Here is a 102,264-nt window from a genome sequence, read left to right on the forward strand (position 1 = left end):
TAACAGTAAGGTTGGAAGTGTGGGAGGATCTGGTGAAGACAAGGTCGAGCTGATTGCCTGCCGTATGAGTCAGAGGAGAGGGGCACAGGGTAAGGCCGAAGGAGAGGAGAAGGTCATGTACTCCAGATGAGAGAAGCTTCTCTGATTGGAAGTTGAAGTCACCCAGTAGTACGAGCGGAGTGCCATCATCAGGGAAGGAGCTGCGAAGGCCATCCATCTCGCCTAGGAAGTCACCGAGCTGCTGTCCTGGGGGGCGATAGATGACAACAATGTGAAGTTTGACAGGGGAGGAGACAAAAACAGCATGGAATTCGAAGGAGGATATTGACAGGTGTGGCAGGGGAAGGACAGTATGTGACCACTTAGGCGAGATGAGGAGTCCTGTGCTTCTCCCTTGACCAGAGGGTCTGGGGGAATGAGAAAAGGAGTAGGCGTCAGAGAGGGCTGCTGGTGTAGCTGTGTTTTGAGGTGAGATCCAGATCTCAGTGTGAGACAGAACATTGAGGGCCATAAATGACGCATAAGCTGAGATAGCCTCTGCTTTCCGGACCGCTGACTGGCAGTTCCAGAGACCGCCCGCGGCACTGGATTCATGGTCAGTAGAAGAAGGTGGGTATTGGAAGGGTTGCGAGGGGGGATGTAGCGTCTGTGTGTCCTCCTGAGTGTAAGAAGAACAGGAATAGGGAGAAAGCACATTGTGATGTTAGTCAGTAGAGGGGAAGAGGGTTAATTGACTAACAGAAGTAGGAGTAGCTAAGTGCACTCAAAGTAGAGAAGTAATACAAGAGACAAGCACCCCGGGGTGGGGGGTGGGGGGGGGGGATAGAAGAGAAGATACTTAGTTCTTAGTGCCCTGGCCTTCCTCTCAGACCTTCCTCGATGGACTCCCGCAGAATTGCCCCAGACTCCTCCTCCCAATGCAAATTGCGTGCGTGCGTGCGTGCGGGCGGGCGGGCAGGCAGGCAGGTAGGTAGGTAGGTATGTATGAATGTATGTATGTACTGTGTGTGTACTGTATCTATATGTACAGTATGTATGTGGTCATAATTACTGCATATTCCCCCAGTCTTTCTGTAACCTCTTTGTGTGACTTTTCTTTCGTCCTCCATCTCTTTCTGTTTTCTCTCTCTCCCTCTCTCTCTCTCTCACCCTCTCTATCTCTCTCTCTCTCTGTCTCTCTCTGTCTCTCACCCTCTCTATCTCTCTCTCTCTCTCTCTCTCTGTCTCTCTCTCCCTCTCCCTCTCTCTCTCTCTCACCCCCTCTCTCTCTCCCTCTCTCCCTCTCTCTCTCTCTCTCTCTCTCTCTCTCTCTCTCTGTGCGTCAGATGAGTTTGCGCGGGCGGTGTACGTGGCCACAGGTCTGAAGCTGACCCGCCACCTGGTCAACACCATCTTCAAGATCTTCGACGTGGACCACGACGACCAGCTGAGCTACAAGGAGTTCATCGGCATCATGAAGGACCGCCTGCACCGTGGAGGACGGGTAGGATGGGGGGGAGGGGGAGGGGGGGAGGGAGGGAAGTAGAGAAATGGGCAAAGAGGGGAGCAGGTAGAGAGAGACAGAGGGGGGAGAAAGGGTGAGAGAGAGAGAGAGAGGGGGGGGGGAGAGAGAGGGAGAAAGGGAGGGTGAGAGAGGGAAAGAAGGGTGAAGATATTAAGAGAGAGAGAGAAGGAGGGAAAAGAGGGGGAAAGGAAAGAGAGATACAGAGGGGAGGGCGAGGGGGAGGTTGAGAGAGAGAAAGAAAGAAGGGTGAAGATATAAAGAGAGAGAGAGAGAGAGAAGGAGAGAGTGGAGAAATGGGAAAAGAGGGGGCAAGGAAAGAGAGACGGTGAGGGAGAGAAAGAAAGATGAAGTTATAAAGAGAGAGAGAGAAGGAGAGAGTTGTAAACTCAGAGGTGTTTTGTTTTCACCTCTACACATTTTACATGTTCTCATTTTCTTTTATGTTAAACTCGGGCCAATGTCATTTGAATCAAGCTTTAGCTGTTAAGTTTTGTCGACGGGCGTTAAACCGGTGACTGTTTTAAGGCTTTTGCCTAACAGAAATGTAGCCACACAGTTATTGCAGAGGTTAAAAATGATAGGCTACTAATCTGAAATTTTACTGTCCTGCCCCCTACATTTAAGTCCTGTCCCCTTACATTTCCAAAGATTGTTACTGCCACCTTGTGGCCTCTTAAGGTATCGCCGAACACATGCCATCTAAGAGCCAACTCGTACATGTGTGTTTCTTATTTCAACACTACACTTTCCTATCTCCCTGGATTGAATGGAACTTTTGTGTATGATACTCGTTTATCTATCAATCATGTATGTATGTAGTGATGCGTACAATTGAAACACCAGCATGAACCTCTGAACAATTTCCAGCATGATTCCACCTTTTGTCTTCAGTCGTTGAGAAATGAACGCTCTCACTCTCTTTTTCTCTTGGCCTCACAGTCCCTGCTTCCCTTATTACTGACAGCATCCCAACACTCCCCTTTTCTCTCTCTCTCCCCCCCCCTCTCTCTTTCTTCCTCTGTTTTATTCTCCCGCTCTGCTGCTGACTAACTAACCCCCCCCAGGGCTACAAAACTGTCGAGCGATTCACTTCCTTCAAGTCGTGTCTGAAGAAGGAGCTGGCTGGCAGATAAGTATAACACACACCTCTCCCTTATCTCGTCTTGACCTACGACCTACAACCTATCCAATGGCCTGTAGACATTAGTCTATCCCAATGCACTACTTTATCTATGGGCTCTCAGCACTCACTATTTACACAAAGGGTGTTGACCATAGACATACATATACTATATGTCTATGGTATACACCCTCTGTGTAAACAGTGAGAGCTATGGGCCCATAGATAGTACATATATGCAGTATATATAGGTGGAAACCCCTGGCTGACCACTAACACTCTACAATGGTTTCCCTTGTCCCCTGGGAATGGGAATTCGTGACGTTAGAATTCTAAGGTTCTATCTCCATTTTTGTCAAAATTGAGTTTTTTACATAATCTGATCCATTAGGTGTTTATTAATGCCTGTGTGGTGTTATTTTTTTAAATGTTGACATTTTTGAGTTAGTCATTCATAAAATACAAAGGTTCCATCTCACAAAACATAATGGAATGTAAAAACGTTGACGCTCAATATCTATCACAGATTGTCTCCATATTGTTTCCAGATCTAGATCCACCGTGTCCTGAAGTACTCTCAACTCTTTATGCAGCTCCTAGATTAGTAGTATATGTGACAGCAGCTGGTGAAACCGGGAACGAGTCGGCAGCCTGATCAAATGTTCCGACTTTTATTGGGAAAAATATCAAGTTGTTGAAAATCCAATGACCCGCTCGCTAGTCAAGTAACACAGCTTGTTTCGTGAGCTCGCTAACAATGTCAAGTAGGTAGTAACTAGGTAGCAGTGGGGGATTACTCACCCAATCCATCGCATTGCAATGCTTTGGCTTGACTAGCGAGTGGGTCATTGATTTTCAACAACATTGATATTTATTGACATTTTTCGGAATAAAACTCAATTTGATTGGTCGCCGACTCGTTCCCGGTTTCACCAGCTGCCGTCACGTGTCGTTGCCGTGCCAACAAAGTCATACAATCTCCATACACATGATGACCTTTTACACACCGACAGAACCCAACCTAGCTGAGCTGTACCGTGCTGCCGTAGTGACGCCGTCTACCATAGCGGCTGGAACAGTGCTGGAGAGAACAGTATGAAAAGCAATGATCAGTGTGAAAGTAAATGATTGGGGCCAGCAGTGTATGGTAGGTGTCAGCCCTGGAGTGGGGACAGCCCCGTAGAGACACACCTAGATTAGACAGATTAGATTACTTTCAACTTTATTGTCATTGGAGAGTACAAGTACCAGACAACGAAAATGCGGTAAAAAAAAAAAAACACCAGCGCCCAACATGGGGCTCGAACCCCCGACCCCGAGATTAAGAGTCTCATGTTCTACCGACTGAGCTAGCCGGGGCAAAGTGGCGGGGAGCTTTGTTTGTCCATCCCTTGAACTTGTGCTGTATGCACTGTTTTATGGTACCCACTGTGTCTCATTTACCAGGTGAGCAGGAAACACACTTCCTTCCCCACCTGTGTGCGCTCTGAGGCCGGGAGACATGTCCGCCAACTGTGGAAGCGGTTCCAGGAGAAGGCTTAGGGGAGAGGAGGAGGAAGGAGAAGGCTTAGGGGAGAGGAGGAGGAAGGAGAACTGTTTCAGTCCAGGCCGCCATCCCTTCTACAAGCATGCAGAGAAGCTGTTTTGGTTTTTTAGCAACACTCTTTGGTTTCAGTTGTACCGGTTCAATCTCTCCATCTACTGAATGCATTGATTGATTGATTGAAAACTTTATTAGAATGTTTGCAGAAGTAGGTACATGAAAGTACATATTACATACAAGGTCAAACTAAAAGGATAAAAACCCAAGAAAGCCACTGGCTTATTTCAATTGGGGTCCTTGATTTTCAATTCATCGTTACATGTAAGACAGACATAAGAAAAGAACTAGTACTATCTACATGATAATACAGACAAATAACTATTACTATCTACAAGATAAACGTACATCCATCATGGGAAGAACAATACAACAAAACATAAGGTATGTACAGCGGGTAGGACAGGTGGGGACATACACCACAGGTGGGGGCGGGGGACAAAACACTGTCCCTGTTATGTTACTGTACTCATAAGTAACATAGTAATGCAATGAGCACAAACAATGTTTCAATGTATCTACTACTGTAATCAATAGTCATGACTGAGATAACCTAGAATTTCCAATAAAAAAGGTCTTAACTACAAAAGAGATGGTCCAAAAGCCATCTTTAATCTTAATCATCTCAATTGTTTATTTTTTGTATACAAATGCCAGCATTTCAGCAGATGATTTGCATTGGAAAAAAACATACACAAGCTATAAATGGTGCAATATAGCAATATAACTTGCAATTGGTGATATTGCGAAGTAGAAAGAGAGGGTGGGGAGAGCTTAGACTTGATTTCATTACATCTTATGATTCAATTATTCTGATGTATATTGTATTCTTGTTTGATTATTTAATGTTACGTATGTTTTCTTAGTACTGATGTGATTTAGTCAACTCGTTTATTTTCCAAAATATAACAATATCTATATATATTTTTCTCTGAATATTGTCAATCATTCTCCGATCAAGCGGTGACAACGGTATGCTTGGTGTAACAGCATGACAGAATGTTATGCAATGCGTGATGAATGCATGAATAAAGACTTTTTAAAAATGAATTTAAAAAAAACGCGCAAGACTTTGCATTGCTTTTTCAAATTAGGCAGGCCCTTCTTATGAGACCGTTGGGTAACCTTTTGATTGATTGATTGATTGAAAACTTTATTAGAAGATTTGCAGAAGTAGGTACATGAAAGTACATATTACATACAAGGTCAACTAACAGGATAAAAACCCAAGAAAGCCACTGGCTTATTTCAATTGGGGTCCTTGATTCTCAATTCATCGTTACATGTAAGACAGACAAAAAAAGGAGACCTAACCTCTAATCAACGCGTTACACACACCTGCTGAATAAACTATCGCGCTATGGCTCCGTTACATCTGGAACGACGCACTTTTGTATCCACGTTGCTTTTTAATTGTGTTGTAAAGTGTTTGTTTCTGGTCGTCTTAATCATCTTCTTGGAGGGACTTGGCGGAGACAACTGACGTTGACGGAGGCAAACGTTGTTGTGGTGTAGTGTTTGTGATTCATCATCAAGCCGTGAGTTGTTCATACCGAAATCTAAAATGCTTTTATACAGATGTTTTATGGCACATTTTATTCCGTTTACTAGCGGAACCAAGTGAGTTACATCGTGATTCTGTCAGTGCATTTCTTCCAGACGTACCAGTACGTTAATCTATCCTTTCCCCGTGTAGTTTGTCATGTTTTCATAATTGTCTTATGCGAAACGCGCTATTATTAAGACCATAATGGATAAATATGTATTATAATAGTCAAACCCATGTTCAACCCATGTTAATAGTTAAACCCATGTTTAATTGAAGAAAGAAATCAAGTAACTTGTAACATGAAAGTTGAACTGAAGTATCAGCGTATGGCTGTTATCACCAGCAAAGCATTGTGGGCAATTGTACCTAAATGCCTGAATATTAACATTTTGTATCCGTAACTATGATAATTGGCATTGATTTAATCAGAAATGTAATATTTTAATTATTATACAGCTCTTCAATACCCAGAATATGTTTCAACCAATATTATATTTGATGTGTTGTTATTCTCATCGCTGTATCACCTCAACCAGTATCTCTATTGGAAAATACACCCATTGACTTATTGAAATCATGAAAATGGAATTGAATATGCTTCATAGACTACAGAGCCATAGATAAAGCCATACATGTTATAATATAGATGTCTTAGGCAAAAGCGGTATGATGTGATGAGTTAAGAACTGGGTGTTGAGTTTACGGTGGCAGCGACAGAAACCGTCACTGGGAAACGTTGTCCCCGGATAGGCAACCCCCGCGCTTGGTAGATCTCGTTAAGACTATACTTTCAGGGATCATTTCTATAGTTCTTGACTTGTGAAATGTGTTTCTAAAGTGTTTGGTCTCGCTACCCACGAGGATGAGACCTGATATTCCCTTCTGAGCGCGAAGCGGGTACGGAGTAATGATTCACTTCATACGCTCTTTGCCATTGATGACCGTTCTTTGCTTCCTTGTGGAGCATTGAGGGAGGGAATATGATCAGAGTGGTTGCCTATGAAATGTGCAAATCTAATCAACAACTCACAGTGGAAGTGAGACTATTAGCGGGTAATCCTCCAAGCATTACGTTACTGTATATATATATATAATATATGTACTGTATATGATACCATTATATTATAATACATTAAATATATAGATATTGTATTATTACCGGTATATTGTTGTTTGTTCTGTGTTATGCGTCTTTAACATGATGTACCTAGCAGCCCCCTATAATCTCTCCATGCACCGTAACATTTATGATCATTGAAATTGTATTTATGAGTCTTGGATTTTACAGTGGTCTGTTGTAATCAGTCCATAACACCTGATTTCAAATCAAATCAAAATCAAATCAAATTTTATTTGTATAGCGCATTTCTTACAAGATGCAACTCAATGCGCTTCACATAACAAACATTCTCAGTCAATCAATCAATCATGAATCAATCAATCAATACTGACAGAGCCGCAGGCAGGCAAAAGTAAAAACCTGTACACTATGTAGCCAGGAAAATTCCCTTGCAGCCCTCTACACATAGAGCGACTACTAGCCAGTTTGCCTACCAGCACCCAGCGGTGGGCCCCCACACCCTCCCCCGGGGAGCCCCCGCCGCCCCACACACCCAGCCCGCCCCACCACCAGCACACCCGGCCCAGCCAAGCAAGCACAGACCATAAAAGGCCCCGCACAAGGACGGCCAAGCAAGTGCCCCGGCGGCGGAACAGACCAGGCACACGGGGCAGCCGGGGGTCCCCAAGGGGAGGCCCAAGGACCACCGGCGCAAAGCAAGCAAGCAAGGGCGTAAAACCTGTACACCATGTATCCAGGAAAAGTTCCTTGCATATTATCGGCGTACACACTGTCCATACATTTAGTGTTATATCTGCATCCTTCTGCATCCAGCATGGGCACAGGTCCTGCCAAAAGAGAATCTCAAGCGCAGTTTTGATGCAACAACACAATAACAATGACAGCAATACAACCTGATGGTGGTCCAAGTGCATCCTGGTACCGGTTCTGGTACTGCTCTAGGTGCTACTGGGAGCTGACAGTGCCTCATCAGCACCCAGGTCCTTTTTCCTGTCAACACAAAACTCATAGCATAGTGATCCTAGTTCTATAATGTCCAATGTCTCCCTTAGTAACAAAAGGTGACATTGAATAAGTAGGTTTTGAGGTCTCGCTTAAAAATGTCCCAAGTTTTAGACAACCTCAGGCCCTCAGGTAGGGTGTTCCACAATCTAGGAGCATATATGCTAAAAGCTGATCCTCCAAATCTCTTAGTCCTAGCCTCTGGCACTATTAGAAGTTCCGTGCCACTAGACCTTATAGTAAGGGCATTTTACCAGATATTTGACCAATCTGCAAAGTAAATCGTTACCAAGAAATTTCTTCACCAATGTGTTTCTAAAGGTGTGTAATAACATGTCCTAAAAGGTTGAAATTCAACTCCTGTGGGAAACCTCATAAAAAAACTGCTCAAAGTTGGGGTACCGATAACCGATTTTCGAAAATTCGAAAATGCTTAAATTGGACTTTTGAGGGGTCAAACTAGGCATTTTTCATGATTCTGAGTTGATTGCAAGCATTTATTCAATGCTTCCACCTCTACTACCACCTCTACTACCACCTCCACTACCACCTCCACTACCACCTCTACTACCACCTCCACTACCACCTCCACTACCACCTCTACTATCACCCCCACTACCACCTCTACTACCACCTCCATTGTCACCCCCACTACCACCTCTACTACCACCTCCACTACCACCTCCACTACCACCTCTACTACCATCTCCATTATCACCTCCACTACCACCTCTACTACCACCTCCATTGTCACCCCCACTACCACCTCTACTACCACCTCTACTACCACCTCCACTACCACCTCCACTACCACCTCTACTACCACCTCCACTACCACCTCCACTACCACCTCTACTATCACCCCCACTACCACCTCTACTACCACCTCCATTGTCACCCCCACTACCACCTCTACTACCACCTCCACTACCACCTCCACTACCACCTCTACTACCACCTCCACTACCACCTCTACTACCATCTCCATTATCACCCCCACTACCACCTCTACTACCACCTCCATTGTCACCCCCACTACCACCTCCACTACCACCTCTACTACCACCTCTACTACCACCCCCACTACCACCTCTACTACCACCTCCACTACCACCTCTACTACCACCTCCACTACCTACCACCTCCACTACCACCTCCACTACCACCTCCACTACCTACCACCTCCACTACCACCCCCACTACCACCTCCACTACCACCTCCACTACCACCTCTATTACCACCTCCACTACCACCTCCATTATCACCCCCACTACCACCTCCACTACCACCTCTACTACCACCTCCACTACCTACCATCTCCACTAACACGCCCACTACCACCTTCACTAACTACCACCTCCACTACCACCTCTACTACCACCTCCACTACCACCTCCACTACCACCTCCACTACCACCTCCACTACCACCTCTACTACCACCTCCACTACCACCCCCACTACCACCTTCACTAACTACCACCTCCACTACCACCTCCACTACCACCTCTACTACCACCTCCACTACCACCTCTACTACCACCTCTACTACCACCTCCACTACCACCTCTACTACCACCTCTACTACCACCTCTACTACCACCTCTACTACCACCTCTACTACCACCTCCACTACCACCTCCACTACCACCTCTACTACCACCTCCACTACCACCTCCACTACCACCTCTACTACCACCTCTACTACCACCTCCACTACCACCTCTACTACCACCTCTACTACCTACCACCTCCACTACCACCTCCACTACCACCTCCACTACCACCTCTACTACCACCTCTACTACCACCTCCACTACCACCTCTACTACCACCTCCACTACCACCTCTACTACCACCTCTACTACCACCTCTACTACCACCTCCACTACCACCTCCACTACCTACCACCTCCACTACCACCTCCACTACCACCTCTACTACCACCTCTACTACCACCTCTACTACCACCTCCACTACCACCTCCACTACCACCTCTACTACCACCTCTACTACCACCTTCACTACCACCTCTACTACCACCTCTACTACCACCTTCACTACCACCTCTACTACCACCTCCACTACCACCTCCACTACCTACCACCTCCACTACCACCTCCACTACCACCTCTACTACCACCTCCACTACCATCTCCACTACCACCTCCACTACCACCTCCACTACCACCTCTACTACCACCCCCACTACCACCTCCACTACCACCTCTACTACCACCCCCACTACCACCTCTACTACCACCTCCACTACCACCTCTACTACCACCTCCACTACCACCTCTACTACCACCTCTACTACCACCTCCACTACCACCTCCACTACCACCTCTACTACCACCTCCACTACCACCTCCACTACCACCTCCACTACCACCTCCACTACCACCTCCACTACCACCTCCACTACCACCTCCACTACCACCTCTACTACCACCTCCACTACCACCTCCACTACCACCTCCACTACCACCTCCACTACCACCTCCACTACCACCTCCACTACCACCTCTACTACCACCTCTACTACCACCTCCACTACCACCTCCACTACCACCTCCACTACCACCTCTACTACCACCCCCACTACCACCTCCACTACCACCTCTACTACCACCTCCACTACCATCTCCACTACCACCTCTACTACCACCTCTACTACCACCTCCACTACCACCTCCACTACCACCTCCACTACCACCTCTACTACCACCCCCACTACCACCTCTACTACCACCTCTACTACCACCTCTACTACCACCTCCACTACCACCTCCACTACCACCTCCACTACCACCTCTACTACCACCCCCACTACCACCTCTACTACCACCTCCACTACCACCTCCACTACCACCTCCACTACCACCTCCACTACCACCTCCACTACCACCTCCACTACCACCTCCACTACCACCTCCACTACCACCTCTACTACCACCTCCACTACCACCTCCACTACCACCTCCACTACCACCTCCACTACCACCTCCACTACCACCTCCACTACCACCTCTACTACCACCTCTACTACCACCTCCACTACCACCTCCACTACCACCTCCACTACCACCTCTACTACCACCCCCACTACCACCTCCACTACCACCTCTACTACCACCTCTACTACCACCTCCACTACCACCTCTACTACCACCTCTACTACCACCTCCACCTCCACTACCACCTCTACTACCACCTCTACTACCACCTCCACTACCACCTCCACTACCACCTCTATTACCACCTCCACTACCACCTCTACTATCACCCCTACTACCACCTCTACTACCACCTCCATTGTCACCCCCACTACCACCTCCACTACCACCTCTACTACCACCTCCATTGTCACCCCCACTACCACCTCCACTACCACCTCTACTACCACCTCCACTACCACCTCTACTACCACCTCCACTACCACCCCCACTACCACCTCTACTACCACCTCCACTACCACCTCCACTACCACCTCTATTACCACCTCCACTACCACCTCCATTATCACCCCCACTACCACCTCTACTACCACCTCCATTGTCACCCCCACTACCACCTCTACTACCACCTCTACTACCACCTCCACTACCTACCATCTCCACTAACACGCCCACTACCACCTCCACTACCACCTTCACTAACTACCACCTCCACTACCACCTCCACTACCACCTCCACTACCACCTTCACTAACTACCACCTCCACTACCACCTCCACTACCACCTCCACTACCACCTCCACTACCACCTCTACTACCACCTCCACTACCACCTCTACTACCACCTCCACTACCACCTCTACTACCACCTCCACTACCACCTCTACTACCACCTCCACTACCACCTCCACTACCACCTCCACTACCACCTCTACTACCACCTCTACTACCACCTCTACTACCACCTCCACTACCACCTCCACTACCACCTCTACTACCACCTCCACTACCACCTCCACTACCACCTCTACTACCACCTCTACTACCACCTCCACTACCACCTCCACTACCACCCCTACTACCACCTCCACTACCACCTCTACTACCACCTCTACTACCACCTCCACTACCACCTCTACTACCACCTCCACTACCTACCATCTCCACTACCACCTCCACTACCACCTCTACTACCACCTCTACTACCACCTCCACTACCACCTCCACTACCACCTCCACTACCACCCCCACTACCACCTCCACTACCACCTCTACTACCACCTCTACTACCACCTCCACTACCACCTCTACTACCACCTCTACTACCACCTCCACTACCACCTCCACTACCACCTCCACTACCACCTCTACTACCACCTCTACTACCACCTCCACTACCACCTCTACTACCACCTCTACTACCACCTCCACTACCACCTCCACTACCACCTCTACTACCACCTCCACTACCATCTCCACTACCACCTCTACTACCACCTCCACTACCATCTCCACTACCACCTCCACTACCACCTCCACTACCACCTCTACTACCACCTCTACTACCACCTCTACTACCACCTCCACTACCACCTCTACTACCACCTCCACTACCACCTCTACTACCACCTCCACTACCACCTCTACTACCACCTCTACTACCACCTCTACTACCACCTCCACTACCACCTCCACTACCACCTCTACTACCACCTCCACTACCACCTCTACTACCTAACACCTCCACTACCACCTCTACTACCACCTCCACTACCACCTCCACTACCACCTCCACTACCACCTCCACTACCACCTCTACTACCACCTCTACTACCACCTCCACTACCACCTCCACTACCACCTCCACTACCACCTCCACTACCACCTCCACTACCACCTCTACTACCACCTCTACTACCACCTCTACTACCACCTCCACTACCACCTCCACTACCACCTCCACTACCACCTCTACTACCACCTCTACTACCACCTCCACTACCACCTCCACTACCACCTCTACTACCACCTCTACTACCACCTCCACTACCACCTCCACTACCACCTCTATTACCACCTCCACTACCACCTCTACTATCACCCCTACTACCACCTCTACTATCACCCCTACTACCACCTCCACTACCACCTCTACTACCACCTCTACTACCACCTCCACTACCACCTCCACTACCACCTCTATTACCACCTCCACTACCACCTCCATTATCACCCCCACTACCACCTCTACTACCACCTCCATTGTCACCCCCACTACCACCTCTACTACCACCTCTACTACCACCTCCACTACCTACCATCTCCACTAACACGCCCACTACCACCTCCACTACCACCTTCACTAACTACCACCTCCACTACCACCTCCACTACCACCTCCACTACCACCTTCACTAACTACCACCTCCACTACCACCTCCACTACCACCTCCACTACCACCTCCACTACCACCTCTACTACCACCTCCACTACCACCTCTACTACCACCTCCACTACCACCTCTACTACCACCTCCACTACCACCTCTACTACCACCTCCACTACCACCTCCACTACCACCTCCACTACCACCTCTACTACCACCTCCACTACCACCTCTACTACCACCTCCACTACCACCTCTACTACCACCTCCACTACCACCTCCACTACCACCTCTACTACCACCTCCACTACCACCTCCACTACCACCTCTACTACCACCTCTACTACCACCTCCACTACCACCTCTACTACCACCTCTACTACCACCTCCACTACCACCTCCACTACCACCTCCACTACCACCTCTACTACCACCTCTACTACCACCTCTACTACCACCTCCACTACCACCTCCACTACCACCTCCACTACCACCTCTACTACCACCTCTACTACCACCCCTACTACCACCTCCACTACCACCTCTACTACCACCTCTACTACCACCTCCACTACCACCTCTACTACCCCCTCCACTACCACCTCCACTACCACCTCCACTACCACCTCTACTACCACCTCTACTACCACCTCCACTACCACCCCCACTACCACCTCTACTACCACCTCCACTACCTACCATCTCCACTACCACCTCTACTACCACCTCCACTACCACCTCTACTACCACCTCTACTACCACCTCCACTACCACCTCCACTACCACCTCCACTACCACCCCCACTACCACCTCCACTACCACCTCTACTACCACCTCTACTACCACCTCCACTACCATCTCCACTACCACCTCTACTACCACCTCCACTACCATCTCCACTACCACCTCTACTACCACCTCTACTACCACCTCCACTACCACCTCTACTACCACCTCTACTACCACCTCTACTACCACCTCCACTACCACCTCCACTACCACCTCCACTACCACCTCTACTACCACCTCTACTACCACCTCTACTACCACCTCCACTACCACCTCCACTACCACCTCCACTACCACCTCTACTACCACCTCTACTACCACCTCCACTACCACCTCTACTACCACCTCCACTACCACCTCTACTACCACCTCCACTACCACCTCTACTACCACCTCTACTACCACCTCCACTACCACCTCTACTACCACCTCCACTACCACCTCTACTACCACCTCCACTACCACCTCCACTACCACCTCTACTACCACCTCTACTACCACCTCCACTACCACCTCCACTACCACCTCTACTACCACCTCTACTACCACCTCTACTACCACCTCTACTACCACCTCTACTACCACCTCCACTACCACCTCCACTACCACCTCCACTACCACCTCTACTACCACCTCCACTACCACCTCTACTACCACCTCTACTACCACCTCCACTACCACCTCTACTACCACCTCTACTACTCCCTCTACTACCACCTCTACTACCACCTCTACTACCACCTCTACTACCACCTCCACTACCACCTCCACTACCACCTCTACTACCACCTCTACTACCACCTCTACTACCACCTCTACTACCACCTCCACTACCACCTCCACTACCACCTCTACTACCACCTCTACTACCACCTCTACTACCTACCATCTCCACTACCACCTCCACTACCACCTCCACTACCACCTCTACTACCACCTCTACTACCACCTCTACTACCACCTCCACTACCACCTCTACTACCTCCTCCACTACCACCTCCACTACCACCTCCACTACCACCTCTACTACCACCTCTACTACCACCTCCACTACCATCTCCACTACCACCTCCACTACCACCTCTACTACCACCTCTACTACCACCTCCACTACCTACCATCTCCACTACCACCTCCACTACCACCTCTACTACCACCTCCACTACCACCTCTACTACCACCTCTACTACCACCTCCACTACCACCTCTACTACCACCTCCACTACCACCTCTACTACCTAACACCTCCACTACCACCTCCACTACCACCTCCACTACCACCTCCACCTCCACTACCACCTCTACTACCACCTCCACTACCACCTCCACTACTTACCACCTCCACCACCACCCCCACTACCTACCACCTCCACTACCACCTCCACTCTGAGTATTATGCAGCTAATTTAAATAAATGTATATGTAAATGAAAAAAAAGGGCGTGGCAGTTTCTCTACCAGGAAGTGGTCTTGGTGACAAATAAATGCTTGCAATCAACTCAGAATCATGAAAAATTTCAAAATTTACTCAAGTCCAATTTAAGCATTTTCGAATTTTCGAAAATCGGTTATCGGTCCCCCTACTTTGAGCAGTTTTTTTTATGAGGTTTCCCACAGGAGTTGAATTTCAACCTTTTAGTACATGTTATTACACACCTTTAGAAACACATTGGTGAAGACATTTTTTGGTAACGATTTACTTCGCAGATTTTCATATGTTTCCCTTACTATTAGGGGTCTAGCTGGTGTGTATCTTATAAGCATGTCCACCATGTAATTGGGCGCGTCGCAGTGGAGTGATTTATAGACTAGTAAAAGGATCTTAAAGTCTATTCTACAACTGACAGGGAGCCAGTGTAGTGATCTCAAGACAGGTGTGATGTGCGCTCTTCGTTTGGTCCTAGTTAATATTAGTTTCAAAATGTAGATCTGGGTCAATTATGACACCAAGATTCCTAGCCTGACACTTAGTGTTAAGAGCTAGTGTTTTCAAATGTGCAGATAATTTCTCTCTCCCAGTTTTCTCGCCAATGATCAATACCTCTGTTTTTTCTTAATTGAGTTGGAGAAAATGTTGTGTCATCCAAATATTAATATCAGCAATACAATCTATCAGGTGGTCGATCATCTCGTAGTCGTTGGGAGTTACTGAGATATAAAGCTGAGTGTCGTCAGCATAGCTGTGGTAGTTAACGCTAGGCCTCTTGATAACAGAACTGAGGGGTAGCATGTATAGGCTAAAAAGCAATGGTCCTAAAATGGACCCCTGGGGAACTCCACAGGTTGCGCTATAATTTTTTGACTTATGGTCACCAAGGGCTACAAAGTAGTCTCGGTCAGCCAGGTAAGTCCTGAACCAGTTTAAGACCGGACCTGAGAGGCCAACCCAGTTTTCAAGTCTCTCAATAAGTATGGAATGGTCTTGGTGTAGTCTACGTGATACGCGGGACTATGCCGTATACCCACTAGGAGCGGCCAAGGATTTGCGTATACCCACTTAAAAATGCGCGAGGATACGTAACAGTGTTATATACAACAGATAGATCCGGTCCATTCATGTCTCTATTGGTCAGTTTGAGTTCCAGCCGTACAAATATCCATGATATACGCACGGGCCGGCTAACTGGAATCTTGACACATCTTGTATTACTCCGCGTTTGTATATTTTACCCGGCGTGCCTAACCACTCCGCTAGCTGTACCAAATACACACCTGTGCCGCACCATAACGCTTATTGTGACAGAACTTTCAAACTTCCCAGATATGAAGCGAAAGCAAACGAGACTTTTTGAGTGTTTTAGTAAGCCTTCCCCTGAAGCTACTGCCGCTTCTGGTGACAGTGACACTGACATGAATGTTACAGAAAAAGAGCCAGATGATGAGGCTAATGCTATCCAGCACCAACCTGATGCCATCGTAACGTCACCTGGTGGTAAGTGAAAGTACCATATGATATGCGTTATTATCATTAACGTAAACTGTAACAGCAGGGTATTATTGTTGGTATATTGAATTGTATCTAGAACTAGCTAGCTAACTTCACTAACGTTAGCTGCGTTAATATTCTCTGTATAGTTATTCTCTGTCAGAATAGTAGTGTGATGATGGATCAATGAATGCGGGGGAAGGGGAGAGAGAACTTAGATACTGTGTGTGTGCGCATGTGCGTGTGTGTCTGTGTGCAGTAGAAAACAAACAGAATATGATGTTTATATCTCCTTGTTTCAGACGATGAGACAACTGAGAACTCCTGGCCAGCCTTGTGGACTGAAAGTCAGGCTAAGGAATTTAAAACAAGGCATCCTTGGTTACAGTGGAGGGACAGAAAATTAGGTAATATCAGCACACATGAAAAGGCAAAGCTGATATAAACAATTGAAATTCATAAAGTCAATGACTATGCAAATGAGAGTTAATTCAGGGTCATCTTTAATGTGCATTAATTTAAGACATTTACCATTCAATTACTATATTGTAATGTTAGTTATCAATAGTTGTCAGATAATTAGCTATTGAAAGAGTGTAATGTTCATGTACATCCCTTGCAGCACTGCCGAATGTGAAAGGGGCTTCAGTCTCATGAACAATATATGCACGGACAAGAGATCTACACTGTTGTTGTCCAATGTCAGTCATTTGATGATGATCAGCATCAATGGGCCCCCTGTAAGACTTTTTGAGCCAAGGAATTACATCACAACATGGTTGAGAAGCCATCGTTCTGCCACACAAGCAAGGAGGCAATGCAAACCTCAGATGGCCGAGTACAAGCATATTTGGAAAGCTTTGTAGACTACCAGGCTGTTTGTTTTTTTCTTATTTGAAGCGTTTGACTTGTAGCAGTTCTTGTAGCAGTTCTTGTGGCAGTTCTTGTAGCAGTTCTTGTAGCAGTTCTTGTGGCAGTTCTTGTAGCAGTTCTTGTGGCAGTTCTTGTAACAGTTCTTTCTTTCTTGCATTTAAGCTGAGAGTACATAGTGATGGTGATTAACACTAAACAGTAGAAAAACAGTCCACCCCCCTGCTGTAAATGCCATTGGTTGTTAAAGTCTTGTTTTGTTTATAATAAATTGAAATGTTTGTAAACACATAACCAGTCGTTCAGAATGCTCTCATATATGTGTAGATGCATACTGTATGCATAAGTGAGTATGGTGGTGCTTATGGGGTGTCGCTACGGGACGGGTGTCGCTCCAGGACACGTCGCTCTGGGACGGGTGAGCATGAAGCTGGGAGGGGAAAATCACAGTATACCCACTAGAAAAAACTAGACTACACCACTGGGTCTACCGTATCAAAGGCTGCACTTAAGTCTAAGGTGTTTTTTATTGGTTTTTATAAAAACGCAACACCGTGTATACAATCAATTAATCAAACAATCAGACATTTAAGACATTACATTCAACAACAACCAACATTAAACATGCACTTAAGTCTAAGTCAAGAGTACACGAATCGAGAGTTTTTTCGAGTCTGCATTAATCCTAAGGTCATTAGTTACCTTAAGCAAAGCGGTTTCTGTGCTGTGGTATGATCGGAAACCTGACTGAAGTGGGTCATACCTATTATTTAAGACTAAATTCATGAAGCTGTTTGTACGCTGCCTTTTCTAAAATGTTGCTTAGAAAAGTGAGATTGGATATTGGTCTACAGTTTTTGGGATCAGAAGGATCTTTGTTACTTTTCTTCAGGGTGGGTCTAACCAGGGAAGTTTTAAGCGCCGCTGGAAATATCCCTTTAAGTAGGGAGTGATTTACAATGCCTTTGAACATTCATGCAATACGATGTACTCACAATAAAATAAATACAAACAAGAGAGGATGGTAACTGCAAAGGTAATTCATCAATAGTATTACAGTGATACACAATAACACTACTTCCATCAGTGGACAGTTGACATTAATTAAGTTAGATGATCAAAGTAACGCATGCGTGGTTTTGCTTCGTCGCGGCTCGACACTGCCCCCTAGCGTCCATACCAGTGACAACCTATATTATATCGGAACGAGAAACCGTCAGTGAGAACCATTGCCCCAACATACGGTACCCTCGCTCGCCCTTTGGCTAGTTAAGACTATACTTTCAGGGATCATTTCTATAGTTCTTGACTTGTGAAATGTGTTTCTAAAGTGTTTGGTCTCGCTACCCACGAGGATGAGACCTGATATTCCCTTCTGAGCGTGAAGCGGGTACTGAGTAATGATTCACTTCATACGCTCTTTGCCATTGATGACCGTTCTTTGCTTCCTTGTGGAGCATTGAGGGTGGGAATATGATCAGAGTGGTGTACTTAAACTGTTAAAAAAATAAAGCATAATCTAGAGCACCGTAGACGACTGCAATACGGACATTCATCTTGCATACACCATGGTGTTTTTTTTGGGGGCCTAGTTGTGCAGTGCAATATAGTTCTTATTTCGATTCAACAATACCTCCAATGGGATACAATTGTTGCCCTTAAATGGGCTTTACATTTACATTTTGGCATTTAGCAGATGCCTTATTCCAAAGCGATTTACAATCAAAACATTTGAATACTAAGGAAAAACCTTCTATCGCCTTCTTCTAAAACTTTTTTTTTTTTACACTGGAGAAACAGAAACAGTACAAGGGGGGCAATAGACGTTCTTAGGGATACAGTAGGGGGGAAAGCGGGTGTCTTTAGGAGACGTAGTGGTGAGGGGCAGAAGATGTCTCAGCCTGCCATCTGGTGGTGGTGTAAGGTATTCATCCCTAAGAGGTTGTCACCAGAAATGGGAGGTGAGTCCACTCCCCTAGAACATCCCTGGCAGTGACATGTTTATATGCAAACCAAGTGTCGGGTAGGGTCATTTTAGAAGGAGGTTTTCCGGACCACAACAGCGTTTGTAAATGAAATGAGAGAGAGAGAGAGAGAGAGAGAGAGACTGAGGGAGAGGGAGAGAGAGAGAGGGAGGGAGAGAGAGTGAGGGAGGGAGAGAGAGTGTCTGTGTGGGGTGGCAAGACACAGGAGAGAGAGACAGAGGGAGAGAGAGAGGGAGAAAAAATATTCCATGAATATGGTGGACACTCTCTCTAGCCATGCTTGAACTGCACTCCAATGCTTTTTTGGGGGGGGGGGGAGCATCGGAATAATCTATGCCGTTGGCAGTCACAATGCTGGAAGAAGGACAGATTACTTAAACATAAAATAAATGTTTGAGGTCTTTAGGAGGGACGGTCCAGATGTAGCCTGAAGAGATGGGCCTTCAACCTACGGCGGAAGATGGGCAACGACTCTGTAGTCTGTTTCCACGGTGTCACTACATCGTCCCTGCGACCTCGGTCATCGTCATCTACGTCTGCTCCCAACAAGACGCCTACGTGTCTTCCACTAACCTGCCTGTGCGGCTCTCCTGCTGCTCTTCTATGGGTGAGTGATACACATGAGCTCAACACAACAACAACGGGAGAGGGGGGGGGCGCTTGGTGGTGGGGCTGCCCCGCCTATTCAATGTGAGAGGAAACACTGGCCCACACCACATCAGACAACTCCCCAAGGATGAGCAGTTGAATTGATTCTAATTGTTAACTGTGTAGAGGAGGGAGACATGTTATAAAATTTAGAACAGAACAAAACAGTCTTAATAGTCTAAAGTCGTCTTACCGGCTGCAGTGACACAATCACCTGCTTAGTAACCCAAAGAAGTGTATATAATTGACCTATAGCAGCACACTAGACTGACAACACCTTCTGATGTTTGACCCTCTGTGTGACAGGAAATTGGCGGGATTAACAACCCGTATATTAAGCTTGGGCCAACGTTTCAGTTTGGGCTGCTCTTTTACTGTTCTTTCATCTTGTACTAGGAATACATCAGAGAACTTCAACTGCAATAAAAGTCTCCAAATCAAGGTGTTGTAGTTTATTTATGTCTTTTGGGATTTGTGAGGATTGTATCTGAAAGGCCTCCTATTATTGATGAATTTATCCAGCTGTGTAGCAGCACAGTAACATTCCACTCCAAAGCAGTGGGATCATCAGCGCCCTCTTGTGGACAACATTGCAACCTGCAACCTGCCACCTGGGTACACTGATACTGGAGCTACAAGGAGGAAACTAGACCTCTCAAACAGTCTGGATAGAATAACGGGGTGACATAAGTTTAATTCCATGAATATAGCAGGAATACAATTACCATTTTAGAACAGGAAGAATGGTTGAACTGACTCATATTTGGAGAAAAGGTGTATACTGTCAGGCTGTAGAGCAATTATAATAATAACACGTTTTCACATGAATGTTTGGCAGACTTTTGGCAATGTTTTGTTGATAGCAAAACATATCTAATATTGATAATGTGACTCCAATGTAATTATCACTATGTGCTAAGAATTGTTGAGTGTGTGCTTATTTAGTGCAATAAAGATCAAATAGAATGAATGAAATGAGGCTTTAATATTACTGATTCTGATACTGATACAACTATTACAAGGTGAATACTTCATAGAGAAATGTTAGATTCTTATAGAGAGAGAGAGAGAGATGACCAATGGTCATTCAAAATAATTCTACTCACTCATCTTACTAACAATATGTTGTGGCATAATTGTAATGCTGTTGAAACACTGCTTTGGCTTTGAAATGAAAATAGTAGTGACATAGTACATTTCCTGATCAATCCAGGACAGCACTTACTCACAAACAGTCATGGAATTTACCAGTAGGCCTAGTATGGACACATTTAATCCCAGTTTTATTCCTCCTTGTTTAATGATGCAGGGTTCATGATGAAGTGTCTCACGTTCATTACAGGTGACTGCTTTATGACAGAAAGCAAACCACCAGCCTTGGCCGACAAGTGTAGATTCTTCACTCACTGAGCTCAGAGAATACTGTAATTCCTTCCATTCCGTACATTGCCGTAAAACTCAGATTATGTACTAATATACTGTATATTCCAGGATATTTGGTCATTTTAGTAAATTTTCCAGGTTTTCCATAAGTGGAAATCTAGTCTCTGAATTTCCAGGTTTTCCAGGACGAGTGGGAACCCTGATATTTGTGGGAACAGGAGGGAGGGAGTCCTACGTAACGTTGGGGTACAAGAGAATCAGGGAGGTGGGGATAGGAGCTGGTTGTTCATGTTCATGTTGTATGTCTACTCATGCTTACACTGGAACATTTGGTATCAACAGAATGGAAAAGAAAAAAGTCCAAAGTTCCATCGTTTTATTCATTCAAAGTTAATACAGTAGTTAACAGTTTAATCACATGGAGATCATGAAGGGACTAACGACCCCAGAATCAAAACACAAGTCAAGCCAACGTGCTTACGGAGGTAAAAATAAAGATTTGGAAAAACACATTAAGAGTGCAGTAAGTTTGCCCAACAGCCCCATAAGAGGAAACAATCCTGTCCAGGAAAACAACCCTAAACCTACCGTCTCCATGGAGACTAAAACAAACCTACCGTCTCCATGGAGACTAAAACAACCCTAAACCTACCGTTTCCCTGGAGACTGTACACCTGAAAGGACTGGATAGGTGTAAGAAATATGAAGAAAGTCATCTTTCCTCTCACTTCCACCCGCCCAGGCCTTTCACATCTACGCTAGTATCTGGGGCAGAGTCTAGGTGGGGTTGTTTCTGGACAGGGCCTTGGTCTAGCAGCCAAAGGTGACGCAGACATCACCGGCAGCCCTAAACATGTTTTGTAGTTCTACCGTAGTCGTTCTATCGTAGTACTGGAGTTTTTTAGAGTTCAAAAGGTCAAGTGCAGGGAAAGCGTAGGAGCCGCAGGGGGGAATAAGGCAAAACTAGAAAAACAAAAATAAAACGATTAAAAATGACAAAACCAATTCCCAAACTGATCCCATCCATAACCGGAACAACAGGACTAAGGCCATTCTTAACAGTCGTTTGTACTCGACTCGATTCAAACCAACGTTCGCAACAAGTTTATTGATAACACAGCAGCGTCGAGACCCCCCCCCCCACCCCACCCTAAACCCCCAGAAATCAGCAATAGATCATACAACACATTCAGGAATCAACATAACAACAAGGGTTGATTAAGTTTGACAGTTTCTGTTGTTTTAGAACTGTGTGTTTCTTGGAGCTAAGCGGTCACTGGTACCTCCCTGGTACACTTCCCCCTGCCAGCCATTGCTACTGTAGAGCCTTCTGAGACGGACCAATGAGAACCCGGGACGTGGCTTCTGGTACTGTTGTCATGACGTCCGCTTGTTGTTGTTGTTGTTGCTGCTGCGGTGTTCACGTCAGACGCTGGTCGTTGAACAACAACACCTCAAACGAGACGCTCTTCATGCACTCTGAGCTCCTATGGTTTCTGGGAGAGAGGAGGAGGAGGAGGGGGAGGAGGGAGAGGGGGAAGAGGAGGGGGAGGAGGGAGAGGGGGAAGAGGAGGAGGAGGGAGAAGGGGAAGAGGAGGAGGAGAGGATAAAAACAAGATGAGGCAGGTCAGTCTGGGACAGCACAGCCTGATAGAACAGAACACATTCTCTGCACCTCTCCCTGAGCATGCTTCTCCAATGTTGCCTTTGTTGAAAAAGCCCACAAGGGAAGTTACGCAGTGGGCCCATGTGATTCAGCAAAAAGTGCAGAACAAGCCGTAACAACCTGTATACACATGTAGGTTAATCACATCCAGACCTACCAGACTCTGAGTGTATGTAGGTTAATGACTGTGTCTCTGAGTGTATATACATGGAGGTTAATGACTGTGTCTCTGAGTGTATATACATGGAGGTTAATGACATCCTACCAGGCTCTTTGAGTGTGTGCGCGTGGCCCACCAGGCCAGTCAGACTCTCAGGGTTTCCATTCAGGATCTCAGAGGAGAGGTTGTTGTTCTGCTGCTCCTCCACAATACGCTTCTGGAGCTCCTCCTGTACAACACACACACACACACACACACACACACACACATAAATACACACATACATACACCAGGGTTTCCGTTAACCGGTAATTACCGGTCTTTGTCCGGTAAAATTTGTTGAAGTCCGACAAATTGAAAACTCGTCGGACATAAATGTCCGGTGAAAATAATTCCCTCTAAGCACAATTTGAATACAATTCGCCAAAGTTCACATTCTGATTCCTTCTATTTTAAAAAAGACGAATATATAGGCTATGTATTTCTTTTATTATGATATGATTTGACACCGGCATGATGATGACTCCTAATGTGTAGGCTGCCTATGCGAAACAGCGGTTGTTTCCGGTGTGCGCTATAACTCGTGCACAATCGAGTCGAGGCAGAGAGGAGGATAGCGATGTTTCTCTCTGTGATAGTGTGATTATGCAAGCCTTTTCTGAAAGGGATGAGAACCCGATTGTTTCAGCTTCTCCCAGGGAGAAAGTGGTAGAGTTACCATCCTCCCCGAGTCCTACCATACCATCCGCTGACAGCCTATCTCTGCCTGTAACCGGCGAGCGATTGCGTGTCGCTCAAGTAGCTGATCAGTCATTAAACAAATGTTTTTTACATGCAGCTAGTGAGGAATCTGAAATAGGGGGCAACGTAGTTTATTTCCTTAACGATGGGATATTAATGCGTAAATGGTCTCCTCCTAATGCAAATGGTTGTGAGTGGAATACTGTAAAACAAGTGGTTGTGCCTGTGGGTTATAGACAACAGGTGTTATCTGTAGCACATGAGAGCCAGTGGTCAGGACATTTAGGTATAACTAAAACTTATCAGCTGATATTGAAACATTTCTTTTGGCCCGGACTGAAGGCGGATGTTGCCAAGCACTGCCGTCTGCCGCTGTTGCCATACTTGTCAGATGGCGGGTAAGCCTAATCAATCCATTCCACCCGCACCATTGCATCCCATTCCTGCTATAGGGGAGCCATTTGAACGTGTAATAATTGATTGTGTTGGACCTTTGCCTAGGACTAAAAGTGGAAGTCAGTATTTGCTCACTATTATGTGCGCTGCTACTCGTTTTCCCGAAGCTGTTCCGTTGCGTAACATATCAGCCAGCTCAGTGGTGAAAGCTTTAACAACGTTTTTTTCCACATTCGGTCTTCCTCTTGTTATACAATCTGACCAGGGCACTAACTTTCAGTCTAAGCTTTTCAAACAAGCCCTAAGAACGTTAGGGGTACGATGTCACGCCAGAAGCCTACATGCTTGCACTGTTCAATAAAATGTTATACATCTAGACATTGTGGTATTTCTTTATATACGTATCCCAGCCTGCCTATTGTTTCTCAATAAACAGTTATGTTCTCCTCATTGTCATACTCCCGAGTCCGATTAAGTATGATTTGACAGGCAGCTAAACGAAATGCCTTCCCAACCAGCGAGACCTGGTTATAGAAATGACGTTGTTTTATTGATAAAAAAAGGGTAAAACTGGAAAGAGAAAATAGAAAACTCACATTAATCCCAAACAATTTAACAAACTTCAGTTAACGTAATGTGGAGTCCGTTCATTGATCGATGCTGTCTGTTCAGTTCCCAGTGAGGCGCCCGTTCAGCGCTGGACATAATGGCATAGCGCGCATGCGAATCATGTTATATTATTATATATTATATAGCTCGCATCTAATCGTATCGGATGAGAAATAGACATTAAATGGCATATATAGGCCGCTACACAACAGTAATCACCGCGACAAACAGCTATATTAGATTTGAGATTTTTTTTAATATTATTTATTTTTTTTTATTTTTTTATTATATTTGAATATGATGACCGGAATATATCACGTTTGTCCGGTAAATCGAAATCTTCCCGGACACGATGTCCGGCGGCAATTTTTTCTAACGGAAACCCTGACATACACACACACACACTCTCTCATATAACTGTTGCATGTCTCCAGACGACAGGTGAGGGAGTGGTTGTGATGGGAGCTGGGTACCTGATGCATGACTTTGAGCTGGAGAGGAAGGTCCTCCACCTTGACAAAGTCCTCCTCGTCAGACCTCTGGCTGGTGTTGCCAGAGCCCACCTCCTGAGGGAACCAGCACAGCTACAGTGAGTGGACAAGCATGAGACTAACAGCTGCATGTGCAGGGGGCTCGGCAGGAGCTCAGATGTAGTGGTGCCAGATTCCAGAAGTGTGTAGTATGTAGTGGAGTGTAGAAGTGTGTAGTATGTAGTGGTGGTAGTGGAGTGTAGAAGTGTGTAGTATGTAGTGGTGGTAGTGTACAGGTAGTGGAGTGCAGAAGTGCGTGGTATGTACAGGTAGTGGAGTGTAGAAGTGTGTAGTATGTAGTGGTGGTATGTACAGGTAGTGGAGTGTAGAAGTGTGTAGTATGTAGTGGTGGTAGTGTACAGGTAGTGGAGTGCAGAAGTGCGTGGTATGTACAGGTAGTGGAGTGTAGAAGTGTGTAGTATGTAGTGGTGGTATGTACAGGTAGTGGAGTGTAGAAGTGTGTAGTATGTAGTGGTGGTATGTACAGGTAGTGGAGTGCAGAAGTGCGTAGTATGTAGTGGTGGTATGTACAGGTAGTGGAGTGTAGAAGTGTGTAGTATGTAGTGGTGGTATGTACAGGTAGTGGAGTGTAGAAGTGCGTGGTATGTAGTGGTGGTATGTACAGGTAGTGGAGTGTAGAAGTGCGTAGTATGTAGTGGTGGTATGTACAGGTAGTGGAGTGTAGAAGTGCGTGGTATGTACAGGAGTCTTACATCCACGTTGATCATGACAGGGGACTCTGTGTCGGGGCTGCTGGTGGACCTCTGGGAGCCGTCCTGGGGGGTGGTGGTGGTGTTGAGGGGGGCGGGGGCCGAGGCCGCTCCTGTCTCCCCCTCCCCCTCGGGACCGCCGCGCTGCTCGCCCTCTCCCTCTCCCTCTCCCCCCTCCCTCTCCTCCTCCGGGGAGTCCACCACCTCGATGGACTCTGACTTACTGCTCTTCACTACGGGGGGGAGGGGGGAGAAGGGAGGAGAGAAGGGGAGAAGGAGAAGGGGAGAAGGGAGGAGGAGGAGGGGAGAAGGGAGAAGGAGGAGGAGGAGGGGAGAAGGTAGGAGGGAGGGAAGAGGGGAGACAAAAAGGTGAGAGAGCAGAGAGGGAGACAGAACAGAGGTTATTAGACTATGGGACAGGCGCGGCAGGCAGCAGGCGCAGCAGGCCTCCATCCCAGCGTCCAGGGAGGTGCGTCTCACCATCGTTGCTCTCTGAGCTCTCCTGGTCCTGGTCTGACTTGGTTTCTCTGCTCCCGTTGGGCGGCGCCCCGGTGACCCCCTGGAATTAAATCCAAACAACACATTCAACTCTACGGGTGTAATACGAGATAATAAATACAGGCTTTAAAGTGTGTGTGTGTGTGTGTGTGTGCGCTGCCCTGACCTGCTGCTCTCCCGGGTCGTTGCTGGCCTGCAGGGAGGTCTGGACGTCGGCGGGCGTGGCCTCAAACTCCTCCATCTCCTCCACCTCGTTCTCATCCTCCCCGCTGCCGTAGTTGGTCAGGGCCTGCGTCTCCGCCTTGGACAGGCCTGGGGGAGGAGGAATACACACACACAGACAGACACAGACACAGACACAGACACACACACAGACACAGACACACACAGACACACACACAGACACACACACACACAGACAGACACACAGACAGACACACACACACACACACACACAGACACACACACACCAATAAGTAAGGGTTGCCGTGCATTCCACATCAGATGTCTTTGAGAAGGTACTAGATATGAACGTGTGAACGTTCAGGGGCCAGTTGTTAAAGCAGCCACGGCCTTTTGACTTCAACAAGAGGACTGACTCACTGATGGATAGAGGAAGGCCCTCTTCATCTTCCTCTTCTTCCTCCTCCTCCTCTTCCTCCTCGGAGGCGTGGCTGCTCCTGCTGTCCTTCCTGTCTGCGTGCTGCCCTCCGTCTGGGAGGAGAGTCTGTCCCAGCTGCTCCATCTCATCCTGGTCCTCAAACACAGAGACAACGTTGTCATGGTAACATGTACCCAGATGTTTCTACAGATGTTCCTACTGTGCTCTAAAGCTACATCCCATTCCCTTGAAGTGCGTCCATTTTCCTCCTTTGTGAATTGTGCAGGCATGTTTTTAAAGTGTTTTAAATAAAAGGTTGATTTGAATCCGATGTTCAGACACTGCAGCTGAGGGAAAGGCATTGGGGAAAAGATCAGAGCTACGACGCCGTTCCCACCCAGGTGTGACAGACACACACACTTCCCCTGTGAACCACCCAGGTGTGACAGACACACACACTTCCCCTGTGAACCACCCAGGTGTGACAGACACACACACTTCCCCTGTGAACCACCCAGGTGTGACAGACACACACACTTCCCCTGTGAACCACCCAGGTGTGACAGACACACACACTTCCCCTGTGAACCACCTGAACGCTCCTTACTTTGTCCTCGTCAGGATACGCCGGAGAAAAGGACTTTTCACCTTCTGTGGACTTCTTGTCCTGGAGGGGGGGGGAGTGAAGAGAACCATGTTACATAACGCCAATCCATCAGCGCACACACTCTTCTCCTTCCAGAGCTTCATTTGGGGTCTTTGATGAATGACGTGCTAACAGGCTCCTACCTCGGGGGTGTGTGTGTGCTAACGGGCTCCTACCTCGGGGGTGTGTGTGTGCTAACAGGCTCCTACCTCGGGGGTGTGTGTGTGCTGGGCCGGGCTCCTCTTCCTGTGTCTGGTGTTAGCGGAGGCATTAGCGGAGGTGCTAGCGGGGCCCCGGCTGCTGTCCAGGTCCTGCATCAGCCTGAAGAAGGCCAGCTCGTTGAACAGGATCTCAGAGATCGCCACCAGCAGGTCCTCTCCACAGTCCTTCAGGGTACGCCCCGTAAACTTACTCAGAGAGTCCTGGGGGGGGGGGGGGTCATATTACTCTGCACAATACACACATACAAACACAGAGAGAGAGAGAGAGAGAGAGAGAGAGGGGGGGGGGGGGGGCAGCGACAGAGAGAGAGAGAGAGAGAGAGGGGGGGACAGAGAGAGAGAGAGAGAAAGAAAACACGAAAAGTCGACTACTGCCGATAACTGCTGTTTCACATCTGTACTGCGAGTGCTGTGTGTATCTGCCTGGCTGTAGGGCTTCCACCCTGTCAGCCTCCCAGCTGGGGGTGGGAGACCCTGTACCTGGGGGTGGTAGACCTTGTACCTGGGGGTGGTAGACCCTGTACCTGGGGGTGGGAGACCCTGTACCTGGGGGTGGGAGACCCTGTACCTGGGGGTGGTAGTAGACCCTGCACCTGGGGGTGGGAGACCCTGTACCTGGGGGTGGGAGACCCTGTACCTGGGGGTGGTAGACCCTGCACCTGGGGGTGGTAGACCCTGTACCTGGGGGTGGGAGACCCTGTACCTGGGGGTGGTAGTAGACCCTGCACCTGGGGGTGGGAGACCCTGTACCTGGGGGTGGGAGACCCTGTACCTGGGGGTGGTAGTAGACCCTGTACCTGGGGGTGGGAGACCCTGTACCTGGGGGTGGTAGTAGACCCTGCACCTGGGGGTGGGAGACCCTGTACCTGGGGGTGGGAGACCCTGTACCTGGGGGTGGGAGACCCTGTACCTGGGGGTGGTAGACCCTGTACCTGGGGGTGGTAGACCCTGTACCTGGGGGTGGGAGACCCTGTACCTGGGGGTGGGAGACCCTGTACCTGGGGGTGGGAGACCCTGTACCTGGGGGTGGTAGACCCTGTACCTGGGGGTGGGAGACCCTGTACCTGGGGGTGGTAGACCCTGTACCTGGGGGTGGTAGACCCTGTATCTGGGGGTGGTAGTAGACCCCTGTACCTGGGGGTGGTAGACCCTGGGTCAGGGGGTGGGAGACCTTGTACCTGCAGCATGCCGCCCAATTGGCGGTGGAAGAAGCGGACGAACTCCTTGCTCTCGTGGTTCTGCTGGGTCAGGGTCAGGACCATCCGCCTCACTGACGTCAACAGCTGGTAGGAGCACACCTCCTCTATGTTCTCCTGGGGAGGGAGGGGAAGGAGAGAGATGTTTTAGTCTTTCATGACGTGTGGCTTTGGTCAGTACATTGGGGGTGATTAGTGGGAAACGTTGTAGTTACAGCAGCCCCCCCCCCACTCCCCATGAGAGGGCCGTCACATCCAGGGACACCTACAGGGTTAGGTGGCCTGGGGGGGGCGAGGGGGATGTCCTACCTTGAGGAACGGGATGAGCTCCGTCATGATGGCTTTGATCTGCTGGGTGTCCACCTGGTGGCAGGCGACCGCACCTGGACGGACACACACACACACACACAGACAGACAGACAGACACACACACACACACAGACAGACACACACACACACACACACACACACACACACACACACACACACACACACACACACACACACACAGCCCACCCACACACACACAGACACAGACACACACACACACACACACACAATTCAAATTAAACAACATCAGCTCTACAGGTTGGTATAGTGGGAATCCCACAGGGGTCAAATGGCAAACATTCCCTTCAAACATCCCATCATGGCGCTGTCATTCAGTTCCCTTTTCAGAATTTGTATTCCATCCAATACAACGCATCAAGATGAAAAGGACAGAGAGAGAGAGACAGACAGAGAGAGAGAGAGACAGAGAGAGACAGAGAGTGAGAGTGAGAGACAGAGAGAGTGAGAGTGAGAGACAGAGAGAGAGTGAGAGACAGAGGGAGAGAGAGTGAGAGAGAGACAGAGAGTAAGAGTGAGAGAGAGACAGAGAGAGAGTGAGAGACAGAGAGAGTGAGAGACAGAGAGAGAGAGTGAGAGACAGAGAGAGTGAGAGACAGAGAGAGACAGAGAGAGAGAGAAAGAGACAGAGAGAGACAGAGACAGAAGGACACAGACAGAGTGGTGTTGGTGGGTAGCGTTGGCCAGACAGAGCAATGGGTAGGCAGCGGTCCTCTTTTTCTCCCTTTTCTTCTTCCCCCTTTTCAACAGACTATCCTTCCCCTCCTCTGGGCCTAGTGGATAGTGAGTTGGACTGGTGATCAGAAGGTCACGAGTTCAAATCCCACCCACTAGTGTGCCCTTGAGTAAAGTAAGGCACTCAGACCAAAGTGACTCCAGGGAGACACTATCCCTGTAATCTCTAACCGTAAGTGGTTGTTTTGGATCAGAAAAGCGTGTGCTAGCTGGTCCAGGTGTAACATGTAGATGTACCTTGCAGCAGCAGAGCGGCGGTGCTGGTGAAGGAGGTGAAGGAGGCCTCGGCAGCGTTAAAGGCCTCAGAGGCGGCAGCAGCCAGGGGGGTGGAGGAAGCAGAGCTAGGGGTGGGGGCGGCGCTGCAGGGGCTAAACTCCTCAGCCTGGAGCTTCATACGCTCGTACACTCTTATCCTGGCCAGGGCCTGGTCTATGTGGATCACTGTGTTACCTGACAGCATGGAGGGAGGGGGGGAGGGAGAGAAGGAAAAGAATAAACAACAGCGAGAGAGGGAGTGGTGGGGGTCACTAGTGTGTGTGTGTGTGTGTGTGTGTGTGTGTGTGTGTGAGTGAGTGAGTGTGTATGTGTGTGAGTGTGTGTGTGTGTGTGTGTGTGTGTGTGTGTGTGAGTGAGTGAGTGTGTGTGTGTGTGTGTGTGAGTGTGAGTGTGTGTGTGTGAGTGTGAGTGTGTGTGAGTGTGTGATTGTGTGAGTGTGTGTGTGAGTGTGTGTGTGAGTGTGTGTGTGTGAGTGTGTGTGTGAGTGTGTGTGTGAGTGTGTGTGTCAGGGTTTCCGTTAGAAAAAATTGCCGCCGGACATGTGTCCGGGAAGATTTCGATTTACCGGACAAACGTGAATTATTCCGGTCATCATATTAAAATATAATATAGCTGTTTGTCGCGGTGATTACTGTTGTGTAGCGGCCTATATATGCCATTTAATGTCTATTTCTCATCCGATACGATTAGATGCGAGCTATATAATATATAATAATATAACATGATTCGCATGCGCGCTATGCCATTATGTCCAGCGCTGAACGGGCGCCTCACTGGGAACTGAACAGACAGCATCGATCAATGAACGGACTCCACATTACGTTAACTGAAGTTTGTTAAATTGTTTGGGATTAATGTGAGTTTTCTATTTTCTCTTTCCAGTTTTACCCTTTTTTTTATCAATAAAACAACGTCATTTCTATAACCAGGGGGGTATTCCATCAATGTCGCTAAAGGAAAATCCTGGCTTATTTTTGATAACTCTCGCGAGACCTATCAGAATATGCCTGGATATTTTTAGGAACTCTCGCGAGACTTGTCAGACTAAACCTGGATTTTCTTTTAGCGATGTTGATGGAATACCCCCCAGGTCTCGCTGGTTGGGAAGGCATTTCGTTTAGCTGCCTGTCAAATCATACTTAATCGGACTCGGGAGTATGACAATGAGGAGAACATAACTGTTTATTGAGAAACAATACGGGTCTGTATGTCGTCCTGAAGACCGGCTGTTAGATCATATCGCTGAAGTTTGTCTCCATCTTAGTGTAAATGTTGTCCATTTCGTTTGTTATCCTTGTTATTGTGCGATAAAGTTAAGGCGCTCCGCTTCGGGACACCATTTTCAGCTGAGCACCAAACACACACACACACACTCATACACACACAACACTGCCCGAGAGAGAAGGACCCGCCCCCTTTAGTTAGCCTATAGCCTATAGGCTAACTAAAGGGGGCGGGTCCTTCTCTCTCGGGCAGTGTTGTGTGTGTATGAGTGTGTGTGTGTTTGGTGCTCAGCTGAAAATGGTGGCCCGAAGCCAATTTGAATACAATTCGCTAAAGCGAATTGTATTCAAATTGTGCTTAGAGGGAATTATTTTCACCGGACATTATGTCCGACGAGTTTTCAATTTGTCGGACTTCAACAAATTTTACCGGACAAAGACCGGTAATTACCGGTTAACGGAAACCCTGGTGTGTGTGTGTACCCAGGTCGTCGTTGGCGAAGGGCTCCAGGCTGGAGGAGGGGGAGGCGATGCTGTCGATGTAGATCCTGTCATTGCGTCTCTTCGCCGCCAAGACGTTCTTGTCGTTCTTCTCCGAGGCCTCCTGAGAGAGAGAGAGAGAGAGAGAGAGAGAGGTCAAAAGGTCAAGCCATCACACACGCGCAGAACGACGGCGCTTCGCTTCAGTGAAACAGAGGAGAACTCTTAAACGGCCCTTCATCCCCTCATTTTCTTTAATTGTTAGAAGAGGATGAATAATGTCAGACAACTAGGAAGTAGGGATGCACCGAAATGAAAATTCTTGGCCGAGGCCGAAGCCGAATTTAAGGAAACACTTGGCCGAATACCGAATGTGTATCGGCAGTTTTTAATTTTATCATTGCATAAACTAAATACATTTTGCTTTTCATTCATGCTTCTCAAAGAAAGAAATTGAGATTGAAAAAAATGAACTTTTATATATAACTTATTATAACTAATTATCGTGGGATTTAATCTCTACTGCTTTCCAGGGTTCAAGTTAATGATATTCATGATTTGTCTCTACATAGGCTTCAGAAAGTATTTAGACCCCTTCACTTTTTTCACATTTTTGAATAGATTTGCCATCAATCCACACACAGTACCCCATAATCTAAGTAAAAACGTTTTTTAATGTTTGCAAATGTATTAAAATGTAAATACAGAAATACCTCATGTACATAAGTATTCAGACCATTTGTCACTCTTAAAATTAGGTCAAATGCTAAATGTCTTCAACAAGTCATTCAACAAGTTGAATTGAGTCCACCTGAGTGTAAGGATAATAGTTCATGTTATTTCAGAATGAATATATTTTGTTTTTATAGTCTCTGGTTTGCATAGAAACCACCGCATGATACAGCTGCATGTCATAAACTCGTGTAGAACAGCTGGGAGTCTGAATATGTTTTCAACAAGGCAACAACTCTGCTTCTCACTCCAATTTTAAATTGAGCTACGACTGCTAAGCTAACTAGCTAGATGAGTGTAAGGTTGCGTTCGTAAAGTCGCTCTGAGAGCGCTGGAGCGCACACTGGGCCCGACGTCATAGAGAAACCGAGTCATTTGATTGGACGAGAGGCATTCCACGAGTGCTGATCGGATTTCCTGAGTGAATTTACGAACGCAGCCAGTTTTGAAAGCGCGTCGCCTCGCGCCGCGCGCCTGTTGAGAGTTATATTTAATTGTATTGCGTCATCAAAACACGGCCACTATTCGGTGGTAAACATTCGGTGTTTTCACACATTCGGCCGAATACCGAATGTGCTTTATTTTGCGATATTCGGCCGAATACATTCGGTGGCCGAATGTTCGGTGCATCCCTACTAGGAAGAGTAATGGAAGGAGAGAAGGAGGGTCAGTAGAGGAGTGGAAGGAGAGAATGATGGAAGGAGAGGATGAGGCAGGGTAGAGGAGTGGAAGGAGAGGATGAGGGTGGGTAGAGGAGTGAAAGGAGAGGATGAGGGTGGGTAGAGGAGTGGAGGGAGAGGATGAGGGTGGGTAGAGGAGTGGAAGGAGAGGATGAGGGTGGGTAGAGGAGTGGAAGGAGAGGATGAGGGTGGGTAGAGGAGTGGAAGGAGAGGATGAGGGTGGGTAGAGTAGTGGAAGACCCTCACAGCGTCGCTGGTGATCAGACTCTCACTGGGGGTGAGTTCTGACTGGGAGCCGGAGGCTGCAGCCCAGACCATGGGGCCCAGGGACAAGGCCTGCTCCTCAGCCGCACTCTTCTCTGTGAGGTGCCTGGTCACGATGTCCTGGAGGACACACAGGGGGAGGGAGGGACAGGGTTAGGTACAACCACTTCACAGCAAGGATGGTACAGTTCAACCTTTCCTCTCATCTCAACAAGTGTGTATGAACCTCATGAACCATTTTCTTGGTCAGCTCGTACATTGAACAGTTTTTTAACATTTCACTATCTGAGACGAAGTTAGTATATGGGGGGGGGGGGACGGTGGAAGAATTTGCTTGAGGACAAGTTTACCTGCAGCGAGTAGAGCGCCCTCTGGCGTAGGTAGTCGGTATTGAGCAGCTGCAGCTCGTGGAAGAGCTCGATGAGGAAGTGGGGGCGAGACTCGTTCTGAGAGATCAGCGTGGCCACCTCAGAGTAGATGGTCTCCCTCAGGGCCTCGAACAGGGAGAAGTCACTACTGGCATCTAGGAGGGGCAGAGGCAGACAACTATAAGCTATAAGTTATGTCAAGCAAAAAGACAGGTTTCAGTCAGTTAAAATGAGTACATGCATGGGGGTGCGCAGATGACACATTTAAACTACAATTGTGAACAATAACTAGATACTCAAATAGTGGACAGTGATAGGTGGTTCTGGTGGCTTGTTTTAACATGATGAAGGGGGTCGTTTAGTAGCTTTGGTAGAACCAATCAGTGCAAATAGTTCACATTCTGTCTGGCCTCCCAACAGATGAACGAGGCCTTGGAAAACAGAACACAGCCCGACCAATCGCTCTACAGAACCATGGCGGTGGTTTAGTTTTTTCCCAGATTGTAGTTTTTGTCATCCTTTTGTGCCACGGCCCCGAGGCTCCGAAAGTGTCCCTGAGGAGGAAGGCCAGACTGAGGTGTGAAGTGAAGGAGGAGGGTGAACGTAGCGATCAGGCTGTTTCAACCAGGGCAAGTAGGAGCATGCTATAGGGGTGCATGGGGGGGGGGGGGGGGGGGGGCAGTTTACCTGGTGCTTCAGTGCATGCAATTCTGTTAGAGAGGAATGGGGTTCTCCAAGCATATGCTGTGAGAAAACGGACAAAATAAAGAAAAGTGACGACAAAGGAAATCAAAAGTGTGTTCGCGAACTGGTCGCATTACAAAGGGTTGAGGACTTAAACACATTAAAACAACGTTAACAATGTTTTAATACAATAATGACCACAACAAGTATCATGCTCCTGAAACAAAACTATGTGCTTTCAATAACTGGTGACGTCTAACCCTAACCAAATCACTTTTAAGTGCAGAATGATTTCACTGGTTCACACAAGGTGGTAAACGTACATCATTCGTGAGTTCATGGAAAGGCACATTGTGTGTGTGTGTGTGTGTGTGTGAGAGAGAGAGAGAAAGAAAGAGAGACACACACAGTGAGATTGTGTGCGAATGTGTGTGAGAGAGATAGGGAGGCACAGAGTGTGTGTGAATGTGTGTGTGAGTGTGTGTGTGTGTGAGTGTGAGTGTGTGTTTTCTGTGTATACCGGAGGACAGGTCGTTGGGTTTGTTGCCAGGTTTGGTCTTGCTGTCCAGTTTCTCCTGGGTCAGTTTGTCCAGCAGACTCTGGTTCTGGTCTCTGTGGCGGGGCTGTGGCGCCCTCTCCTGGACAAAGTCTGCACTGCTCGACACACTGTCACTCTCCCTTTCTGCATGAACACATGAACACATTATGACAACATGAAATACACTGCAATAGTCAACTCCCTATGGACGAGACGGCTGGACACTTATGAATGACTGGAGCATGCACATACCTGGATGGGGGGCGGGGATAAACTACGTGTGTAGTTTGCGTGAGTGTTGTATCTATGGTCTTACAGTAGGTGTGTACAGGTGTGTGAGTGTTGTATCTATGTTCTTACAGTAGGTGTGTACAGGTGTGTGAGTGTTGTATCTATGTTCTTACAGTAGGTGTGTACAGGTGTGTGAGTGTTGTATCTATGTTCTTACAGTAGGTGTGTACAGGTGTGTGAGTGTTGTATCTATGTTCTTACAGTAGGTGTGTACAGGTGTGTGAGTGTTGTATCTATGTTCTTACAGTAGGTGTGTACAGGTGTGTGAGTGTTGTATCTATGTTCTTACAGTAGGTGTGTACAGGTGTGTGAGTGTTGTATCTATGGTCTTACAGTAGGTGTGTACAGGTGTGTGAGTGTTGTATCTATGGTCTTACAGTAGGTGTGTACAGGTGTGTGTGTTGTATCTATGGTCTTACAGTAGGTGTGTACAGGTGTGTGAGTGTTGTATCTATGGTCTTACAGGTGTGTGAGTGTTGTATCTATGATCTTACAGGTGTGTGAGTGTTGTATCTATGTTCTTACACATACCTGGATGGGGGGGAATAAACTAGGGACAGCCGAACTGCAATGCTAAAGGTGTGTGAGTGTTTTATCTATAGTATCTATAGTTGTATCTATGTATCTAACCCAGTTTACATTAGGGATGCAACCTCAGCAAATATGTTCAAGTCTGGCCTGTGTAGGTACCTGTGTTGTTCTTGTGGGCCTTGGGCCTGCTGCGTCTGCGGGTCTTGCTGTTGGGGGTCTTGTCCCGGGAGGCCAGAGAGGCCTGGGCCGTGGCTTTGCGCCCCAGCCTGAAGGTCCTGGTGACGGTGGTGGGATCCCCCGGGTCCAGCAGGCTGCTGAGGCTGCCCTGGGAGCCCCGAGGGAGGGGCGGGGGGAGGGAGCAGGAGGGGGGAGGAGGGGAGTCCTCGGGGGGGAGGCGGCGCTCTTTGTCCCAGTCCGTAGGGGTGGGTTGGTGGGGAAGGCGGGAGGGGGGGAGTCTGGAGAGAGAGAGACAGAGAGTGAGAGACAGAGAGAGAGACAGACAGACAGAGAGAGAGCAACAGAGAGAGAGACAGACAGACAGAGAGAGAGAGAGAGAGAGAGATGGGTGTGAGGTATAGGGTCTTTTGGAGAGATATTTGGGGGCAAAATTGGGGTACAACTATACGTGACAGAGCACAACCTGTCTCACACATGGGAGTCCACTTCAATCAGCCACTCTCCCCATTTTAACAAACTGCGTAGAAGAAAGACACGCACACACACACTCGCATGCACGCACACACATACGCACACACACACAGTTCTCTGAGGCGCTACCGTTGTTTGTCAGTAGTGTTGAGCGGCGAGCGCTGCAGGGGCGGGGGGAAGCTCATGTACTCAGTCTTGAAGGTGGCGTTGGGGTCCACGTGCTGCTGCTGCTGCTGGTCTGGGCTGGTCTGGACCCCCCCGCTCTGACAGAACTCCCCCATCACCGGGGGGAACAGGGGGTTGAAGTTAAAACCTGCTAGAGAGAGGGGGGGGAGATAAGTATGCATTGGTAAGATGACATGAGGGAGGTACAATAGATCACAACTTGGTCAGGGAGACTGTGTGTGTGTGTGTGTCGTACTAGGAGGGAGGGGGGAGAAGGGGGCTGTGAGGCCAGGCAGGGTGTTGAAGGGCAGGTAGAGGCTGGAGGAGGCGGGGGAGCCAGTGGGGGGGTCCTGGGTCTGGGGGGGCAGCTGGCCGGAGGAGGAGGAGGGGGGCTTCTGCTGCCTCTGCTGACGGAGCAGGTCGTTCAACACCTGCTTCAGTCTGAGACAGAGAGAGAGAGAGGGAGAGAGAGAGAGATAGAGAGAGAGAGACAGAGAGAGAGAGAGAGAGAGACAGAGACAGAGAGAGAGAAAGGACAGAGACGTTAACACACATATCTTACACACAAAGCTGTTGGGGTGTGTTGGTGTGTGTTGGTGTGTGTTGTACCTCTGGACGTTGGTCTGCTGCCAGGCCAGCTGGGTGTAACACTGGCTCAGCTGGTGCATGATGAGGTGGACCTGAGGGTGGAGGGAGAGGCCATTCATAAACATGGCACACCCCCACCCACACACTGACCGACACCCCCACCCACACACTGACCATTGAAAAGGAAACCACCCCACAATAATATATAGATACACCAGTTCTATCATAAACTGTTTTAAACACAGTACACATAGAGGAACATCTCTATAGATGCCAGGTACAGTGTGTGTGTGTGTGTGTGTGTGTGCGAGTCCTACCTGTGGAGAGGAGAGGTTGTTGGGCATCATGTTGTAGGGACTAGTCAGTAAGGTCTGGAGCATGTAGGACAGAGTCTGGAGGACAGAGAGAGAGAGAGGGGACTTCTGGGTAATACATTCTTCAGGGTTAAACATCACAGCACAGTCACGCGCCGGACCACGGACATTCAATATGTACGAAGCTACCTTGAACTAGTAATGCGTTTGAACCTGGTGTAGAATGCTAAGTGAGCGAGGCCCTGCGTGTGTGTGTTTGTGTGAGTGTGTGTGTGTGTGTGTGAGTGTGTGTCTCCTACCTGCTGGTCCTGCATCAGAGTGTGACACATGTTGGTGCTGCAGTCCAGCTGTCTCTGCAGGGTGCCGGCCTGGTCCTGCCAGTGGCGAGAGCCCTCGGAGAAGGACAGCTCCGACGCCCAGCGCAGGTTCTCCTGACGCCTCCCCCCGGCCTGCCCCTGCCCTTGACCCCCACCCTGCCCCTGACCCCCACCCTGCCCCTGAGCCCAACCATGGCTCTGAGCATGCTGCTGCTGTTGCTGTTGCTGTTGTTGTTGTTGTTGTTGTTGTTTGGCCCTGGCTCTGGCGCGGGGCGAGGGCCGTCCTCCACTCTCTGATGAGAAAGGCTGGGGCGGCTTCAGATTACTGAGCAGACAGAGACGGAGAGGGGGAAAGAAACAGAGAGAGAGAGAGAGAAAAAGAGAGAGAGAGGGAGGGAGAGAGAGAGAGAGAGAGAGAGAGAGAGAGAGAGAGAGAGAGAGAGAGAGAGAGAGAGAGAAAAAGGAGGGTGTTATTGGAGTAGATGGTGGGGGAGAGACAGCATGTTGTAGAAGCTTGGCTCCCGGGTTCTAGAGGAGGGACAGGCCTGGCCTGAGTGTTCTAGAGGGTTCTAGAGGAGGGACAGGCCTGGCCTGAGTGTTCTAGAGGGTTCTAGAGGAGGGACAGGCCTGGCCTGAGTGTTCTAGAGGGTTCTAGAGGAGGGACAGGCCTGGCCTGAGTGTTCTAGAGGGTTCTAGAGGAGGGACAGGCCTGGCCTGAGTGTTCTAGAGGGTTCTAGAGGAGGGACAGGCCTGGCCTGAGTGTTCTAGAGGGTTCTAGAGGAGGGACAGGCCTGGCCTGAGTGTTCTAGAGGGTTCTAGAGGAGGGACAGGCCTGGCCTGAGTGTTCTAGAGGGTTCTAGAGGAGGGACAGGCCTGGCCTGAGTGTTCTAGAGGGTTCTAGAGGAGGGACAGGCCTGGCCTGAGTGTTCTAGAGGGTTCTAGAGGAGGGACAGGCCTGGCCTGAGTGTTCTAGAGGGTTCTAGAGGAGGGACAGGCCTGGCCTGAGTGTTCTAGAGGGTTCTAGAGGAGGGACAGGCCTGGCCTGAGTGTTCTAGAGGGTTCTAGAGGAGGGACAGGCCTGGCCTGAGTGTTCTAGAGGGTTCTAGAGGAGGGACAGGCCTGGCCTGAGTGTTCTAGAGGGTTCTAGAGGAGGGACAGGCCTGGCCTGAGTGTTCTAGAGGGTTCTAGAGGAGGGACAGGCCTGGCCTGAGTGTTCTAGAGCAGCGGTTCCCAACCTATGGGCCGCGAGAGTACTGCAAGTGGGCCGCCAAATCATGGGCAAAAAAAAATTTTATTGAAGTTTTTTTGTAACAAAAAAAGTTTTAATTTTAAAAACATACAAAATCTTGGATTGAACAGCCTTGATCGTATTGTGTGTGGTGTCAGAAGAAGTCAGCTCGCTTCTTGATTGGCTACATTCCATCCCCGTGACAATCGGACTCGCGAACAGATGGGATTGACATTTTCCACCCTAACCACAGTCTAAAACCGCTAATTCCACCAAAAAAAACCCGAGCCCATCTGGCAACCCTAGTCGGGAGTCGGGAGTTGCCCACACACATAAGGATGTTTGGTTGTAAATATTGAACACATACAACATTTACGATCTTGGTATTTGATCACCTGCTATATAAAACATCGCCGCTCGGCTTTAATGGTTTAACTGCTATTTATTTTTTAGCCACGCTCCCTCTAGTTTTTGGTGAAATTACGGCGTTGTTTTGAGCGCTCGTGCGCTAGGCCTGAGTGGGCCGCGAATACTGTAGAGATTTGTAAAGTGGGCCGTGAGTCCAAAAAGGTTGGGAACCGCTGTTCTAGAGGGTTCTAGAGAAAGGGACAGACCTGGCCTGAGTCTTCCTGCTGTAGGATCGCTGGTTCCTGCTGGACGTGTAGATATCATCACTGGAGCTGGACTCTGCTCCCTCCTCCTCCTCCTCGTCCTCCTCTTCCTCCTCCGCCCCCCCCTCAGAGAGGTACCCATCCTCCTCCTCGTCCAGGTGGCAGGGGGTGGAGCCCCCCCACGTTGCCATGGTTCTGAGGGTGGAGAGAGAGAGAGAGAGAGAGAGAGAAAATCGGTGAGCACAAAAATTACCCTTCTTCCAGAATGTCATACGTGCGTGTGGACTTGGTCCTCCCTTACCTCTCGTCCCTGCTGATTGGCTGAGAGGCTGCGTGTCCCTCGGGGGAGTCGCCGGCCCCGCTGCGTCTCTGGTGCTCTGCCATCAGGGACTCCAGGTGCTTCCTCCTCTGACGCAGCTCCTCACGCAGGATCTGGTGGCGACGCATCTCACACCACAGCTGCTGGGGGGGTGGGGGGGGACAGATGTTATAGGGGGACCTGGTTTAACTCTACACCCCCCAGGGAAACCAGATGTTATAGGGGGACCTGGTTTAACTCTACACCCCCCAGGGAAACCAGATGTTATAGGGGGACCTGGTTTAACTCTACACCCCCCAGGGAAACCAGATGTTATAGGGGGACCTGGTTTAACTCTACACCCCCCAGGGAGACCAGATGTTATAGGGGGACCTGGTTTAACTCTACACCCCCCAGGGAGACCAGATGTTATAGGGGGACCTGGTTTAACTCTACACCCCCCAGGGAGACCAGATGTTATAGGGGGACCTGGTTTAACTCTACACCCTGGGGGAAAGAGCTCAACCACAGGGTTAAGAGCAGAGTGGTCTCACCTCGTTATCGGTGACGGCGGTGTTGGCAGCCTCGGCGGCGGTGGGTTTGAGGACGGCGGCGGTGGGTTTGAGGGCAGGGCCAGCGGAGAGCGAGACGGGGGTGGGGCCGGCGGCGGAGGCGGGAGTGGAGGTGGCAGCAGGAAGCTTCCTCATCAGAGGCGGCTGACTCACAGTGCTGGACACCGAAGACTGCGGGGAGGAGGAGGGACGGGGACGTTACTCTGAGAAGGTCCTCGACCGTGGTACTACTGTGTAGCGGTGGTAAAAGTACTGGAAAGTCCTACTTAAGTAGACATAAACCGACAGATAACTGTTCTTAAGTAGACATAAACATGGATAACTGTTCTTAAGTAGACAAACAGACAGATAACTGGTCTTAAGTAGACATAAACATAGATAACTGTTCTTAAGTAGACAAACAGACAGATAACTGGTCTTAAGTAGACATAAACATGGATAACTGTTCTTAAGTAGACATAAACAGACAGATAACTGTTCTTAAGTAGACAAACAGACAGATAACTGTTCTTAAGTAGACATAAACAGACAGATAACTGGTCTTAAGTAGACATAAACAGACAGATAACTGTTCTTAAGTAGACAAACAGACAGATAACTGTTCTTAAGTAGACATAAACAGACAGATAACTGTTCTTAAGTAGACATAAACAGACAGATAACTGTTCTTAAGTAGACATAAACAGACAGAAACTGGTCTTAAGTAGACATAAACAGACAGATAACTGTTCTTAAGTAGACATAAACAGACAGATAACTGGTCTTAAGTAGACAAACATACAGATAACTGTTCTTAAGTAGACATAAACAGACAGATAACTGTTCTTAAGTAGACATAAACAGACAGATAACTGGTCTTAAGTAGACATAAACAGACAGATAACTGGTCTTAAGTAGACATAAACAGACAGATAACTGGTCTTAAGTAGACATAAACAGACAGATAACTGTTCTTAAGTAGACATAAACAGACAGATAACTGTTCTTAAGTAGACATAAACAGACAGATAACTGTTCTTAAGTAGACAAACATAGATAACTGGTCTTAAGTAGACATAAACGGACAGATAACTTTCTAAAAGATGACTCAAGTCAAGACCAGATACCCCAAACACCTACTTAAGTACAGTAACAACGTACTTATACATTGCTACTTTACACCACTGTTAGTGTGGAGGAGAGATGCTATGGATCAATTCTCTAAGTTTGGAACATAACACAAAAGGTATCAAAAAATAAAATGGATGTATGTGAGTGCTGGGGTCACCTGCAGGTCAGGTCAGGTTAGGCTGTGTGTGTGTGTATGTGTGTGTGTGTGTGTGTGTGTGTGTGTGTGTGTGTGAGGGTACCTGCAGGTCAGGGCAGGCTGTGTGTGTGTGTGTGTGTGTGTGAGGGAACCTGCAGGTCAGGGCAGGCTGTGTGTGTGTGTGTGTGTGTGTGTGTGTGTGTGTACCTGCAGGTCAGGGCAGGCTGTGTGTGTGTGTGTGTGTGTGTGTGTGTGTGAGGTACCTGCAGGTCAGGGCAGGCCCACTGCAGGTCCTGGATCTTGCCCTGGATCTCCATCAGCCTCTGACGCTCCTCGTGAAGCTGCTTCAGCTCCTGCTGCTGCTGGTGCAGCTTCTCCTCATACAGCTTCTCCCTGGACACACACACACACACACACACACAAACATGTATAAATAAACACACATCAAGAACCGCACGGAAAATCCTCAGGATCAGCTGGGAGGATAGACGCACAAACACCAGCACTCTGGAGGAGGCTGACATCCCCACCATCACTGCCACCATCGCCCAACACCAGCTCAGATGGACTGGCCATGTTGTCTGTATGCCTGACTCACGCCTCCCAAAACAAGTCCTACACTCCCAGCTTGAGGTAGGAAAACGTGCCCCGGGAGGTCAAAAGAAAAGGTATAAGGACAATATCAAAGCAAACATCAAAAAGTGCCACATAGACCCTAAGACCTGGGAAGACACAGCAGCCAATAGGGCGACCGGGAGAAGCCTTGTCCGGGAGGGTGCTGTACTATACAACGAGGACCTCCTCCGCCATGGACCGTAGAAGACAAGCGCAGACTCAGAAAGGAGAGAGCCTCAACAAATAAGGCCCAATCCAAAGCCACCATCACCTCCCCTTTCCCCTTTCCCCTGCCCACAGCCACACTGCACCAGAATACGCGGCTCCAGGATCGGCCTCTTCGCCCACCTGGAGACCCACAAAGACCAACATATAGTCCTACTCGACTACGAGTAGTGTTGCACGATATACCGGTACCAACGATATACCGCGGTGCCAAAATGTCACGGTGCCTACTATACCATAAGCTTTATACAACGGTACTACCGTGGAATACTATACTACCGTGTTGAACACGGTACCAGCGGGGCAATGTGTTACCTCTATTACCAAATTCACTGATTCTGCTATTGAGGACAAGACTGGCTCGCGACACCGTTGTGTTTGTTTGCTCGCGCACATCTCCGCAGTCACAATATTACCTTATATATTGACGTTATCTGGATGTCTGTCTGGGCGCGAGCCAGTCTTCTCAGTATCGTCATGGCAGAAGTAGGGGTGTAACGGATCACGGAAATTCCGTGATCCGTTCGGATCGCCCTCCACGGTTCGGAACGCGTGTGTACCGCGGATCAATTGCATTATTATTATTATTTTTTACCATTATTTTACCAGGAAGTCACATTGAGATTAAAACCTCTTTTACAAGAGAGACCTGGCCAAGACAGGGTCAAAATAGTAGCTTAAAAAACAGTTCAGATAACAAGACAGGACATAAGACAGTGGCAACAATACAATAGACAAACAATGGTAGGGGTATTTACAAGGTGATTAAAACATTGAGAAGTCTAACCAAAGCAGGTACAGCGAGCGGTGACCACATCCTTTAATCTACGCTTGAAGATACTTATGGAAATAAGGGCCTCTAATTTAAAAGTAGTCTGTAGGTCATTCCAAGACCAAGGGCCATAATAAGACAAGCTTGCCCTTCCAACATTGTTCATGATAAGTGGCACCTTGTATTGTAGCCATCTACGAGACCTGAGACCCGAGCCACTCGGTATAGGGATGAACTTCAGGCCCAGATAATTCGGTAAGAAGCCAGAGATGATTTTAAACACAAGAGTGTACCAGTGTTGGAGCCTTCTGACAGAAAGAGATGGCCATCCAACCAGACTATACAGTGTACAGTGATGGGTCCTGAAGGCACTATTGGTGATGTATCTTAGAACCGAATGATACAGGGGGTCTAGCTTGGATAAAGTGGACAGAGAAGCAAACCTATATACTGTATCACTGTTAACAAGTAATAATATTACTTAATATCTTACTTAATATCTCTTGTAAATCACAATGTAGAGTTGCCATGAAAAGATAGACGCGACAGTTGCGGGCTTTGTTTTACTCTAAAGCGCAATGATAGGTTGATAATGCGAAAGAAAAATAATCCGTTGTTTGCTCACTACACGTGAAGCTGGGAATCCACAACAACAAGGCTGCGTTCGTAAATCCGCTCTGGAATCTGATCAGCGTTCAAGGAACGCCTCTTGTCCAATCAAATGACTTGGTCCCTTTATGACGTCGGACCCAGTGTGCGCTCCGGCGCTCTCAAAGCGAATTTACGAACGCGGCCCAAGTGTATCATGTTACGTTGTTCGGCGGAGAAGAACTCGAAATGCCTCCCTCGTCATTTAAATCCCATGTATGGGAGCACTTTGGCTTCTCTGTCAACTATGACGGGAGGCACGAAAAAGGTAGCTCGACAACTTCTGATAATGTAGGCATTTTTTTCATACCATGTTCAAAATAAGGGTTCACTTTATTATTTAGTTAAAAGTGGCATAAAACATGTTTATTCATCTGCTTTAAAGAGCCCAGTGATTCACTGCTGCAACCAGGCGCCTCCTCCCTCTCTCCTATCATTTAAATTGAGTGTATTTCAGTATAATTATGTAATGTTTGAGTGTAGAATATGTTATATATATATATCAGTGGAGGCTCCTCCATAGAGGTGGAGGAGGCCTGGCCTCCCCAATAATTTGAGAGGAGAGAGAGATTTTAAAAAGCAATAATTATATTTTTTATTTTTTATTTATTTAACAAAAAAAACATTTTAAATTGTTTTATATTAATATTATTTATTAATATTATTTCCGTTTTGTTCATAAATATTTTCCATGGCTAAAACCCAATATTGCAATTGTAAAGCACCTACAGGCCAGAATCCCTATCCGTTTCTATTGAAGGAGGCCAGGCCTCCTGTCGAAAAGTCCAGGCCTCCTGTCGGAAAGTGGTTTCTCATAGAAGTCAATGTAATGCAATTTTTTTCATGGCAATATGTGATTGGCCCATCACTGAAAATGGGTGGGAACAGGAGGCCTCTCCTCCGTTGTAGTACCTTTTTTCCGCCACACGCGTGTATGAGTGCTGTTCTGCAGGATAAATATTAGAAATGAGTCCAGGGCTGAATGATTGACATTTTGTTCGTCCAATCACATGAAGCCATTTTGAGAATTCTCCATAGTGTCTACGAGTGTCCTATCAACTTGTCCTTTACAGGACACGTCTAGAACACCCATGGCTATTATCCCTGAAAATAATAGCTCATTTGGCCAAATACTTTTGCTTAAAATGACCTCGGAAATCGGCGAGATTCTGGCGCGATTTATACATCGAATAGGTAGACAGCATTTAGGATTTATTGAACAGTTTTTTTTTTTTTTTTTACATTTGTTTTTCAGATTTTATCCCTTTTTCACCCAATTTGGTAGCCAATTTAACCCAACTTAGCATCCAATTATCCCCTGCCTATTGCATTGGATCTGCCGCCCGACCCCGTGGCCGGCAGTCCCAGAGGAGGGCGCCAGGCAGACTAGGCTGACTGGCTCCTCGAGCCCAGTACTGTTATTCCGGCACCCCAGGGGGCGGTGTTGCGCGACGGATCCTAGTCCAGAAATACTCCTATACCCCCCCTCGGAAGCGGCCGGCCAATATGCCGCTTCCCGTGTGCCTCGGCCATTATCTGGATCTGGCGAGCCGGGATACGAACCCCGGCCCCGGTGGGCAGCATGCACTAGCGGCCAGTGCGTAGACCGCTACACCACCGCGGGGCTACAGTTTTATTTTTAATGTAGTCGATTTCGTTTTATTACAAGTCAATGTAATATTCTTCCATATCAAATGGAGTCCTGGAGAGAGTATGCCGCCCCTCAGCTAAACCAGTGGTGAGTTGAACTAATCAGATGTCTCTACCAGTGTTACACCACTAGTTCTCAGTAGTAATACCACTCCATTGAATGTCTGTGTTTCTCAGCAGATGAAGCCAGCTGGAACCAGTACTGTCCTCACAACATTAAACATTTTTATTTATTTATATTAAATATATTGAATAAAACTACATTTGATAAAGAAACTGTTACTTATCTTTTTTATATGCTAAACTTGATTAAATTGATGATTACATGTTGAAGCTGTAGAAGAAGAAGAATGAAAAATGTAGGCAAAACTAAATTGTTTTTTAACCACATAATTATAAAATTCCTGCCTTTTACACATGTTCACTGGGCATTTATATTACATCCAAATGTCATTTCTCAACTTAATTATCAGGCAGGCTCATAGACTTACAGCAATGTCATTTCTTCAGGCAGGCACATAGGCTAAGCTCTGCACAATGAATTCCATCAATCAGAACTTTCTGATTGTAGCTTACACTCCAAATAGTGTGCCTTTGTCCAGCACAAAGACAGATAAGAAGAACAGGGAACATTCCATCGCGAGTGAAGCGAGCAAGCGGGAAAAAATTGGCCTCCTCAATTCTGGAAGTCACCAGCCTCCACTGATATATATTATATATACCGTATATGTATATATATGTATGTATATATATATATATATATTACCAGTTTTGACATCTTGAATGTTGTTGGTTTTTGTCACATAGTAAAAGTGGTGTTTTTACAGAATTCAAGGAAAAAGCAGTTTTTATAAAAACAAAAATGTTTTGTGTTGATCCGAAAAATGATCCGATCCGTGACTCAAAAACCGTGACACGATCCGATCCGTGAGTTAGGTGATCCGTTACACCCCTAGGCAGAAGCGTTCCCTACCCATAGCGTCGCACCATCAACGCCAAAATTACTAAAGAAAACTAACTCAAAAAGTTTTATCTGGAACTATTTTGGTTTTAAACCAGATCGCGAAGGTAAAGCAATAGATGATGGCCGTCCGTTCTGCAGGAGATGCAATCATGCCATACAGGCAAAAGGAGGCAACACGTCAAACTTAATAAAGCACCTACAATGTCGTCATCCAGACCTTGCACTGGAATACAAGCAAGCTAATGAGGTTAGTATGGCTTTATTTGTTATAATTATCTGTGTTCTTGCAATTAGCTAATATTACAAAAATGAATGAATAAACTTCTTAGCTAAAGTGTGCGGCAGCACTGCTGCTGTTGCTGGCTAACCAGCCGGTGCTAGCCAGCCTGGCTAGCTAATGAAGTAATAACCACACTTCTGCCCTGCTTAGTGACAATCTTTGGAATATGACCACTGAGTTTTCTTAAGTTGAGTTAAGTCTTGAGCTACAGTTTGGAAGTAGCCCTCTATATTTTTGATATGCCAGTGTTTGCTTTTACTTTTCAAGTTCGTGAAAAAGACCCCACGGACGGACGGACGGACGGACGGACGGACACACACACACACACACACACACACACACACACACACACACACACACACCTACTTTGCTATACTCTTGCAAAAGGCCAGTTGGTCTGTTTGATGTTTCAAACTACTTATTAATAAACATGTTATTCACAAAAATATCGGTTTCAGTACTTTTACTTACCTGTAGAGTTACAGTGTAATGCAATAAATGCATGTTATTCATGCACCACTCATTAAGTTATTGTAACTTGTATAAATACATTGCATGTTCATAAAAATAAAAAGTGTTACAAAAGTGCCGCGGTATCGCGATACTACTCAGTATCGTGATACTTGGGCTGGTATAGTATCGCAGGGTAAAATATTGGTATCGTGACAACACTAACTACGAGTGATGCCGATGATGATGCCGGTGTTCCCTACCTGGCTTTGTCAGAGAGTGTGAGTGTTCCCTACCTGGCTTTGTCAGAGAGTGTGAGTGTTCCCTACCTGGCTTTGTCAGAGAGTGTGAGTGTTCCCTACCTGGCTTTGTCAGAGAGTGTGAGTGTTCCCTACCTGGCTTTGTCAGAGAGTGTCAGTGTTCCCTACCTGGCTTTGTCAGAGAGTGTGAGCTCCCTGGAGGAGGCAAGGGCGGCAGCAGCAGCAGTAGCAGCAGTAGGCCTGGTGTTGTTGGGCTGCTGGTGGAGGGCCTCGTCCTCGTTGGCCGTGGTGGCGTCCGTGTCGTCACTCTGAGAACAGGGAGACACACAGCAGGGATGCAAACTGGTGGTGGCCCAAAAAGGTGACAAAATGTTTTGGGCCTGAAAACAAAGAACATTTATGAAAATTGTTGACCTATTTTGAGGTAAAAAACGTACAAGTTTGTACGACTGAGAACGTTCTCCAATAGGGGGCGTGCAGGGAGGTGGCTAGAGGGTCTGTTCATCAGCTAATCTGCCCCAACAATTAAAAAGAGAGGCTTGAATGTGTGAACACTCGATGGTCTCTTGCCTTCTCTACCACAGCACAGCAAAACAATATATTGTGAAATATGTGTAAAGTTAAGCAATACGAGACTTATTTACTAGTTGACGAAGTATTTTTTTTTAATATATATTTCTTTTTAGAGAGAGAGAGAGAGAGAGAGAGAGGGGAATTCAAGCACTTTCAATGACCCATGTCTATTTTCAAGACCTTGATTTTTTTTTTTCTGAAATTCACAAACTTTCAAGGACTTCAAGGAGCAGTGGGAGCCCTGTGTATGTATGCATGTGTATGCATGCATGTACGTACCTGCACCATGGCAACCAGCTCCTGCAGCTGGCGTAGTTTCTGTTTGGCCGTCTGCAGCCTGTGGACCTTCTGGACAAAGTCGTCGTCGTCGTCCCCGAGACTGCTCCTCCGACTCGACCCCCGCGACCCCTCGCTGTCCCGCCCACCCCCGCCGCCGCGGGCCCCCCCCTCCTCCTCCAGGACGTCATCCTCTTCCTCGTGGTTTTGACCTTTGACCTGGTTGTAGGGGCGGTCGTGGTTGTACTGGCACTCTGGAGGAAGACACAACAACATCCAGTATCCTACCTCGATATAGATTAGGGTGTATGTAGTTAGTACATAGGAGAGAGGAGAGACACAGAGAGAGGGAGAGAGAGAGACAGAGGGGGAGAGAGACAGACAGACAGACGGACAGACAGAGAGATAGACAGAGGGCGAGAGAGACAGAGAGAGAGAGAGACAGAGAGGAGAGAGAGACAGACAGACAGACAGAGGGAGAGAGAGACAGAGACAGAGAGGAGAGAGAGACAGACAGACAGACAGAGAGGATGGTAGTGTGTGGGTATGAGCCCTACCTATGACAGAGGGGATGTTGAGGCTGCGGAGGTTGGCGGCAGAGCGGTTGTTGATCTCACACTCCGTGTTGAGGCGTCCGTCTCGGTTGTTGGCCCCGCCCCCTCCTCGCCCGCCCGCCCGGCCGTTGGTCAGCGCGTTCATGTCCGTCCAGTTCCCCGAGCGCTGGGGGTTTCTGACCAGAGAGAGACGGGGGGGACGGGGAGGGGAGAGAGGGGGGTCAAATCCAAGCTTAGTGTGTGTATGTGTGTGTGTGTGTGTGTGTGTGTGCGTGAGTGTGTGCGTGTGTGTGGGCGTACCTGATGTTGGTGATGGGCGGGCGGTTCTCCTGCTCAGAGTCGAACATGGCCTCGAACATGGAGCCGTCCTCCGTCTCCTCTTCCTCCTCCTCCTCCTCTTCCTCGTCCTCCTCCTTCACGTTCTCGTTGACCGTGTCCACCATCATGTCAGACGTCTGCTCGTAGTACTGCACCAGCTCACGCAGCTCGTTCAGACGCTTGTGGACCTCCTTCAGCTTTCTGGTGGGCGGAGGGGGAGGTGGAAGAGGGAGAGAAGGGAGGGAGGGAGGGAGGGGGGGAGGGGAGGTAGAGGAGAGGATGGAGAGGGAGGGGGAGGGATAGAGGGAGAGGAGAGGATGGAAAGAGGGAGGGGGAGAGGGAGAGGAGGCGATGGAGAAAGGGAGGGGGAGAGGGAGAGGAAGGGGATGGGGAGAGGGAGCGGAGGGGATGGAGAGAGGGAGGGAGGGGGAGAGAGAAAGAATACTAATGTAAAACAGTAGTAAAGTGAAAGTATAATGTTTGTATTCATCAAAGCGTGTGTGTGTGTGTGTGTGTGTACCTGAGCTTGTCGGCGGGGTTGCTGGTGTCGTCGTGCGGGGTGTGTGTGGGGTGGTAGGAGGAGGAGGAGGGGGGGTGGGCCGGGTCCTGTCTCAGGGCCAGGGGGCCGTTGGCCTCCCTCCCCAGGGCCGCGGGGCGCTCAGAGGACACGCCCCCCCCACGCTGCTGGGAGGACAGGGGCACACCACGACCTGCAGGGACACCACGGGGCTCAGGTCAAACACACAACACACACACACACACACACACAAACACACACACACACTCTGAAAAACAGCTGCAGCACTACAAAGAGGAAGCTTCTGTCATGGAGTGGAGTGAGACAGAGAGAGAGAGAGAGAGAGAGAGAGAGAGAGAGAGAGAGAGAGAGAGAGGGACAGAGAGTGAGAGTCAGAGAGAGAGAGAGACAGAGACAGAGAGTGAGAGAGAGAGAGAGAGAGAGAGAGAGAGAGAGAGAGAGAGAGTGGTCTGAGACCTTACATGAGTTGTTGTTGTTGAGCGTCTGGTCTCTGAGTGAGTGCAGCTCCTGCAGGATCTTGTCCATGGTCTGCTTCTTGTCCTGCAGCTCCTGCAGCTTGGTGAGCTTGGCGCTTGCCGCTGCCGCCCCGGGGGAGAGGCCTGGGGTGAGGGGGTTGAGGCCGGGGGGGGCGCGGGGGGCAGGGGGGAGGGAGCTGCGCGAGGGGGGAGGAGGCAGCGAGGCGCGGGCCCTACACACCTCCCTGGAGAGGGACAGGCTCTCGGCCTGGCGACGGTTGTCTGGTACGGCCTTGGTCTGAGGGAGACACACACAGTAAACATTACAATTACAATATTACATCATATACAGTGGGGTGCAAAAATGTGGCCACCCCTCGTCAAAATGCCGTTTACAATTAATATCTAAGTGAAAAAGAAGCAAACCTAACCTCTAAATGGTACAAAGTTAAACATGACACATTTCATCACATTTTAAAGCAAGATTATTATTATTTATTTATTTTTTACTTTTTACAGTTTCAAAATAATAAAACAAGGAAAAAGGCCATCCAATGAAAAGTGCAAAAGTTTGGGAACCCTGTCAGCTAGTACTTTGTAACTCTTGTAAATTCTTGTTTTTGGAAGGTTGCAGAAGTGCTGGATCCCTCCCTCCCACACGCACACGCACACGCACACACAGTACCTGGGAGTCGTGCAGCTGGTTGTGGAAGCGTTGTATCAGGTCGTTCAGCTCGTCGTTCAGCTCTGAGGTGATGCTGAGGCCAGACACACTGCCCGTGGTCTCTGTCACCACTGTCTCACACACACACACACACACACACACACACACACACACACACAGTTAAAACCCAACTAGAAAACCCAAAACAAAGCCACATGAGTCCTAAGGGCAGTGTGAGTGTGTCTGTATGTGTGTCTGTATGTGTGTGTGTCTGTGTGTGTGAGTGTGTCTGTGTGTGTGAGTGAGTGTGTGTGTGAGTGTGAGTGTGAGTGTGTGTTTGTGTGTGTGTGTGTGTGTGTGTGTGTGTGTGTGTGTGTGAGTCTGACCGGTGTCGTCCAGGGTGACCAGGGGCGGGTCCAGGGCGGAGGTGGTGTGCTGCTGCAGGGCCAGGAGGGCCGCCTGCCTCCCCTGCAGGGCCCTCAGCTGCTCCTGCTGCTCCAGCATCTTCTTCAGCAGCTCGTGCTGCTTGCGGAGGTTCTCCAGCTCCTCCTTCTGCTCCCCCCCGCGGGCCCCCGCCCGGCCCTGACACACACACACACACACACAGACACACACACACACAGACACAGACACAGACACAGACACAGACAGACACACTACATGTTCAAAAAGGTCTGGTAGCATCTAGCGCAGACACCACAGTAAAACCAACCTCTTCATTTTACAGCAAGGACAGGGAGAGAGAGGGAGAGAGAGGGAGAGAGAGAGACAGAGAGAAAGAGAGAGAGACAGAGAGAGAGAGAGACAGAGAGAGAGAGAGACAGAGAGAGAGAGGGAGAGAGAGACAGAGAGAGGGAGAGAGAGAGACAGAGAGACAAGGTTCCAGGTCTTCTTGGGTGACAGGTCGTTCTCCAAGCTGGCAGAGAGAGCCAGGTCAGCCATCTGATAGCCAGCGAGTCACAGAGCTCCATGGTTACATGGGAGAGGAAGATTGTGTGTCCCATCATCTCATTAATGAACCGTCCAAACACCAAACAAACACCTGACCAGGAACCTCTGTGTGTGTGTGTGTGTGTGGGGGGAGGGCTCCTCCACTCACGGTGGTGTTGGAGGTGTCTGAGGACCTCAGCTCCATGTTGAGGGAGGTGCTGTCTGCCACGGAGCCTGAGCCCACCGCCGAGTCCAGCGTGCCCGCCTCCTCCTCCTCCCTCGCCTGGGGCACACACACAGACACACACACACACACAGCTTAATGCTACTGTATACATTCATTTCCATATTTCTATTTCTGCTATTCATTAGCTGTGTAGTTTTATTGAGTTGATACCAATGTCTAGTCTCCATTTCATGTGAATAGCCGCAATTGAACAATTCTTCTAGCGCCCCTCCTAGTCCCCTCCCCTCACTGGCCCGGGCCTGGGGGTGAGGAGGCTGTCCAGACAGCCCGGGTCAGGACCAGGGGTCAGCTTTTACAGGCCTACAACATTCTGATCACTCAGCCCCAAAAACATAAACATTATCCGCCGGTGGAGAAGGTGAGTTCTGAGGCGTCCCTGTTCCACCGCAGAGCTGAACAACGACAGGCCGACCTAGTGAACGGCCACCCGGCAGAGCAGGCAGAGCCCCATCCGTTATCCTGCCCCAGATGTGTCTCTGAACTGGGACAGGAGGCGAGGCGGCCGTCTGCCAGCGGGCGTCTCAAGACACGGGAGAGAAACAGGAGAGGCAGGAACGTGCCCCCCCCCCCCCCCCCCCGGCTCCAAAACACCTCAAAACACCTCACAGCACCGTCGGTCCCAGTGAGAGCTACAACTAGGACGTCTATCCTGCTGTGAAAACCCTCTCAGTATCAGTAACATACACAGGAGTGAGAGAGAGAGAGGAGGAAGTGGTGGGAGAGATCGAGAGAGAGAGAGGAGCAAGTAGGGGGAAGAGAGGGAGAGAGAGAGAGGAGGAAGTGGGGGGAGGAGAGGGAGAGGGAAGGATAGAGGGAGAGAGAGAGAAGAGGAAGTGGGGGGAAGAGAGAGAGAGAGAGAGAGAAAAACAAACAACAACTGACCAGCATCTTCTGCAGGATGCGGAGGTAGGACTTCTCCTGCTCCTTCAGGTGTGTGATGAGGTGGGAGAGACGCTCCACGTTGGCTGGGAGGTCGTTCTTCTCCACCAGGTCCTCCCTCATGGAGCTGGCCTTGCTGATGTACTCACGGATCTGCACCAGCTTACTCACCACCTGGGACACGGGACGCGGACGCGGGAGTGGGAGTGGGTGAGAGTGAGGGCGAGGACCGAGGATCAGAGAGTGGACGGTGTGTGTGCGTGTGTGATAGAGGCAGAGAGGAGAGCGGGAGAGAGGGTGACCGAGTATCAAGGAGTGTACGGCGGTGTGTGTGTGTGTGTGATAGAGGCAGAGAGGAGAGAGGGAGAGAGCCAGAGAAAAAGAGAGCGGCATGTAGTGTGTGTGTGTGTGTGTGTGTGTGTGTGTGTGTGTGTGTGTGTGAGAGTGAGAGAGAGGGTGACCGAGTATCAAAGAGTGTACGGCATTTGTGTGTGTGTATGTGTGTGTGTGAGATACAGACGGAGAGAAGAGTGGGAGAGAGCCAGAGGAAGAGAGAGCGGCATGTAAGTGTTGTATGTCAGCGTAAGCGAGTAAATAACAGAAACAGAAAGAAGAGGAGAGAGACAGAGAGAGAGAGAGAGAGAGAGAGAGAGAGAGAGAGAGAGAGAGAGAGAGAGAGAGAGAGAGAGAGAGAGGACATGCAGAGACCATACAGACTGAGCTAAACAAGGGCACAGTGAGCGAGCGAGAGGGACACATAAAACTCAACTGGCACCAGCGATGGAATATTTTTAAATTGCCCTAAATACGAACCGGTTCCATCTCTCTCTCTCTCTCTCTCTCTCTCTCTCCCTCCCTCTTTCATCCTTGCTCTAGTTTTCTCCAGGCCTGAGAGGACGCTGTGTGATGACACTCAGCACAGTATGTTCAGGTCAGGGCGAGCGCAGACATGTCGGATGATCCGCCAGCGGTGTTGGAGGAACATGGAGGAATCCATCGTCAAACTAGCTGGCAGGATGGATTTACTGACTTGGTGGCCTGGTTTGTACTTGCTAGCAGCTAGCTCGCTAAGTGCTGTACAGTTGATGCTCGATGTTGTTGTGTCATTATACGTAGCCATCATGTACAAGTTTGAACGAGTCGCTTATTTTCCTTTATCTATACTGAAGACCATGATTACCTGATTACCGTATGTGAAACGTCCAGATCTGTGTTAGTGCTGGGCTTCAACAAGCACCTGCATACCAGGATCGGAGAGACACCCCTGGGCCCAGTTCTTCAAAACTTTTAATCTGGATCAGAATGATCACAATTCTTTTCTCTGATCCAGGATTAGATCTATGGGCTCTCTCTAGGGCTACTCCCCTATACGACTGAAAATCTGTCAGATAGATCTGATCCTGGATAGCAAAAAAGAATCAGGATCATTCTCATCCAACAACTGGGCCCAGACAAACACCCTCTTCAGGATACCAAGTGTAGCAAGGGGTTTGTAATCAATATCAATAGCCTGAGACCATGCGTTGGCTCCCCAAGCTGATACATAGGCTTTACACCCCAAGCTGACCTTAAACTTGGAGTGTTTCCTTGACAACCACTTATCCTGTGCGGCGAACATCACAGCGACAGCACGCCCCTGTACATTCTTCCTCTATAACAGTCAGGAGGACACGTCCATTCCTCACCAGAGAAGCACAACTCTTGGTCCAGACACTTCTCTCGCCTTGACTACGGCAACGCACACCTGGCCGGACTCCCCGCCTCCGCCATCAGACCTCTGCAGCTCATCCAGAATGCTGCCGCCCGTCTGGTGTTCAACCTCCCCAAATTCTCCCATGTCACCCTCCTCCTTCGCACCCTTCACTGGCTCACAGTAGCAGCTCACATCAGATTCAAGACCCTGGTTCTCTCCTATCAGGGCAGCAAAGGGAACAGCCTCTCCCTACTTGCAAGCGATGGTCAGTCCCCAAACCCCTGCCCGGTCACTCCACTCTTCCACCTCGGCTGGCCGCCTGGCACCGCCACCTCTACGTGATGCAGCAGTTGCATTACTCGGTCACAACTTTTCACTGTCCTGCCGCCTCGCTGGTGGAACGAGTCTGCTGTCAGTACTGCTGAGTCACTCTCTATCTTCCACCGTAGATTGAAGACCTCTATCTCTTCAGACTACATCTTAACTGTCCCTCTTAAAGACCTCCTCATCCCCACTGCCACCCTGTACAGTTTCTCCACTATAAAAACAAATAAATAGTAAAAAATAAAAATAAAAAAAAAGTCTTCCTTCTTCTAGCATTGTAGCTGCTAATGGTTTGGTTTTGGCATAGATTACTATTTCTTATGATCACTGATGGATACACGATTCACTTATTTATACAAATGTATTTGTTGTAAGTCACTTCAGATAAAGGCGTCTGCTAAATGCCAAAAATGTCAAATGTAATGTAAATGCTTTAGTTTAGCGAGCACAAGAAAAGCACGTTTTAGCAGGGTTCGATTCCTGTTCGGTCACACAGAAGGTGTGTCAGAAGTGTCTGTGTTACCTGGCTGCTGTCGATGCCGGGCTCCCCTATCCCCTCTTCCCTGGAGGGGGGGGCTCTCGGGGTCCCTCGGTCCGCCCGGGGGGTGTCCTTGCTGGGTATGGAGGGGGCGAAGGCCCCCCTGAACCCTGGGCTCTGCTTCTTGGCCTCCTTGGTGGCTCCGGCCCCGGTGGGCATGGCGACGGCAGCGGCGATGGCGGGCGTGGCCGGGCAGGACGAGGAGGGGAGGGGCTCCCTGCTCTTGTTGGTGTTGACGTGGAGCGTCGCGAAGAAGTTGAAGGACTTCCTGGCGTCCCCACCAAGCTGCCGCTGGTTGTTGGCGGCCGTGACGCGGCCCTGGGAGTCACTGCCGACGCTCCTCTGAGAAGGAAAGGGTGGAGTTACGGTTAAGAAAGAAGGAGGGAGGGAGGACGTGAGGCGGAGAGTATCTGTATCAAATTTACTGTGTCTTTAAGGGGCCCCGGAGAAAACAGACGAAAACACACTGCTGGCTGCATCAAACAGTCTTCCTTTCTCCCTTTAAACAGGCCTACAGGGATAAAGGCACTGAGGAGAAACTGGGTGGTGTGCTTGCTTGACCCACTCGCCCCCCTCAGCCTCCATTTACCACCTGACACTACCCCCCCACCTCGCACACACACACACACACACACCCTCTCCCACTCACAAATACTAAAACACAACCCCCCTCCCACCCACCAATCCAAACACACACACCTCGTCCAGGTCGGTGAAGTTGATCCTCTGCCTGAGCCTCTCCAGCTCGGCCTGGTCGGGGACGGACATCTGGGTGGTGTACTTGACGTGGGGGTAGGTGTGGGGGGTGCGGGCCCGCCTGCGCCCCGCCCCGGGCGTGGACTCTGGGGAGATGTCGTTGGTCAGCCGGCTCTCCGCCGCCACGGCGGGGAACTTCTTACGGTTCTTCTCCGAGGAGCGGTTGGCCTTCTTCTGCTGGACGCCCCAGTCCTGGAGCACAGGACGCGCACGCACGCACACACACACACACACACACACACACACACACACACACACAGGATTTGAGAGCATTGAAAAGGACACAATTCAGCTTCCTCTTACTCTGCCACAGCGTGTCAGAACAAATGGAACAACTATGTTATGCTGTATGGACGGAAGGAGTGTGGGTTCTGCATAGAAAGCCCAAGCCAGGAGTCGGCCCGTACAGGCCCCTGTGTCTGTCCGCTGTCCCAAGGTGCTCAGTCGGACTATTCTGAGGACAGGGGGCTTTGACGTGACATGAGGTGCAGTGACAGGCAGTTGGTGGGAGGACCTGTGTCTGTGTGTGTTTTGTACAGTGAACTACGCTGCTACTCTCTAAGGACCAGTGTTGTCCTGTGAGTCCTTGTTGGACCGTTGTAATCAAAGCTGTTGTCCGCCGCTAACGAGCAGCGAGAGTCGAGAGTTCCACTGTACCATGTTGTTCAGTCTGTCCTCCAGGCTGCCGTTGCCGTTGGTGACGGTCCAGTTGTGCAGCTCCTGCTCGTCTGCGCAGTCGTCAAAGGGAGTGCCCCCGGTCGCCATGACGCCACTGGCCACCTGTTGGAGTTGGTCGGTCGGTCAACAAGAATGCTGAGAGGCAAACACCACCCACACACACACACACACACACACACACACACACACACACACACACACACACACACACACACACACACACACACACACATAGCCTTGAACTTGACTTGGGCAATGACACTGTTCAAAATCCCCATCTGTTTTCCTGGGGGTCTATGCAGGCCTAATAACAGGGGTAATGTGTTGGCATCACTCTTGCATGATGACGGAGCCCTGGCTGCTACTTCTAAGCCCAGAGATCCTGTTGGTATAACGGTTTACTTCTGTGGCATCCATGCCAGAGGTTTCTGGTTCAAACCGCCAGTTAGACTAAGAATCCACCGTCATGGTCTACTGACTCCGCTGAAACAAAGCTTTGTGTTCTATTGAGGAATTTTCCTCCAACGCAGGGAAAAACAACAACACAATCACTCATATTCTTGGACTATTCCTCAGAAGGATTGCAATAAAACCATAACAACACGCAAGGCATCAACATAAGAGCATTATCCAATATCCACACACACTGCGACCGAGGTGAACAACGTTGATCAGATGTCATTACCTTACCTAAAGTATCTCCTCAGCACTGTACGTTCGTTGTCCCAGTGGGCCCACTCGTTTGTGTTATTTGGACAAGACCGAGGATTGAGTTCCTAACTTCGCACAAAAGAGTTCCCCTCACTCAAGGGAAGTCGTTGCAAATTCTTGTGAATTTTCTTGAATTATCAAGTCCTTGGGAATGTCCAAGTGTCGCAAATTCCCTCCACTCCAGAGGGCTCCAGAGACAGAGGCAGCCGTCAGTTGTTGTTAGCAACAACAGGTTATCGGTTATCAGTTACCAGGGACAACAACCACCACGAGCTCGCCCCCCCGCTGACAGTAAGTTGTCATACCCAAAACATGACAGGAATTCATATTCAATATAAACGGAATTATAATCTATACTATTTACTACGAGATCAAATGTCATTCATATCTGAGGTGTCGTTAACGTGCCAGTTGGCAGACAGACTCGCTCCAGTGTCGCGAGGTGATCAACAAGCCCGTGGTCACCATGGTAACTAACTCTTGACCTCCTTCCCCGCGAAACAGCCAGGGGTGAAATAAAATACCGACACAATAAAGCTAGCCAGTTAGCTTAGCTATCCGAGTCTCTGACTGTTCGTAATAAGCTGGCTAAAGTGTTACATACACGACGACTAAACATAACGACACGACAATATTTAATAGTATCAACCGTACATAGCGTGACATTAGTCGTCGCGTTCGATAGCTAGCTAGCTACTAGCAAGTGCACACAAGACAAGGCCACCAAGTAAATAAACACCTCACGCTAGCTCGCTAAGCTAGTTGAATGATGAAGCCCTCCGTGTTGTAACATGGCTAGGCTCTCACAGTTTCACAGCACTAACTAATGCTAACTTAACGTAATGTTAACTCGCTGGTTGTGTTTAGCTCGCTTGACGCTAGCTGACAGAAAACTGCGTTGAGTGTGCTATAGCTAGTAGCACTTGGCTAAAAACGTTAAGAGGAAAGAAGAAATTAATTACCTCAGTCAGTCAGTGAATATTTCGGAAATTGCTGTTGCAGTTGATGGTCATAGACTCATTCTGTGAGCCTCTGAGAGGATGTTGTTGTGTTTCTAACACGGAGACGTTGTGTTTCTGTCCTGTGGGAGAATCACCTCAGGTCAACTGTCTGTTAGACGGCTGTCACACGGCCTGCTCTCGTCGGCGGAGGGATATAGTTAATATAGTTCCCCTTTGCTTTAGCCATCATCAATGATATACTGTTTTTTTAATCAAATATATAAACAGCCATGAAGAGAATATGTTATAACGTCTGTACATGTGTTATAAAGTATATGATATGACTGCATATGACGATAAATATCTACCCTAGGATACGGTACTATTTCCACTCTCGGATGTGTATTTGCCTGTGTATTGCAGTGAGGTAAATGTTTTAGATCATCTTTGATTTTTTCCTAAAAGTTATAATATCTTGAGAGCAGAGCAATCGATGTCAAATCCTACATATGGATCAATAGTTAGCCAGAGCTCAGTCCTTACGTTGTGGCAAGAAGATTACACTCGAATAATGAACAAACAAGAAGATTACACTCGAATAATTAACAAACAAGAAGATTACAATCGAATACTTAACAAACCAACAACCAATGAACTATATTATATGTGATTTCACATCGTCATGCTAAGATCTTCTCACATCAAATGATGCTCAGAAGCACAGCAACAGGTAGAAAGTCGTCTCTCTGTCACAAAAGTTGATGGTGATGCGAAACGGTGATGAGAAATCAAACGTCGTGTACTAATAAACCTGCCCAGTAGATGGCGCCGTAGATGAGCCACGCACCTGAGAATGCGTTCGTAGATTCGCTCTGAGAGCGCCGGAGCGCACACTGGGTTCAACGTCACAAAGGGGCCAAGTAATTTGATTGGACAAGAGGCATTCCATGAGTGCTGATCAGATTTCCAGAGCGTGTATACCAACGCACCTGAGTGAAATTCCAGCAAAAAAAAAGTAGAATCATTCAATGTTTACATGTTGATTTCATGTTAACCAAAGACAAAAAAAACATGTAAAAACAAAAACTTTATTAAACACGTTGTTTTACATTTACGATTTAATTCAAGCTACCTATTTAAGGAATACAAACATGTCAAACCAACAACACATACTTAACGCCTACACGTATGGCTAACACGCTTTTTTACCTGTATTTAATGTATACTTGTGGTTGTTGAACAGGACTTGAATACAGAATAACGAGTCAGTTACTTTCATTTCCATCATCACACTGCCGGACACTCAGTCGGATGTTGAACTTATCAACCTAACCACAAGGAAATTGCGTCAGTTTTTCCCCGTGATTAAGGTTGGTTGTGAGAACATGATTGTGTTGATTAGCTAAGCCAGAGCAGAAACGAATGTCTTCGATGTCAATCATAGGTCGAGACGTCTTCAGTCGAGGTTCCGCTGCTCAATAACGCCTCGGTGGTCCTCAGAGACTCCGTCCTCCTGGCAGAGATGGACCCGCGTGTCATCGCGGTGAAGCCCGCGTCGAGCCCTACGGCAGGCCCAGGCTGTGCGGGGTGCTAGGCCGCTACGTTGTTGACAGCGCTTCTTCAAAGTCGGATCGATCAAAGTGCTCGATGAAGACGTGTCGAGTCTCACTGACGTGATAGCGAATCGTCTCGGCTGTGCGTTGAGAGACCTGTCAAAGTGTAGGAGACATTAATCGGGTGGCTTTGCCTCTGTCTTGCAAGTCGCGTCATCCCCTCCACAGCTGACTAGCTGGCTACCTGCGTTAGCTCTCAGAGCACCACAGTGGTCTGATCTCTGATAGATCAGCGGTCGTATCGATCGAAATAACTATCGATCCCGTTATGATACACGTGTACTCGATGTGCCACGTTTAATTGAGAATTAGAAGTGTGTTTGGTTGCGGTGGAACGAGCTGAGTCCTGTCTAGGAAGGTGTACCACCTGTCAGTCAGAGAGGCTAGCTAGCTGTCAGTCTGGAGCCTCTGCTACCCTACCTACCCTGGGGTAGTTAGTTAGAGGATCTTCTCTGGACAACCCAACTGTAGCCTAGGCTTGTCAAACCCAAACAAGTAGGTCGCGATCTATATCAGGGAGTTAGTTGACTTTGGTCGAAAGGTGTTTTCGATTAGACACACAATCTAATGTAGCAGGCAGCGACTGAAGAGTGTGGAAGGATTTCTTCCGTCACCTGCTTCAGGTCGTCTGACTTGTTTTCATCTCATCAGGGCCTGTGAAGCCTCGGGCTGTCGTGATGTCGGAGCCCAAGGCGCCCACCCCCACCCCCGCCGGAGACACGTATAAAGGTTGGCTGTTCAAGTGGACCAACTACATCAAGGGCTACCAGCGACGATGGTTCGTCCTGAGCAACGGTCTACTGTCATACTACAGGTGAGTAGATGGGACACTGTTCTCCTCGATCTAATGGTTATTAATGATCTGTAGCTAGTTAAAACTTAGTATAATGACGTGTATAATGTGTTGGATGCTTGGGATCTGCGTGCGTGATGATCCGTGCAAACAATACTGTTTGTGCCCAACCTCCAATTCACACACTGTTCATCTTATCTGAGTCATTTTTTACAATGTAGTCTCTCTCTGCGTGTTGCCAAGTTGCAGAGTCTGTGCTGTGTTGTTGGCCCTACAAGGTGTGTAACCACCATGCTTGCCAAACCAATACATGTGGAAGTTCAGATCATGGATATTGCTGCCCCATTATTGAAACACCCTTGATCTGCCTCGGTCCCATATCAGCAATGTAGTTAGACAACATGCAGGCCATAAGCTGTCGTCATCTGGTTTTTATTGCAACCGATTGTTATTTGAGTATCGTGTTCCGCTGACGCCCCCCCCCCCCCCCCCGAGAATGGTTCCCTTTCTGCTGCATGTTTGTCAGCGTTTCTAACATGAGGGTCTGGAGGAAAGCATCCATGTGGAGCGAAGGTCGTTGTTGCCCATTCAGTAATTCTACAGTGTTGTTGTGTAATGTGAGGTTGATATACTCCAACTGATGCCACTGTCTCTCTGCGTGTTAAAGCATTCACCTTCCCCCCCCTCTCCCTCTCTACCCCCTTTTCTCCCATCTAATACTTAACTTCTTTCCTCCTGTGCCTCCTCTCATCCCCTACCCCCCATCCTCTGTACCTCTCCCCCCGCCCCCCCCCCCCCCCACTCTCTCCAGGACCCAGGCAGAGATGGGTCACACGTGCCGGGGCACCATCAACCTGGCCACGGCCAATATCGCCGTGGAGGACTCGTGTAACTTTGTCATCTCCAACGGCGGGGCCCAGACGTACCACCTGAAGGCCAGCACCGAGGTGGAGCGCCAGCGCTGGATCACCGCCCTGGAGCTGGCCAAGGCCAAGGCCGTACGCAACCAGGCCGAGTCTGGTGAGGCTGAGAGACTGTGTGTGTGTGTGTGTGTGTGTGTGTGTGTGTGTGTGTGTGTGTGTGAGAGAGTGTGTTTTAGGGCTATGAAGGTCATGTCATTTTGCGTCACCGTCGGTTGTTGTGCAAATAACCCTTTTCGCAGTGGGAACACAACTCTGATACAGGAGAGAGTCGGAGTGACCTTGTGGTCGACTGCTCTGGCTGCTACTGAATAGCCAGTGAACACATCCAATGTTTCTAAGATCTTTTCTGAATTAAACAGAAAGCAAGAACATCAGCGCACACATATTGAACAAAAGCGCCTGCCATATGAACGCACGGAACAGAAATAGTGTACGCGAATAAAATAACAGGGACGTGAAGCCTACTTTGGTCAGGGCGAATACATCGTTCTGCTTGTCCTTTTAAATTAACAGGCTACCAGAGAAATAAACAGGTGCCGTTTAATAGCAAGTTAGGTGAACTGTAAGAACTTTGTATTATTAGGCCTCTTCCTTTAAGTTCTGTGCCAGGAACACAAGTATATTTACGTTGCCCTGCTTATACAGGCATACCTCCCCCCCCTCCCCCTCATCTAGCATGCTAGCTTACAATTATATTTTTGGCATGTAGCAGACGCCTTATTCCAAAGCGACTTACAACAGATACATTTGACTAAGTAAGTGAATCATCTATCCACCAATCATAGCAGGAAAAAGGTCATCTATGCCCGGGCCAGGGGGCATTGGCAGTCGTCGTGCTAGAAGAAGGATTTTTTTTTTTCTTTCTTTTTTTCACTAGCGGGAACTTTAAAGGAACAGCGCGTTTACTGAAAAAGACAAAAAAGAAAGAAAAGCGGTCATCCTCACGTATCCGCCGGTAACCTCACAACCTGTCACAGCCCTCTTGTGTTTGTGTGATGAGACTGTTGACTTTTGTCTTTGATAAAATAGAAGGTTATTTTGACCCGATATTAAAACCCCCCTCTTCTCCATCTCTTTTTATATCTTCTTCTTTCTCCAGACGACTCCGGTGACGAGTGTCCTACGTCGCCCCCCGCTGGCGGTCAGGGGGATAGCGGGCGTAACTCGGAGGTCCAGTCCACGCTCCGCACCCTGGGCAGCAAGGTGGAGGACCTCAGCACCTGCAACGACCTCATCGCCAAGCACGGCTCCGCCTTGCAAAGGTCAGGGGGGGGTCAAGCCGGCGCTCTTCGTTTGTCTCTCTGACAGGACTCTCCCGATAAGTCATTTCCTTATTGTGGGCTCTAAGACAGTTGGAACACTTCACTTAGTGAATATACTCATTATGTATTCCTAGCACGTTAGACGTGGTGTTATAAGTGGTGTGTGAGCCCAGAGGAGAGCTCCTGAATCATTATTCAACACTTTGTTTCCAATTCGGAGGGACGTGTGTGATTTTAAAGGGGCGTGTCAGTGAGCGTCGTTAAATGGATGGGGAAGTTAAAGGGAGGGTCACGTCGGTTACGGGAGGAGTCAACAGCCTCTTTCTCCACCCCCCCAGGTCCCTGTCAGAGCTGGAGGGGGTGCGGATAGGAGGGGACACGGGGGACAAGATCCGGCAGGTGACGGAGAGAGCCACGCTGTTCCGCATCACCTCCAATGCCATGATCAACGTGAGTTTGGATGGGGGGGGGGGTCCTGGTGAACACCCAGACGGGACAGTCCAACTGTGTCTTAAGTGTCTCCTGCAGATTTAGAAACTCACCTCTCACGTGACTGTCTCCCTCTAATGACTGTCTCCCTCTCATGACCTGTCTCCCTCTAATGACTGTCTCCCTCTCATGACCTGTCTCCCTCTCACATGACTGTCTCCTCACCCTTCTCACGTGACCTGTCTCCCTCTCACGTGACCTCCTGTCTCCCTCTCACGTGACCTCCTGTCTCCCTCTCAAGTGACCTGTCTCCCTCTCACGTGACCTCCTGTCTCCCTCTCACGTGACCTCCTGTCTCCCTCTCACCTGACCTGTCTCCCTCTCACCTGACCTGTCTCCCTCTCACGTGACCTGTCTCCTGTCCCCCAGGCCTGTCGGGACTTCCTGGCCCTGGCCCAGAGCCACAGTAAGAGGCTGCAGAAGGCCCTGCAGACAGAGAGGGACCAGAGGGTGAGGCTGGAGGAGACCCTGGAGCAGCTGGCCAAGCAGCACAACCACCTGGAGAGGGCCTTCCGGGGGGCCACGGTCCTGCCCTCCTCCCTCAGCAGCACCGCCATAGACAACAAGGGTGAGATTCCCACCCTCTCAACCCCCTCACGTCTAGCCCTAGTGAGGGGCTGAAGTCTCCCTTCCAGTTCGACCCCCCCCATGATGGATATACAATCCTAACTCCTCTCTCTCTCTTTCCCTCCCTCCCTCTCTCTCTCTCTCTCTCTCTCTCTCTCTCACACACACACACACTCTCTCTCACACACACAGGGTCAGGCTCGGGGAAGGGCGATGCGAGTGACGAGGAAGATGAGAATGAGTTCTTTGACGCCATGGAGGACGTCCAGGATTACATCACCGTCCCCGCCGACCCCAAATACCACAGGTCTGCACGGCTACCGCCACCGCTCTTCTCTCTCTCTCTCTCTCTCTCTCTCTCTCTCTCTCTCTCTCTCTCTCTCTCTCTCTCTCTCTCTCTCTCTCTCTCTCTCTCTCTCTCTCTCTCTCTCTCTCTCTCTCTCTCTCTTGTAAGCTTGTAGAAAAGCCCAATAGAACTCTCAGGTCTTCTAACGCTGGTTTTCTCTGTGTACCACATGTACAAAAGAAGAGATTTGGTGAGGCTGCATTCTCATTTTATGCCCCCAGATTGTGGAATGCACTGCCAGTTTACATTAGGGATGCAACCTCAGCACATATGTTCAAGTCAAGACTAAAAACCCATCTTTTTAATATTATTGCCTTTAAACAACTAAATCATTAAATGACGATTATATAATGATTAAAGCACTTTGAGCTGCAACGTTTGCAGGAAAAGTGCTATACAAATAAAAGTTTATTATTATTATTATAAAATAAATATAGATTTCTTGTCTTTCCTCAGGAGGTCAGGCAGCAACGTCAGCGGGTTCAGCAGCGAGATCGGAATGGACGACCAATCGGTGAGTCGTCGGACGATTCCGAAGATGTTTATGTTGTTGTAGGAAACGCTATTGTGATCCAGTCTGATCTGCAATCTGTGTGTCTCCTCTCACGTCAGCTTGACGAACAGTCGCTGGCGTCCAATCCCGAGTCCCCGCTGCCCCAGGAGGCGGAGCCGGTGAAGAAGAGGCGGACCCACATCCCCGACAAGCCCAACTATTCACTCAACTTGTGGAGCATCATGAAGAACTGCATCGGCAAGGAGCTTTCCAAGATCCCCATGCCTGTAAGACACACTAGCACTGTGTGTGTGTGTGTGTGTGTGTGTGTGAGTCCTATTAGCACCGTGTACGGATGCAAATAAGTCGAGCCCGACAAATGCATGGGAGCAGCGATGTTATGGGACGGTGTCAGCCCTTCTACAGAAATATTGTGTTCTATTCCTCCCTTGACCAAAACTGTGCGTCAGCCTCACAATCCAAAATGATATTATGTCAGTGTCGTTGGGGTTTTACCCCTAACCCTATAAAGTGGCTGAATTTGGTGGCTAAAGAGGCTGAAGCTACCTTAGCTGTACATATCTACCTTAACTGGACAAATCTACCTTAACTGGACAAATCTACCTTAACTGTACATAGCTACCTTAACTGTACATAGCTACCTTAACTGTACATAGCTACCTTAACTGTACATATCTACCTTAACTGTACCTAGCTACCTTAACTGTACATAGCTACCTTAACTGTACATATCTACCTTAACTGTATCTAGGTACCGTAACTGTACATAGCTACCTTAACTGTACATAGCTACCTTAGCTGTACATATCTACCTTAACTGTACATATCTACATAGCTACCTTAACTGCCCATAGCTACCTTAGCTGTACATATCTACCTTAACTGTACATATCTACCTTAGCTGTACATATCTACCTTAACTGTACATATCTACCTTAGCTGTACATATCTACCTTAACTGTACATATCTACATAGCTACCTTAACTGTACATAGCTACCTTAACTGTACATATCTACCTTAACTGTACATATCTACCTTAACTGCCCATAGCTACCTTAAGTGTACATATCTACCTTAACTGTGCATATCTACCTTAGCTATACATAGCTACCTTCACTGTACATATCTACCTTAACTGTACCTAGCTACCTTAACTGTACATATCTACCTTAACTGTACATATCTACCTTAACTGTACATAGCTACCTTAACTGTACATATCTACCTTAACTGTACATAGCTTACTGCTATCCATCTCCTGTATACCTCTAACTACCATACTGTACCTATCACTTATCATGTCACTTATCACTATTATGTTTTATATCACTATTTGCACTTCTGGTTAGATACTAAACTGTATTTCGGTGTGTCTGGTACTTGTACTCTGCAACGACAATAATGTAGAATCTAATCAAATTTCGGAAAGTAAATGGTATCTCCTCGGACTGCAGTCACAGTTGCTAACCCCCCACGCCCTTATCTCGCCCTCAGGTGAACTTCAACGAGCCCATCTCCATGCTGCAGCGGCTGTCGGAGGACCTGGAGTACTCTGAGCTGCTGGACAAGGCGGCCAAGTGCCAGAGCTCCCTGGAGCAGCTGTGCTACGTGGCTGCCTTCACCGTGTCCTCCTACTCCACCACGGTGTACCGCACCGGCAAGCCCTTCAACCCCCTGCTGGGGGAGACCTACGAGCTGGACCGCCTCTCTGACAGCGGCTACAGGTCACTGTGTGAACAGGTGAGGGAGGGAGGGAGGGAGGGAGAGGGGAAGATTGGGAGGGAGGGAGGGGAAGATAGGGAGGGACGGAGGGAGGGGGAGAGGGGAAGATTGGAGGGGGAGGGAGGGAGAGAGGGGAAGATTGGAAGGGAGAGGGGGGAAGATTGGGAGGGAGGGAGGGAGGGGAAGATCGGGAGGGAGGGAGGGGAAGATCGGGAGGGAGGGAGGGGAAGATTGGGAGGGGGGGAGAGAGAGGGGAAGATTGGGAGGGAGACGGAGTGACAGAGTGAAAGTGTAGAGAGACACTGCTGTGTGTGAGGGAGGGAGGGAGGGAGGGAGCTGTCTATCATCAGCGGTGCTGAAACTCCTCTCTGACAGGCAACAAGCCAGGGGGCTCCACCACCGCCCTCTAGTGGCGCATGGGTCAAACTACAGCTCTCTCCACATAGTGAACACACACACACACACACACACACACACACACACACAAGCAGAAGACCCAGTAACAGTCCCACTCCTTCAGTGGGTTGAGCACTTAGACCAGCGGTGGACAGAACAACTTGTTGATAAACCTCTGTGTTCATTCATGTCCTGACCTTTTTATTGACCGTCTTCTACACCCCCCCCCCCCCCCCCCCCCCCCCCTCCCCCAGGTGAGTCACCACCCCCCCGCGGCGGCCCACCACGCCATCTCAGAGCGGGGCTGGACCCTCAGACAGGAGATCTCCCTCGCCAGCAAGTTCAGGGGCAAATACCTCTCCATCATGCCTCTGGGTGAGAGAGAGAGAGAGAGAGAGAGAGTGTGGGTGGGTGGGTGGCTGTGTGGGTGGCTGTGTGGGTGGGTGGGTGTGTGTGTGTGTGTGTGTGTGTGTGTGTGTGTGTCCGTGTCTGTCTGTGTCTGTCTGTGTGTGTGTGTGTGTGTGTGTGTGTGTGTGTGTCTGTCTGTCTGTCTGTCTGTCGTTCTCTGTGTGTGTGTCTGCCTGTCTGTGTGTGTGTGTCTGTCTATCTGTGTGGGTGTGTCTGTCTGTGATTGTCTGTCTGTGCGTGCGCCTTGACGTAACCCCTTCCCCTCCCCCTCCTCCCCTCTCCTCCCAGGGTCTATCCAGTGCATGTTTGAGAAGAGCAACAACCACTACTCGTGGAAGAAGGTCACCACCACCGTACACAACATCATCGTGGGCAAACTGTGGATCGACCAGGTGAGAGACACAGACCGCTGACACACACACCGCTGACAGACATCCAACATCTCCTTTATTTTTTACTTGATTATATTTTTAGTTTTATTAGTATTTTATTCTCCTTATGATACCCATTGAAACTCCTATGACAGGGATATTTAGATCCATAATACCAAAAAAATATCTGTTTTTTTTTAACCCCCCCCCCAAAAAAAAAGGCAGACAGCCACACCCAAAAGGTGATACTGTATCCATATCTGCTCATCACCGCTTACATCAAGATATTAGCTGCGAATCCCTGGTAGTTCAAAGGGATAACTCGTTGGGAAAACTCCACTCAAACTAAAAACACACCTAGTCGAAAAAGCGCCGCAATCTAATTCAACGTGCGGAAACACCGAAGGGATCCCAGACCGACGTCCAACAATCGGACGACAGTCTCAGTGGAACTTAACGATAGACGTTTGAAAATGACTTCAAAGTCTGTCTTTGAAGTCTACTCAGTCGAGTAGAGCGTGGCGACTGACCACAGCTTAGGCCGTGGGTTCGATTCCCGCCGGGGACCGTATATACTCAAAGCACGTACGCAGCGTAACGCAGTTAGGAATGAAAGCGCTTTTTCCAGGCCGTGAAAACACGGAACACGGGAAACTGATTGTTGTGGTGATCTATTCCACTGTTCCTCTGTCCTGAGAGAGTGTCTTTTCTCTCCCTCCCTCTCTCTCTCTCTCCTCTCAGTCGGGGGAGATAGACGTGGTGAACCACCTGACGGGGGACCGCTGCCACCTCAAGTTCGCCCCCTACAGCTACTTCTCCAGGGACGTGGCCAGGAAGGTGAGTGTCTGAGGGGAGACCCCCCCCCCCTCCTCACCAGGTCACCACCGGGCCTCTTTCCTCCTCTCGGCGGCGTCCACCACAGATGAATACACCCATTCGGCGCCGAACCCCCTCTCCCTCTTCATCCCTCTCTCTCCCTCTTCATCCCTCTCTCTCCCCCCCTTCATCCCTCTCACTCCTTATTTGTCCAGCTCAAAGCCCTAGGTGGAATCAAGTCCGGAAGTGGAAATTTACCCCCGTCAATAAACTCTCTCTCTCTCCCTCTGTCTCTCTCTCTCTCATATCTCTTTCTCTCTCTTTATGTCTTTCTCTCTCCCTCTCGCTCCATATCTCTCTCTCCCTCTGTCTCTCCATATCTCACTCTGTCTCTCTCTCTCTCCCCCTCTGTCTCTCTCTCTCTCCCTCTGTCTTTCTTTCTCTCTCTCTCTCTCTCCCTTTGTCTCTCCATCTCTCTCCCTCCTTCAGGTGACGGGCGTGGTGACAGACAGGGAGGGGAAGGCCCACTACGTGTTGTCGGGGACGTGGGATGAGAAGATGGAGTTCTCCAGGGTGATGCAGAGCAGCAAGGGAGGGGGGGAGAACGGCACAGAGGGCAAGCCCAAGACCGTCTACCAGACCCTCAAAGCCCGCGAGCTCTGGAAGAAGAACCCTCTGCCGTGAGTCTGTGTGTGTGTCTGTGTGTCTGTGTGTCTCTGTGTGTGTGTGTGTGTGTGTGTGTGTGTGTGTGTGTGTGTGTGTGTGTGTGTGTGTGTGTGTGTGTGTGTGCATATTCAGGCCTGCCGCAACGCTGTACAAGCACTCCACTGTAAAGCCTAGCATGTTCAGTCTGTGTAGTGACGATTCAGAAGTGTTCTCTAATATTTCAGCAAACACCCCCGATGCTGTAATTGTCAATGAAAATCACAGAGAGGTGCTCATTCTAGAAGTTGGCTGCACCTTTGATCATAGCCTAGAGGAAGCCTTTTCAACCAAGATCTTGAAATACCAACAGCTGGAGCAGGCCATATCACAACTGGGTTACAGATGAGGGGTAGTGGTGGTCTAGTGGATAGTGAGTTGGACTTGGGATCGGAAGGTTGTGAGTTCAAATCCCGCCTGAAGCCACACCACTACTAGTGTGCCCTTGGGTAAGGCACTTAGCCCTCAGTTACTCCAGGGGGAATGTCCCTGTAATTCGTAATTGTAAGTCGCTTTGGATAAAAGCGTCTGCTAAATGACAAAATTAAATTAAATTAGATGTAAACTTTTCGTTTTCATATTTGGCAGCCTGGGCCATGTTCATAAGCTTGTTGCCAAGTGAGACAACTGGACAAAATACAAGTCGTGGGAGACAAATAAGACAGGATACAATTTACAATAGAAGTACATATCCTGCATGTCATCCCTCCTCTCTCTCTCACCCATCCTTCCTGTCAAAAATCTCTACTGTCTTTATCAAGAAAAAGAAAAAGATAGTACAAATAGTAAAATTAAAAAAGCATGTGTGTAGGGGCTACGTTTGTGCTTTCTAAAAGAAAAGACAACAGAACAATACTTGGGGCCAATCCCAATTCACCCCTACGGCTTTGTTTGCACTAGGGGTGGGACGATTAGAAAATGTCATGTCACGATTATCGTGGGCAAAATAATCGCGATCCACGATATTATCGCGAGAATTTAAAAAAAAAAAAAAAAAGGAAACTTTTTTTTAGAATGCCAATAAAACACACTGTAATCACTTTAACTTAGATTTTGTTGTATTTTTATTGAATCATGTTAATAACATTAACATCATTTTAAAAACATCTTGACAAAAATCAAAATCTTTAATAAAATCTTAAATAAGGTAATGATAAATTATAAGGTATCACTGCATAAATAAAGGAAAAAAATACTGTCAAACAAAACTTGAACACTGACACTTTTCTGTCATCAAACTGAGTGCTAGCCTTGTGGCTTAGAGACTTGAAAGCTTCAAGATAGGTTAAAGTGCAAAAATGTCAACATGTTCACTTTTTCGGAGAGGTGTGCTCGGAGAGGTGTGAGTATGTGCCCACTGGCACTAAAATGTGCCCACTGGCACTAAACACTCTCTCTGAAGGAACACTAGTTGCAGGTATGCATAGAAGCCTGCGGGCAACCCTGGAAAGGTGAGGCAATGGACACGGGGCCGATGCAGCCATGGTGAGAAGGCTAGCATACGTTAGTGACTGACTGACAAGGCTGACTTGACAGTCACGTTACCCATGCAGGCTGAACAATCACGCGAGACACATTTCTGTGAGGATATTCGCGCGCGGCTCATGTGAGAAATCTCAATTATATTACTATTTATTTATAACATACGATTATGACATCCTCCCTCTCGCCAGTTTGGGGCAACATAGACTTCTCCCCTGGTGCCACGGATAGGGGTTTCAAGCGGTGGGACAGCAAAGGGATGGTTACTATCGGACATTTATATGATACGGAAATACTACTTTCATTTGACCAATTATGTAAGAAATATGACCTACCACGAAATGAGTTTTTCAGATCCCTTCAGATACGAAGTTTTTTAAATAGCCAAAAAGACACTGGCCTCTGTCACCAACCCTCTCCGCTGGAGGAGATAGTCTCTGCTGGAAAGACGAGAGGCATTCTGGGGCTTGGGTATAGAGCACTTTCAAAATATGATAAAGGCAAACCTGCATTTACGCCCAAAGACTGGAATAATGACCTGAACATTAATACTGATGAAGCAACTTGGTCACTAATATGGCAATCGGCAAACGACATCTCAATCTGTAATAGGACGAAGGAAACGCAATTTAGACTACTACAACGTTTGCAGATTACTCCCCAACTTAGACATAAAATGGATCATAACAAATCGGAAATGTGTACAAAGTGTATTACCGAGGTTGGGAGCTTTGTTCATTGTGTTTGGACTTGTAGATATATAGATGATTACTGGAAAGGTATAGTGGATAAAATTCATCTAATTCTAGATGTTACATTGGATAAGGACCCCATGTGTCTATTGTTTGGGTTGCCAGACAAACAACTTAAAAGTATGCATTCCAAAAGACTTCTGTGTATCTTCACTTTTTGTGCAAGGAAAAATATATTGCTGAAATGGATAGACTGCAAACCGCCTACAATAGCTGGATGGTACAAGGTAATTTTTGATATGATTCCTATGGAATATCTGACATATAGGTCTAAGTGTAAGATAAAGACATTCTATAAGATTTGGTCTCCGTTCTTAGATTATATTGGTACCAGACTGGCTGCCATTGTAATGAAAGGTTTGGTGGATTACACTCAAGAAAGTACACAAGACTAATGTGTAACAGATCTACAATGTATGGGTCACAATATTATTTACTGTGCTGGTGTTGTGCTGCCGCTGTGTTTAGGACTGTAAGACATGGATGCTGTCTCCGATGGGGGTGATCCCCCCCATATCATATATTATGGCATTTGTTGTGTCATTTTCTTTTCTGTTTATTTCTGATATGTGACATTGCCTCCTCCCCCACTGTTTTTTTGTTTTTGTTTCGTTTTTAAACATTTTCTGTTTATGGACAATGTACTGCATAACAAAGTGCAAAACTAGTTTTCTACTATTAATGGGACAATAACCTCCCCCACGGATACTAGTTGTTGTTGTTATGTCCTGTTGTGTACATGTCTCTGTGAAACTCAATAAAAATATTAACCCAAAAAAAAAAAAACACACATAGGTCACATACATTAATACATACAATAAAAACAGACAGACAAAGCAGTGTTTATAAAATGTAGTGCCTATTTAAAAAGTCCAGTCATTTAAAAATAATAATTAAAAAAAAAAAAAAAAAAAAAAACGATTATGACGATTATTCAACTAATTAAAATTCTCCACGATAAAGTTATCGCGGGTGTTTTTATCGCGATTAACGATAAACACGATAATCGTCCCATCCCTAGTTTGCACCCCTATGGCTTCGTTTTGCGCGTTCACGTTTAGGGGTAGGGGTGTCCCAATTCATATTTCATCGAGCCATGGCTTAATTTCGAGGCCTAACTATGGTTTCATTTTGAGCGATTCCAGGACCAGACCAGCTTTGAAGCCATAGGGGTACGCTACCCCTTGATTCCAGGATGCATTGCGAAATGTTATGTCGCTCTATTCAATGCGGAAATGTCATTTTACTTTCTCTGTAATTACTTATTAATAAAGATTTGAAAAATTATGATAACCATCTTATTATCTTAGTTTAATGTCATTACAATGCATTATAGACCTTTTATTTATAACAAGCATAACAAAAAAAAAACGCTTTTATGTCGGTGCTGTTTCTAACGTTACAGGCTGATTTGTGGACAGTCGCGCATATTACATATTTCCATGTCTGATGTACTAATGTCATTTCAATGCATTATAGACCTTTTCTTTACAACAAGCATAACAAAAAAATCGCTGTTATGCCGAGGTGCCTATGCTTAACATAGAAAGTTCCACAGTCCAGCGCGCTCGGGTTTAGCAGTAGAGGACTGGTAGCCTACCTGATCACTTCCATTAGACTATCAAAGCAGGACATCGGAGCACTCATATCTGCGCGTTTGTCACAGGGTGACAGTCCCTGTTCCTCTGCCCGGCGTCAGTCCAATGGAATCGTCAAGCACAGCCTTCCCCATAGAAATACATCGGCGATTACAGAGATGTACAATCATGTTTATTTAGAAATTAATTGTGGTGTTTGACAGCGGATGATGGTAGACATATTTAATGTAAAGTTATCTATCTAAAGTTATCTATCCACAGGCTGTGCATGATAGGCGCGAATTCCCCCCCCCCCCCCCCCCCGGGTGGTATATGACGCTATATTGCGGCACTTATTATACCAAAACAACTCGCAATCTAATCCGAGCAGTTGTTATTATTAGGGCTGGGTATCGCCACTGATTTCCCAAAACGATTCGATTCCGATTCACAGCTCCCAATTCGATTCGATTCACGATTCGATTCGATTCGATTCGATTCCGATTCGATCTAGTTACAATATACATTTTTTGCTTGAATATGAAAGAGATTCTCCGAACTAATGCTATAAATGGTTCAAGGAACCCTATAACATGTAGCATTGTTAAACATATCAATGAATTGACTCCAAAGCAGTTACATGAATGTACTTTTTATTTACATATGACTTTGCTTTTGTCCAGCTCATCTCTAACGTCACATTTTTAAAATCCAAAATGCACCCAGACATCTGACTTTAAGCCTGGTGGTGACTTGAGTGTCCCTGCCATCGCCATGTTTTTAGATTTTAGTGTTGAGACCTCACGTTGCGTGAGATATGATAAATTCTTGTAGCGCGAGATCTGGCCACGAGATCTCGTTGCGGGTTGAAGCTGCAAGCAAAAATAATAATAAAAAAAAAAAAAAAATAAATAATCGATCTCGGGATTTATGAATCGATAATCGCTCATTTTTATGAAGATCGATTCAGAATCGGGAAATCGATTTTTTGAACCCAGCCCTAGTTATTATGTAATATTATCGATGGATGTGCCATTTTTGATGGAGGGCAGTGAGCGGGAGACTCATCAAGGACATGTAGTTAATTAATGCAGTGGACAGCGGCTGTTTCTCCAGCGTTCCTGTCACTTCGGATTTCGGAACGCCATAAAATTAAATCTGTATGTCATGCATTTTTCCATGTTTCCCATTGATGGTATATGACGCCGTAAATGTAACTAAAGTTCAGCTGCGAAGTTGTTGCACTGTTGTCCTAAATCAGTGCAGACTGGCAGGGTAGGAGCACAGGTTTCATACAGGTTAGAGCGCCGTTATTCTGTCATGGTCTTATAATCATCATTGTTCTTTTTTATTTGATGACTTGTTTGATCGATTGATAGCGTAAAAGTGAAGTTGTGAATGAGTCGCGAGCGTCAATGCTTTTCTACGATACTACTGATGACGTAGCTATCAGTCTTGAAGGGTTGTCCCGTTTCATAGGGGTAGATTTCAACCCCGACGGCTTGTGGCTCTGTTCGAAGGCCTTGGCTCGAAATCGAGTCACACTCGAAAACGAGCCATAGGGGTAGAAAAGGGAATCGGGATTGGGCCTTATTCTTCTCTTTCCTTTCCTTCCTTACTCTCTCTCTTTCCCGTAGCGAGGGAGCAGAGACCATGTACTACTTCTCCTCACTGGCGCTGACCCTCAACGAGCCTGAGGAGGGCGTGGCGCCCACGGACAGCCGCCGCCGGCCCGACCAGCGCCTGATGGAGGCGGGCCGCTGGGACGAGGCCAACGCCGAGAAGCAGCGCCTGGAGGAGAAGCAGCGGACCGCCCGCAGGGAGAGGGAGAGGGAGGCCGTACGCAGCGCCACCGGGCCGCCCCAGGAGGGAGAGGGAGGAGAGGGGGAGGAGAGAGGGATGGAGGAGCCCCCCGCCGCCCCCGCCCGCCCAGGAAGCCCGCCGGAGGATGGTGAGAGAGGGTTAGGAGGGAGGAGAGGAGAGAGAGAGAGAAGGAGAACAAGAGTCGTCTGGGGGAAAACGGACAAAAGGGGAAGCTTTGTCTGTTTTTTTTCTGTGCGTTTTTGTTCGTTGTTTTTTGTCGGTGGATCTGTCTGGGTGTGTCTTTCCCCCCTGTGTCTGTCTGTCTGTCTGTCGGTCGGTCGTTCACCCGTCTTGTCTGTCTGTCTTGTCTGTCTCTCTCCTCCAAGCTGTCATTGAGGACTCCATCACTGACTCGCCTTTGAAAAGCAAGTACCGCCCTCTCCTCCTCCTTCTCCCTCACTCACTCTTTCTATCGCTCTACCTGCTTCACACACACACACACGCACACACATGCGGTTATTCGTTATTACAATATTTTCCTGACACATTTTCCATCCCGAGAATAAATCCCCTTTCTTTTTCCCCGGGGGTCACCGAGTGTGTCATTCTAAAGCATCTAGAATTCCCAATTTCTGAGGGAACTCGATCCACTTCGTCCAACCGTCCGCACGTTTAGGATTCTGCCGCCGGCAGGATTTATCATTCCGGATTTATCGTTATTGGTGTGGTTTTATTTTTAGCAAAGCTCTGTGACACAGCACAGGTTTCAGCCTCCATGTCTGAATGGATACAAGTACACACACACACGCACACACACACACACACACACACTGAGCGTTGATGATCGATCGTGCAGAGAGAAGCCAGATTTAGACATTGCGCGTGTCATTTACCAGTTCCGTTTTGCGTCACGATGCTCGTCGGAAATGGATTTGTCGTCATTTCTACCGCGTCTCTCGCGGGTTATTTATCTCGGGAATGGGTTTGTGTGGGGGAAATGTCGAGAACCCGGTTCCCGCTATTCAACACACACACACAATAACGGGATGGTGTTGTGAATACATCTGGTCCATCATCTTCTGAAAAAGTCATTTCTTCGTTGTCTTGTTCCCTCCTTTCTTCCATCCCTCCCTTCTGTGTGTCTCTGTAGTCCACGCTGTGGAGGTCGCTACAGAGGCCAGCGAGGCTTCTGACGAAAGCAAGTACCACTCCCTCCTTCCCTCCCTCCCTCCTAGCACACTCCCTCATCCTCCCCTCTTTTTTTAGTCTCTCCTTATCTGTCTTTCTGACACACACTCTCTCTGGGTAGCGGTGGATTTGTCTTTAGCATCTCTGAGTAGATAGAATGGTAGCTAGCGACTGTAGCTAACCCCACCGGATAACGTCATGAAGTGTAAAAGTACTTCACGCCACTGCGCAAGATAATGCCGGCCATTAATTAGCGAAACAGCCCAGTCGTAGAATCAAGATGGCTGTCGGATTTCACATCTCATCTCACATCTGAAAGGTGCGTTTTTTCTTCCGTATCTCTCCTCCCTCCTTTTTCATCATTTCATTCCTTTTTGTTCAGCTGACACAGAGGACACCCCACCTTACACGCCTATTGGAAGCAAGTAGCATCTATCTATCTAACTCTATACCTATCTATCTCTATATCGACTGTATCTGTCTATCCATCTATTTATCCATCCTAGCAATCACATTTCATCTTTCCCTCAATCTTTTCACAGCTCCTCAAGGTCCACCACTCTCACCTTATCAAAGCAAGTATTCACCTCTACTCTCACACACACACACACACACACACACACACACACACACACTCACTCTCACTCTCACTCTCTCACTCGTCTTTCTTATTTATTTTTTCATATATTTCTCTGTCATTTCCCCTCATTCTGTCCATCTTGTTCTTCTTCAGTGGAAGGCATGGAAAGTCCTCATGGGGCTCCGCTCAAAAGCAAGTAACCCCCCCTCCCTCCCTCCCCCCCGACTGTTTTTGTGTGCGTGCAGTCTGTGCATCTCTCCCTTCGTTTTCTTTAGAAGCCGAACTGTAGACCGTTGCGCTAGTATTACCTGCGTTACCGACACAGTAGTACTACAGCAACACCATAGCCCCCCCCCCCCCCCCCCCCCCGAGGAGTAACCGCGGTAACCCCTCACGTCAGACGGAGCCGTAGCCGGTTAGCCGGGAGACCTGGTGGAGGCAGGGAAACGGAGGGAACAAGGGGGGCTCAAGGAACCAACGGAACGAACTGGACGGTATCGGGAACCCGTGCGAGTCCCCCGTTCTCTCCGGTTCCCCCCTCCCTCCACCAAGCCTCCACTTCTCTCCGCTTGCCCCCCCCCACCCATGGGTCAGACCAACAACATTCAAACAACCTTCTGTCTCTCCTCCTCTCCCTCTCTCTCTCTCTCTCTCGCTCTCTCTCTCTCTCCCCCTCTACCTCCTCTCTCTCTCTCCCTCTCCTCTCTCTCTCTCTCTCTCTCCTCAGCCGCCCACCAGGAGAGCCACCAGGCCATGTGGTTCGAGCGGGTGGACGACCCCGTGTCGGGGGAGAGCATGCACGTGTACAAGGGTGGCTACTGGGAGACCAAGGACCAGGGCGACTGGGACGCCTGCCCCCGGATCTTCTGATTCCAAAATGGCCGCCCCCGCCCCGCCTCACCCCTCCTCTCCCGGCAAAGTGGACTAACCCCAGACCTGTGGAAAAGATGGAGAGGCTGGGGGGCTTGGGGGCATGGGAGAAAGACACAAACTGGGCATCGAACCCCACCCCCCCCACCCCGTCTATGAAGCAAGGTGAGGCGGACGGACGGACGGACTGTAGGACATTGCGATCAGACAGGGGGGAGGAGCTTAATTGCCTTCATCTTCAACATAATAGACTTCTAAATGTATTACCCCCCCCCCCCTGTAGAGCCACTGCCACAGACGAGACTGTCTCTCGTTCCCTAGCTCTCTGTCTCTCTCTCACACTCGATCACACTCCACCTCTCTCTCTCTCTGTCTCTCTCTCTCTCTCACACTCGCTCACACTCCACCTCTCTCTCTCTGTCTTTCTCTCTCTCACACTCTGTTAATCACACTCCACCTCTCTCTCTCTCTCTCTCTCTCTCTCACACACTCTCTCTCTCTGTTACTTACACAACACCTCTCTCTCTCTCTCACACACACACAAGATGTGTTTGTTCCAAAAAAAAGAAGATAAATCACATTTTATTTTCAAGTGTACTTAAGTCAAGAGTTGAGAAAACCAAGAATACAAAGCGAGGCAGGGGGCTATTCCATCAAGGTCGTTAAAGTAAAATCTAAGCTTATTTTTGATAAGTCTCGCGATTTTGCTTTAGCGACGTTGATGGAATACCCCCCTGAACCTTGCAAATATGTCTGTGTATATATCAAATAATGAAGTCATAATAAATAGTGCTATTAATGGTGGATGGTGTTGATGGTAAAGATGATAATGATGATCCTGATAGATGATGGTGGTGGTTGTAAATGTTTCTGGAAGGTTCTGTTCATTGTTCATCACCCAAAGTGAAACTGGATCATTGTCCACACTAAGAAGATAACTGTAACTGTCATCTTTGATCTTCTCCAGCTCCTTGTCTCTCTTTCCATTTAAATGTTTGTCTTGTCACTGTTGTGTTGCATATATTATTATTAATATTATTAACTTGTTGACTGTTTTCCTTCCTATGTCTTTTTTTATTTTGTATTCGTCTATTTGTTTGTTTGTTTTATCTGTTCTTTCTCACTCCATCATTCCATCAATCTGTACTTCATTCCGCTCCTCCCTCAGTTTGTCTTTTTTCTTTCTTGTCCTCTGTTTTCTTTGCGTGTTTGTTGTCTTTGTTATGGTGTCTGTCAGGGCGCCGTGGTAACGGTGTCGCAGGGTGATGATGAGATCAAGTCTGATGAGCTGGGTGACTGTCGCAGGTTGATGATGTATTAAAGTCTGGCTCGGGAAGAAGTGCATATTTGTTGTCATGAATTGATTAATGAATTGTTATACACACACCTATCTTCATGTGTGCACATTTGAGCACATGGGTCATCATAACTAGAACACTACTTTACATTGTTAGCAGGCTCACAAAACAAGCTGTGTTAGTTGACTAGAGATGTGTCGTTGATTTTCAACAACGCTTAGCTTACGCTTTTAGTAAGTCGTGAAAACGGAAGTCAATGTCGGAATGTGCCAAACTGCCGACATGTTTTCTGTAATTATATGACTAGGCAGTAGGCAGTTGTCATCATCATTATCATCATTATATGACTAGGCAGTAGGCAGTCATCATTATTATCATCATTTTATGACTTGGCAGTAGGAGGTCATCACTCAATGCCCGTCTCATTCACAGAACAGCATGGGTTGCTTGCACTGTTTCATCAATAAAACGTCTCGCAATCAGGAAACAATCTGTGTTTACACACCAAATGCACTGTAACGTGGATGGAATATACATTCCGCACATCCAGTATAATCATGCGACACAGCCGAACATTCAGTGACGCAGTTAAGCAAGTACATCCCGCTGCAACCTGAGCTACCCCGTACTCAGACATGAACCTCAGTTATAGTGGAGCGGTTTAGCACAATAATTGTTCACTTTTTGAAGAAAGCATGACATTTCTACCATAGTTAGTACATACCATAAGGTTTATTTTCAGGTGTGGAGGGAAGTCAGATTTGACCCCAGAGGCCCGGGAGAGGTCAAATTCAAGATGGCCGCCAGTCCACCGTGTCCAATGTTCAAACACGCTTAATTTTGGAACCAAACAGAGTAGAAAAACACTTAAGGTGTACTTTCCAACTAAGTTAGGGATGCCCATTCATTTGGTGATATTTCTGAGATTGACAGAATTCAAATAAATGCAATTAGGTCAAAGTCAAGGTCAAATGACATTGAAATTACGTGATTACATGAAACTTTGCTTCCATTTTGTGGACACTTTTGTGGACACTTGTGACACTATTGTTATGGTTAGTGTAGAGGAGTAGTACACACTATGCATACACACAGGCAGGCAAAGGATGCAAAAAGGTGCTTAATTTCCTAAACTAAATTGTACACAGAACTCAAAGTACACACAACTAACAAACTAACAACAAACCGACGAAAGACAACTGAAGACATGAGGGGATATAAGGGAGGACATGACGGGATATAAGGGAGGACATGAGGGATATAAGGGAGGACATGACGGGATATAAGGAGGACATGAGGAGATATAAGGGAAGACATGAGGGGATATAAGGGAGGACATGAGGGGATATAAGGGAGGACATGAGGGGATATAAGGGAAGACATGAGGGGATATAAGGGAAGACATGAGGGGATATAAGGGAAGACATGAGGGGATATAAGGGAGGACATGAGGGGATATAAGGGAAGGCATGAGGGGATATAAGGGAGGATATCTATATAATATGGTCACTCCAAGATTTCTGACTGAGGAGCAGATGTTTGAGCCAAGGGGACCTAGGGCATCGACATAATAGATAGATAGATAGATAGACTTTATTTGTCATTGCTACAGTACAGGTACCAAACAACGAAATTTAGGAGGGGTGGCTCCCCTGGTGTTAGGAAAGGAAAAAGAAACACATTTTAGAAAAAGCATAGATGCATAAAGTCACAAGAAGGTAAGGAGCTGGTTTACATCAATAAAGGCTATGTACACAATCCACTGTACTATACTGCACAGATAGTCAACTAGGGTTGTCATATTGCACAAGAAAGTATTTTTTCACATTATTTTAAAGTGTCACAGTTTGCAGGCTTGAAAATTTACATGTTTGTGCCTCAGCACTAGCTGCCATACAATCCGTCCGGACTGTCCTGGGCCAAGATAAGGGCCTGGCCAAGATCCTGGGCCAAGATAAGGGCCCCATAAGGGCCTAGAGAAGTGTTGGCCAATAGAATTATCTCAGTCTTGCTCTCGTTTAGATAGAGGAAGTTTGCACTCAACCATGCTTTGATGTCAGTCAGGCAATTGAGCAATGGCTGAAGTGCAGCCTTTCCTCTAGATTTTAGTGGCAGATAGACCTGGACATCGTCAGCATAACAGTGGAAGGACACACCTGTAAAGGCGAAATAGAAGGGGGCCCAGTATCGACCCTTGAGGAACCCCACAGGTGAGAGGGGCCTCAGTTCTCCTAGCTGAACGGAGAAACTACGTCCGGCAAGTAGGACTAGTGTTCACAGTATGGGGTCATGGGAGGAGACAGGGGCAAGGATGTCCCAGTGAGGAAACAAGATAGAGTCACAGAGCGAGGCAAAACTTTATATATAGTAGACAAGGGTGCTTTTCTGAAGTTGAGCAGAGATGTATGGTGCAAACACTGTTTCTCCATACTCTTGAAATGTTCTTGATGTGCTAGGATTTAGCATTTGAACCACAGCTGCACCATCGAGAATTACTGCATCAACCACAGGCACACTCTTGTCTTCGAGCAGATCTGACTCCAGGCAGCGAAGTAGATCTGCTTTAACCCCAATCCGAAGTTTTCCTCCAGTTGACAGAGCTGGTGGGGCTGCCTGGTTTTCATGGGAGAAGAAATGTTGGATGTCTCCATCTCATGTTTGACAGGAGATGTACAGCCTTGAAAAGAGACCACAGTCACTCTTCAGTACTGCAAGTTGTGCCTTGTCTTTTGACCATATCTTGACAGGTGGCCTACTGAACAGTGGCAACTTGTTCTTTGGAAGTGTTTGCATGACAAGTGTTGTACAATCAAAAATGTATTTACTACAACATTTTGGTACTATGACTTATTCTGAAACTTGCTTTGAAACCAGTAATAAAAATACTAATAACAGACCTACCTTAGTTAACATTAACATTAGTTAACATTAGTTAACATTAGTTTAGCTAGCAGAAATATTTTGATCAGCGCTGCCATAGCTAGCTAGCAAACTAATTCCCGGCTATAATCAAATTCAATGTCTTTGCATGTTACAGTTAGGTTATTGTCTGTTCATAGTAAGTCAGTTTATCGGTTGTATTTATCTATTGGTATATTTCTGTCATAAGTGCTCTCTGTCTCGTGCATAGTGCACTCATCACGTAGCCTACTGACTTCTACTCAACTGGTGTTAGCTACTGGTGCCCTAGAGACCCATCTGCTGATAACGCTGTGCTTAGCAGGAAGAAATAAAATAACCACACATCTGTAAGGCGATCAACTTCTCCAGAATTGATTTAATTGAGTCATCACTTACAAGCGAGTTAGTTTAATCTCAACGAGACGTCCTTGATATAACTTCTTAAGATAAAATGATCCAATCAAATATTAGGCACCACTACTGAACTGTTCATTAAGAGAATATTTATTCAAGCACATCAGCAAGCAATAATAGTCCAGAGCTGCCAAGTCTCACGCAATCGCCGTGAGACTCACGCATTTCAACCAGTTCTCACGCTCTCACGCCGCATCTCTATTTCTCACGGCGAGAAATAACAATTGTTTTACGGGACTTTTATTTTTGAAATTCCTTGAAAGAAAGCTACCGGACATGAGTTTCGTGGCATCTTTCTGCACACGCGTTAACTTGAGTCTGCAATCGAAGCGGCAGGCGAGCGCTGATGGAAGAACCTGTGTTCACACGCGCTGCAAGAACATAGCAAGCAGTGTTGCCAGATTGGGCTACTTTTGGTCACACTGGACGGGTGGATTCGGCAGCTTTTAGACCGGTTGGGCTGGACATTGTCAATTCCGTCTGGCAACCGTGGTAGCAAAATATGTGCATACATTACAACATCGTATCTGGTAGCCTACTGGACTGGGTTGCACCAATATGGCGTAAGTCATTACTAAATGCAGGCATTTAGTAGTTACTAAGGATTCTTAATCTTAAGTAAATTTAACTGGTTGTTAAAATCCCTAAATATTCAGCACAACAATTGAGTGGAGTTGGAGATGTCCTCTTGGGTGGAGTGGAATTTGGCAATGATCACGTGGTGCCACCAGTACGACACATCTTCAGTTGTGGTCCCCGACCTCATTGGGTGTTTCGGCCAGTTATCACAAGACACCCTCTGCCGAGGTTGGCCCACCACAGGCTGATCAGGCCTGGGTGTGTGTCGCACGGTGGCACCACGTGGTCATTTGGGAGCCCATGTTGGGTCCCTACGTTTCAGCCACAGCCAGTGACTGCTCCGTTCTGCTGCAGTGGACAGTTCTCTGATTGCCTTCCGTTGGGCCTGTCCTCTGATCCCTACTGCCCTCAGGAGCCTTGTGGTGGAGCTGGCTACAAAGCCTCTGCAGCCCACCTCCACTGGCCACACCTTCACGTTCCAGCCCCGCCCCTCTGCTTCGACTGCTAAGTTGGCATACCGCAGCCTCTTCCGTTCGAATGCCTCATCGATGGCCTCCTCCCATGGGACCGTCAGTTCTACGATGAAGACACGCCGGCAGGACTTGGACCAGAGGACTAGGTCTGGGCGCAGGTTGGTCACTGCAATTTCGGGTGGGAAGGTGAGCCTCTGGCTGAGGTCTACCCGCATTTCCCAATCCCGGGCTGCGTTCAGTGGGCCTGAGTCTGGAGGTGATGGCTTGGTCCGCTGTTTCTCCCCTTCCCGGATGAAGGTTGTTTTCTGTGGAAAGGTAGTCTGGGCATTTAGAGGCATGGCGTTGGTGGTTACCCTCTTGTGCTCAAGTTCGGCAGCCAAGCACTTTAGCACTTGGTTGTGGCGCCAGGTGTATCTTCCTTGAGTTAGACTGGTCTTGCAACCCACCAAGATGTGTTTGAGGGTTGCTGGGGCTGCACACTGGAGACAGGCTGGGTCCTCTCCATACCAGAGATGTAGGTTGGTAGGAGAGGGCAGGACATCATATGTGGCTCTGATGATGAAACTTAGCCTATTAGACTCCATGCTCCACAGCTCGTTCCACGTGATTTTCCTCCTCTCCACGCTCTCCCACTTCATCCAGCGGCCTTGCTGGGCTTGGGAGACTGCCTTGGCGCACCTGGCTGCTTCCTCCTGGTGGCGCACCTCCTCAACCACCATCTTCCGCCGTTCGGTTGGAGTAGCCTTTTGCCATGTGGGTGTTGTTGTTTCTAAGCCAAGGCCCCCTCTGCCATGTTGGACATGCCCCACTATATCCCGGTGTCTGAGGGCGGTCTTTGCCACCGCAACTGCTGCAGATGGCTTCCATTTCCTCCCCGTTGCTAGGATTGGAGCAGCACCTCTGACGAATGGATCCCGGGATTCTGTGAGAGTCATTTCCAGCCTTGATTTGGCACATTTGTACTCCTCCACCAGGCTTGAGATTGGTAGGGAGAGGGCTCTGTTGCTATACAGGCCTATGCTGCTAAGGCCTCTCGGCAGTCCAAGCCACTTCCTCACTTGTGCATTCACCAGTCTCTCCAGCCGGTTGGCATGGGATAGTGTGACCTCGTAGATGGAAATTGGCCACATGAGACGGGGCAGCAGTCCAAACTGAAAGCACCACAGCTTCAGCTTCCCAGGGAGAGCAGTGTTGTTGATCTGCTTGAGGCCACTGATTGTATCCTGCTTGAGTTGTTCCACCTGCTTCGAGTCTTTGAGTTCTGCGCTATACCAGCGGCCAAGGCTTTTGATAGGCTTCTCCAGAACTGTTGGTATTGGCTCGTTGTTGACGTGGAACTTCTCATTGGCGAGCTTGCCTTTGACAATGGAGATACTGCGGGACTTACTGGGTTTAATCTCCATTCGTGCCCATTTGATGTTTCCTGGAGTTTATCCAGCAGGCGTTTGGTGCATGCGTTTGTTGTTGTTATTGTCGTCATGTCATCCATGTACGCCCTGATTGGAGGAAGACGCAGCCCGCTCTTCAACCGTTCCCCTCCAACAACCCATCGGGATGCTCGAATAATGAGCTCCATTGCCATGGTAAAAGCCAGTGGAGAGATGGTGCAGCCCGCCATTATGCCTATCTCGAGGTGCTGCCAAGCAGTTGTACTGGCTTGTTCTGTAACACAGAACTGGAGGTCCTGGAAGTAGGCTTTGACCAGCCTTGTGATGCCCTCTGGGACTTGGAAGAAGTTGAACGCTGTCCACAAAATCTCATGAGGCACTGACCCGAAGGCATTGGCAAGATCTAAGAAAACCACATGCAGGTCTTTCTTCTCCTTCTTGGCCGTTTGTATCTGGTGCCAGATGACATTTGTGTGTTCCAGGCATCCTGAGAATCCACTTATCCCTGCCTTCTGCACTGAGGTGTCGACAAAGTTGTTCTACTGCAAGAATACTGAGAGCCTCTGGGCCACAACTGAAGAAAATCTTTCCTTCCACATTCAGTAGACTGATCTGGCGGAACTGGTCGATGGTTGAGGAATTCTTCTCTTTGGGAATCAGGATCCCTCCTGCCCTTCGCCATGCCTTTGGTATGATTCCCTTTTCCCATGCCACTTTCATTAGCTTCCAGAGGTACTTCAAGACGCCTGGACTGTTCTTATATAGCCTGTATGGAACGCCGTTGGGCCCAGGGGCTGAGGCTGTTCTTGCCCGTTTTACTGTGCTCTCAACTTCGCTCCATGTAGGGGGCCTTGTTTCCATCTGGTGCTCAGGTGGTTGGATTGGTGGCATGTCATCCGGAATGCTGGCTGGCACATGCCTCTGGTTGTCAGAGTAGGTCTTCCTCAGGTGCTCCTCTAGTTCCCTTATGGGTACTTTGAGGGTCCCTGTTTTCTCCTTGACAAAGAAGTCTTTGACGAACTTGTAGGGATCTCTGTAGAAGGCAGTCCTCGTTCGCTCTTTCTTCTTGTGTTGCTTTCTCAAGCATTCTGCTCTTCGCAGTGTTGCAAGACGCTGCTTGATGTCGGCCTGTAGTGCCTCAAGTCCTTTCCTTTCCACTTCTGTGGCCTTCTTCCACTGTTTTCTCAGGCACCTTCTTTCTTTCACAAGTCTTTCAATCTCTTGTTGTCTCCTGGACTTGAGATGGGCTGATGGTTCCTTCTGTGTCCCATGGTTCTTACTTTTCACCCCAAATCTCTCTGCTCCATAGCTGTAAATGATCTCTCCAATCTTGTCCAGTTTTCTTTCCACGCCCCCTTTCAGACCTTCTAGAAGATGGACAAGGTCTCTGTCTGTGTTTTCCCACTCCTTTTTCTGGCAGGCTTTAGGCCACAAGATTTGAGGCTTTCGTCCATTCATCTTCCTCTCCACTGCTGTCAGTGGCTGGATAGGCTCTGGACTCATGTCCGTTGATGGATCTGTGCTTGGTTGAGCTTCGTCTGGGGTTCTGATACCCTGTGGACTGTGGTGAATATCCTGCCACTGGGCTTCACTCGACTGATTTGCCCTACCTGAGGAAGTAGTGGTCAATGCGAGGCACCTCGCTAAGCTAACTTAGGCACTTTTTCCTGCCCTGGTGGATCTTGAGACCCTTCTCTGATGTTATCTTTTTCCAGCCACAGATGCAGCTTTGTAGCTTGTGTCCTGCCAGTGTTGTTACTCCGTCAACTACCGTGCTGATCATTTGATTCGTTGTCATTTCCGTTCCAGGGTCTGTTACCGTGTGATCCGCCCCTAGTTGTTACTAGTTAGTTTCAAACTAGTTGTTTACTAATTTCGGTTGCACCACGCCAATCTTTTGCCAATCTTAGCTAGTAAATACTCAGTTTTGGTAACAGTTTTTTGTTTCTCTACTGTAACATAACCAGGTACATTAATAATAATTATTATTATTAATAATTACGATTTACAATACAAATACAACAATTGGGGGTCCCTCAAAAAAAAAATGGGGGTCCCTCAAAAGAATCACAGAATCACCCACCAAGCCCTCATTCTGTCCCAGGAAAAACCCTGGTATGTACTGTATAACATGATAGCCATCTATGAGCAATGCACTGTATATAAGATGATGACCACGGGTCTTTCTGCTGCTGACCAAGGGGCTGAGTCCTGTTGATGGGGCCAATTTTTCTTTTAGAGTCTGTAGGCTACTGTATTTGTTTATTAAGATTTCATAAATATGATATATTGTCTGAATTTTTTTCTTGTTTTATAAAATGTTATTATTTATTATTTATTATTTTCATTTCTTGTGCTGGTTTATTATGAACAACATGTAAAATTGCAGGAAACTAGCACAAATAATTGGGTGGGAGAGAGGGGCCGCCGCTGCCAAAACGTGCACAGTTTTGGGTCGCTCCACCGCCAAAAAATCTCACTCCAAACTTTTGGTGAAACTTGGCAGCCCTGACTGTCTTTGATATACCTATACGTGACCCCGTGTGAGCCAATAGGAATCCTCTAAACCCTCACTCTGCTCGCACACCGAGTAGACCGGAGAGCTGCAGCCGCTCAGCGCGCCGTCTGTCTAAACTTTAGCCTCACAGCAACATCTCTCTCTCTAACTCTCTCTCTGTATGAAGGTAGATGTGGGACTTTAATCGTGAGGTTGTGGGTTCGTTTTGTGCACTTGTATCTTGAGATTTGCACTTGTAAAATAAATATTTGCACTTGTATCTTGAAAGTTGCACTTGCAGATTTGATTTGAGAACTTGTATCTTGAAATATGGAGGGTGGATCGTGCCACATTCAAATGCAATACACACATCGGAATGCAATACACACATCGGAATGCAAAGAGAATAGCTGGAAGAGACTATAAAAACTGTAAGATCTGTAGTTTGCCGTTTGACATTTTTGCCTTTTGAGTGTCCACAGCCACAGCCGGTACTACTCTAATGTAATACACATGCTCAATGGAATACACTCATGACCAAATGTAATACGCTGCGCTCAAATGGAATACACATGCTCAATGGAATACACTCATGACCAAATGTAATACGCTGTGCTCAAATGTAATACACATGCTCAATGGAATACACTCATGACCAAATGTAATGCGCTGTGCTCAAATGTAATACACGTTGATTTCATTTTGGCACAAATATGCCGTATTTTTGCATTGTATTTAGTGTTACACGTGTATTGCATTCCGATGTGTGTATTGCATTCCGATGTGTGTATTGCATTTGAATGTGGCACGATCCACCCTCCATAGTCCACAGCCACAGCCGGTACTACTCTAATGTAATACACATGCGCAATAGAATACACTCATGACCAAATGTAATACGCTGCGCTCAAATGTAATACACATGCTCAATGGAATACACTCATGACCAAATGTAATGCGCTGCGCTCAAATGTAATACACATTGATTTCATTTTGGCACAAATATGCCGTATTTTTGCATTGTATTTAGTGTTACACGTGTATTGCATTCCGATGTGTGTATTGCATTCCGATGTGTGTATTGCATTTGAATGTGGCACGATCCACCCTCCATATTGAAAGTTGCACTTGTAAAATAAACATTTGCACTTGCAGATTCGATTTGAGAACTTGAACAATAAATATTTGCAGTTGTATCTTGAAAGTCGCACTTGCAGATTCGATTTGAGAACTTGTACAATAAATATTTGCAGTTGTATCTTGAAAATTGCACTGGCAGATTCGCGACTTTCGTTGCTCGAGTTAAGTCCCATTTCTTGCAGTCGGTATGGGAAAAAACAAATCTGTGACTTGTGTAAAGCAATGCGAGCGCGCAGGGAAGGGCGGGCATGCAATGATTGATTGACCAATGACAAGAGAGCATTTTCGAGCGGGCATTGAGTGATTGACTGCAGTGATTGACCAATCACAGAACATTTGAGAGAATTTCAGCGCGAAAATTAGTCCAGTGGTCTCATGCAATGATTGATTGACCAATGACAAGAGAGCATTTTCGAGCGGGCATTGAGTGATTGACTGCAGTGATTGACCAATCACAGAACATTTGAGAGAATCTCAGCACGGAGGTGACTGGTCTCATTTACAAGACAAGATGGATAACCAGCAATCGCACACCTCTCAGGTAAGTGTAGCTAGATAGCTATATTTAGAAGGAAAAAAGTTTGTTAACTCTCTAAACCTTATCAGTATTATGCTTCACTTGTTTTCTTTCATCGAAATACATGTGGAAGAGTCCCTCTGAATGGTCACTTACCTAGTTTAGGCTAGATAACTCATGACCATCATGTAAGCTAGCTAGCTAGCATGGGTTGATTATGATTGCGCTACGTTAGCTAGCATAGAGCTACTGTTGTTTAACCCGATAAGCTTTTTTTTTTAAACTTGTTTTACCTATTTTCACTTACCTATTTTACTTTTATGCTTATGTTAGCTAATGATATGTCAATTTCAGAAAACTTGCAATCTATAATCCGAGTGGCTACATTTTATTTTTTTCAGGGAGAAAATTCTGATGTAGAAAATGCTGTTAGAACTCTTTTCAGCTGCCTTAGACAAAGTGGCCCACAGCCTAGCAGCAATAGCTACCCCACAGTGCGCCAGCCTGTGGGCACACTAGCTGGGGCAAGTGGTGCCCTTGGGGTTGGAGGACAAAGTGGCCCACAGGCTAGCAGCCGTAGCTATGTGGAGTTTGCATGTTCTCCCCGTGTTTGCGTGGGTTTCCGCCAGATTCCATAAAGTCATGTATGTTATGGTTGATACTCAGACATGAGAATAAATTATTATTATTATTATTAATAATAATAAACATTTCTGTGCTTCCAGTTACAGACCGTGTGCCCAATCTGTGGCCAGATGTTTCCTCAGCATGAGCTAGAGATGCATGCAAGCATATGCAGAGAGAGGTAATGGAATCTTTTAGCTCAATTTCAGAAATGCTGTATGCCATACAGTGTATGACATTTGTAAGGCGATCAACTTCTCCAGTATCGATTTAATTGAGTCGTCACTTTACAAGCGAGTTCGTTTAATCTCAACGAGACGTCCTTGATATCACTTCTTAAGATGATATGATCCAATCAAATATTAGGCACCACTACTGAACTGTTCATTAAGATAATATTTATTCAAGCACATCAGCAAGCAATAATAGTTCATTTCCATGGAAAAGTGGTCTCATCTAGTTTCACCTCTGCAGGCCCGTCTCAGCTAGCCGTCAACAAGTTAACTGCAAGAGCTCCACCAGACAAGAGTCCCCTTTAGCCTTGGTACATAGTCTTTATACATTTGATTTAACATTTGGGGCTGGTGGTGCCTCCCCCCCCCCCCTATCTAGTAGTTTTCCACTTGTCCGTACAAAATCCGTTGCAGCTGCTCGTTAGCATTGGCCTTCAATTCCTCCTGTGTGGGTGCGAAAGTGTAGTGTATGTTATCAGCTTGAGTGTCCTGCTAGCGTCTCGTTCCCATGGTGATATCATACTTTTGTGAGGAGAGCAGTGAGTTGAGTTCTTATCAGTAGCTTGTGAAAACATTTGAAGTTGCACAGTAATATGAGTTAGGATTCGATTTACAAGTTAAAGTATAGTATAGAAGAATAGACTTATCATTAATCATTAGTTATGAAAGTATAAAATCAGTACAGAAAATAGAACATCATAACAGCAGGTATACAATGGTTGTTAGCACATAGGTAAAAATAAGTAATTTTCAGGCAGTTTGAATCATAAAACGTTCTTTTAGTCAGGAGCTTGTCTTCTTCTTGTCGCTCAAAAACAGAACCTCTCTTTTGGCTTTGCGTGACCTTCCTATTGTTCTCAACTGACCGCATTCACATATTATTTAAATGAGCACATAGTACATGATTTATCACTTCTAGTGATTTTAATACAAATTCCCAACAAATCCCCCCTTTGGTCATTAAAACAAAATTATGACCATTACAGAGAATTTGTAGCCAGAAAGGTGAGATGGGTCGTAGACCGCAAATGCCTTTATTTACACCATTCCTTCACAAACCTCCTTAATTACAACATATCTTCAACTCCTGTATCATGATCCATAATCTCCTCACCCTCCAACAGTGACTGCTGCTGCTCAGCAATAAGCATTTGTAAGTGCATCTGTGTTCCAGCATCAACCTTGGTTAGGGCCGTAGTAATCAGTCGCTGTGCCAGGCCTCTAATGCAAGGGACAATGCAGCAGCCAAACAGGATCAGCACTGTGGCAGAGATGAGGAGGGCAGAGAGCATAGACATAGCCAGATTTTTTCCATTTACCAAAACCAGAGTCGAACCACTCTCCAATAACATTGCTAACTCCAGCGTTTGCATACACCTCTTGTAAACATCCTCATCACCATCTTCTAAATTTCTCATTATCAGCGCCCAAGTGTCTCGCACCGACCCATGAGTGGGACCATGTGCCTCAGCACCAATAACATTCATTAGACCTGCACGGGCCACTATTCTTCCGTCATGCGCTCTCCACAACCAGCTTTGCGTCACCCCCCTTGTTACCCACACTGACCTTTCTTGGGGGGAGGCGGCCCCCTGTATGTCATCTATAGTCTGTACAGAGCATTTAGGTTTGTCTAGCTGGATTGAGACCAGCTGATGTTCTCTGGGGACATATCAATGGACTGCGCTTACATACCGCCTTTATCCAAAAGCACTTCAATGGCTTCTCATTCACCAACACACACATTCACACACCAATGGTGGCAAGCTGCCATACAAGGCGCCGGCCCTGGGAGCAATTCGGGGTTCAGTGTCTTGCCCAAGGACACTCTGACATGTGGCCTGCCGGGGCTCGAACCGCCGATCTGCCAACCTTGCGATCATTAGATGGCGGCTCTACCTCCTGCATCACAGCCTCCCCCTCCTGATTTAGCGGCTGCATCTGCAGCATAATTTCCTTTTTCTTCGTCTGTGTCGGCTTTCGAGTGTCCCTTCAGCGGTGCCTCTAATCTAAAGGCAGATATCTATGGGGTGAGCCCCCACCTTTCCAAACATGTCTGCTACAGGTTTACTGAAATTGCCTGGCAGTCACGCATTCTAAGGAAGCAAAACAAATTGCAAGGCATTTTGGACAAGAAACTGTAAAGTGATGATTAGGCCCAATGGATCTCCTGAAACCTCCAAAGGGATTATGGTGAGAGAACAAATAATGACTGTGAAATACCTGAACAGACAAATGACCCAAATCTGAGTGGAAATACTTGAACAGACAATGACTGTCAAAATGGGAATGGACAAGGGTTATTAATTTCCACTAAACGATATAAATGATGATGAGTTTGGAGAAATGGGATCACTGGACTGTGTGAATTATAATCCAGCTGCACCTAAAAACTATGAAGAGTTGAACTTTGAAAACCTTTGATTTTACAGAGGACAAAATGTATGACATTAAGAACAACATCGACCACTTCTACAACAATAATAACATCGACACTTTGTTCCTTCAGACCTCCCCTCTTCCCAGGGCGCAGTCTCAGGCTGGAACCCTTTCCGATGGAGGTTTACTGCCCTCCAACCCCTTCTTGGGTCAGAGTCAGTCCACCTCCACCCCTTCCGCTTCCCAGACATCTCCTTTTCAGAGCTCTGATCACGGAAAGCACTGCTCGCTTACTAACGCATTCGGTTTCAGCTTACAGTGGCCTGACTGTACATTGAGCTGAGCGCAGCCACCATTTCCCTATGGTTTAAGGCTTTTGCGACCCAACCGGCCGGTGACCCAGTCGATAGCGATCCCCAGTCAGTGTCTAAACACCAACCCTGTAGCGGTGATTGGCCGCCCAGTTGGGAACCGACGGTCTGATCCCTAGCCCACTTCGCTATGGGTCTAGAAACTTTGACCGTTTACACCAGCCTTGCCTGTTCACGGGTGTGACTTCCCTTCACATCCCGCTAGGTGTGGGCTGTCGCCCACGTACCACGCACTGCCCACACACCTAGATGCGACAGCTGCGCCGACTAGACGGTACCACGGTAGTATGTTCATTCATACTTCATCAGACACGGGGGCCTTCAGTCCTCTCCCCAGCACTATATACTGTCTTTAACGTGCCCTCGGAACTTTGCAATTCCACCGCCGCCTGTTAATGGCTAGGTTCGGGGTGCCTAATCCCCTGCCTAACCACTTCTACAGCAATAATAACATCGAACCACTTCTACAGCAATAATAACCGTCTGCAACTGTGACACACTACACAGAGGAACAATTCAAAAGAAAACATTATGGATTGTGTCACTGTAGAAATAAAATATGGAGAAATCTAAGACCATAATAATACGCTGTGTATATAGAACTCCAGGATCCTGTCTTGACACATTCAAAGATATGATGGTTGATATGTATGATAAACTAAATGACAGAAAGACGGTCTTTGTATGAGGGGACTTAAATATAGATTTGTTGAACCCAAATGAACACACACAAAAAAAATAAAAAATGTTACAGACATCATGGACACAATGTACAGTATATGTGTATTTCCTACAATCTTAAAACCGACTAGAATAACAATTAACAGTGCTCCTTTAATAGATAACATTTTTACCAATGAAATTGGGAGTATAATAGTAGTAGAATGCTATTACCGTAAATAAACAGAGCTGCCTATCAAGACCCAACTAACAAATTATTCATAAACCCCTATGATCTCAAATTTAAAGAATTGGTGGACTTCAAAATGGCACAAGTAATTCTACAAAGTAAAAAAAATATATAAGATGCTTCCAGACTTTATCCAGAGACTGTTCCAAGTTAGACAGACTAATTACGAACTCAGAGGAATATGTGTATTTATGAAAACAAAGATTAAAACAAATGCCAAACAAAGGTGTATAACAGTTAAAGGAGCCTACCCATGGAACGCCGCCGAAAAGGAAATGAAAATGTGCAGCACACCAAAAGGACTCAAAAAATCACAAAAATAAGATGATTAACAAGTATAAAAACAGAGGCATAAATACAGCCCTTGTTTGGTATCCTTGAACCCCCCCCCGCCAACATGCGCAAGTAAAGTCCTGTTCACAAATGTTTCCCTGTCTTGACCATGCACTCATGAACATATTGCAGAAGTGCGTAGCATTAAGGCGTCCCACGTCGCCCCCCTTTCCCGTCCTGTTAAGGCAGTCGTAGGCTTTTTCTAAGTGTAAAGGGCGATGTCCCTCATATATCATGGGGCCTTTAGTTCTATTCATACCGGGGCAGCATGTTCTCCCCCTCGTCCCATCTCTACTGGAGAATTTGAACAATCATCAGGCTTGTAGGGGGAGGAAAACAGTGTACTCTCTCTAGGTGGTTTCAAGCAGACTAAACATGTCACATTAGAAATGGTGGATATTGTGTAGTTAACCCAGTTAATTTAATAATTAATTAATAAATTGTATAAATAATTGTGGCTATAACCCAGTTGTACCAAACATTTTAATTTGATTTGATTTGCTTCTCCATTTATCTCAAACAAAAAACAACAAAAACACACACATCTGCAACAACAAAAAACAACAAAAGCAAACCCCCAAAAATAAATAGAAATACAAATAAAATACAAATAAAATAAGCTATAAATTGAAATAAAATATATCTTCCTCGACATGGAAGCAACAGTCGGCAATGGCCCTGTTCTAGAAGAGACAGACAGAAGCAAAGCCCATCTGGTCCTGCCCCTTTCCCACAATATCATACCATTACGCAATAGATTATCTATCAATATCAATAATAATATGGCTATCCACTATAGCGAACCAGGAACCAAATATCCACAAAAATACCAGTTCACGTCATTCTCAAGCTCCTCCAACCTATATCCCTCCAAACCACTCAATAGTATTACTTGTTTTCATTGTTACATCAAGGCCATTCCAAATGGACACCCCACAAACTGAGATGCACCTGCCCCTGAGCGCTGCACGGACAACAGGCTGTTCTGCATTCAATTTCCCTCCTAGACTACAACCCCCATCTCTGCTCATGAACAAAACATTTTTTGTAAGTTGCCAGGGACCTTATTTTACTTTTAACCATGAATCGTGCAGCTCTGAATTTAACCAAATTTCAAAATTTCAGAGTTTGACTTTTATTTTATTTTATTAATAATTGGTATGACCTCTATACCCAGCATGAAGTACAATTCTTATAGCTCTTTTTTTTTTTTTTTTTTTGCAATGTGCATATCTTTTCTAGGTTGGTTTTATATGTATTTCCCCAAACTCCAACACAATATGACAGATAGGGTACAATGAGTGTGCAATATAGAGTGTATAGTGATTTCTGATTTAAGATGTATTTAATTTTACCCAGAACTCCCAAGCTCTCGCAATCTTTGAGCACAGATATTTTCACTTTGTTTCCAGCAGAGTTTGTGGTCTATTTAAGACACCCAAAAACTTGATTTCATATATTCTATTGATTTAGACATTTTCAATTTCCAGATGGAGCTCTGTATTTATATTGCAATTTCCAAATAGCATGAATTTGGTTTTATTCAGATTTAATGATAGCTTGTTTGTCTCAACCCAGCATTTTAATTTGTACAATTCCTTCTTTGCCACCTTTAAAAGCTGCTGCAGATCTTCCCCATAACATAACATATTTCTGTCATCTGCCAAGACAACCAATTCGACCCCTGTGGGCACCACAGGTAATATTTAAGCACCTTGATTTGTTCTGGCCTATTTGAACAAATTGCTGTCTATAACTAATATAGCTTTTAAGCCATTCAAGTGCGACCCCTCTGACACCATACCTGTCCATTTTTAAAAGTAGAATCTCATGATGTATTGTGTCGAATGCTTTTTTTTTTTTTTTAAGGTCAATGAATATGCCCAATGCATATTTCTTTCTCTCTGTACAAGTTGTTATTTGCTTCTACTAGCTCCATTAATGCCATGGCAGTAGATCTAGCTGTTCTAAAACCATACTGACTATCCAGTAGTAGTTGATGTTTTTCAATGAAATTGGCCAGTCTTTCATCATATAGTGTCTCAAGTTTCTCAGTCTTTCATCATATAGTTTCTCTACCCCTAACCCTAACTCTAACTGTTATAATAAGGATACCGGTCTGTAATTGGTGAAGAGGTGTTTATCTGTTGAAGTTTTGTTCATACATTTGTTTCACTTTGTTCCTTCAGACCTCCCCTCTTCCCAGGGCGCAGTCTCAGGCTGGAACCCTTTCCGATGGAGGTTTACTAGGGGTGTAACGATACATCGATTCACATCGATGCATCGATTCATTGACTAACGATCTGATTACATCGATGCAATGTAAAAATATCGATCTATATCGTCATCTTAAAGATACACCTTTATTTTGAAATGGCACATTCTGCGTGACTGTCACCATTTCCGTGCAGCGCGCGACTAGCAGCGGCAAATTACAAAGTCAAAGAGCGCTGCACACTGTGTGTTCTGCATTTTGTGACTGCGGCGGAGAACAGCGAAGCGGTTTTAGCTGCGACTGCCAAGCCCGCCCACGGCCGACTGTGATTGGTCAATGCTCTAGTCTAGCCGACTGTGATTGGTCAATGCTCTGGTCTGTAACAAAGCATCTGTCTTATGAATGGGCAAAGGCTGCAGGTTGGACCTTACTTACTTTACTCCGGTTTGCTTGTCCAATTTCATTGGATAAACCTGAACAAAATTCCTATTGATAACATCTACAGGTCAATCATTACTCCCGTAATCAGTGATCTAACATGACTGTCCAAGCATAGCCTTACCTTTCACCAATCAACACATCATATCAGATCAGTGCTTCCTAGAGGAAGTGTGATGGATGGCCCTATATTAAAAATTATCCTGACCTGCGTTCAGAGCGTAGTGTTTTGTCTCCTGAACATGTTGATCAGTTAGTTTTTTTGAAGAAAAACCTCCCAAAGAAGAACACTGGAGGATATACTTAACTTATTTTGGTTAAGAAGAATGTATATAAGATGTACTGCACTGTACTGCATTTGCACGTATTATTTATTATTATTTTATTATTATTTATTATTATTGCACAAATATACTGTAGGTTAAATGGTGACCTTGGTTCAGTTCTAACTGTTAAAAATACTGTGTTTATGAGACAGTAAAAAAGTGAACGTTTACAAAAATCCTGCCTTAAAAAAGGGGGGACAAGTTCTTCCAGTTTTGTTTCATAGGACATTAATGTTTTAAAGCTGAATATCTCTTGTTTGTGAGACTAGTGAACGGGTCTATGTTTCTTTTTGTAACAGAAGAATACTGTATAATACAATATGATTTAAATGCTGGATACCTGGAAGAGCTCACAAATAAAATGGTCAAATAATATTCTAGTTGTTTTTGTGAGTTGATAATTGTGTTAGATTGGCATATGATATCGCGTCATATCGATCATATCGTCATATCGATCTTGAATCGAATCGAATCGAAATCGTATCGTGACTGACATTGTGATATCGTCAAACATTGTATCGTCATACAAACAAATCGATATAATATCGTATCGTGATGAAGCTGGTGATTTACACCCCTAAGGTTTACTGCCCTCCAACCCCTTCTTGGGTCAGAGTCAGTCCACCTCCACCCCTTCCGCTTCCCAGACATCTCCTTTTCAGAGCTCTGATCACGGAAAGCACTGCTCGCTTACTAACGCATTCGGTTTCAGCTTACAGTGGCCTGACTGTACATTGAGCTGAGCGCAGCCACCATTTCCCTATGGTTTAAGGCTTTTGCGACCCAACCGGCCGGTGACCCAGTCGATAGCGATCCCCAGTCAGTGTCTAAACACCAACCCTGTAGCGGTGATTGGCCGCCCAGTTGGGAACCGACGGTCTGATCCCTAGCCCACTTCGCTATGGGTCTAGAAACTTTGACCGTTTACACCAGCCTTGCCTGTTCACGGGTGTGACTTCCCTTCACATCCCGCTAGGTGTGGGCTGTCGCCCACGTACCACGCACTGCCCACACACCTAGATGCGACAGCTGCGCCGACTAGACGGTACCACGGTAGTATGTTCATTCATACTTCATCAGACACGGGGGCCTTCAGTCCTCTCCCCAGCACTATATACTGTCTTTAACGTGCCCTCGGAACTTTGCAATTCCACCGCCGCCTGTTAATGGCTAGGTTCGGGGTGCCTAATCCCCTGCCTAACCATATCAGTATATCAGTAAAATATTTTTATGTTTTCCTATAGTTCCCATCGATATTGAGTCAGTGATTCTCTCTCCACAGTCCTCCTCAGCAAATCTCTTTCCAGTGCCGTTTATTTCTTTAACTAGTTTTGGCCCCATATCAACAACATATATATACTTATATATACTGTATATATATATATGTTTTTTTTTTTTCTTAAATCCATCCACCACCTAATTTATAAGGCTAATTTTCCCGTCATTGTCTGTAAAATGTTCTACTTTGTTCCTTTAACATTATTTTTTATTCTCATCTAATAATCTGGTATAATAATCTTTCTTACATATTCTCATAATACTAATTAGTTTGTTTTTTGTATTTATTATATGTAACCCCTGCCTCCTTTGTTTTATGCTTTATACATACACTTTATAGAGTATACTTTTTCTTGTATGCATTTTGAATGCCCCTGGACATCCACAGATTTTCAGAATATTTATTCTTATTGCTACATTGTTTTAGTGGGCAGTTTTTGTCATATAGAACTTTAAATGTTTCTAGGAATAACCCATACGCTTTGTCCACATCTGATTCTTCATATATACTCTTCTAATTCCATTTTAATAACTCATTTCTAAAAGCAGATATGGATTCCTCAGTTCTACTGTCTTGTATGTCATTTCCTTTAACTCCCTCTTCTTTCTATAATTACATTCATAAAATGAAAAGACAGGCAGGTGATCGCTAATATCATGGATTAATAGTCCACTTGTTGTGTTACTTTCCACATTATTTGAGGCTTAGTGCATGCTGACAGAGTCGCCAGGAATTTGAAAATGTTATACATGTGGTGGGTCTGCTTTGGTACAGTGTGACAAGAGAGACCACCCTGTACCCGGTTTACCTTCGACTCTGACAGCGTGTGAGGTGGTCAATATACCTCCCACGGTCTTGTCCACCACGTCGCCTGGGTCTAAAATAGGAGTCTGTTTTGCCGTTGTCTGCTTTCTCCGCAGCATTCAGTTCCTGTGAAGAGAAAACTCGATTGAGATTAGTTATAGTTTTGACATATTCATTTTCATGGAGAGGAGGTCGAAGCCACCTCCCTCTGTCTCTGTATCATGCCTGTCGGCACCAACATCGGTCTACCAGTTATGATCTCATGGGGTGTCAAATGAGTCACTGAATTGGTCTTATTTCTCATTGCCATCAACACCATGGGCAATGCCCCCACCCACGATAGTCCTGTCGAGGCACAGGTTTTAGCAAGCTTTCTTTTAATAGATTGGTTAGCCCTTTCAACCAGCCCCTGTGATTGGGGGTGATAGACTGAACCAAATCGATGCTTAATCCCCATTGCTGTCTCAATTGCAGCCATATGGACATTTTTAAAATGTGACCCATTATCAGAGTGTATCATTGTAGGGAAGCCAAACCGTGGTATGAAATCCTGTAAGAGGCACTTTATTACAGACGCAGCATCCTCCCGTTTACACGGATATGCTTCAGGCCACCTTGAAAATCTATCAATCACCACCAACAAGTATCTTTTGCCTTGTACTCTATTGTCTAATCCCATGTCCGTGAAGTCAATACATATCTCTCGAAATGGGCAGGGAGGCACTGGATATGTGCCCATTGGGCATTTAAGTACTGTTTTCGGGTTGTGCTTGTTGCACACATCACAGTCTGAGATGAAATTCTTAACCATCTCCAAACCATAAGGGGTCCACCAATCTTATTATTGCCCCCAAAATACTACTATTACATACGGCGATCACCGTGCGTCAATAGAGACACTCCTTCTAGCGGAGCCACTTCTCCTTCTCTTGTCCGCGCTCAAATGGTGTGACACACTCGCTCCACAACACTTTTTTTCTTTTTCTTTTTCTCCTCAATCGAGGCATAACATTATTTTACAACGTTTGCAAGTGATATTTGAGTGATACCAAGCCAGGGAGCACTCAGCCTAGACCAGTTGCTTCAGGGCGCTTTACTCAACTATCCCTTTTAATAGTAATAATTACAATAATAATAACAATTCTAACACTATTATTTACACACAATATTACGTAACATATTGCGTGAGTTTAGAATTATAAGGTTATATCTCCGCTTAGGGTAGTTCAGAGATATTGAGCGTCAACGTTTTTACATTCCATTATGTTTTGTGAGATGGAACCTTTGTATTTTATGAATTACTAACTCAAAATGTCAACATTTTAAAAAATAACACCACACATAATAAACACCTAATGGATCAGATTATGCAAAAAACTCAATTTTGACTAAAATTATGATAGAACCTTATAATCCTAACGTCACAATTGTTTTAGCGCCCGCTGTGAGAGGAGGCACGCTAATACTAGGACCTCTACCGGACTGCAGTCCTGCCGTAGACGCTACCCTACTCGCAATGACCTCACTTCTCACTTGGTTTGCAAGGTATTTCAACCTTCGGGACACCGTCCTTTCTTTAGACCTCGTCGGGTCTATCCTGGGGGCTGGTTACCTCTTAATATCCAGGACTGTCGTGTCTTTCCTTACCTTAGACCTCGGCGGGTCTATCCTGGGGACTGGTTACCCCTCTTTATTTCCAGGACTTAGCTACTGTCCCTTCTTTAGACCTCGGCGGGTCTTATTACACGTTAATACAAGATGTGCTTAAATATCAGACAGTGGTGTTCAATAATGTATAGAATGTCAATTTAATTAATGATTATCCTTACTTTTGACGGATCTTCAAAGACACAGATCAGAATGGGTTTGACGATTCCAGGACCCAGCACTTCCAGCTAGAATACTATTGTCTACCTAAGCAGATTTCATTAAATGGCTCTGCTCACCTCTTTTGTGTTGGTACCGTGGAAGTGCTTAGTCCGAACCCAGCCTCGCCCACTCCTCCTTGCATCCCGTTGAAGATCACGTCGGGGTCACCAATTTTGTAAGGCGATCAACTTCTCCAGTATCGATTTAATTGAGTCGTCACTTTACAAGCGAGTTCGTTTAATCTCAAC

The 102,264-nt window shown here is 47.1% G+C and overlaps 3 protein-coding genes across 4 annotated transcripts in view; 2 read left to right on the forward strand and 1 right to left on the reverse strand.

Annotated features, from left to right (window-relative positions):
• micu3a (mitochondrial calcium uptake family, member 3a) overlaps positions 1 to 2,637 on the forward strand; it is a gene marked incomplete at both ends in the record, with an annotated part of 40,122 nt that extends 37,485 nt beyond the window's left edge. The window contains 2 exon segments of the mRNA XM_080533316.1: positions 1,326 to 1,483; positions 2,569 to 2,637. Coding sequence (XP_080389442.1) covers positions 1,326 to 1,483; positions 2,569 to 2,637 — 227 coding nt within the window.
• Positions 2,638 to 22,929: 20,292 nt separating this feature from the next.
• Positions 22,930 to 59,915, reverse strand: pcm1 (pericentriolar material 1). Its single transcript, XM_080534636.1, has 41 exons — positions 59,874 to 59,915; positions 58,180 to 58,302; positions 57,466 to 57,714; positions 56,752 to 57,108; positions 54,215 to 54,385; positions 53,255 to 53,368; positions 52,542 to 52,737; positions 52,177 to 52,286; positions 51,498 to 51,789; positions 51,019 to 51,208; positions 50,481 to 50,699; positions 50,184 to 50,356; positions 49,630 to 49,880; positions 48,946 to 49,085; positions 43,177 to 43,306; positions 41,650 to 41,838; positions 41,099 to 41,259; positions 40,801 to 40,992; positions 38,941 to 39,283; positions 38,645 to 38,719; positions 38,349 to 38,419; positions 37,996 to 38,180; positions 37,704 to 37,887; positions 37,086 to 37,381; positions 36,087 to 36,248; positions 35,570 to 35,626; positions 34,865 to 35,037; positions 34,497 to 34,634; positions 32,842 to 32,962; positions 31,097 to 31,309; positions 30,086 to 30,159; positions 29,759 to 29,893; positions 28,569 to 28,781; positions 28,321 to 28,380; positions 27,716 to 27,869; positions 27,279 to 27,424; positions 27,095 to 27,173; positions 26,618 to 26,847; positions 25,848 to 25,940; positions 23,734 to 23,857; positions 22,930 to 23,298 (listed from the first exon to the last, which is right to left on the reverse strand). Exons 2-41 carry the CDS (start codon positions 58,285 to 58,287, stop codon positions 23,273 to 23,275), a joined length of 6,594 nt encoding a protein of 2,197 aa, XP_080390762.1. The 5' UTR covers positions 58,288 to 58,302; positions 59,874 to 59,915; the 3' UTR covers positions 22,930 to 23,272.
• Positions 59,916 to 61,203: 1,288 nt separating this feature from the next.
• On the forward strand, positions 61,204 to 80,354 carry osbp (oxysterol binding protein). 2 transcript variants are annotated; one of them, XM_080533918.1, is made up of 17 exons: positions 61,204 to 61,222; positions 62,117 to 62,279; positions 63,070 to 63,278; positions 64,281 to 64,443; positions 64,782 to 64,893; positions 65,302 to 65,500; positions 65,692 to 65,806; positions 66,302 to 66,359; positions 66,458 to 66,625; positions 67,856 to 68,101; positions 68,734 to 68,854; positions 69,176 to 69,279; positions 70,000 to 70,095; positions 70,564 to 70,754; positions 76,225 to 76,538; positions 78,886 to 79,193; positions 80,197 to 80,354. In XM_080533918.1, exons 2-16 carry the CDS (start codon positions 62,143 to 62,145, stop codon positions 79,026 to 79,028), a joined length of 2,376 nt encoding a protein of 791 aa, XP_080390044.1. In that variant the 5' UTR covers positions 61,204 to 61,222; positions 62,117 to 62,142; the 3' UTR covers positions 79,029 to 79,193; positions 80,197 to 80,354. The 2 variants fall into 2 exon arrangements, with proteins under 2 accessions (XP_080390044.1, XP_080390045.1); XM_080533919.1 differs by lacking the exon at positions 61,204 to 61,222 and adding an exon at positions 61,337 to 61,571.
• The last annotated feature ends 21,910 nt before the right edge of the window (positions 80,355 to 102,264 follow it).

The sequence above is a fragment of the Nansenia antarctica genome (assembly GCF_963989245.1).
Source record: "Nansenia antarctica genome assembly, chromosome: 6".
NCBI classification, from domain to species: Eukaryota; Metazoa; Chordata; class Actinopteri; order Argentiniformes; family Microstomatidae; genus Nansenia; species Nansenia antarctica.

What these genes read in the sequence shown, in the direction of transcription:
- osbp (XM_080533918.1), top strand. Translation starts at nt 62,143, where the DNA reads ATGTCGGAGCCCAAGGCGCCCACCCCCACCCCCGCCGGAGACACGTAT. An exon ending in CACGGCTCCGCCTTGCAAAG is followed by an intron (nt 64,444 to 64,781) that starts GTCAGGGGGGGG and finishes CCACCCCCCCAG; the next exon opens with GTCCCTGTCAGAGCTGGAGG. An exon ending in ACAGGTCACTGTGTGAACAG is followed by an intron (nt 68,102 to 68,733) that starts GTGAGGGAGGGA and finishes CCCCTCCCCCAG; the next exon opens with GTGAGTCACCACCCCCCCGC.
- pcm1 (XM_080534636.1), bottom strand. Translation starts at nt 58,287, where the DNA reads ATGGCGACCGGGGGCACTCCCTTTGACGACTGCGCAGACGAGCAGGAG. An exon ending in ACCAGCTGCACGACTCCCAG is followed by an intron (nt 51,790 to 52,176) that starts GTACTGTGTGTG and finishes TGTCTCCCTCAG; the next exon opens with ACCAAGGCCGTACCAGACAA. An exon ending in GTCTGATCACCAGCGACGCT is followed by an intron (nt 32,963 to 34,496) that starts GTGAGGGTCTTC and finishes TCTCTCTCTCAG; the next exon opens with GAGGCCTCGGAGAAGAACGA.